The following is a 144,179-nucleotide window of genomic DNA, read 5'->3' on the forward strand; positions in this document are numbered from 1 at the left end:
ATTGATAAAATCAGTTGATGCTCTGAGGATAACTCCATAGATGTTTGAATAAATAAATTGCAATTTAAAGGGAAATAAGTGAAGAAGCACCCTGTATGTAACCTACAGTAGGATAGTGACTCTGAGAAAACTGTCCAAGTAGGCTCCCTATTAGATAATGGTCTCCGAAATAATATTTTCTGATTTCTAAAACTTACGCCAACATTTTTTCCTGGTGATGTTTCACAGGTTGACTTGGATGAGGTTGTCGTCAGAGAAAACAATGGGACGTAATTACAATAGAGTTTGGGATACCTGATCCTCTTTATGATTGTTCTTTTTGGATTGTTAGGAGGTCAGTTTATGGCACTCGTATTATCATAGTGTGTTGTCTACTGGTAAAATCAGATGAAACTCTAAGGAGAACTCTATAGATGTAATATTGAATACTTAAATTGGAATGTGAAGGGTCTTGGGGGAAGAAGCGTCATGTATGTGACCTACTAGTGGATGGTGACTCTGAGAGAATCATCTAGGTAGGCTCCCTACTAAATGATGGTCTTTGGGATAACATTTTTCTATTTCTAAAAGTTAATGCAAATGTTTTTGCCTGGTCTGCAATAACTATTTCAAGGATTAACCCAGGCTATTTTGGATATGCATCATCCACGGACAAACAAGGAAGTGCAATGTCTCACAAGTCAAATTGTTGTGCTCAACAAATTCATGTCAAAGTCTAAAGGCCACTACTTCTCAATTTTCAAGGCCCTCAAACAAATGAAAAATTTCCAGTGAACCGAAGAGTGTGAACATGCCTTCTAACAATCGAAACACTATTTGAGCTTGTCAACCTTGTTGACAAAGCCAAGCCTAAGACACCAATTGGTAAGGGGCAATAGGTATCGTCATGCTGTTCAATACCAAATTCTATGGAAAATGAGAAGTTGCGAAAGATAGATAAACACATCCAGAAAAGAGAAGATGAAATAGAAAGATCAAGTAGAGTCGTATGAAGATGATGAAATTCATGATTTAGGTGATATTTCACAATTAGGCTTTAATAAGGTTGTTTTTGTATTTGGAGAAAACAATATAACAAAATTACATGAGAGTTTGGGATAACTAATCCTCATTGTAATTATTCTTTAGGGATTGATAGGAGGCTGGTTTATGGCACTTATAGTTATCATTTTGTGGTGTCTACCGACTATCGATAAAATTAGTTGAAGCTCTGTGGACAACTCCACAGATGTCTGAATTCTTAAATTGGAATGTGAAAGGTCATGGGGGAAGAAGCATTCCGTAAGTAACCTACTATAGGTTGGTGACTCTGAGAAAATTGTCCAGGTGGGTTCCCAACTAGATGATGGTCTCTAGGATAACTTCGTCCAATTTCCAAAAGTTAATGCCAATGTTTTTGCTGGTCTACAACAAACATGCCAGGAATTGACCTAGGTCATCTTGGATATGCAACTTCCACGGACATACAAGGAAGTGCGTGGCCTCAAAGGTCGAATTGTTGTGTTCATCAAATTATTGTCAAAGTTCATGGGCCATTACTTCTCATTCTTCAAGGCCTTCAAACAAATGAAATACTTCCAGTGGATCGAAGAGTGTGACAACGCCTTCTAACAATTGAAACAGTATCTGAGCTTGTCGACTCTATTGACAAAGCCAAGATCGGAAGACCAGTTAGTATGGAGCAATAGGTATTATCAAGATTTACAGTATCAAATTTCATGGAAGGTAAGAAGATACAAAAAATAGATGAACACGTCCATAAAATAGAAGATGAACAAGGAGAACATAAATATCAAGTAGAGTCGGAGGAAAATGATGAAATTCATGGTTTTGGTGATGTTTCACTGGTTGGATTGTATGAGTTGTAGTTATTGTTGGAGAAAATAAGGCCATGTTTGATTCAATTCTCATTCTTTTTCACTCTTACCCAAGATGAAATTCTAAAATGGACAAGAATGGGTAAAAATAGGAAGAATGAGAAAATATTGCTATGAACTAAGCACTATTTTCCTAAGAATGAATTCTTTTCAGACTAACAAGTGTCCTATGTCGCTTATTTTTATTCTTCAAAAAAAAAAAAAAATTGTGTCAGTATTCATAGACTGCCAGCCCACGTCTTCAATAGTTAATGTTTACCAATTGGCACAAATGTTTTATAAAAGTATTTTCGTAAAAAGTGCTTTTATAAAAGTACTTTTGTAAAAGAGCTTTCATAAAAGTGCTTTTATTAAAGTACTTTCGTAAAAGTATTTTCATAAAAGTACTTTTGTAAAAGTACTTCCATAAAAGTGCTTTTAAAAAAATACTTTTATAGAAGTGTTTTTGTTAAAGTGCTTTCACAAAAATATTTTTATAAAAGTACTTTTGTAAAAGTGCTTTTGAAAAAGTATTTTATTTTCGCAAAAGTTCTTTTCATAAATTTACTTTTATAAAAGTGCTCTCGTGTAAAAGTACTTTTGTAAAAGTGCTTTCATGTAAAATAATTTTATAACAGTGCTTTCGTAAAAGTACTTTCGCAAAAGTAAACATCTATGACAACAATTTTGTAGCTAGAGTTTCCTCAAATAATGAAATGAGTAAGATGGAGCATGATTATTTTCATGCTATAGGCTACTCAATTTTTGTGCTATGGGGCTGATTTTTCATTCTAAAAAGATTGTGGCATATGGCAAGAATTTTGTAATCAAACACTCTATTGTTATTCATTCTTGCCTATTATTGTCTAGAATGAGCAAGAATTAAAAGAATGAATCCCATAGCAGTGAACCAAACATGGCCTAAATCTATAAAAATACAAGAGACCTAGGGATACCTGATCCTCGTTGTGATTGTTCTTTTTGGATTGATACGAGGTCAGTTTATTGCACTTGTAGTTACCATAATGTGGTGTTTATCGGTAAAAACAGTTGAAGCTCTGAGGACAACTCCACAGATGTCTGAATTCTTAAATTGGAATGTGAAAAGTCATGGGGAAGAGCCGTTAGTAACCTACTAGAGGATGGTGACTCTGAGAAAAAACCATCCAGGTGGGCTCCCTATTAGATGATGGTGTGCAGGATAACATTGTCCTTTTTTTTTTTTAAGTTAACGCCAACATTTTTGCTTGGTCTACAATAGACATGGTAGGGATTAACTGAGGATATCTTGGATATGCAATCTCCACGGAGACACAAGGAAGTGCAATGTCTCACAGGTCAAATTGCCATACTCAATAGATTCATTTCAATGCTTATGAGCCGCTGCTTTTCAATCTTCAAGGCCCTCAAACAAATGAAAATTTCCCAATGGACCAAAGAGTATGAGTAGGCATTTCATCAGTTGAAATAGTATCTAAGCTTGTCAATTGTTGACAAAGCCAAGCTTAGTAGACCAATTGGTAAGGAGCAGTAGGTATCACCAAACTTTGCAGCATTGAATTCCATGGAAGATGGGAATAATAAATGAACACATCTAGAAAAAAGAAGATGAACATGGAGAACATGAATATCAAGTAAAGTCTAGAGAAGATGTTGAAATTCGTAGTTTGGGTGATGTTTCATAGGTTGGCTTGGATGAGATTGTTGTTGTTAGAGAAAACAATTTGACAAAATTATAAGAGTGCTTGGGAGACTTGATCCTATTTGTGATTGTTCTTTTAGGATTGATAGGAGGTCGGTTTATGGCACTTGTAGTTACCATACTATCGTGTGTACCGGTTAAAACAGTTGAAGCTCTAAGGACAACTCCACAGATGTCTGAATGCTTAAGTTGGAATGTGAAGGATCATGGGGGAAGAAGCATCCTATAAATAGCCTACTAGAGGATGGTGACTCTGAGAAAAAAACGTTCAGGTGGGCTCCTTATTAGTTGATGGTGTTCGAGATAGCATTGTTCGATTTCTAAAAGTTAACGCCAACGTTTTTGCCTGGTGTACAAAAAAACATGCTAGGGATTGACCCACACTATCTTGGATATACAACCTTCATGGACACATAAGGAAGTGCAATGTCTCACAGGTTGAATTATTGTGCTTAGTAGAGTGTGAGTAGGCTTCCAAGGTGCCATAGATGATTTGCCCTGTTATTTTCACGAAAACCCCCTTTTTTGGCCTCAAATCATAATTTCTGATATTTTTATAAACAAAAAATTAAAAAACATAAATTGAATATAAAATAGTGCATATATCATATCTTGATAAAAAAATGTATTTTTACATACATACATATGAGTAGGCTCTAGTCTTAATCTAGTAGGCACAATATTATAAACATAGTAAATGAGCACACAATAAATATTCTGCACTTGTATCAAAAGTTGATTTTAATATTTTTCAAGAGTAGTCTAGATCTGCCCTTTACAAAATGCTCATCCCAGCTGCACATTGGGAACATCTCCCATACCTTATGTTGTTATTCATAGGGAGATGTTCCCCATATATGGTGGAATAAGGCTGTAAGGTCGGTATGAGGTGCGCTTTATGAGGAGAAAATCCCGATTCTTTCAAAACCAAGGTGGGATATTTTAAGGAACGAGTGTAAAAAAACCTTCAAGTGCTTACTCGGTGTGATCGTAGTGCGCGACTATTGAACCTAGTGAATGAGGGGAAGAAATATTTTAGTGAGGAATTTGACATTATTCATGCATCCAACCAAATACATTTCACTCATTAATGCGTCCAACCATGTTGGAGCCAAGTAAAGCCCATTGTTTGTGGGCTACAAGCCCACAACTCATTAATTTATTTGGAAGTAGGCTCTTATGTTTTGGTGTCTATGCATTATAGATAAACTTAAAGGTGCTCCCCAGACAAGCACACTAGGTTTCACTAGCATAAATTTTTAACGCATTCTATGCATCTTGCATGAGACCAGTTATCCTGTAAATAATGTAACTAGTGTCTGGTTTAGAAGAGTAATACCAAATCCCTCACTAGTCATTGGGAATATTTCTTCCCCTCATTCACTAAGGCTCCAATGTATAGTGCAAGCACACAAAAACATCCAAGAAAGCAATCATATTGGGCATGTTTTTGAAAACTAGACCGGACTGGATGGTTGGACCGGTTGGCACAAGAACCGGGTCAAGTTTTAGACTCCAAAACTATCTAACTCGGCATCGGACTGGGTGGTTATTAGACCATTTGACCCAAGAACTAGTGGTTAAAATGGCTCTGTTTTTTGGTTTGGTTTTAAAAACCATGTTATTGAGTAATAACTCATAATCTTGCTAAAGGAAGGGGAAATCGTATTCCCAGTTTTAGAAATTTCAAAAATTACGCATATGAATGGCTGAACCATGCAGGGTGGCTGGGCGAATTTTCAAAAATTTCTTTTCTCCCTTTTGGGAATCGTATTCCCAATTTTAGAAAAATTGCATTTTTAAGGATCGTTATTGATCTGAACTGGATCAGATCTAAAACCAAAAGAAAGTGAGAGCAATACTTGATATAGAATCCACATGTGTAGCTCCCAAAGTATGTATTCACGCCCGAAGATGGTACCAAAACCCGAAGCAGAAGCAAGGGAGGTGAGCACAAAATTAAATCTAATTGTTCTTGCAAAAATCATAATCATAACTGATCTGTATCAGTTCAAGAATGGAGGTCGAATTAGGGTTAGGGCAACAAGAGCAGAAGGAGAGAGGGAGAACTGAGAGCAATGTGTAAACCTGGAGTAGTTTGCCCTCTTTTATTTATATAGCTTAAAGAGTTGCACTCCTAATTCAATTAGGAGCTTCTTGATCCAATTTTTTTTTTTTTTTTTGATTTGAACTCTTTAAGTGGATAAGACTTATCTATTGATCCAAACCCATATCCCTATCCAAAATTGCCCATACTGATAATCCAGTTAATCTTTGGGCTTCAGGCCCATTAAGGAGGTAGATCACGTCCCTTAATTGTTGGCTAACTTGACTCTCTTTGTATGGCGTGAGACCCTAACATTGACATCACAAAATCCATATGGGTTCAGCCTATCTTTTGTGACAAAGCCTGGCCGAATTCACTACTAAGCATAATGAACCCCTGAGTCCATCAGTATGGACTCTTAATTGGTCCAACATTTACACTAAATGGTCATTGAGTCCAACTATCTTATGAAGGCCCAAGGACTATGGTCTTAAGTGAAAATAGCCCATCAGGTATAAAAGCCCTAAATGGTCTTATACTTAACCTCTTAGCCCTTAATGATCAAACACTACTCGACAAGAGATGACCTCTCCCTCAGCTACAAGGTATAGTGTTGCACTCTCTGCTCGGATGGATCCCGGGAATTAAAACCTTTTGCAAACATTTTTTCATAAAACAATATATATATATATATATATATATATATATATATATATATATATATATATATATATATATATATATATATATATATATATTGCAAAACAAATCTCAAACACGACTGAAATTGATTGTCGACAATTTTGGTTTCTATCAGAGAGAGTGCAGTCCCCGATCATTCACTTTGTTCGACAAAGAGGCTGATCCTGTCACTATGATCACCCACTCGAGTGAATTCTCAAACTACCCCAACCGACTTGACAGCACATTAGTGTCAGCCTTAATAGGATAAACTTCCCTAGGTCTATCCAATGGTTGTGAACATTCTAAACTAATACGGTCTCATAAGTGTCCAATTTAAGGGTAATTACACAAAAACACACAAGATATAATATGAATCAATTATATACTTTTATTCATTTACAATAAATGCATATGTACATCAATCTGATTGGAGTTAAGGACATACAAAGTTTAACACTTGCATCCACTGGAAATACATAAAGGAACTACTCTTCATCTTAACCATACATTGCCAACAAGTTTTAAAGCATCAATGCTCTTGATATCCAAATTTTGTTTTTCAAGAATTTCAAACAATGGATGCTCTTATTATAATCATTTTTTACTAGACTTGGTTAAAGAATCCAAATACAAATATGTACAATGCATAATTTTGTATATGATATTTCTAATTACACTGTATATTTGTTTTTATACTATTATGTTTTATTAGCATAAATTTCACATCATATAAAACAAATAAAATCAAACTTTGAATTTTTAGAATATCAATGGGTTGAAGAACTAATACACATCAATTGAAATGTATTGATGCATTACATTATTTTGAACCTTGATTGCTAAGCAATTGGTTGACATCATGACTCAAGGCCTTGGTTTGTACACAAATTAAGGCCCTGTTTGGTTCAATTCTTATTCTTTCTCATCCTTACCTAAGATAAAATTCTAAAATGGACAATAATGGGTAAAAATAGGCAAAATGATAAAATATTGCCATGAACCAAACACTTTTTTTCCCTAAAAATGAATTATTTTTAGACTGACAATTGTCTTATGTTGCTCATTTTCATTATTCAAAAAAAAAAAAAATTGTGCCAGTCTTCGTAAACCGCTAGCCTAGGTCTCCAATAGTCAATGTTTACCAGTTGGCAATTTGGCATAGATGTTTTGTAAAAGTGCTTTCATAAAAGTGTTTACGTAAAAGTGCTTTTATAAAAGTATTTCCGTAAAAGTGCTCGTATAAAAGTGATTTTGTAAAAGTACTTTTGTAAAAGTGCTTTGGTAAAGTACTTTTATAAAAAATGCTTTTGTAAAAGTGTTTTTATTAAAGTGCTTTCATAAAAGTACAAAAGTACTTTGCATAGTGTTTTTATTAAAGTACTTTCATGTAAAAGTACTTATGTAAATGTGCTTTTATGTAAAAGTATTTTTACAAAAGTGCTTTCATAAAAGTATTTTTGTAAAAGTGCTTTAACAAAAGTAAACATCTATGGCAACAGTTTTATAGGGAGAGAGTTTTCTCAATAAATGAAAATGAACAAGATGGGGTATGATTTCAATTTTTGTGCTATGGGGCCGATTTTTCATTTTGAGAAAAATGTGGCCTATGGCAAGAATTTTGTAACCAAACACTAATGTTATTCATTCTTGCCTAGAATGAGCAATAATTAAATGAGTGAAACCCAGAGTAATGAACCAAACATGACCTTATACACGAGCATTGTTTCAGGTAGAGGAATTGGGGATTGGAACTTAGGTGTAACGTAGGATATTAGAATTTAGGAAAGATGGAATTAAGGCTTATTTGGGAAAGAATATAAATATATACAAAATGATGCACAATACAGGTTTTAATTTGCACTGTACATATTTGTATTTATACTCCTTCCAAATTGAGCCTAAAGGAGTGGAGAAAGGTGCATGTTAGGTTCATTGACCATTGACATGTAATGACCATTTCAGCTATCACGACACCATTAGGTGTATCAAAATCCTGAAGGGCACAAATTTCGTAGATGATCAACTGCTGAGTTCTAGAGATTCCTTTTTTCAGATTTTCACCAATACAACCCCAATGAATTTTGAGGAATACCACCTTATTTTTAAGTTTTTTTTTTTTTGTAATCATATGAGTACCACCTGCTTGGTTACAACTTTTATAATACCGGTTGACTGGTTGTGAGTTTTTTCAATGTCTATATCATAATCGAACCTCGAAAACATCTACTTTATGGCTCCCTTATCTATTAATAATTGTTAATAAAATTTTAGAGTGGGTTCTTTGTTTAATAAATTTGGGGGGAGGGGGGAGTGTGGGCTTTCCACTTTGAAGTGAAAAATGCCAAAACACCAATGGACAAATTTGTCACCTGGATACAAATAGTAAACTGTTTAACTTATCCAAGTAAATTTCATGATTGTCGTGATGTTATTGGTGAATATAAAACTAAGGTACCATTTGGCAAAGTGTTTTTTTTTATAAAGATCTTCTAGTAGTTTACATGGCCAAATGACATATTAAATTTTATGAGATATGGTTTTAAAGACAATGACCATTTCGTAATTGGCACAATCTACGAAACTTTTAAAAATGTATTTAGAGACTATTTATTATATGAAAAGACAGGAAAACTTCATTTAAAAAAATGCTTTTTTGGTCTTAAATAGTTTTTTCACACTCTTCTTCAAGTCTCACCACTTTTTGTTGCTAAACAGAAAAAAATCGGATTTTTTGTCTTCCGAGTTTTTTAAAGCCTAAAGTATCATGCATAGAGAATTGCTGAACACTACTTAAAGCATAAGCAAAGCACCACATAGATAAAAGAAGAGAGGTGTTACAAGTTAAGGTTAGGGGAGTCCGGAATCACAATTCATTGCTGGCCACGTTCATCTATCTACACATTGGGTATATGGATGTTATAAAAGTACTAGAGATGTTCCCCATATAATACACGTTGGGAACCAAATTGAACTGTACTTTATTTCACCAAGATGAATGTGGCTAGCAATGTGGTGTAGCACATCTGAACTCGGGTAAGAGTTTTCGTTTTTTGTTCCCTACAATGAAAATGTTGATGACTTAACAGCCTATTGGGTGCATTTTGCATTGTTTAATCCGATTTAAGATCATCCAAAGGTGAAAGAAAAGAATATTGACACACGTCAAACAATACACACAACTCATCAGTCATCAGATTAATTGTTTTCATGTAACATCTATCTCCTTCTTAAGTCCAGATCTCCAGTCCACCAGAACTCTGCCCACATTTATCAAGACACGCATGAAGAATATCTCATTCTCTGCATAATATCATGCCGGGGAGATGTTTCTAATTCATGAGGGATAATGTATCGTGAATAGGCGTGGACAGAATTCTTGTGGTCTTTCGGCACTTTAGTTCAATTTGGTTCACACGCCCGACAAGTCCGATATATTCCCGGTTTAGGGTAGTTTAGTAAATTTATTTATCATTATTATTTAATGCTTTCGGTAAATACTTTAACCATTGGTTAGATAAGCTCTAGTAACTAAAGAAAACACTGACCATATACAATCGCTCTATGTAGCTAGTCAGTCGGCGGGCTTTTCTTTAATTTCCTGTCTTCACTCTTCAGCAGAACCGCGAGGGAGAACTGAGAAGACCTAAAAGCTAAAACCCTAAACCCCTGACTAGTGAACTCTTCAGTGGTAAGATCTTACATCCCTTTTTGTTTTCTTTTTTGGGCGATTTTACCTGCAGGAAACCCTAATTTGCGTATAGTCCTTTTTCATTCCCTCCTTTTTTCTACCATCTTTCAGAGGATCTATAGAAAATTTCAGGGAACTCTCAGTTGGACGCTTTTTCTTAGTTTGATTCAAGATGAGGTATCTCCGGGACTTTCTTTCTTGCTTGCCTGTTTGTTTAATGTTACTTTTGTTAGTATTTCATCATCCTAATGATTTGGTAGAATTGTTGTAGCAGAACTTGATACTGTTTCTCGGAGAAACTCTTAACAGTAACCCAGATTACATTCGCAGAGAAATATTCATCTACAACTGCACGTATGAAAGACAGTAGCCGGATTAGTATTGATCTACAGAGAAATATTGATTCGCAATTTTCATTGAACTATCACAAAAGAAAAATATATCGATTAACAACAGTAACGCAGATTACATTCCCAAAGCCTATATTCTGTTGATGGCTAGAGAGACATAAAGATGCCATTATGAAAGTACATAAGAAAGGGGCATAGTCCCTGTTCTTCCATAGAGCCATTTTATGCTCTGTCTTTCTTGTAGAAATTGATAGGACAAAAAGTTAGGGGAAGAGGCCTATTAAGAATACCATGATGAACATTACTTGTTGAATCTTTACGGTGGCGAATACATTACTTTCTCATTGATCTTATGCTTTGCCTTAAGCCTATATTATGGTTGTCTTAATTTAAAATTGATCTTTTTACAAATCCCTTACTTTCCTCTTATTTTCATTATTCCATATGGTGTAGTGTCACATACCTAGCTAAGACATCGCAAGGCCCCTTATAGAAGCGCCAAAGTGAGGCATAGGGCACTGCCCGTGTCTTAGCACCTAGGCACCACCTAAGTGATACCTTGAAAGATGTGATAATTGGGAAGTTTAATAAGTTCAATTCAATTATTAGCTCATCTTGGTTTACATATAGAATCATTTAATCAGTTTCCATATGGTAAACTCATCAAATGCATGGGTCAGAGCAGTTTAAATCTCCACAAGTTTTTAGTTTTTGTTCAACCTTGTACATGTGCTTTTTAAGGGAAACTGTAAAACTTCCATCTCTCTCTCTCTCTGGTAATTGATAATTCTACAAAACTACTCTTGGTACACAAATATAAGGGGCCTTGCATGCAAATAAATGATTCCCCTGAAGGTGCTTTGCAGAAGCCATACTTTGTGTCTAATGTGTATTAGTTATGCTAAGCAAGTGTAGCCATGGTTTAACCCCCTGAAGTTGATGCAACAGTACCATTTCCTGTGTTATGTACACTTAATCATTTTTTAACAGGTAAAGAAATACTTCCGCTGATGGAGATGAGAAGATACAAAAAGTGTAAAACTCATGTACACTAAGGATCTGTACAATGGGGATTGTACAATCATATGAGTTCAGTTAGCCATTGCAATTCGTAAACAAAATCTCATAATAAAAAAAAGTATTATAAGGCATTCTATTCCATTAAAAAGCATCATTTTTATGTCCATGCATGTATACAAAATGTTTATTTTATAGCATATTAGCTATTTTGTTATACTGTTCATGGCTGAATTTATTAATCTATTCATTATCCTTTTTTTGCAGCCGGCCCATGGATGAGGATACAAACGTAAGTTATTTTACAATTTCAGTAATTTTAATAGTTTCTGATAATAACTTAATAAGGTTACATCTTGTGAACTGTTTGGGTATTTATTGCAACTGTCTTGATATTTAAGATGTTATTTTTTGCTTCTTGTGTTTTTTCTTTTTGGTTTTCTTTTTCCCCTTTTTCTCCTTCTCAGAAGGAAAATCTTAAGCCATACATGAATGAAACTGTTGATAATGAATGGATCTGTCAAGTGTTTGAACTGACTTAATTATAACCATACATGAACATTAACATATGGTCTTTTTTACCTGATTACAAATGGTTTTATTTCTTATTTTATCAACTTATTTACAGTCATTACAAGCATCTTTACAGCTAATGTACTAAAACTTGTCATTTTATGAAACATTTTTTTCTTAAACCTCGGTTTGGAAAGACTACAAATACAAATATGTACGGTACAAATACATATAAAATAATGCAAAATACAAGAACTTGCACTCTACATATTTATGTTTGTACTCCTTCCAAACTGAGCTTAAATGTTGAAGAGAACTTTGAACTTTGAAGTTTCTATGGGCCTTTTGTGTTTTGATCAACTTATAAAGATCAAGTGAGAAGATACAAAACTCATGATATACCATATGTTAAATAACATTTATTTAGTAGTATATGTTCAATAACATATATCTCGGACTGAGATTAGTAAAGCAAATGGTTTTAGCTAATTGATCAACTTATAGTGGGGTAAAACTAGGGTTTAAGTTGTATATCGTATATGATAAATGAGTATTATGGAGTAAAACAGGGATTACTTGTAATAGGATTGCCTGCTAGAGTCTGTAGATTTTATAATAGGACAGGAAAAAACAGGAAAGGATTTAAGGCAGATTTGAACAAGTGTGATGAGAGTTGAGGACACTGGTTTTGGCTATCAGAAGAATGTGCTATGGCTATGGATTACTGGATTATGTTCACCTGTCTTGGTATTCCTATTGGAGCTAAGAGATTGACATCTTCTACATGGTGACTGATTAGAAAAAAGATTGGCGCGGTGGCATGACAGATTTAAGGAACCTTGAACATGCCTATTTCATCATTGGTGAGACTACCATATTGTAAATAAGTCAGGTGGGTGGAATTATGTGGTGGCTTTTACAACTGAGAGTGAATTTACTAGTCAAGCTTGTTCAAAGAAGTTTGAAGAACTCAAGAAGATTCAGCTTGGCAAGATGGTTGGAGGCCAAAAAGTCTCCGCAAGATCCTCTTAGCGCCTTCTATAAATTGGCCAAATTTCATCTCCAAACCCTTGCTCCCAAAATGCACTTTTTGGTGGATTCAGGCTTATAATTTGACAACTCAGATTCCTCACATCATTTAAGCTCCATTTATTTTGTTTAAATTTACTCTAGAAAATATTTTCTTATCATAATATTCTAGAAGTTTAGACAGAATTTGGTAATGATTGAGAAAAATGTTATTCTTTTGTTTTTTTTTTTCTGTTCTCAGGAAAAAAAACATAGCTTTGTGCTTCCTGGGAATGGAAAAACTGGGGAATTTTTTTCTTTAAAGAGTATTTAAATGTCACCATATTTTTAAATTTATTATCTTGCTGCTTGGGAGCAGCTTGGAAATAAAGGTTATAACTCAAATATGTCATTCTTCTCAAACAATTGATTAGCACTCAATTCTTCTCTACACTTCCCCTCCTTTATTTCTCCAACTATCATTAAACTTCCAATTTCCTTAGTTGTCCCTGGACCAAAATCAGCCGTCCCCTTAATCTTATCTTTCGTCTGGAATCTAGTCTTTTCCATCTCCCTAAATAAACCCAACAATTTACTGACCTTCATCCACCCCTGTGTTCAGCACCCTTTCCATTTCCGCAGATTTCTCTACTTCATGAGTCTCATCTATGGCTACTTCTTCCTCCTCTGTATCCATTGCTCCATCCTCTTCACCTGATCTTGCATCCTCTTGCATTAGGGCATTTCTCCACCTTCATGAGTCTCATCTATTGGTAGCTTCACCTTAGGCAGGTTCCAACTTAAAAGTCCAACACCTATATTGGTAGCTTCAGAGTTATGAGCTAATTCCAGCCCTATAATTATTATAACCCTCAAATTTCATAGCATCCATGACAAACATAAACTTAAATATCCCAGCGATATGTTATTATTAGGTCATGGATGAAATGTATTCATCTATTATGAATTTTTTACTATTTACCTCATTGACTACCAATATACTCAGTCAATTTGGCTGTAAGGCATCCTTTGTAATGAGGAGGCACCATTTCAAACTTCTGGATATATGGTTAAGCTTTTTACATTGTGCCAATGGGTTCGGTGTGCACTCTATTGCTAACTTTGCTTTAATCAGGCAAAGGTTCACAATTTCTAATTCACAAGTCTAACATCTCCATTGGTAGTTTAAAGTAATGGGCTGATTCCAGCCCACCTAATTATAACCTTGTTTTTTTATGAATCTAATTATTATAACCCTTAATGTCCATGGGATTCAAGACAAATATAAACTTAAATAGCCCAACTGGTGAATTTAAAAGAGGATATGTTATTGTTCGGTTAAAGATGAAAATGATTTATTTGTTGTGATTTTTTGTTGACCTCATAAAATACCAATTTACTCATAGTTAAGTTGGTTGTAAGGAATTCCTTAAAATGAGGCATGGGTTCAAACTTGTGGATATATGGTTAAGCTCTCTACACTGTGTCAATGAATCCAGTGTGCCATATTGGTAGCTTCCTCTTGATCACACAGAGGTCCATAGTTTCCAGCTAAAAAGTTAGACATCTCTATAAGTAACTTCAGAGTGATGGGCTGATTCCAACTCGTCTAATTATTATAACCCACAAAGTTCATAGCATCCATGATGAAGATAAAGTTAAATAGCCTAGATGGTTGATAGAATAAAAAAGGGCAGCCTAGTGCATGAGGCACCTGACAATGGTTGAGTCAGTAGAAGATATGTTATTGTAAGATCATGCCATGTAACCAAGTGAAATTGAATGTTGACATATGCGCAAGCATGAGAGTGAGTATTCAAGGACCATAATGGCATCATCACAGCCATCCACTTAGACCCTATAGGTCTAGGGAATCAACAGGGCTGAAGTTTTAGCAAATTTATATGGACTGAGACCGAATGAAACACTAAATATCAGAAACACAGTGGTTGAAGTGGATTCCAATCTTGTAGTGAGATAGCTAACAAATAGTACTCATCCCTCATAGCAATATGAGAATGTAACAAGGAACCCTAAAATTAATAAAAAGCTCAAAAAAAAAAAACAACTGTTACTGATTGAAACAAAAAAAAATGAAGAGAAAATAATTTTTTAGGATTTTACAGTCCTGAGTCCTGACATTTTGTTTGACAAGGAAATTAAATTCCTGAAGTTGTTTCATTTTTCTTATAATTAAGGTAAACATGAAAAACAACTTCCTAAATATTTAGAGGAAAGTTGTCCAAATTTCAAAAGTGAGTAAGACTTGGGATTCATTTTACCCTGTTGGAATGTTTTCTTTACCTAAATACCTCCACTCCAACTTGGTGCATGATTGGGCTCTTTGTTTTATTGGATCCACTTTGAATTTGAAGGTCTTGTAGACTTGCATTTGGATATGGGTTTATTTCTTAAGGTGCTTTGGTATGTCTGTAGGTTTTTTCTCTGTTTTTAGGGGCTTTTGGTCTCGTAAGTCATTCTTTGGAATGAGGGGGCATGAGTTCAAATTTGTAGGTATATTGTAGAAGTTCTCTATATTGTATCATTGGGTATGGTGTGTGCACTATGGGTAACTTCATCTTAATCAAGCAAAAGTCCATAATTTCCAACTAAAAAGTTTGGAATCTCTATCAGTAATGCTAGAGGAATAGGCTGATTCTAACCCACCTAATTATTATAATCTTTGATGCTCATAGCATTTGTGGCAAAGATGATCTTAAATAGGCCATATGGTCCATATCTTCTACTTAGCTTAACTAGAAGATATGCTAGTATCAGGTGAAAGATAAACTAATTCATGTATTCTGATTTTCTAATATTTACCTCATATAGTACAAATGTACTTGTAGTCAAGTTGGCCATAAGACATCTGTTGCAATGAGGAGGCACAGGTTCACACTATTGCATATGGTTAAGCTCTCTACATTTTGTCAGTGATATGTACCCTCTTGATAACTTCACCTTAGTCGGGCAAAGGTCCATGATTTCCAACTTAAAAATTTCACACCTCTGTCGATGGCTTCAAAGTTATGGGCTTATTCTACCCCATCTAATTACTGTAACCCTCAATGCTCATGGAATCTGTGAACTGTGATAAGGATAAACTTAAATATCCCAACTGGGTCATTTAGCAAAAGACTTGTTATTGTTAGGCTGAGAATGAAATTGACTCATCTGTTGTGATTTTTTATTATTTACCTCATAGAATACCAATCTATTCGTAGTCAAGTTGGTCACATAAGGCTTACCTTGCAATGAGGAGGCACTGGTTCAAACTTGTGTATATATGGTTAAGCTGTCTACATTGTGATGTTGGGTCCAATGTGCATCCTATTGGTAACTTTGCCTTGATCTCCAAATCAAAAGTCGTAACATTTCAAAGATGAATCAATTTTATCTTTGACCTATCGGTAACATATCTTTTGTTAATTCAGCCACCTAGACTATTTAAGTTTATATTTCTTTATGGATGCTACAAACAAACACTGAGGGTCATAATAAATAGGTGGTAGCTTCCTAATTATACCCCAATTCTAGCCCAATGGGCGATTGAGCGAGGTGAGCCTCCAAACAAACATTGAGGGTTATAATAAACATTGTTTGTAGCATCCATAACTCTTTACATTGTTTTGGTGGGTCCAATATGCACCCTATTCGTAACTTTGTTAGGCGGATAAAGGTCTATAATTTCCAACTTAAAAGTATGAGACCTCTATTGGTAGATTCAAAATTATGGACTGATTCCAACTTGCCCCAATTATTATTACACAAAATTGCATAGCATCTGTGACAAGGATAAACTTAAATAGCCCAACTAGATGGTTTAACGGAAGACATTATTTTTAGGTTGTGGATGAAATTGATTCATTTGGTGTGGCTTTGATGGACCTATCACCTTTGGAACTCGATACTAATGGAGCTGGTTCGAGGGAGCTCACCCTCCTGAAATGGATGAGAGGGAAGAAGGAAGAGAAGAGAGGCAGAGAAGATGCTAATAGGGTTTTTATCATATCCCCTTACGCAACTTATTACAAATATTTATAACGCCCGTCGAGAGGACAACGATCTCTAACAAACTCTGACCAAGCCTCTTGATGTGGATGGCACGTGTAAACGAATCTCAGAGGTGGTGTTGTGCACATGATCCGCGGAATGCTCTGGATTGGGGCTTGAATGTGATGGGCTTGGGTCTCTTTGGCTGGGCTTGCTTATATGTCAGATCTAACATTCCCTTCCCCATCAAGAATGACCTTGTCCTCAAGGTAATGGTGGGAAACTTCATTTGGAATTGGTCATAGTCTTCCCAAGTGGCATCCTTTGGAGGCAGGCCATGCCATATAACTAGAGCTTGTTTATTCGTCTTGCCACCACTTTTTACCCAACAGAGATCCTTAATCCACTGGGGTTCAAACATCACCTCTGCTACCTTAGTGAACTGAGGGAGAATGGGGTTGGCAACATCGGTGGAAGCCAAACAAGGCTTCAAAAGGCTAACATGGAAGACGGGGTGCAATTTGCATTTTGTAGTAAGGTTGAGACGATAGGTGATAACCCCAATTCGTTCAACCACCTGAAATGGGCCGAAGTAATGTGAGATTACTTCTATGATGTCCTTTGGGCCAGAGATGCTTGTCTTTATGGTTGGAGCCTCAAATAATCCCAATCCCCAATAAAGAATTCTAACTCTTGGTGCTTTCTATCATAAGGTAGCTTCGTGCGTTGTTGAGCCAGTTGTAGATGGAATTTGAGAATCTTGAGTATGCTATCCCTCACCGTTAGCTGAACTTCAACTTCGGCTACCGGCGATGCACCTGTTTCATAAGGTAAGATGGATGGGGTCACACCCATAAAGCACCTTAAAAAGGGGTAGTTCCAGCTGAGTTTTGGAATGTGGTATTATACCAATACTCGGCCCATGATAACCAATGGGCCCACTGCTTCGGTTTATCTCCCACAAAGCACCTTAGATATGTTTCCAAGCATTGGTTGACTACTATAGATTGTCCATCCGTTTGGGGGTGATAACTGGTTGAGTGTAGCATTTGAACCCCTTGGGCTATGAAGTAGGCCTGCCAAAAGGTACTCATGAAGAGGGGGTCTCGGTTAGTCAAAATGGAGTGGGGGGTTCTGTGGAGATTAGTCATTTCCTGTATGTAAGCATGGACCACGATGGTTGCCAAGTAGGGTCAGGAGAGTGCAATAAAACTTGCATGCTTACTTAACCGGTCTACCACCACCAACGCTATTGACTTCCCTTGGGATGTGGGAAGCCTGGTTATAAAATCCATGATAACTTCTTCCCAGACTTTCTCCGATATGGGTAGAGGCTGCAACAACCCAATTGGTGTTTGCATGTTATATTTTTGTTGTTGGAAAGGTGCACATCTTGCGACATACTCATGTACCATGCATTTCATGCCCTTCCAATGATAATGGGTTGCTAGGCATTTATAGGTGCGGAGAGCTCTTGAATGATCCCCTTGGGCCGAGTCATGAAATAGCCATAGCAATTTCTGATGATGCTTGGACCTATTAGATACTACCATTCGGTAGGGCTGTTCACGGGTTGGGTTGGGTCGGTTTATTGAGGTTTTTTCAACCGACCCGACCTGGTCGGGTTACCTGAACTTGAAACCGAAACCAACCCAGTGTTAAGAAAAACCAACCTGGTCGGTTTGAGTCGGGTTGGGTCGGTTTCAGCTCTAAGTTCAACCATGCCCCCCATGTGCCTGTGTGGTGCAAGTTTGGGTTGTCAGTTTGAGAATTTATTCTCGCTAGAAGTGAAGACGGCAAAAAGAAGACAAATTGATAAGCATCTGGGATTAGAGATTAGTTTCACCACGAAAACTGAAATCATGAATTTCAAACATTATATCAACTTGTATGCATTGCACAAAGGATTATGAACAACTAAACAAAGTATACAATAACTTGCTTCTTTAGCTAAGTTGGTTCGGTTTGGGTTGGTTTAGGTTTTCACACAAGAAAACCGAAACTGGCCCGAACCATCAATTTATGATGTTTTACAACCCGAAACCGACCGATGCTGATAACTCGACCGACTCGGGTTGGGTCGGTCCGGGTTGGTCAGTTTGGTTGGGTTGGGCCTTCTTATGAACAGCCCTACCATTCGGTCTTTGTAAAAGAGAGTACCATTTTTCATGGCATACCCTGAAGTAAGTGGGGGATCTTCGAGGGTTTGGGCCTGTATTTGTGTCGGGTGAGGGTTGTCATGGGCCTCTTGTCTTAGTTGGTCCACCAAGTTCATATTCAATGTCAAAATCGAACCCTAAGTCCTAATAACTTATAGGCCCACTTTTGTTGGTTAGGGCCCAAGACTCGCTGCTCCTAGGAATGGCAATGGGGCGGGGATCATATTCCCCATCCCCGATCCCCGTTAGGGATGAAATTTGTTCTCCATCCCCGATCCTCGATGGGGATGGGTTCCCCGTGGGGACTTGAATCCCCAAATTTTTTTAGATAACAATATTTATTTGAAAAATAAATTTACTTATTATAAATAAAAATTTTAAATTATAAATAATTTTTTAAAAATGTTTTGATATATATATATATATATATATATATAATCAGGGGTTGGACGGGGACCTCAATCCCCATCCCCGTCCTCGTCCCCGCCTTGCCAAAACAATCCCCATCCCCGACCTGATGGGGTCGAGGAAGTCGGGTCCCCGTCGGGGATGGGGAAAATTGCCATCCCTAGCTGCTCCAGTAGATGTTTGATGCTAAGATGGTCCGTCCTAAAAATAAACCTTTGGCCAGGAGATTTGCTCTCCATTCTAAACTGCTAGAGTGATTGCCATGATCTCCTTCTCATAAGTTGACTTGGCTTGAAATTGGGGAGAGAGGGCCTTACTGAAGAAGGCTAGGAGCTGACCTTTCTGCATTAGGACCGCACTTATTCCCTTACCTGATGCGTTAGCCTCCACCACAAATTCTAGGTTGAAATATGGAAGTGCTAATGTGTGTGGTCCGGTGGTGTCGTCACTGCCTTCTTGAGTAATTGGAAGGCCTCTTCGGCTTTATGATTTCACTCGAAGGAGTGCTTCAACAATCAAGTGAGGGATGCTGTAAGGATCCCATACCCTTTGATGAATTGATGATAATAACTGGTGAGACCTAGCAACTCTCTGAGGGCCTGTGGAGAGGTGGGCCCAGCCCACGTGACCATGCAAGCTATTTTTTTTTGGATCGGTGTGCACCTGCCATCAGAGATTACGTGCCCCAGGTAGCTAATTTGGGTCTGTCCAAAGGAACATTTTGAGGGTTTAGCAAACAATTGATGGAGGCGAAGTAAGCCCAATGTACACTACAAGTGTTCCAAATGAGTGGCCCAGCTTGGGCTATAAACAAGTATACCATCAAAGAAAACGTGCACAATTTGGTGTAGGTAGGGCTTAAAGATCTCATTCATGAGCCTTTGGAATGTGGAAGGTGCATTGGTCAAACCAAAAGGCATTACTAGGAACTTGAAATGCCCATCTGAGGTTTGGAATGCAATTTTGTGAACATCCTCTAGATGTACTCGGATTTGATGATAGCCTGATCGCAGATCCAACTTGGAAAAATACTTAGCTTTACCCAACTCATCAAATAGTTCTTCAATCAATGGTATTGGATACCAATCCTTCTCTGTGATATTGTTCAGTGCTTTGTAATATACACAAAATCTCTAGTTATCATCTTTCTTCAACAAAATAACAGGTGACAAAAATGGGCTACTATTGGGCCGGATCAATCCTTTGACTATCAATTGATTTACCATATTGGTAGGGTCTGACATTGGCAGGCAGGGCTCCGGGTTGGATCAGTGATTTAAAAGGCGTGCCTAGGTGCACATTGGGGTATGCACCTCGCCCAAGTCCTAGGTGCATCCCTTTCAAAAGGTGCATGCCTGGTGCGCCTTGCGCCTCAGCCCAGGCGTGCACCTTTTTAAAGTTTTGCGCTTTTTGCCTTTTTTTGAGATTAACGACTGGGTCGGGGGCTCCGCCTCTGGACCCCTGACCACTCCCCTCGAGGCAAGCCTAAACAAGTGTATGTTAGGGTTTTAAATTCTTATTTCTCACATGAAAATTAATGATTTTGTAACTTTAATTGCCTTTTAAGAAGATACTTCTCACATGAAAAATAATGATTTTATAACTTTAATTCCTCACATGAAAAATAATGATTTTATAACTTTATAGTTCCTAGAATCCCTTATTTGCTAATGTTGTTCATTCATTCATTCCAATAAAATATCTTCCTAAAAGGCAATTAAAGTTATAAAATCATTATTTTTCATGTGAGAAATAAGAATTTCAAACCCTAACATAGACTTGTTCGGGCTTGCCTCGAGGGGTGTGGTATAGAGGCGACTTGGAGAATCAAGAATCCATATGTTTTACATCACATTAGCTACTTGAAGCAATGCAATTAAGTAAAAAAGAGATTGTGGGTTTTACATGCTTGAAATTGCTTTATATGTTTGCTTTTATTTTTAAATTTTCATTTGAATATGCTTTACATGTTATGCTTATATATTTTAATTTTAGATAATTGGTTTTTTAAAACATTTATTTTAAATTTTATGTTTATATTTTTTATTAACATTATGTTTAATATTTTTTTGAATTTTTTGCATTTTTAAAATTATTTGGCATTCTTTTAATTTCTTACTTTTTTTTTTATTTTTTTAGCTTTTTTTTTGTAGTTTTGTGCCTTTCTTAAAAAGCACACGCATCGCCTTGCATCTTGCACCTCAGGCGCAAATTGGTCTGTGTGCCTTGTGCTTTTAAAACACTAGGTTGGATTGGTATCTTGTGATCATAGGTTCGAAGGGCAAGTATGGTAGCGAGCTCTTGAAATATGTTAGAGTAGGCTTGGAGTAACAGCTGGAGTTGTTGGGCTTGATCCGGAAAAAGGCCTATATCTTCAGAGGAAGGAATGGTGGTGGGCCCATAGGCATTGAGCCCATGCTCATAAGGGGTTAGCATTGTGTTGGCAGCTTTTGAGGATAACTTCCAAGTTGTCTGCGGTTATGGGTTGGTTTTTAACCCCCTTTAGGATATAGGAACGACCTTTAGGATAACTTCCAAGTCGTCAGTTCGGCCCAATTACATACCACTGGGCCCAATAACTGTAACCATTGTATGCCCAAAATCACATCTGCTCCTGTGAACTCTAAGGGATGTAGGTTCACGGTCCACCCTAAAGGTATACCCCTGAATCTTGAGCTCAGTTGACTTACACCTCCCTTCGCAAGTGATATCATTAGCTACATTGACTTACACCTCTCAATCATTAGCCCAAGTTGTTGAGCTAGTCTGAGAGTTATGAAGTTCAAAGAACTCCCACTATTAATCAAAACGGCCACTCTCCTCCCCAAGATCTGCCCATGGACCCGCATGGTTCTTGGGGTTTGGTATCCTGCTAGAGCGTGAAGGGGGAATAACACAGTATTTGACTTCCGGTACCACCTCCATCTGATGGACCCTGGGGTCTTCTGTAGGGGGCTCAGATTTGTTCTCCTCCTCTACTTGTAGGAGGTACACATATTGGGCCTTGACTTGTGACCCAGAACGAATTTCTCGTCACAGTTATAGCAAAGACCCTTCTCCCTTCTGGCCTGCATCTCTATCAATGACAATTTCCGGTAAGGGTCAATGCTCCAGGTTTCTTGGTCGGTGTTGGAAGAAGGGGACCTAGGTTCGGTTCAGTCTTGGTATAAGGATTTTTTACTATTGGGCCTGCCTGAGGTCCAGTGGGCTTTCCAAGCTTCTTGAGTCAGTCCAAACTTTCTTCCTGAAGCTTTGCTAGGCAAACTGCTATCAAGGTGGTTGGTTGCAAGGTATTTACCTCGATCCTTGTATCGTCTCTTAATCCCCCTATAAAACATCCCGCCAGAGCGGCCTCCAGTCAGACATGAACACGAGTGGCCAACCGTTCAAATTCATTTTGGTATCCCTCACCGTCCTCGTTTATCTCACCCTTGAGGGACTCATTGAAGTTCTCATAACCAGAGGGACTGAACCTCACGCGTAAAGCTTCGGTCAGATCTAACCAGGTGGGTCTTACGGTACCATTGATACCACATGATGGCTTTGCAGTCCATGTGAATGGCGACAATAGGCACTCTCTGATCAGCGGGGGTCTCATGAAATTCGAATTAATGTTCAGCCTGATATATCCAAGGAACAAGGTCATCACCTGAGTAGAGCGAAAAGTCTATCTTAGCAGCCTTGATGGGGAAGACTCTACCACGCCTGCTTCCGCTGCTGCTGGACCCTTTGGTTTCAGTAGGTGGTGCTGCAGACATCTGTTCGAACTGTCCGACCAATGCCGAGAGTGTCTCCTTAATGTCCCTTAGCTCATTTGTGGTCTGCCGAACTTCCCCTTTGATTCGATCAATCTTTTCTTCTGCCGCTGTAGACCTGGTGGTCGGCATCAAGGGCTAGGCTCTGATACCAATTGATGGATCTATCACCTTTGGAACTCGATACTAATGGAGCTGGTTCAAGGGAGATCACCCTCCTGAAATGGATGAGAGGGAAGAAGGAAGAGAAGAGAGGCAGAGAAGATGCTAATAGGGTTTTTATCATATCCCCCTTATACAGCTTTTATTACAGATATTTATAATGCTCGACGAGGACAACCTCTAACAAACCCTGATCAAGCATCCTGACATGGACGGCGCGTGTAAATGAACCTCAGAGGTGGTGTTGTGCGCATGATCTGCGGAATGCTCTGGATTGGGGCTTGAGCGTGATGGGCCTGGGTCTCTTTGTCTGGGCTTGCTTCTATGCCGGACCTAACAGATTTTTTATTATTTACCTCAGAGTACCAACTTGTAGTCAAGTTGGTTCAGACATGTCGATTTATTTATTTATTGATCAGCACCACAGAAATGATTAATTAAATTAAAAGGATGTGTGCAACAAGTTGTGCGTGGACAAAAAGTCCACAAAAACCCCACTAATTACAATACAGACCCAAGCTTAACCCAACAAAGAAATTCATTAGTTACAGACATGTCGATTTATGGTAAACTCTATATTGTGTCAGCGGGTTCGGTGTGCTCTCTGTTGGTAACTTTACCTTAGTTGGGCAAAAGTTTATATTTCTCATCTCAAATGTCTGAAATCTCTATTTGTAGCTTTAAAATCATGAACCGATTCCTGCCCACCTAATTATTATAACCCTTAATGTTCATAGCATCTGAGACAAATATAAATTTAAATAGCTCATCTGGTATGGTATCTGTTATTGTTAGGTCAAAGATGAAACTGGTTCATTTGTTATTATTGTTAATTTAATTATTGACCTCATAGCTTACCAATCAATTCATAGTCAAGTTGGTTGGTAAGGCATTCCTTGCAATGAGGAGTAATGGGTTCAAACTCCTTGATATATGGTTAAGCTCTCTACTGTGTCTGTGGGTTAAGTGTGCATCTTATTGGCAACTTCATCTTTAATCAGGCAAAGGTCCAAAATTTCCAACTAAAAAGTCTGACATCTCTATTGGTAGCTTCCAAGTGATGGTAACTTCCCTTTTTGATGCTTGGCGAGATGATCCCATCATTCCTCCACTTGGCAGAAACAGGGAAGGTTTTGTGGGAAATAATCCTACTTGACCCAAAATATTGTTCTTATATGTGTACTTGCATTCATTAATCAACCGGAGCATTATCCCGTCACCTTTTCTTTTATAGGTGACTTGATTTGCCTCCATATTCTCTCCGTGCTGAAAGAAAGTTGGCCAAATATACTGTACCCGCTATTGAAAAATTGAAACTGTTAATTCATTAGGTTCAGTTTAGATTATCAATGACATTTGGAAGCATTTCTTCCTATTTGCTTGTGTGCAGCAGGGTGGCAAGAACGAGGAAGAGGAATTTAACACAGGTCCACTTTCTGTTCTGATGATGAGTGTGAAAAATAATACTCAGGTAAATGTCTTTGTATTTCTATTAGGGGCCAAAAAATTACTTGTTTCTAATGGTTCAACTAGCATCTGACAGTGAGGGTTGACATATTAAAATTGTGACATAAATATATTATTTAGAAGATTAGGGTTCAGGATTCAGAACCTATCAATGGTGGGTATTTGTTGAACCATCAACTTAACCTTGTAAAAATGTGTCCTCAAGAACTTTTCTTACTACCTTTTTACCCATTTGCTTTCAAGTGTACCCTTTGGCTCTTCTGGAACAATCAGTTTACACCAGATCAATCCTTATTACAGGTGCATTATGTGCTCTTTTATGCAATTCACAAGCCATCTTATACTACCTTCATTTTATCACCTTTAGGTGCTACTTAGATAGATATGGATGGCTGGATGGCTTCCTTGTCATCTGGACGTGAAATACACAACAGATTTAGGGAAATACATCATACACATCTTATATCGAGATGCCTCCTATTTGGCTACAATTTCTTTATCTGTTTGCAAGATTTATCTGTGTGGACCTGTCGGGATGTTTGATTATGCAGCAATTGTATCTTGACGACTTCTTCTATCTCTTTAGGTACTCATTAATTGTCGGAACAACAAGAAGCTTCTTGGCCGTGTTAGAGCCTTTGACCGGCATTGCAATATGGTTCTTGAAAATGTCAGGGAGATGTGGACCGAGGTTTGTTTGCAAAAGATTTTTTCCCTTTTTCTTTGTATCTGCACTTGTGATTGCAACTTTGATTGTATGCATTCTGTATTTTTGGTGCAGGTGCCCAAGACAGGAAAAGGCAAGAAAAAGGCCCAGCCAGTTAACAAGGATCGATTCATCAGCAAGATGTTTCTCCGTGGAGACTCGGTGATCATAGTTCTCAGGAATCCCAAGTGAGGTATTTTGTGATAGACTGGTTTTTTACTTTTCTATATGGTCAGAAATGAACTGGAGTTGTTATTGACTACTCAAAAGTACCTTCCAGCTCAGTAATTGTTAGGTCCGCTTTAGAAACTTATTTTTCATTTTGCCATCAAAGACCCATCTTGTATTAGCTTGGCTGAGACGTAAGAATTGGTTACCTATTTTTTGGCATCTTCATTTGTTTTTCTTGTCCTTTTTTTGAGGGAAGTTGAAAGATCATGACGTCTGCAAGGTCTCTTCCGTTCATGGTATCCGCTACACCGAGACTTGATGCTTTTCCCTTTGCTAAGTTGAAATATAAGCCCTTAGAATTTGTCCACCACTGACTTCTGACTAGTGAGGGTTGATGTAAAGCTTTGCTTATCTAGCTGGTGGTCCACACGTTTTGATCAAATCTAGAAAAGAATAGTCTACGTCCTATGTTCATTTGTTTTCTTTTTTATTATGGTGACACCACTTAGCTACCTGGATGGTTTATTGACAACTAATATGACAAGAGAAGCGTAGTTTGCCATTTATTTGTGTAAGAATCCTCGGATCTCTGCCTAGATAAAATCTATAGCCAAAGAGATGCTTAAAACCAAGGGAAAAATGAGTGTAATTTAATTCTTCATTTGCTAGTGGGGAGCTCTGATATGCTATTGTGTGGTTATTATTCCCCTATGTATGCACAAGGATTAAAAAGCATAAGAACACTCCACGTATTGATTTTCTTGCAATGTTGCAGTTGCAATTAGAAAACATCACATGATGGGTCGATAAACATGTTGAAGCCTATATTTTCATTTTATTTTTTCAACTCATTTTGCAGAGAGAAATAGTGGGTCAGATCAGAGAACATTAATTACTTGTTCCAGCCAGTGTGCAGGTTCAGCATGTAAATGAATCAGAAACTAAACCACTATAATTTGTGTTGGACTGCGTGACACAAGGTCACTTTAATAACTTGTTTTTTTACCTTTAACTGCAATTCATTATGCTGCCTTTCGTTCAGAGTACTGGTTGGCTGGAGCTGGAAGATTATTAGTCTTTTAATTGTAGTAGATATGAGATATCGAACAACATTCAATTCTGACAGAGCTTCTTGACTGGTTTTAATTCTCACAGCCAGTAGTAAATAACGGTAACACCTCTGCATGGTTTAGGCTTCAGACTTGAGAGAGAGCGCCTATATGATTTCGCTGCCTTCACCAACAGTCCACAATTCTATTACTTATTGACCTGACTGATTTGATCAGGACCCTCTCATCATATGGCTCTAAAATTCAGATAATTTGAAATAAATTAGCGACAAAATTAGAGATGGGGCATTCATGCCTAATTCAATGAACGTGCGATCATTCGGTCATCATTCTTAATATTTTATAGGGAAAATTCTTGATTAGTACCTTTTATTTTGGTCTAGTGCTACTTTGGTCTGAGAAGTGATGTTTGAAAATACACGTCTTGAATATCATCTAATTTTTTCATCAATCATTCATACATTGATAAAATTAACAGTTCTAAATTTTAGTTTCTTTTATTCAAGAAAGTTAAGGTTGCCAAGATGCCTATTGAGATGTGACCCTAATTTTTTTGAACAGGAGAGAATAATTTAGGATTATTCATTTTTTTGTCAATCGTTTCAATGATTGATAAAGAAAATTAAATGACATTCCAGGAGCATTTATATCTTTTAAATGAATTATCACGTTTTAAAATTTTGGAACCAAAGTGACATTGCCCAGAGAATTTTCGAGAATTTTTCCTATTTATATATCGCCTCATCTATGTTAGGGGTTGAGCATTGCTGGAGAGATTTCTACTCGTCTGATCATTGGGCAAAAAACGGGTGTCTTTGAAAAAGGTTGGTCATGGTCATATATATATAAAGTGAAAGGATGGGATGAATTGCATGGCATCTGATGACGGCCACAGACAAGTGGCCTTGACACCAGGACCTGGGATTTGAAATGCTGAACGTGTACATGAGAGAGTCTCGTTTCATTGCACATGAAGCCTATCCGCCCCGCGAGATGGGTGGGGCCCACTGCGCCCTAAGAGAGACAGAGTTGTACCTGTCCTTGTGTCAGTTTTCAGACAAATAAACCATTTGATTTTGGACACTTGCTTTTGCTGTTTCCCGGCTTTCCAACAAGATTGCATGCGGGTTGTCGTACATTTTGAGATCCAGCATAATTTCTTTATAAAAAAATTTCCTTTTAAAGTTTTTTAATAATCATAAAAACCTTTCCTATAATTTCATCTTAACAAATATTTCTTTAGAACTTTTTGAGAAATTTAACAAAAACCTCTATTCTGTCACTGTCCCATATGGAAAGTCTTAGATTAATGCATCATTTTTTTTTTCAAATATCCATTCTACCTTTTTATAAATTGTTTTACATACAAAATTATTGAAATAATCTCATTTTAACTCAATAAAAAAACATATTTCAGTAATGTATATAAGATTACTGAAATGATAGTTAAAAGAATTTTTTGTTGAGTTAAAATGAGGTTGTTTCAGTAATTTTATATATACAATAATTTATAAAAAGATAAAATGGGTATTTGAAAAAAATTGATGCATCGTTTTCCATCCGAGACAATAAGAAATGTGAGGTTTTTGTTGAACTTCTCAAAAATTCAGAAGTGATATTTGTTAAAATAAAACTATAGGAAAAGTTTTTATGATTGTCAGAAACTTTAGGAAAGGTTTATATATTTTACCCTTTCTTTTAAATAGCATCAAGTTGAAAGCATCCCTCTTTTAAATGGAATTCATATTGGCGCCCTCGCAGAGAGCGATCCAGAGAAGCTACATACGCACATCTCCCATATTTAAAATATACCGTGTGATAAGTTCTGGGGGGCGTTTATGCGAATTCTTTTAAACAACAACGATGACTTTTTCACATTTCTCTTCAACTTACCATGCTTTTTCACATTTCTAAATCATTGAGTTTTCAAAATTTACCTTCTCTTAAGATTTTTATTAGATCTCTATTAACGACCATTAATAAGAATTGATCACAAACATTTAAATATTTTGCCTGTAAATTTATCAAATATTTTTATAATATTATTCGTGGGATGGGCCTGAGCCCATATTAGGCCTACAAATTTTGGAGTCGGGCCTGGTCTTAATAGAAGACAGTATGGGTTATGATTGAGATAATTATCATTTTAATCACCCTGTGACCATTTCTTAAAATCCCTTGGCGCATGGGTGGTCAAGGTTTGAGCCTTAGAGAGGTATGGCTTGAGGTGAGGTGCTTAGATTTCACCTCAGAGCTTTAAGTCTCACAAATTTCATTGGAAGCTTAGGCTCTTTGTTTTTTGTTATAATAAAGCTCAAGGTGTGAGCATAGCCTCAAGAATTAATGGTTATTTAATGATTTAAAATAAAAATATTTTATATATTTTATAGTTCAGATATATGAGAAGTACATTAGTAATTATTATGGGCCAAATAAAAAGAGTAAAATTGAAAAACAATAGGACAAATCAAGTTCTATTAGTTTTTCTTAGTGTTTTAAGAGAGTTTAATGAAAAAAGAACCAATCCAATTCTTAGCTTCTTTTCTTTTGGATAATTAAGTGAGACTTTTATTTTCTTACTATAAATTTAATCTCAAATTTGTTATTTATGTCATTTCTTTTCCTAATAGATTTATTTATTTTTATTGGTTTTTTTACAAAAATCAAATCAACTAAGTTGTTTCTTTCTTCCAAATTAATGGATGATCATAAATTTAATCACTTTATGGATAATTCCTCAAATGTTTCCCTTCTTCCAAATTGTTCATTAGAATAATTTGATAACTTTGTATTTTGCAACTTGAAATGTAGATGTTTAATTGTTGTTAATTAATTATTATTGTTTTATTTAAAGTTTAAAAGCTAGAACTTAGTGCTTATATATTTCTATTTTATTGATATCCATACCTTCCATCATTCCAACTTGATATATTATATATTATTTTTATCATTTATGAGATTTAGGCCTCACCTTTTTAAGGCGATTACACCTCAACTACCTCATTAGCCTTTTAAAACCTTGGTGCAACTGCAATTGGTAAAGAATCACAGTTGCTAAACGTGTTTATGATGATGTCAAAAGCCCAAAGGGAGAAAAAAAAATTACAAAGATAACAAATTACCAATATGCAGCACATCTCATCTATTACCATCACTAATCAAAAAGAGGTAAAAGGTAAAATGGGGAAAAGTAGAAGAAACAAATGAAAAAACGAGGATGGAAATGGAGCACTGCTGCTGCTGGTGGTGCCACGGATGTTGCTATGCATTCTTAGACGTTGAGAAAGGTTTCATATTTTAAGTTTCAACATAACTATTGTCTCTAATCTTGCTCTTAGTCAATATGTTATATGTAACAGAGGGAGGGCGGGTGGTCCCATATTGCAGCGGAATTGAGGCAGGCATCATTCATCCTTAGAATGACGATGATGAAGAGAAGTGGTGGTGGTGACGGAATCCTTGTCGCCGAAGATGCGCTGGCGGAAGTCGGAGACCATGAGAGGAAGACCCTCACGCAGGGGGACAAGGGGCTCCCAACCCAGAAGCTCCTTAGCCCTGGAGATGTCGGGCTTCCTCTTGTGTGGATCGTCTTCGGTGTTGGGCCTGAACTCTATCTTTGCATTGGGGTCTATTGTCTCCTGTACAACCTGCAATCCATTTGATGATAATTTCAGTTAAGACTGAAGACAACAACTGAAGCATTAAATCAAACAGGAAGTAGAAAGTAGAATCAAGCAAATTAAAACATCTAACCTGAGCCAGTTCCAGCATGGTGAATTCGCCGGGATTTCCAAGATTGAAAGGACCCACATGTTCCCCTTCCATGAGCCGTATCAGTCCCTCCACCTGCGTCAAAACCACCACCACACAACGTCAGTCATCCAGTCCTTACTCCTTCCCCACACCACATCTACAGTTACCTACCAACTTAGTAGTTAGTACTTGGTACACAATCTTTACCATATACTAATCACCACTTACCAGCAAGCTCAATTACTCAATAATGTTGATAATGTATGCACTTTAACCAACAATAATGTGATCCAACAGAGAGAGAGAGAGAGAGAGAGAGAGAGAGAGAGAGAGAGAGAGAGGATCTCACAAGATCGGAGACGTATTGGAAACTCCTGGTTTGCTTCCCGTCACCGTAAACTGTCAATGGCGCCTTTCTCAGTGCCTGAAGAGGTTGTTCGATCCACCCAATGGTTAATAGTTGATAATAATACAAAAGAAAAACGTAAGGCCTACGCTGAAAGTCTGGAACAAACAAAATTACATACCTGAGCAACGAAATTACTAACCACACGACCGTCGTCGATACACATGCGAGGTCCATATGTGTTAAAGATCCTAGCAATCCTCACCTGCAACGCAACTCTCGTCAAGTCAACCACGCATACACACACGTAGTGATGGGTACAAGGAAAAGAGAACAGAACAGAGCAGCAAATCAGAACAGAACCGAACCTCAACGCCAGCTCCTCTGTGGTAATCCATGGTGAGTGTCTCAGCCGTGCGTTTCCCTTCATCGTAACAGCTCCGAACACCTGCACCAGTTGCTAAAATTACATGCCCACCCTCGGAAAGTCGGAAAATTAACGGAAAGCTCTCATCTCAATTCCCCATCTGATTTTTACTGCACCAAACCCAAGCGAAGAGATTCCCTCACTTCCCACTTTTCCACCCAAATTCACACCAACACCGCAGAACCAGATCTATCCTTCGGTGCAAGTTTAATACAATGCCAATAGTCTCGCCACCGTGCGCTGGTTCGGGCGGCAGGTGGAAGGACAAACCGTCGCACGTTAGAACGACAAACAGAAACTGCTGCAGCGTCAGAAGTCAGAACTCACTCTCTCTATCTAGACCAGGTCCAGGAGGGTGGGTCGATGACGATGATAAGAGCGGAAAGAGATAGAGATAGAAAAGAAAAACAAATGGGCAGCTTTTGGCGCTTACCTATGGGATTGACATTTCCCCAGTAAGTTTCCACTTGTGGGTGCTGTAATGGATCACCGTAGACCTCGCTGGTGCTTGATAGCAGAAATCGCGCTCCGACCCTCTTCGCCAGTCCCAGCATGTTGAGAGTTCCAACCACATTTGTCTTGTAATCCCTACACAGACGAGTCAAGGAAGCCAAACAACCACCACAACCGCAAGCAGAAACAATGAAAATGGTGAGAAACAGAAACTGAAGAATTCGAATTCTCAGACTCTCAGAGAATAAAGGATATGATAGTCTTGACTGGATTGAACTTGTAATGCACAGGCGAGGCAGGGCACGCTAGATGATAGATCTGATCGACCTCCAACAAAAGGGGCTCGACCACGTCGTGGCGTATCAGCTCAAATCTTGGATTCCCAAAATGGTGCATTACATTCTCTTTCCTCCCCGTGAAGAAATTATCGACGACGATCACGCTGTCTCCCCTTCCGATCAGACGGTCCACCAGGTGGCTACCCACGAAACCAGCCCCACCAGTTACCACGATTCTCAGACCCTTCCTTTTCAAGCCCAGCGGTATCTTCCCCGCCGGATTCGTAGTCCCGAGACCGCCGCCTCGGTGCTCGAAGGCAAAGCGGTGAGGGTGAGCCACTGCATCCGATCCTGACGGGAAATCCATCTCAGGCATCGGGTAGTAGTTGTGTCTTAGCTTCGCAGGGGAGGGAGGCAGTAGGGTGAAAACGAGCGTGGCGATGGCAATGCCCACAAGGACGAACACAAGGCGCTGCTCGCGAAGCATGTAGCGAATTGGGCGAGTTATGGAGAGCCATGGCTTCGGGGGTTTCGGAGAATACGTATCGGCCTGGGGCAGGGTCTCATGGCCTCTGTAAATCAACTCCGAGGCCATCTTCTCGCTTCTCAACCAAGATGGGTTCTCTATCTCTCGGAAATAATCTCGACTTCCGAGAAGAGATGAATCAAAAAGAGATTCCTTTCTGTTATCCTGCTTCACAAATCACCCCAGACGCGGAATTTATTCTGGCTTGGGTTCTGTAGAGAAGAACGAGAGAGAATCAAAGACGCTCGCCAGTCGCTGAGATCAATTTAAGAGGGATGGGTAGAGATTCGATGCCCTAACACTCAGATGACTTGAACTCGCTTGCACATCAACTTCTGTGCAGGAATTCACGTCGGGAACTCGGGACCTCCGGCGCGTGACCTATGGGCTATGGCGCGCGCGCTCTCTCTCTTCTCTGAGTCTCTCTCACCTCACCTCCCTCTCCTTGTGTTGGTATTTAAGCCATGGTTCCTAATTAAATACTCCCTGGTTTGCCTCATTATTACGAAGGTGCCCTTATTTTCTGTCAGAAAGTAACGACGTTTCCAGCTCTAGTCCGATGGAAATTACAGCCTTGGCCTCCTCTTTATCATCGGATTAACTACTGGGCCAGTCAAATCCAATGAGCAATTAGGAGAATTTCCCTCGTCGGCCACCTTGTACTTCTGACATAAATAATTTGAAGTCAAATCCTTCACCGTAACCAAACAGGGTTTACTTTGGGGAGGTTGCTTTTCACATTGCGTTTATAGTTTATACCCGGCCGGATATTTAAGTTCTAACTACTATGTACCAATACTAGAAAATAGAAATCTAGAATAGTCGGTCGGTTCGTGTTAACGGGTTGAGATTTGAGAATATAGTTTTATTAACTGGGCATGGAACTTTGAGAACCCGTTCACCCGTTTGAAGATTAGAAACGAGCTCAGATCTGCTACCTATAATCTGTTTCTATATCTCTACCCACGATACATTACTGATGCATTGGGAATATCTTTTTTGTCATTAATATTAGAGGTGCAAATGTATTGGATTATGATTAGATCCGAGACCTAATCCTATTTGATCAAATCCAGATAATTTTTTATCTGATTCAAGAAGATTCAATCTGATATAAATACTTTGTGGGTAGTAGATTAAGAGTAGATCTGTTCATGGGCCAGGTAGCTCAATGGGCTGGTGCGACTTGACTCGTTATAAGTTGGCTTGGTCATAATTTTAGGCTTACGGGCTTGGGCTCGGGCCTAAAACATTGGGCCTGACTTTTTTTTTTTTTTCAGGCCAAGTTTGGGCTTCTTCAAAAAAGTCCGGCCTAAGCTTGAGTTCGACTTGATACTATATATTAAATAATAAAAATATATATACAATATTTTTCTTCACTTTTTTTTCAAGTAATTGTGAGATGTTTATTGTTTTTGAGTTTTGAAGGTTTTTAATATAAATAAAGCATTTTTTTATTGAATAAAAAAGAAAAAAAATATATTTTCAAAATTTTGGCCGAGCTTTGGGCTTTATATGAGAGCCAAGCTTAGGCTCAAGACCTAGGCTTGATGGTCAGGCTAGGCTCGGGCTCAGGCCTGAATGTATTATGTTTATACATAGACAAGCTTGCCCGAACCCGCCTTGGCCCAACTCATGAACAAGTCTAATTAGGAGTGCTTACAAATTGGGCCTATAATTTTATAGGTAAAAGCAACATTTTCAATCCATTGTTGACCTTATCAATTGAACTATTCATCAAAATAAGATTTTGGATATGGTTCTAGTAAAACCAAAAAATTGATAAAAAATTGTTGACCTAATTAAAAATTGTTTGACCTAGGTAGTTGGACTATTGACCCATTTCGACTTGGTGATTGGATCACGGGTTGCACACTAGATGTGTATGTAAACTTCTAAAGACCATAACTTTGCACTTAAATGTCTAATTGAGGTGATCTTATTTTATTTTGAATAACTTTTCAAGATCAATACATTTGTAGGTGCTTTTTTAACGTCAAATTAGGAATGGCAACGAGCAGGGTTTAGGGTGAGGATCATATTCTTCGTCCCCGATTCTAAAATTAACTCCATCTCTATCCTTGATCCCTATCGGGGATAAAATTTGTCCTCCAACCCAGATCTCCGACGGGATGAGTTACTCGTGGGAACCTGAGTCCCCAAAAGTTTTTTAGATAATAATATTGTTTTGAAAAATAAATTTATTTAAAATAAATAAAAACTTTAAATTATAAATAATGTTTTAAATGATTTAACCCAACAAAATTTCAAGTTCCTTTGCCTAAAACACCTATTTGGCATTAAACCGGCACTGATATTATGATAAACAGCAACAGTGCCCAACACTATCTAAGTTGCTGGGGTTGAGGCCATTAAATGCCATTCATAACTCCAATGAAAATCGTACTTTGTAATTCGGCTTCGGTCCCATCCGAACAGTCTTTACTATCTTCGTACTAATATACTTTATTTGATGATCGGTGATGGAATTGCTGTGGTCCATGTGCCGTGACGGGTCAAAAATTTGATCTTGAGGGCCAAGAAAATTGGAGATGATGGAGAATAGAAACTAGGCAAAATTTTCTACAGAAAGTTTTTTCTAAGGTTAAGGTTAAAAAATATGAATACTATTTAACTTCGGACTGGGTTAAAATTGAGGCATTATCCAATCCGACCTACAATAAATCATTCTAATTCAAGCCCAACCTAATTCACTTCACAATTACTTGTCTCTGCCCCTATTCTGTCCACGTGGCTAATATCAAACTTTGATTGCTGAGTGTAGCCCGTTGGCAGACCGAGGGAAACTCGGTTTCATTTGTAGCCTGGATTCATTATAGGGGGCGTTTTGGTTGTTTAAACACAAATTTCATGTTGAAGGTAAGCCCTAGTTAGTGTTGGGTGATGGACTGATGGGCCTAATTCACTTCACAACTCATAGAAGAAAGCAAATTTCGGGGAATGGAAATGATTTGGTGAACTAATGAGTTAGGATAGATAAATAAAATTTTCAAAAAGAACGTGATGATGACAAGTGTACCTAGATTTGGAGTATTATGGTTTGAATCGTAGTCGTCATCTCTTCCATTCCACGACTTCCGATGGCTAGAGACAACACGTTATATTATACGTTGGTATAAGATATCAAATGGATCGACAAAAGCCACCATTGAATGGGTCGCACAGTTTGGTAAACAACACGACCTCAGACTCATCCCATCTTCTTTCATCATCTCCTTTTGCCGAGCAAATATCATAAACAATTCAACCAAGAGAACGCAAAAGATTGTGTGAAGATGAAAATTCTTACTAGCCACGTGGAAGAATCATGTTAACATTCTGAGTAATTAAGTCCACGTGTTGATGATCCACTCGGGCCACGTAAGTCCTATTCCCCCTCTCGGCCTTTGATTTTTGCCAAGAGTGACTAGCAACAAGTCAAAAACTGTTAAAGAGCTCAAATTTTAATTTGAACGCCAACCAGGAAATCTGCTTGACTGTTTCTCTAAGTAACAAAGTATTTTAAAATCCCAAAATCATTAGAAAATCTTGCCGTTGGTCCCCATCTTCTGAAACTCTGCAATACGTGCCAAAGTTTTAACGGATCGAATCGGTTAATCAATTCGATTCGTTTAGCTTTAACAGAATATTCGAATCCATTGTAAATTTATAATCGAATTGAATCACGGATAGAATCAGATCATTTACATCGAATCCACATTTGAAGGTTGTTTCTCATAGGCTCCGCACAGGTTACCAGAACCTTATCAATATGTATGGATCGTGTAAGGATATGTTTGGTTTGAAGGAAAAGGTTGGAAAAAGAAGGAAAAGTAGGGAAACATATACAATTTTTGTAAAGGTGGAGATGGACCTACTAAACGTAGACCATTTCCTGAATTAGGCAAAACATACAATTGCTAGCATGAGATAAGGATAGGAGCCGTAGACAGGGTGTCAATTGAACCAGATCTGGTCCAATATGAATCCATTACAAATATATTAGATGCGATCCAATCCAATCTGATGAGTGTTTTGGACCATTTAGATCGGTCCAATTCAATGTCTGGACCGTGCTATCTGTTAAAAATTGTTTTAATTTAGATTAATTCCAACTCAAACCTGATCCATTAACACTTCTTAATGGACTAGATATTGGTTCAATCCAGCCCAATCCAATATAAATCTATTATGGATGGGCTATATCCAATCCAATCCAATAAATATTTTAGATCATCAAGTTTGGACTGGTTCAGTTCAATATATCTTATTGGCCCATCCAATTAGTCTAAATTGATTTTGATTTAGACGGGTAAAACCCAAGGTTCAAAATATCGATATTCCTGATACGTCGGTAGGGGCGTATCGGACTATATCAATACTATTCTTTTACTTTCTTTATTTTTTTTTAAACTAGTTCAAGGGACCAGTTTAAGGCTCCTCCACCCCGTAAACCGTTCAGAACCCCAATACATTCTATGGACATATCGAGGAGTTCTCGAAATGATATGTATCAACCAATCCCCTACCAAGACCCATCAACATCAAATGGTGAAGAGGGAATATCATTTACAGTTTACACTAATTGGGTACGTAATTCCTGAACATCTAGATAAAGGGATTCAATCCATGAAGATTGAACACCACACACAATTTGGATTTTGGAAAGACCACTGATTGTAAGGCTGAGATATGGTCAAGCAGGTTGAACCATGGCTACCCGGCCGTGGTCAATTCAGATCAAAATAACCTTTTGTGTGTATAATTCCAACCATCCAATTTAGTAGAAAGAGTTGAATCGGTAGACAGTGGATTGACATCATTTCAGGAAAGGGACCTACGTTTAATTAATTCACATTGACCAAACTACAGCATTTCAGAAACCAAAGATTTTAGACCATTCCTCTGTGATTGATATAGCGAACTGACCAAGCAAAGGATCGGGCTGAAAGGGAAGAGGAGGATGAGTGGACTCAAAGGAATGATTTTGATGACCAGTTGCAACTAGGAAGCAGCAGGAAAAAGAAAAAAACAGACCATTTACAGTTAGCACTTAGCAGAACAGATGGGGGATAGGATAGTACAGATAGAACATGATAATGGGCCAGTCACCAGTAGGACCTACATGGTGGTGGGACCCCCTAATCTTCAAAATCATTCTCTTCCTTTACTTGTTTTTTTGGCCAGGACTCTACTCAATAATAATAATAATATTAATAATGATAATCACTAAATTACCCTTTTATGTTAATGAAAAAGAAAAGAATGAAGGAAAGAATGTTTCTGCTTTCTGCTTTCTACTTTCTACTTTCCAGTGTGTTAGTTATTTTATTTACATCCCAGTGATGGAAAGGACATTAGAATTTAGACAGCGAATCGCATAACGAACTAGTGGGCCCCATTCGACCCCGGAAGTTTTACTCTCAAGCGAAGTTGACTGTCCACCGTACACGTGCCCCTTCCCCTTAAATATTCCTCAAGTTTGCTAACTGTCATCCATCATACTTGTACAGATTCGGACGGTGAAGATTCCTATTAATATACTGCAGTAAGAACTAAAGCTTTGTTTGGTTTGAAGAGGCAGTAGCGATTCCCTATCTTTTCCTTCAAACCAGCGATTCCCTAGCTATTATTCCTTCTTGTCTCTGCCCCTGGTTTTTTTTTTTGAGGTAAGACCCCCCTTGTACTATGGGGTCAGTGATGAAGTCCCCCTGTACTTTTTTTTGCAATAGATTTCCCCTCAACTTTAGCTGTTAGATAAAGACCCCTTAGCTGCTAAGTTAGACGATGGAAAGCATTAAATTATCAAAATACTCCACTAAATTTTTTCTATTTTTTTTTGCCATTTTTTCTTAAAACCTATTTAACCTATTGTTTTCCTTCTTTTTGAGTTTTACTTAACATACCATGATTATGCCTTTGATGTTTTCCTTCTTGCCGAAGTTGCCTGGACTTTTTCCCTCTTTTTCAATTCATTTTTTTCCTATCAGTGCTTTTCTTGCGAAAAAAAAAAAACAGAGGGAGGAATCCGGCTTCAGTCAAGATCAAGGCCATAATCATGGTATGTGAAGTGAAACTCAAAAAGAAGGAAAACAATAGGTTAAATAGGTTTTAAGAGAAAAGGGCAAAAAAAAAAAAAGAAAATAGAAAAAGTTTAGTGGGGTATATTGGTAATTTAGTGCTTTTTATCATCTGACTTAACGACCAAGGGGGGTTTTTGTCGCAAAAAAAAGTACAAGGGGGACTTTTCCACTGACCCCATAGTACAAGGGGGGTCTTTGTAATTTACCTTTTTTTTTCATGGGACTACACTAGACAACGGGGTACATCCCCAAAACCATAACCTCCCAATCTTGGAGTTGGATACAAGTCTCCACTACAACCAGCCAGAGACCTTACTAATTAGCCAGTTGGAATCTTGGCTCTATTGTCTTTGATTTGAATTTATCTTGTGTCATGGTCATGGCAACCATATTGTTTTGATTAAATGAGTTCACATCTCCTCCCCACAAGGGGCTGCCCCACAAAGCCCCACAGTATATTTCCACCGTATATTGAGAACATATTTCGATGATTGTATCAGAACGATAATGTCATCATTGGAAGATGTTCCCAATACAGGGCGGGGATATGATGTGGGGGCATTGTGGGGCGGCTCCTTGTGGGGAGATCTGATCTCCTGAATAATGGCCCTTGGCTGAAGATACACCCTACTGACAGTTGGGGTGCCGTATTTGATGAATTGACAATGGAGGGTGACAAACAGTGGCGAATCATCAACAAGCGTCAGTTTTGTCTTAATCATTAACTGGACCAAAACCCATTGTCTCTAGGAATCATGTAAAGGGTACAAATTTCATTACCAGATGCAAATGTCGATTGATTGATAGACTTGGAACCCAAAGACATGTATTAGGTGTAACGACCCAAGATGGCTAACTAAGACAAGGAGTGCCTTTGAAGCATCTTTTCTATTTATGGGTTTAGGACTTTAGGCCGTTTGGCATAATATCCTCAATAGTCAAAAAAATCAGACTGAAAGTGAGTCCTGACCTTCTAATTAGGAGCTGATTAATTGGATTATTAAGAGAGATTTATCATTTATCTGGCCAATTGATTGCTGTTCAGAAAGTTCTTAGTTTCTTAGAGTGTGTTAGGCCAGACCCCATCGTGGATTCATTGGATAGACACTCTTGAACCTTGCACTAGTAGAAGTGGGACTGATTCAGGATCAAAAGGCTTACAATTAGCAGGGTATATACAAATGTTTTGACGAATATCTATTTTTGTTTTTCAATTTAATTACTGAGAAAATGGCATTCTAAAATATTAACCCCCTCACAAAGTGAGAGGTCAAAAATAAAGCACACAAATTGTTTGAATGAACAGAGGATCAAGTCAAGGTATTGATTCGAGAAAACCTAACCTTATCTTCATCTCCTACGCTAATAGACCATCAAATTCTAGCAAATGCGTTTGGAGGCTCGGTCAAGTGGCTGCAAGATTTGTGGTAATGAACGATCTTAACATTTCTGAAATTGACAGTCACTAACAAAGATTTAGATCGACACACATGGACAGAAAAAGTCCCTATCAACACTTACTTTTCCAAGCCTTGCAAATGGTGATCCTGAATCCTAACTAGGGCAAAACAGTATATATTCGCAACTGCCTGTGCAGATGTTATAGATCGCCAAACTCCAATTCTGTGGAAGAACACAGCGTTGGTATGGTCGGCAATTAGAATGCTGTTATTAACATTAAACACTGAATGCTATGATGTGCCCTGACTTCAATGCAGGCACAGCAGATGCAAACCAAGACAAGAATTACCTTCCACCCATAAAGAATTAAGGCCAAGGGATACAGTAGTGCAATATGTGGGGTGGGTAATGAATTCCCACGAGGGGGCATTATGACCCAAGCTTGACAGAATAGAGACAGCTAGTGTCTGAAAGCAGTTTCCTTTGAAATGGTTTTAAGGCTTAATGATATTGAAACTATTACAAGCCTACCAATTTGCATACCATCCTCGGCCAATAAATGGCCAATGACCAAGGATAAATCAAGCTTTGACTGAGAGTGCAGGACCTATGCACCGTTCAGGGAAAGTTTTAGAGTAAAGACATATTTCTAGTAAGAGATTGACCTGTCACAGATGCGCCAATATATAAAAGTAACATGCATCTAAGTGGTAAAGATCTTGTAATAATACCATCAACATAAAAATATGAAATCACAAAATGAAATAAATGTAGTACCGCTAAACAGACCAAAGTTACATACACATTGACATTGGTTGTGATAGGTAGAAAAACAAGTGGATTTTAGGCCGCTCTTCATCTGCTGAAAAACAGGTTGCCCAATTCAGGTGGATTTTGCTACAATGGAATAATGAGATATTCATGCAGCATTTTTTACATGCAAACTGCCGCCCACATTGTAACTGTAATTCATAAAGGGAGGGAACAAATCCATGTTACAACTGTAAAGTATATCACAAATTAGAACCTTGAAGGCAAATGGACCATTAGAATCGCCGAAGATCTTTAGGTGGCTTGAAGTTGACAGGATGAGTTTCTGGGGTGGCATTCTCATCTTCTTTCCACATCTTAATGGTCTTGTCTGCTTCACAAGTAACGAGCCTTGACCCAGTAATATCATAGGAGAGAGCATAGATCCCAGCTTCACTATCCAATGATCCTGAGTCAAATAAATTTGCATCAGCACCCATCCTCTTCCATAAAAAATGAAACAATTACAACAGCTGTGCATATCAAATGTGACACTTACCGGGTTGGACAATAGTTTGAGCTTGCTGGAAGTTATAACCACTTTTCCAATCCCAGAACCACAAGCTCCCATTGTCACCTTCAAGAAAAAGCATTAAATATTTTCGTTAGGAAAGAATAATTTTTAGCATCACCTTTACAGAGGCTCTGCTTCCCATCATTCCGTAAGGACTCCTAAAGTCAAATTGGATAAATGGGAGGAGATGACATTCTTAGTGCAAAGGCAACACATGGAAGGATCTTATGGGATTAAAAATGACCACCGCAGATTGCCATAGAAGTTCAACCTATAACTATTCGGGATAATGGGAAAGGAGAAGGCAAATCATTAAAGAGAAGATCAGATTGGGTACTTTATGATCCTCTAATCAGAGTAGGGTTTGGGGAGGGACAGATGTACGCAGCCTTACCCCTGCACATACAGAGGATGTTTCGAAGATTTGAACCCGGGTCACAATGGGACAACCCAACCGCTGCACCAAGGCTCACCCTCAAGTCCGATGATCTGCCAAGTGTTATTTACAATATAACCACATCGCCTCCCTCCCCCTCCCCCCCCCCTCCCCCCACCACACACACCCCCCCCTGCCCAAAAGAAAATAGAGAATTGGCTGTCCACGTTCTGACAGCTGGGCTCTCCCTGTGTGACACGTAGATCACTCAGAAACACATCCAGCACTGATACTGTTACAAGGAGTCTATGTGAATTAATGTGTCATGTGAAGATAGCTCTGTTGACAGCCCAGGTTGTTGAATTTAAACAGCCAAATTCTTCTCCCCAAACACATTCTTTCCTCCATGCTCAACATGATTACTCCAAACGCAGGTAAACATGACAATTTGTCTGTTGAACAAGTACTATCAATCTATTTTAATTTTGAGATGTTAAACAACTCAACTTGTAGACTTAACCCTAACTATTTGGCATTGGCAACATGAATCCAGTGCCACCATAGTGTGCTATCAAGAGAAACATTTTCTGACAATTTGAGAGTCTTCATAACATTTTCTGCCACCTTAAATCACGTTTTCTTTCCTCTTCCCCTTGCTCTTTTAGAGGCTTTTACTTTCACCAACTCACTCACTGGTGCAGCCATTGGTTACCAATGGAGAAAAGCTATTGGTAACCAACTCACTCATCTTGTTATCAATTGGAGCAGAGCTATTCCCAAATCCTCTCTAATGCACTCATTCCTGGTTCCATCTTCTCTAGCCTTGCTAGTCATCTATCTCAACATCCTCATCTCAGCCACACTCATTTCTTGGACATGTTATTTCTTCAATTTCCCAACACTCTTGAGCTGTTACATAAACTGGATGAAATAGAGTAAATAATTCCATCACATAGAAAATATTGACAGAATCTTTCACATTCACTCAGGACAAAAGTTTAGGTGATAAAAAGACACTACACATGCAATGTACCTGCTGTTGCCATCACACCATCCTCGTTGACTGCCATGGCATTTATGATTGTTTTCTGTTGGGAGCTGCCAAAGAAATATAATGTGGTTTTCAGAGATGTTAAGAGATGCCAAAGAAATATAACTCATTCATAGAGTTATGATGTTAAGAGATGCCAAACAATTAATTTAACAGAGTAGAGTGTGGTTTCAATGTGCCTTTTTTTGCCAATAGTTTTAATGTGCCTTGTATCAGGAAAAATAAGGAGAAAAAAGAAGCAAAAAAGCAAATATGCTGATCTCTTCGATTCAGAGTAAACTAGAAATCAATTAATAGCATCTTCAATGGATACTTATAAAAAAAATAGTATCATCAATGGACTAGACACCATACGTCCTCTAAAATACTATTCAATGTATGAATCTGAATTACACTTCACAATTTTCTCCTCCCAAATAGGCTTCTATTTCTTTTGCTGTTACACACTTGTGAAGGTCCATTAAGTGTACCTTTATCCATATGTCCCCTTTTCTCTTAAGAAATGGTTGCAAATCAATCCTAGAAATAATCCAGGGCTGATGCCGTTATAAATTAAATTATTGTGCTTCTGTTCAAGTTTGATAGGGCCCATATGAGTAATGGGCCAGGCCACACAGATACCTAAGGCCCAGGAGTACCTGCTCAACCAGCCATCACAAAAGTATATTCTATAAGGAGCCGTGAGCCCAACTAACTGAAGAAGTTCATTATCCTCTACCCACAGCCATCACACAAATCTAATCGTAAGTTGTTACAATCAGCCAACTATACAAGGCTTGATTTGATGAAAGAAGCAAGACCAAAAACTTTTTTCTCACTTCTCTCTTTTCTCCCTCCTCTTCTATGGGAGGTTGTGTTTCCGTCAAAGAGATACCTGTAGTGGGTAGTAATCTACTACCAAAGTCCTCAGTCTTCAGTACCAATAAAAGGTCATTTTCATCCATGGTCAAGTCTTATAAGGCACCATTTTTTGAACTTCTTTTAGACAGTTTAAAAAGAACTCATTACCAAATATTTTATAGAACCAAAAAATTGGTATCATTAAGTATTAAGGAGTGGAAGAGTATCCTTAAATGGGGGAATTTTTGGCTAACTTACAGCATATTGTGCATAAACTCTCCTTTTGGAAGGTTAAACTTCTTTATGTTGTCTGCTGATGCAGATGCAAAACAATTCCTGAAATTCAAAGAAGACCATTTTCACAAGCAAGCAAAGGAAAGAAGATGATGCTTTGGGGGATTTGGGGGTTCAGTCCGTGGGGAACAAGCAGAAGTAATAGTACAGTTCTTTTTTTCAAAGAAAACATTTACCAATAAGAGTTGTTTATGCAATAAGGCACAATTTACATGTTTAGGTACATACTCTTTAGGATGAAGTGCCATCGCTCGAACAGACTTCTTGTGATGTGTGAGTGTCAGCATTGTTTTTCCTATAAGAAGGGGGCAAGTAAGCAAGTGATTGAGAAAACAGAATGAAACCAAATGTAAACAGTTACCATAACGAAGGTCCCAGAACTTGATAGTTGTGTCATGAGATCCAGTAACAACTTGTGGATCCTGAAGACAAAGAGTTAGAAAAATAAGTTTGATCACAAATCCGAAATTTCTGCTTTTCTCATCAACTGCTATGACATGCTAATTAGCATATTCAATATTCATCACCCCACAGATTCATATAACCAAAGGTGCCAGTTCAGAAACTATCCTAGCTTTTACAAAGAAAAATTGGTGCTGATATGAAATTAGAGATTGCTTCTGATATGAAATATCTTAAGTATTTGACATCATTGTTATGATCTTATCCTTCATAATGTAGACTGCCATAAATTTTATTTTCAATTTTGAGTTGGAATTTCAGCCCAAAATAAATCAAAGCTTCAACAGAATTCAAACTTTCCTCAAACTTTTTTGAGCCCATGTATCAAGATTTCAATGTCACTCGCCTCAAATAATGGATAAAATCCAAATTTTGCTTCAGCAAAATCAGAAACATGCATGGCATCACATATATGAAAAGTCCAAAATGACTTGCCTAGCCTATTATTTATAATATTGAACATATGACTTAGAAACAGATAGCTATAATGCTTACTCTAGTTATTAATAAACTCCTTTTACATCTTGATGGTTGTCCCTAATCTTCAGTATTCATTAACTAGGGAGTACACACTTCCCCACATTTAAGCTTCTCTCTAATAATATTGAACATATGACTTGTAAGCCTCTGGATTAACCATCATAACTATTATGCTTGCTATCAGAGATCAGAGAATTACAGGAGAAGATCGAATGGAGCCAAAAAGATAGACTGGCGAGGCCAGCTATTCTATTTACAATAAGAGCTGTACACTAAAAAGAGGGAAAAGACCAAAATACCCTTGTTGCATCTAAAGTAAATAAGAACAAGAATAAAACAAATAAAACATAAAACTAAGGATAAAACATCAATGCAACACTCACCCTACTTGTCACCGAAATCACTATTGCTGCAGGTGATGAAGCCTTTTTGTAAACACATCTGCAAGTTGGAGCTCACATAGGGAGTACACACTTCCCCACATTTAAGCTTCTCTCTAATAAAGTGTTTATCCACTTCTATGTGCTCCATCCTGTCATGTAGCATTGAATTGACAGCAATGTTAATGGCAACATTATTGTCAAAGTAAAGTGACAAAGGGCCATGAATGTCAAACCCTAGTTCACCCAATTCTTTATCCACGAGATCTCTGCAATTCCATGAGACATGGCCCTATACTCGGCCTCCATAATGGATCTAGCTATTACATTCTCCTTACTCCAAGTGACTAAATTACCTCTTATAAAAGTACAATACTGACTGGAGGACCTCCTATCATCAACCGACCCAACCTAGTCAGCATTTGTGTACACTTCAACCTTTAAGTTATCACTTTTCTTGAATAACGGTCCGGTTCTAGAATACTCCTTAAGATCGTTGAGAATCCTCTCTGCAGCCACCAAGTAAGCAATCTTAGGTGCATGCATAAATTGGTTAAAGTATACCCACAACATAGGCAATATCTGGTCTGGTCATGGATAGGTATAAAAATCTCCCACAAGCCTCTGGTACTGCTTCACATCTTTTATAGGATCACCACTACAATCATCCAACCTGTTATTTGCATCGATGGGAGTATCAGCAAGCTTTGATCCAAGCTTACTAGTGTCCTCCAACAGTAGGGGTGCAAATGGATCAGATCTGATCTGAAATCCAATCCTATTTTGTCGGATTCAGATATACTCCTGTCGGATTTTCGGATCAGATCAGATCAGATAATAGGATCCAATCGAATTTGAATAAGCCCTTATTTGATCCAAAAAAGAACCAATCTGATCTGACATATATATTGTCTATTTATTCATATATGTTTATATTGCATTTATGTAATTTTTTATATTATTTATTTATTTTTGTGAAAACACATGTACATATATGATGAAACTAGTTGAAAATTTTGTTTTTTCTTTATATAGACTGTTATTTTTTTTTAATTTTCAGAAATTAATTGGACTGGATCATATTCAGATATCTGACATTATTAAAGAATTCGAATTTGAATATGTGTTTGTAAGATCCGATCGGATCGTCTGCTTGTACTATCGGATCGGATTTGGATTCGGATATACCTTAATTCGAATCCATCCCGATCCGTTTGCATCCCTATCCAAGAGATCTAAGATGTATTTTCATTGGGGGACAAAGATCCCTTCTTAAGATTGGGAGACTTCAATCCCAAGGAAATAATGCAAGGGTACCAAATCTTTCACTTCAAACTAAGTAGCCAAAAACTCCTTCAATCTGTGTTTATGAGATCCAATCACTCGTGATCACCATGTCATCAGCATACACCATCAAAATTGAAAATTTTCCTTGCCCCTCTTCACAAAGAGAGGTGCGGTCTGACTGCTTAAACCCCATCTGTTGTACAGCCACAGAAGGCTAAACCATGTAAACCCCTTCCCCTAAGTTGCCATTTAAGAAAGCATTTTTTATGTCAAACTCATGAAGATCCCAATCCAAGTTAGTTGTCAATGGAAGTAGAACTCAAATGGAATTCACTTTGGCCACCTTTGTCAACCCCTGGCTACTAAATTTGCCTTGTACCTCTACACCATACAATCTGCCCTACGCTTCACTAAGAACATCCACTTACATCCTACTAATTCCTTTCCTTTTGGAAGATCCACCAATTCCCACATGCCATTCTTACGCAGGGCATTGATTTCTTCCTTCATTGCATCTATCCATTCAGGAATAGATAGAGCCTCAATAGTTTTGGGGATGGGGACATTGTCAATGGAAGAGAGGAAAGAACGAAAGAAAGGTGAGGCATTTTCATAGGAAACATAATGTGAGTTAGGATGATTGGTGGTACAAGATCTAATACCCTTCCTTTGGGCAATAAGAAGGTCCAGATCACTAGTAGCAAGGATATCAATATCAATAGGATCAGAAACATTAATAGGGATGGGAGTACTTGGCTGAGGAGGATCTTCCCCCGGAGTATCCAATGACATCGATCACATGGCTTTAGGTTGATCCACAGCTCTTGAATTTTGTTGACCCTTATGATGATAGAGGAAGACACAAAAGGGGGGAGGATTGGGAAGAGGAGGAGGCTGAACCTGAACCAGTTTCTCCTCAACCCCACTCTCCCCTAAGGAGAAACAGAAAAAAAGGGTTCAAACTCAAAGAAAGGATACATCCATGTATACATATTACTTACAAGGCATAGGGTCAAAACACTTATAGCCTTTTTGAGAAGAGGAATAGCCAAACACATAGGGGATGGCTTTAGGATCAAGTTTTTATTTTTATTTTTTTGAAGAATAAGAATACAATTTTATTAAAACAAAAACAAGATACAAGCTGATCAGTTGTCTAGGTGACACCCCTTACAAAGAAGCAAACATCCAACTTCAGTTTAGACTAACTGATTCACATTACGATTTTGAATCTCTAACAATTCCCAAAAGTTATCAGCAAAATCTGAAAATCTGATTTGTTCAAATTCTGGTAGAGTAATGACCCAGATTGTGACTAGTTTGCCAACTGAAACCACGACCTCTTCAGTCCTTTCTTTTCCTTCAAACAACCTCCTGTTTCTTTACCCCCACAAAGACCAACAAACTGCAAAGGGGATACAGCTCCAGACAATCTTAGCTCTTAGACTTCCTCTATACTTTGGCCAAGAAGAGAAAACCTCTGCTGAAGAAGATGGTTGGAAGATAGGCCTCCCAAAGAGAGAACAGTAGTAACTCCAGATACAGTTTGCTAAGTAACAAGAGTAGAGTCTGTGCTGTACAGTTTCCTCATCTGATTTGCACATATAGCAGTAGCTCACCAAGCAAAACCCCCTACTTTTCAGATGATCTATTGTGAGGATGCTATCCATTGCAGCCAACCATGCAAAGGCTTCAATTCTTGGAGGAATTGAGTTGCCCCAAATTCCATGCACCAGATCATTAGTTACACTATCCTTGATGAGTTTCAAATAGAAAGATTTCACTGTAAATCTTCCATCCCTTCTCTCCTTCCACCACAGACCATCTTCACAATCAGTGGAAATCCGAATCTTCTCCAGCCTATCCAGCAATAGAACACATTCCTCCAGCTCTTGGTCGCGCAGGGGTCTTCTGAACTGAAGACTCCAAACCACCTTATCACCACTTCATAGCATTGGGCCACAGAGACCTGATTTTCAGTCAGTCTGTACAGCCTTGGGCAAATATCACAAAATTTCCCAACCCCACTCCAATCATCCTCCCAAAATCTCACTCTAGACCCAACTCCTACATTAAAGCTAACCTGACCTCTAAAGTCCTGGTTAAAGCTCATTATGCCCTTCCACACTCGTACCCCATATGAGTTTAGAAACCTCCCTTGTTTCCCATCCAAATCTCACCACTCCATACTTTCCTGCCACCACTCTTTTCATACTGAGTCCCTTTCCTTATCCAACCCAAACCTCCATAACCCCAAAAGAGCATTGTTGAGTAGTTTTGTTCTTCTTAAACCGAAACCCCCTGAAAGCTTTTAGCCTACAAACTTTCTCCCATCATACTAGGTGAATCTTTCTTGGACCTTTTGTCCCCTTGCAAAGGAAATCCCATTGTGGAAGACAAGTCATGAACAAAATATCAACCTCCAAACACAGATATAGGAAACGAAAACAACTAATCCTTAGGGAAGGAGTTGGTGTGGGGTCTTATACTCCAACAACCAAGAAGGCATGGGATTAATAACATAGCCAGCAGATAACATAGCATCCACCCAAAAGCACTTAAGGTCATAAGGACATGCATGTACACTAACATACCCTGAGCAACTTCAAGAAGAAGATTTTTTATTTCAGCAATACCATTTTGTTAAGGTGTCTTCGCACAAGAGCTTTGGTGAAGAGGTCCACATGCAGCAAAGAACTTAGTAAGATCTCCATGAAAATATACTTTTACTTTATCGGACTAAAAGATTTGTATCTCAATTTGAAACTAGGTAAAAACCAAACGCTGGAAATCTTTCACAACCTGAAATGCATCAGATAAACCCATGTGCATTTGGAGTAATCATCGATAAGCGTGATAAAATATTTGTAGCTAGTCTAAGAGGGTAGAATAACAAGGCCCCACACATCAAAATACACAATATGAAAAGGGAAATATGATATTTTATTTCTCAATGGAAAAGAACTTCTACAATGCTTAATTAGTTGATAAATTTAACTAGTGTTTTAAAATGTGGAGGTGTGATGCGAAGCGTTCCACTACCTAGAGGCATGAGGCGGTTTAGAGCGTAAGAGGCATAAGCCTCCTTAAAAGGAGGGGGATGGGGAGGAAGAAGAGGAAGGAGGATCTCAATTTTCTTTATTTTTAATAAAAATCTTTTATATTAAGAAGAATGAAGATGCATAGCACTAGTTGGATTTTGAAAGGGGGTCCGGAGGCAGAGCCTCCAACCAACTTTCTTTCTCCTTATCTTTTCTTTCTTTTTCTCTTTCTTTTTCTTTCCCTTCCCTTTCTCTTTATATAAGGTGTCCATGAGGCACATGAGGCATACACCTTTAGTACGCCTCAGGTGTAGCATATGAGGCGTACGCCTCTTACACTTGAGGCGTACACCTCAGAGGTGCCAGTGCCTCTGGCATACGCCTTAGGCTGTTTTGGGGGTGCCTTGCATGGAGGCATGCCTCCAGGCATATGCCTCCCATGCCTTTTAAAACACTACGTCTAACATTGTAACTCATCTATGGTCATGGACTTAAATAATTCTAGAAACAAAAGTTTTAAGGACTCAAAAGACGCATGATGAAGACGGTTATGCCACAAATAGACTCAACTTACAAGGGATTGACTCATAGACTCTATAGCCACAAGACCAACTCTATTTCCAACATGTAGAGACCATCAACCAAGTTCCCTCTACCAACCATCTTCTTGCCTTCCTAGAGGCCAAATCCTAAAATACATATGAATGAAGGAGAAAAGTCACTGAGCAGTTTAAAGAACGAGCAATGCTACTAAAAGAAAACAAATTAATAGCTAAGTTAGGAGCACAAAGTAGGGGTGCTCACGGTTCGGTTAACCGTGGGGCTTTTTTTGGAACCGAATCGGTACTATCGGTTTTTGGAAAACTGGTAATCGAAACCAAACTAAAGCCAGCCGGTTGACCAGTTTGGTTAACCATCGGTTCGGTTTGTCAATTTTTTAGTTTTTTAATTTTTACAATATATATTATAAATATATAATAAAAAATTATAAATATATATTTATATATAATGCATATTTATTAATTTATAATATATAAAATATATATAATACATATAGTATACATAAATATATATAAATATATGTATACCGATTGGTTAGGTTAACCGCTGGAATTCTATATTGGTTAACCGAAACCGAACTAGTACCTTCGGTTTTTTAGAAACACTGAATTGACCAATTCGGTTAACCGATTTTTCGGTTCGGTTTCAGTCGGTTTGTTTTTTTTTTTGCTCACCCCTAGCATGAAGCACATCTGAAAGGAGCGAACCAAAAGGCAGAGAAATAGATCCTTGACCAACGATGGAAGAGGACCCATCAGGTAGTCTCACCTTTTCCCTATCAGAAAGGTATAAGACTGAAACAAAGCGAGCTTACCAATCATGTAGTTGGAGGCTCCAAAATCAATAATCCAAAGAGATTATGAATATTGGGAAATATATAGAAAATAGAGGCAATGTTACTAGATGTAGATGCAAAGGAAGTCAAAGGAGTGGGACCAAAATCCATCTAACGCAATGCCCTACCATACAATTCCAAATGGTGACGAAAGGCATTGATGAAATCTTCCTTGGGATCTAAACTAGAAAAACGACCCTAAGGAGTACTCACATGTGAACCATTGGTCTACTCCTACCTCCTAGGAAGCCATACTTGTGGAGATATACTTCTTTTGTCCTATAGGGCAATCCTAATACGGTTCCCCAGATAGGGAATGCAAATGGATTGAATCAGGGTGTATCCAAATTCGATCCAATAATATAAACGGTAGGTTTTGATTCAATCTGAAGATCCGATCAGATCTCACAAACATTGATTCAAATTTGAATCTAATAAGGATGTCGGATATCCGAATCTAATCCAATCCTATTTAATTTAAAAAAAATTAAAAAATATTAAAAGGAAAATAACATATATATGTTATATATAACACACACACATATCGGATAGGATCCTTTTGGATCGAATAGGGTGTGATCCGAATTCGATCCGATTTTTAATCAGATCCTATTACCCGATCCAATCCAAAATGGGGATATCCGAATCCAACAAAAAAGATTGGACTTTGGATTGGATTGGATCGGACCATGATATGATCCATTTGCACCCCTATGCCCAGATTTCTTATTTTGATCTAACCTTAACTTCTTGTTCAACTCCTGAGCCCACTTTGGTTTCCCAATAAGATCCTAACAATTCTCCTTAGCATGTCTAGGCCACTGACAATGAGTACACCACAACTTATCTTTGTCATCACCTTTCTTTTGAGAATCATTCTTCTTCACAGAATTTGCACCTCCCCTAACAGCCAAACTACCAAAGCAATTGACTCCCCCTAAGGACTACTTGACATTCTTCTGCTTTCTTCCAACTGTACCACAGCATACACCTCTAGAATTGAAGGGAGGTCCTGCTTCCCAATATCTGAATTCTGATAAGACTCATTTGTAGGATTCAGCCCCAACAGAAAAGCAAATACACGTTGCTGAGAGACCAAAGATTTCTAGGCTTTGGCATCCTCATCACATTTCCAGTTCATATGTTTGTAATGGTCCAACTCCTTATAGATTGAAGTCAGATCAAAGTAATACACAAAAAAGCTCCTCTTCCCTTGCTTACAAGTTGCAGATTCAGCTTGTAACTGGTAGATCTTTGCGTAATGCCACTGCTCAGAATAAGTATATTTTGCTTGTTCACAAATCTCATAAGTCGTGTCAGCCCACATAAAATTTCTTCTATCCTGTGGCAGCATAGATACTAAAAGCCACAGCATTACCATGCTATTCTCTTGGTCCCACTTGTCATGTTCAGCATTTCCAGACTTCAGTTCCTTAATTTTCCCACTGATATACCCTATTTTTCCCTTTGCAGTAACATAGAGTTTAATACCTTTTGACTATTTTAGATTCCTTAGTTCCATCCAAGGGGAGTAAAGCCATGGGAAAGTTCATGTCTAGCCACCCACCCAGCCCACCTTGTCCGAAAGTCATACTAGAGGTTGCTGAATCTCATGAAGGGGACAAATCATATCACACTACCAGCCAAAGAACCCAAGGAAAGACAAACAGTATGGTCCCCTGGTACTTCAACTTCTCCCACACTAGAGTTCAGTTTTTCAACTTCCCTTCATTCAAGAATCACCAAAAACTGATTGAATAAGGACTTTGACAGTCTATTCGCAATATCTGTCAGCAAAGGACCTCTGCAACTTGTTACAACGATCACAAACCAGGCTTAGGAGAAGAGTCCCCACTGTTACAGCATCATACAACTGCATAGGAGGACTGGAACAGAGACCAATCTACTGTTACAGGACCACACGATCCACATGGAAGGGCTGAAACACTTCAACCCACTGTCTACAGCCCTACCATTCAGTCACACCCAAAAAGGGTTCTCTTGGTGCTAGTGACCAAGAAGGAAAAGAAAAAGGGGAGATCAGATCAAGTTCTCTCCAGTTGATTGAGTCTTCCTGAGATTCCCACTCCAGAAAACATGATTGATGCTGAAAAACAGTAACTGAGTGCTCCTCCTCACAATAAGATCCACTTTGATACCATATTATGCCGTCAGAGATCAGAGAATAAGAAGAGAAGATCAAATGGAGCCAAAAAGGTGGGCTAACGGGACCAGATATTCTATTTATAATAAGAGATATACAATAAAAAGAGAGAAAAGACCACAATACCCCTGTAACATTAAAGTAAATAAGAACAAGAATAATACAAATAAAACATAAAACTAAGGATAAAACAGCAATTCAACAAGAACAAATAAGAAGAAGAAAGAAGAGTTTAACCACAATATCAAATGGAAGCATAAGAAGAAACAAAAGAGTCGAATAGGAATGGAGACCCATCCTTCTACTTAATGAAATATCATCTTATCAACCAAAGAAAAATACTTAAAACATATAATAGCTCAAGGATGATTGATTTTGCATATGATAAATTTTCCCTCAATTTAGACGTTCACTAGATTGAACCACAAAGGCTGCAATTTTGAGTGGTGAATTTTCATGTTATGATCTTTAGATCCTAGTCTTCATTTTTATATATAACAAGTTGAAGTGACCTTTCTATTGCTTTAAGTTTTAAATCATACAGAAAAAGAAAAAGAGGGGGAGGGAAGACCTGAAAAGGTCAATTATATTTCGAAGAGAACAAGGAATTCAAACACACAAGGCATCATCCAGTATCAAGATAGTATTGAAATATCAAGAACGCTGAGATGAAACTATGCACTTCAAGATAGAGGCAATCTAAAGAGAAGTGCAGATGAATTTGTGCTAATTCTAGATATGGTTATTATTGTCTATTTGTAAAATGATTCACATACAGTGGGACGAGTAAAAACTGAGCAAACTGTGTTATCATGGCCAGAAAGAGCATGAATCTGCGTCTTAGTACGAATATCCCAGACCTGAAAAATTTTCAAGCTGTGTTAGAACATATGAATAAACTTCTCAGCTTATATTCATCAGTTCATCAATTTACTTAATTTTGAATCCAAGCTATGTACCATAGACATTCTTGCTTCATATGAATGATTAGCTTGAAATACAAAGGAATATTATGCACTGGTAACAGTGAATGATCAAAGATATATTCATACCCGGCAGACAGAATCACGTCCCCCAGTAAGCAAAATGTCAATAGTGGGATGAAGAGCTAAGCAATACACACCACTTAGATGCCCATGATATGACCGTATAACCTGCACAAGGAGCAATAATTTCAAGAAACCATACTCACAGATTTATGTATATAAATAACTAAAAACTGAAAATCTTAAAATCATTCTGAAAATTTAATTTCCAACCTTGTTTTGTTCAAGGTCCCAACATTTAACCTGTTTGTCGTCACCCGCAGAGAACATGTAAGTATGGCGGTTGCTCACAGCAAGGCCTAAAGACAAATAAATTCTTACTATTCTTATAACTGATTTACATACCATACCCTACAGAAGCATATGCCATGTCATGTGATTGCAATTTAATCCAATACAATTACTAGGAAGAAACTAACCGCGTATTTGTTCAATATGCCCAGTTAATGTGAGCTTTAGCCTTCCACTCCCTACATCCCATATCTTCTCAGCCAAAAGGCATAAGGGTCAGAAGCTGCTCTCAGAAAAGACAGATATCCAATTGCATTCACTATTGAAAAACAACAAATTACCAAAATAAAAGAGAGAGAGAGAGAGAGAGAGAGAGAGAGAGAGAGAGAGAGAGAGAGAGAGGGAGAGATAAGACTAGATGAAAGCAAGCCAGTAAATATTCAGGATGACATGAAATTTGGCCTAAGGAAAAGTATATAAACACTACATAAATGGTTGGGCACATTATGGTGGTAATTCTATCATTACCAGCAAATACATTTTCATTTTGATGTACATGTACTGCACGTCTGATGTATCTCAGTAGGAGTATTATCATATACTACTTCACCTATGCCACAGGCACTTCTTTTGTCTCTCTTTTGTATATATGGTAAGTCAACTGATCAAACACCAATTAGATATATTGGATTACTTTTCCCCTTGAAAGCCACTTTGAGCTCTCCCTATGTATCACTTTTCCATTCAGTCAGATTAAGATCCACCTTTCAGTTTTTCTCTTGTTCAAAATAACACCCACCTTCTGTGCAAGTTCTCCCTTCCAATGTAATTTGGCACAGCAAAATCAAAGATTTTTTGTGGATGGTTGCTATCCAAAACTGTTGGATCTTGGCTTGCAGTTGGTGTTCCAAGGAAACATCTTAAGTTTCTTCTGGAGTGCGTAAATGGTGCCTCTCATAAGAAGGATAGCTTACTATGTAGATTTATATTTTTCACCAATTTCTGCAGAAGCAAGAAAGAAATTCCAGGCCTTTTGGGATTTTTCCCTATCACCTTGGATGTTCAATGCTGATTATCAGAATAAAACCAGCTATCAATCACTGGCTAACTACTATGACTACATGGGTTTCAAAATTGATGCCTTGACAAAGAGTTAAACTTGTTATGTCCTAAACCAAGTGTTCACCTATATTCAACTCCTTTCTATCCTGGCATGGTCGAACTCGACTTCGGTGGATGTTCAACTGGATATCAGGTTCCTGCAGGCATGGATAGTGCACCCAAAAATGGCTGAGGCAGGCCAAAGACGGCTTGGAGGCTCTTGGCAATGAGAGGAGTGATTGCACACACATAGATTCAACTCTCTGAAAATTGCAACTAAAAAAGGTGTATCACTATGGAACATTGGGTACTGTCTTTTAAACGGATGAGATGGATTTGAAGGTAAAACTTGTTCGGCAATCTCTCCAAATTGAGGGAACAAAAACTATAAAAACAGTGTGATGGACTGTGGGAATTAGGAATTCCTAAAAAGACATCTAAAATTATCTGGAAAATCTTTTGTACATGAAAGGAAAGGCTTCTAGTCACTGGTAGAGTGAAGAACAAAATGAAAAGACACCAATACCATTTTTCTTCAAAAAAAGGTTGTGGAGGTTCCTTGAGGAGACTCAGAATCTTGAAAATTCAGTGGTTAGGAGAAACCACAAGACTCTGATCAAATAGCTTGTATGCTAGAACTGCATAGTGACTTTGCTTCTTGCATCCACTGTTTGTCCTGTGCTAGATTTCTTTGGTGCAATATTATATCCAATAGAAGTGTTAAATTCTGGAATTATGGCAGTAGGCAAACTGTGAGGATGATTTGGATTTGTCTTTGAAAATATATTGCACCCATTCTTTGTCCTTTTCCAGCATCATTTGGCATGAGGCTATACCTGAGAGAAATGTTACATTCTGAAATTATGGCAGGGTTAGATTAACCTATGCCAAGTCTACCTCAAAAAGAACAATATTTCCTCTATTGCCAATTTGTCTTCTGTGGTCACTTCTAGAATATACACTACCAATATAGGACTGAAAATTTGCTGATGTGATGCCCTCCTTGACTTCGAAGTGATCCTTTCTTGATCCTGGCAGTATTGATAGATTGTGTCTAATCAGCTTTATCTTAAATGAAAGTCCTTTTGTGCTTCCTTCTTCAAAGTTCTTGATTCTAATGCCTTCCCTCCCAAGCTTCATCAAATCTATTTGACTGGGTCTAACTCAGCCAAAAAATAGTATTTTTTATCACGAGTTGCACATACGAAAATTAACACTTGCTACATGTCCCAATAAACACCCAAAAGTATGATTTTTATCAGAAACTTGAAACCATACACACACACACACACACACACACACACACACACACACATATATATATAAGAGGAAAGAGGAGAGTTGAGAAGTCCTCTCACCACAGAGCAAACATGTGCAGATGTGCCTCCTCCTACTCTCCTTTCTTGCACATGTGCATATTTATTTTTAAATGAAATCATTAAAATTATAATAAGGCAAAATTAAAACCCTAATGGGTCTTCATTGTCTCTCATAAATTCCATATCTACTCTCTAATAATGCAAGTATTCTCTCTCTATCACCTTAATAGTCAATGTTTGTAGCATCTCCCCTCCCCATTAAATCCCTCTTTTCCACTTAAATCTCTTTTAATCCCTTCCGGCTCTATCTAATAAAGTAGGGGTGTTAATTAGATGGATTGGGTTAGGTTAAGGGTCAATCTAAATATGAACCCTAGCTTTGACCCAAATTAATATTAAAACCCAATTTTGTTATCTTCGTCAATTAATATTAGATATTTAGATGGATTGGTTCAACAATAAAATCACTCAACGTGAGCCTTTGGTTATCTTCGTCAGTTCAACTTTGAAATTTTTTTAAATTGGTTATTGATCTCATGTTAAGCACATTGTTTGGCTATATAAAAAGCAATAAGTTTCAAGCTCAATAACTAAAAAGGAAAAGAAAAATATGTTTCTACTATTTTATATGTAAAGAACTAAAAATATATAAAAACTTTGGTGAATCGATATTATTTCATTTTTCTCCCTTCAAAAACATTTTTTAAAAACATAGGTCACTGCTACCAGAAAAAAGAAATATATAGATACTGTACAAAATAGGTTCATAAGTAAAAATCCTGGACTGTGAACCCCCCCCCCCCCTTCAGGAAAAGTTGAGCCCCAGTATCGTATATCCCTTTGGATCCCATTTCTAGCTGGAGAATCCTCGCTATGAGTAATTCCCAATCGGTACTAATGGCAACAGTGCTTCCCTTAAGAGATGCCTGAATCTCCATGGGAAAGAAATTACAAGGGAAGCAAAGGGGGATAATCCTCACTATGAGTGGGTGAAGCGAGACAGACCTAATCCTTGCTATAGGTAGAATGGAAGGAAATGGAAGAGGATGACCATTGGGTGGATTGTGAAGATTCTGTATCTTCTGAAGATGAGTCAAGCATTGGTAGTGTTGATGGCACAGTTCAAATATCTATGGAGAGCGAAGACAACTTTCAGTTAGGTTCTCTCTTTGAGGAAGGAAAGGCTGATGACCTCAACTTGGGCCTGCAAAGTGTAAGCCAGCTCCAATCTATGAAAGGCTTAGAAGGTGAAGTGTGGTTGTGCTCAGGGAGCGGCTTAAAGAATCTCTCCAAGAGTCAGGAAAGGAATAGAGAATTCCAAAGGGGGAAGGACACCGATTCAATTGAGCGACAGAGGCAAGACGATCAGTTGGTGCTTCGGCAAGGGAATCAGGAAACTGCAATGAACATTCTGGTGGGGGACAGAACACCAATGTCGGTCAAGTCTGCTATTACCTTGTTACCTTACCAAAATGTAAGAGCTAAGAACAGGGGTTTGGTGAGTCAACAAGAAAATCAAGGTTTTGAAGGTTCTCATTCTCCGTTGTTGGACAATCAGTTGCCCTCGTCAGCCTCTGGTAATCCCTAAAACACTGTTGGTTCAGTTTTTGGTACTAATCCCTCTTCTCTTGGTTTTACAGATATCTCAGCTCCCATCCTTGTCACTGATATGCCATTGGAAGTGCCTAATGAAAAGGGGTGGGATGAAGAAGATCTTGTTGAAGAGGAAGTAGTTGGAGACAGGGAAGGAGGGTTGTTTGTCCTGGAGGCTAGAGAGAATAGGTTGCAGGAAACCAAAGAAGTAGCGGGGGTGGGTTTGGATGGGGAATTAGGGTCTACAGAGATCCAGGCTGAGGAAAGACCAGGAGGGGAACTGGGGAAGGAACTAATTATAGAGAAGGAAGGAACCGATGAGATGGAAAGGAATACAAGAAGCAGGGAACATCAATTTGAGAGGGATCCAGTGATGGAGCTGGCTGACAAGATGGGGTTGAAAGTGGAGAAAGATAAGGAAAGGGTACCTCAAAATAAAGAGATTAAAAATAAGCGAGGAAAGAGGAGAAGGAAGTTAAATGAACATAGTTGTCAAGGCGACGCCTAGGTGACAAGGTGCCCTTTGAGGCTCGCCTTGCCTAAACGCCAAGCAGTTTTGTACTATGTATTGTAAAATACCTTTTTAGTCTTTATTTTTTGACATTATAATTATAAAAAAGGCACTATTGAACTAAAATATTCATTTTGTGTTTATATACTAATTTGTTTTTATTATTTTCTTATTTGTTAGGATGTAATCAATACAAACATTGCTAAATGCTGTATTGAACCCTCAAAGACTTTAAAACGTGAACCAATAAGTAAGGAAGAACTTAAATTTTTTTCTAATCAACACATTTTCTATACTTTAACATGAACTCTATACTTTTCTTATGAAAATTATGAATAATTATTAAGGAAATATGGCTATGGTACCTAGGGAACTACCCTAGGATCTATGTTTTCTATATAAAAAAATCCATCACCTAGGCGACAAGGCGCCCCCCTAACGCCCAGCCTTGCCTTGGCGCCTTGAAAACTATGTAAATGAAGTGGAGAAACTTATCTAAGAAAACCCCATCTTATCTATGCTTGACAGGTTCTTAGTCTCTCTAGATAGGGAAGAACAATGGACTGGCCTAGCTGGGATAACTCTACCTAGAATTACATCAGACCTCTGGACTATTTGTTTGTTTCAGAGGAGTGATGATGGCGGCCCAATTCCTTTTAGGTTTGAAAACATGTGGCTCACTCATTCGGATTTCGAAGAGAAGGTCAAAGTTTGGTGGAATAGCTTGGATCAATCTTCATTGTGGGAGGGCCAAAATTTCCTAAAAAAACTTCAATTGGTGAAGGAGATTAGAGAGTGGAATAGGGAGAAATTTGGAAGATTGGAGGAGAAAAAAGTTGATCTGGTCTCCCAAATTGAGGCGATTGATAGCAAAGTGGTGGGTTCTCTTGTTGACGGTGATAGGAAGTTGAGATGGTCTCTAAAAAAGGAGCTAGGCGAAACTCTGTTAAGAGAGGAAATAAGTTGGAAGCAAAAATCAAGGGAGAGGTGGATCAAAGATGGGGATGGTAATACAAAATTTTTCCATGCATTGCAAATGGAAGGAGAAGGAAGAACTGGATTAGCCCACTAATGGGGGGGAAGAGTGAGGTTACAAAGTAGACAGAGATTGCAGAGGCTTTCTCGGAGCATTTCAGATCTCTATAGAAGGCCTTAAATGAAAAGCGGCTGGTTGAAGCGTTGGAGGGGGAGACTTTGGGTGAGGATCAACTGCATTTTTTGGAGAGAAGGTTTGGAGAGGAAGAGATCAAGGAAGCAGTTTTCTCTATGAATAGATCAAAAGCCCCTGGGCCTGATGGATTCACCATGGCGTCCTATCAAGATTGTTGGGGTATAATCAAAGATGGTTCTTTTCAAAGTCTTCTATGATTTCCATAAAAGGGGGTAATCAGTGCGAGGATAAATTCTACTTTTTTAGTGTTGATTCCAAAGACAAACAATGCTATACAGCCCAAAGACTTTAAACCTATCAGTCTAGTCACAAGCGTTTATAAGGTTTTAGCAAAAGTATTGTCTTTGAGGATTAAGAAAGTGATCCCCCCATTGATTTCATAGTCCCAAGGGGCCTTTGTGCAGGACGGGCAGACCATTTACCAAATTCTTATTGCTAATGAATGTGTTGAGGCTCAAAAAAGATTAAAGAGAAGGGGAGTGACTGTCAAATTGGATTTGGAAAAAGCCTATGACTTGGTGGACTGGAACTTCTTAATTGATATTATGAGGGGGTGTGGATTTGGAGAGCTGTGGTGTAAATGGATTAAGGGTTGCCTGCGGTCTACTCACTAGTCAATTATTATTGATGGGACGGTGTATGATTTCTTTGAGGGCTTTAGGGAACTTAGACAAGGTGACCCTCTTTCTCCTTTTTGTTCACTTTGGCAGCTGAAGTACTATGCAAACCTCAAGAGCAAATTGCCTGCAATTTTTTAGGGGTTGGTCTGTAGGGAGAGAGAATGTTTTGGTCACTTATTTGCAGTTTGCAGACGATATTCTGATTTTCTGTGATGGAGATTGTAGAAAGGGGGTGGAAATTTGAAGTTGGTGGTGAAACTTTTTGAGAAAATGTCTAATTTAAGGATTAACTGGTCTAAGAGCTTAATGGTTGGAATCAATATCGATGAGGAACTATTTATCAAAGAAAATATCAATGAGGAACTCTTGAGGAGCTTGGCAAACTCCTTAGGCTGTGAGAAAGGTGAGTGGCATATGAAACACTTAGGCTTACCTCAAGGAGATAACCCTAGATCAGATAGTTTTTGGGCCCCAGTGGTGGAAAGGGTTGAGAAGAGATTAGCTAAGTGGAAGAGGAATTATATCTCAATGGGGGAGGGGGGGAAGGTTAACCCTTATTAAGTCTACCTTAGCAAACCTTCCAGTGTACTATGTGTCAGTGTTTAGGATGCCACAGGAGATAGTGAGGAAAATTGAAAAACTTATGAGGGATTTTCTCTGGGAGCCGAGGGGAAAAAAGGACCACTTGGTCAAATGGGAAAAAGTGGTAAAATTGAAAACAGAAGGTGCGTTGGAAATTGGTAATGTTAAGATGAAGAATCAAGCTTTACTCAGAAAATGGTTATGGAGGTTTCCTAATGAAAATGAGAAGTTATGGCACAAGGTTGTGACGAGTATTCATGGCATATCAAGCAATGGGTGGGATGCAGGATGTCTTCGTAGAGCTACCTTGGTTGCCCCATGGAAGGCCATCCATGATTGTCATCCTACCTTCTTACATCATATCAGGTATGACTTGGCCACTGGTCAAAAAATTAGGTTTTTGGAGGATGTGGATTGGCCAATTGGGGATACCCCTTGGGTATTAAATTCCCTTCTCTCTTTGATATTTCCAGGTTTAAGGGTAGGCCCATCTCTGATTTCCTTACTCAGCATCACTTCTCTACAGGATTGAATTGGTATTTTGGCTTCATTAGAAACCTTAGAGAATCTAAACTTTCTATGATGACTGATCTTTTGAGTTTGTTGACTTCGGTTTTCTTGTGTGAAAGTGGCTCAGATTCTAGAATATGGGGCCCTAATTCTGTGGGGGATTTCTCTTGTAAGTCCTTTCATTCTTTGGTTGCCACCTCTTCTTCCTATTCTTTCCCAGTTAAGGAAGTCCGGTGTTCACCCATTCCCCCTCAAATTAGCGCCTTCTGCTGGGAAGTGCTTCATGGAAGCATTAATACCTTTGATTTACTTCAAAGGAAGAGACCAAACTGGTGTTTGTCCCCCAACTGGTGTGTTCTTTGCAAGTTGAATGGTGAGACTGCGATTCATTTTCTTATCTCTTGCCCATTTATTAGCTTTCTTTGGGATTGGTTTACTTCTCTCTTTGGATGCAGGTGGTCTTCTCCTGATAGGTTGGAGGGTTTATTTACCCCTACTAGCATTAGCTGTACAAAAAAGAGGGGTAGGACCTTGTGGAGATGCACTAGAGCAGCACTAATTTGGACTGTGTGGGAGGAAAGAAATGCAAGAGTTTTTGAAGAGAAGGAATGAAGCAAGGAAGCTTTGGTTGAAACTACAACATTGAGGGTAGCTCATTGGGCAAAAAGTTTGAAGCTGTTTTCGGATTTCAAGATTGAAGATTTCTTCAGAGCTTGGGGTACCATCGCTGCATCCCCAACTACAAGACAAATATCTATTGAGGTTTGGTCTCCTCCAATAAATGGTTGGAAGAAACTGAATTTTGATGGGAGCTGTTTGGGTAACCCAGGGCCCTCAGGTATTGGGGGAGTCATTAGGGATGAAGAGGGGAACATAAATGCTTTATACTCTGGCCCTGTGGAGCAGGGTGATGTGGCAAGATCCGAGTTTTTGGCTGCAGTTTTTGGGGTTGAGAAGGCAAAAGAACTGGGTATTAGAAGGCTGATTATTGAGGGAGATTCTAAAACTGTGATTAAGTGGCTGGTTAAAGAGGAAGGGGTGGCATGGCATTTGAGGAATGAATTCAGAAAACTCAAATGGCTGTCACAGGACATGTTAAACCAAGTGAAATGGGTGAGGAGAACTGCTAATAGATTGGCAGATAGCTTAGCCAAGCAAGGGGTACATAGAACACATATGTTTGGGCTCAAATGTAGTACTGAATTGGGACAGTTTCAATAGCTGGTTCCTTTCACAACTTCTTGTTGTAATCATGTTTCTCACGTAATTAATGAATTTTTTTTCCGGGTTGCTGATAAAAAAAAATAATAAAAAAGTTTCTGTTAATGATAAAAAAAAATTGCTAAGGGGAGAAGAATGGGAACACAATTTGACAAAAAAAGAAGAGAAAATACACCATAAGGTACAAAACCCCAAATTCTAACATCATTTCCAGAAATGAGCAAGAAGACATATCTAAAGAGAAAGATCATATCAATGATCTCATATTTATGATTAAACAAGTGTCTTCCAAATAGGGGTGGAAACGAATCAAGCATTTCACGAGCTATTCGAGCTCAGCTTGTGAAAAGCTCGATTTGGCTCAGTTTAACCAAGCTTCGAGCTGAACTCGAGCCCAATATATAGGCTTGTTTGCTAATCAAGCCAAGCTTGAGCCCAATAAAGCTCAGCTCGTGAGGCTCACGAGCCTAATTGAGCCTAATATATTAAGATATAATTTTTATTATATGTATAATAATATTTTTACATATAATATTTTTTATTTTTTATGTATATTAATAAATATTATATATATAAAGTTTTTATTTTTTTATATGTATGATAATAAATAATTTTTTATTTTTTACAGGAAGCTTGGCTCACAATCAAGCTCGAACGCACGGGATTTTGAGTCGAGCCGAATTCGAGCTCAAGCGTGAGCCTAACATTATTTTGGCGAGTCAAGCTTGAATAGCTAGATATTCAGCTCAGCTAGACTCGAACCTACCCCTACTTTTGAAACCAAAGTTCCCAAAACCTTCCAAGTATGAAAGCTATCCAAATGTGTCTCCTAACATTAGGATATGAAACCACTTTACTTTATGCCCCCAATTTGGTATACAAAGACACCCTTCTTTTTATATTATTTATTTTATTGATTTATTTATTTTGATAGATCTCAATGACATCCTTCTTGTGATGCTTGACTTTTGTCCAAGACTAGTTTCTTTCTCTTCCCATGGGGAGAGGTATAATTTTGTGGGGATACACAAATTTTGCCATTCTGTGGAGTATCTGGGAGGAGCAGGGTTTTGGGTATTCACTAACAGGGTATATATGTTTAGGATCATTATTAGATCCCCAACAAGAATGAGTTTAGAGATGTGAAATTTTCAGACCATTCACAACAGTATCAACACACTTGGACCATCCCCTTCAGGGCCCAATGGGTGTTTGCTAATAGAACCTTCAAGAGCTCAAGTAGATAGAGATCATGTGGGTTTCTTTAGGCTTACTAGAGTAAGGATTCTAGTCGAGCAAAGCTACTATCCCTGCTACGATGAATTAATATTACCTGTGAACTTCAAGTGCATTGAGATAGAAGGAAATTCCTTAGTTATCATAGGGTGGATATGGACTTCCTCCAAAGACCTTACCATACCATAATACCAATGATTCAAGCATGCCTAGGTGCACAAGCGAGGCACATTTTAGGGTAGGTGCCTCGTCCAGGTCCTAGGCACATCCCTTTCAAAAGGCGCACTAAGCGTGTGCCTTTTGAAAATTTGAAGCTTTTTTGGTTTTTTTGTGTCTAGCGGCTGGGCCGGGGGCTCCGCCCCTAGACCTCTGCGCAACACCCCTCGAGGCAAGCCCAAACAAGTCCACGTTAGGTCTTAAAGTCTTAGTTCTCACACAAAAATAATGATTTTATAGTTTTAATTGCTTTTTAAGAAGATATTTTATTAGGATGAATGAACATTACCAAATAGGGGGTTCTTGAAGCTCCAGTTGGGCTTGCCTCGAGGGGCATGGCACAAAGGCAACTTGTAGAATCAGGAATTTAATATGTTTTACATCACATTAGCTACCTGAAGTAATGCAATTGAGAAAAAAAGAGATTGTGGGTTTTATATGCTTGAAAATGTTTTGTATATTTTATTTTATTTTTAAATTCTCATTTGAATATGGTTTATATGTTATATTTATGTATTTTAATTTTAGATAATAGGTTTTTTATAACATTTATTTTAAAATTTAAGTTTATATTTTATGTTTAATATTTTCTTATTTTTTTGTGCCTTGCTTAAAAAGGCACGTGCCTCACCTTGCGCCTTGTACCTCAGGCCCAAATTGACCCCTATGACTTTTTTGTGCCTTGCGCTTTTACAACACTGCATAATACCAAAGGGCTAAAGCAATGGCAGCCAAAATGAACACCTTGCTAACATAGACTCTAAGGTCAATGAAGTCCCTTCTAGTCTTTCCAAGGGTGGAGTGCAAAGGAGTAATTTGTATTAGGAACTTGCCCCTGCCACCCAATCCCCCCCCCCCCAACCCCCAACACGGACACAAATTAAAAAAAAAAAAAAAAGAGCAAACAAACAACCCATCCATCCCAAGCAATAGATTGTTCTCTTCAAACTGTATGCATGCATTTTCTCATCTTATGGCAGCTTTCTACTCTTTCCCATTGACCTCTAGAGAGAGGACACTTGTATTCTATTCTTCTTGATTTTAATGAAATTTTTGCCAACAGATCATCACCAGAAAAAAGAGACCCAATTGTCACCACTGGATGGATTCTACAATATAGTTCCATGCAGATCTATGATACCCAGATACAGCAATGAACAAGACAAGGTCCTGGAGAAAATATATAGTAAATTGAAGTATCCAAAGTGATACGGAACCCATGCAAAAGTATCCGGATATATAGTTGGAGACATCTCATAACATTAGAGAAATGTTTTATACTTTTATATTTCCAGGTCAAACATCTTATTCAAGATTCTGAGGTTGATCAATTCCATGGACAAATAGTCTTGCTAGGGAAAATATCCTAGAGTAGTGTTGTAGAGTGGGAAAGTTCAACTGTGTGGCTCTTGAGTTCCTTTTTCTTTTGTTTTATCCATTATGTGTTGGTTTCAGCCTCTCAGACTTGTGGTGGCATAAACCAAACCTTCTTTCTTAAGCAGGTTCACTATTAGCAATCACAAAAAAAAAAAAAATCAATGATCAAAATGACCATTCCTTTCTGTTCAGTGGAAACAAAGTCACAACACAAATTAAAAGAGAGAAAAGATGGTAGATAAACAGGATTCACATAGCTGACCCCATATAGATGGGACAAGGCTTAGATGATGATGATGGCGACTTTGTGTGCACACACTTGTATGTTTAGGACCCAGTCTACCAGAAAGAAATGACCATGGAGATAGATGGACCTCCAATCAGGATTAGATTGCAACTAAGCAATTAAGAAATAATGAAATTGTGGAGAATGTTGATGTATATTATTATTATAGTCCTGTTGTATTGTATCATATTCTTGTCCTTTTATTCTTTTTCCTTTTCAGCCCTATAAGGGCTTTTCTTGCAATTGTAAATATATAATATAAAGGGCTCTTTGGGGGTGGAGGTCGAACTATTTTGGACACCCCTTTAGCTTTGTTCTGTTCTCTCTTTGATTAGTACAACTGAGAAGACTGTCATGGTATCAGAGCAGGCCTTATTCTCCAGCTTGTGATTGAAGATTTTATTCCAGTTTGAAGGGCTCTATGCGAACTTTCAGACTTGTTCTAGAGTTCCTCATTGAGGGACTTTTTGGAGGCTGCTTCAATCGGCATAAACTAAACCCTATTATTCTGGAAAATTGCAAGTCAGATTGGGTTTTTCCTGTTCTTTAATTGGCTGTTCCAATCAGATTGGTCTTCCAGATTTTGCATCGCCCTAGGGTTCAGCACCCTTCTTCTTAGTCAGGTTGGTACTCCATTCGGTTTTGAAGGGTTCTGATCCCTTTACATAGTTCAAAAGGCCTGAAAGTTTCTTTTTTCTAGACTGTCACTATTAGAATATGCTGTGTTTGGCTTGACTCTAGAAAAATCTCTTGAAGACATGCTGCTTTCTTTGGTCATGCTGAGATATTCTTGCTACTGTTTTGATTGAAATTGCTTTAGAACTGCTTGTTTGTTTCATTTCTGGGCTTCGGATTCAGTCTGCTATGTGTGTCTTTGTAGGTTGTAGTTCTGACTACATGAGATTTTCGTGTTATGATCTATCTGTCTATCGTATCCATATCTTTTGTAATGTTGCTTTTCTTGATCTATCTTTCATTGTTGGGGTTGCTAGATTACTTGCTCCATCAGTTTCTATCTTGTATGACTTTGATTCACAAGATACCTCCTCTTCAGCAACTGTGAAAGATCTTGTCTTCTCTTGCAAGCGGTTGTGTGCTCCAATTACTGCGGTTGCAACCCTCCTTCCTGCAGGTTCAGATCATCCCATTACTATGTCTGTAAGTGATATTCCTCATGTTTCTGTTCCTCTTTGTCATTCTACTCGCATTTCTAGACCCCTGACTGCTATGGCTTCCCTTCGGACCATAGCTCCTTGTCTGTTATCTTATCCTTTACAAATATTCCTTGTACCTACCAGCAAGCCAGTAGCAGCCCTCACTAGAGAGAAGCTATGGATGCAAAGATTCATGCTTTGCATGAGAATGACGCTTGAGATCTTGTACCAACACCCTTTAGTGCCTCTATTATTAGGAGTACATGGGTCTACAATTTGATGGCTCACTAGACCAATACAAAGCTAGTTTTGTTGCCCAAAGGTATAAGCAGGAATATGGTATTGATTATGAAGAGACATTTGCCCCAGTTGCCAAGATTACTACAATTTGTGTTCTTTTAGCTTTGTTAATTGTACATTCTTGGTCCATTTATCAGTTAGATATGAAGAATGGTTTCCTTCATAATCAATTAAAGGAGACAATGTATATGAAACCTCCTCATGGGTACTATAGTGATCCCTTTCTTGTCGGCAGACTGAAGAAGTCTCTATATGGTCTAAAACAAGCTCCCCAAGCCTAATTTGAGAACTTTTTTTATCAATAACACTTTCATTAATTCATCAATAGAAGATTTACAATAGGAAGACAAACACGCTTATCTTCCAAGAGCAACAAAGAACCTCAAGAAAAGGAAAAAAAAGAATGAGAAAAGAAAGAAAACACACTAAAGTTACAGCTTGGCCCAAAAAAGTGAATCCCTTTCTGCCCCTTGTTTAGCTAAACCGTCAGCTAGGGAATTAGCCGATCTTTTAACCCAACGTATCTTAACTTCCATCTCCCGCACCAGCCACTTGAATTTCCTCCTCTCATTATTGTACTTCCATAAGCCAATGTGATCATTAATCAGCCACCCTATCACCACCTTGGAATCCCCTTCAATTAAGAGTTTCTTGATGTTCAACTCCTTAGCTTTTTGGACTCCTTCCATAACTGCAAAGATCTCAGCTCTAAGGGAGTCACCCACTCCAATTGGGCCTGAGAACATGGCAGAAATGACCCCATTTTCATCCCTAAAAACTCCCCCAATCCTCGATTGTCCCGGATTTCCCATGCTACACCCATCAAAGTTTAGTTTCACGAATCCACTAGGTGGAGGGGTCCAAGCCACACTCATTACTGACTTAGTTTGTGTGCAACTTGCAATTTCACCCCACTTCCTCAACATGTCATCCACAGTGTAATCTGTGAAAAGCTCCAAAGATTTCAGCCACTGTACCGCACTAATATGAATGATAGCCCTCAGATCTGCTGCTCCTCTCTGAGCTTCTGAGAATATCCTGGAGTTTCTTTCTTCCCAAAGTGTCCAACATACTGCAGCCCTTAGTCCTCTCCACACTGTCCTTCCCCTTTTTATCTGCCACCTAAAAAAAGAATGGGAAAAAAAGGCGTTGCAAGGCTGATGGGGGGTTCCAACTACAACCAAATAGGGACAAAGCCCATTCCCAAATTGACCTCGCAAAATGGCAAGACAACAGTAGGTGAAAACCAGTCTCCCCATCCGCTTTACAAAGAACACACCACTGAGGTGACAAACAAGTATTGGGTCTCTTCTTTTGGAGTAAATCACCAGTGTTGATTCTTTCCAGATAAGCTTCCCAACAAAAACTACCAACCCTAGGAGGTATTGCTCTGCAGCAAACCTCATCAACAGGAAAAGGAGGGAAGGTAGGACTGGTGGACTGACTTAAGACTTTGAAGAAAGAAGCACAAGTAAAAATTCCATTGGGAGAAGGTGTCCAAATTCTAGAATCCGCCCTAGTGGGGTCTAAGACAACGTTATCAAGAATTGCAATAAGGCTCAAAATAATGTCAAAGTCTGAGTCCCTCAAATCCCTTCTTAGACCCAAGTTCCACCCAATCCCAGAAATGGAAGAGGACGGGGTGGTAAAAGACGAGATTGGCATTTTTCAAATCAGAAAGAGCAAACAAAGGAAATTGATCCTTTAGAGGGGCACTCCCCACCCATTTTTGTTCCCAAAATTTTATGGAGTTACCGGAATTCAAATCATACTTGATATTAGGGGAGAAAACTGGTAGTAGGTCATGAATGGCTTTCCAAGGAGAATTGCTTGTGGTCCTAGCTCTGATTCCAGCGTCCCATCCATTATGCTCTAGCCCATGAATACTTGCCACTATTCTAGCCCAAAGCTTCTCCTTCTCCAAGGGGAATCTCCACAACCACTTTCCCAACAGTCATATTCCTTCTCCTAATATTCCCAAGCCCCAAGCCACCACATGTCTTACTCCTACAAACTATCTCCTAGCTCACTCTATGATCCCTCTTTTCCTCTCCCGATTCCCACAGGAAATCTCTCATTAACTTCCCCAATCTATTAGCAACCTTCACTGGGATTTTAAACACCGACAGGAAAAAGATAGGTAAATTAGCAAGCGTGGCCTTAATAAGAGTAATTCTCCCATCAAGAGAGAGGTAGTTCTTTTTCCATGACACCAGTCTTTTTTCGAACCTTTCCACCACTGGGTTCCAAAAGCTCTCTCTCATGGGATTATCCCCTAAAGGCAACCCTAAGTAGTTCAAAGGCCAACCCAAGACTTCACACCCCAACACTTCAGCACTCTTCCTGATCTCTCCCTCCTCCAAATTCACCCCCACAACACAACTTTTCCCAAGGTTAACTTTCAAGTTGGATATTTGCTCAAACAGTTGTATCACCGAATTCAAATTCCTAATAAAGCTCACATTACCGCCTTCACAAAACAGAATCGTGTCGTCAACAAACTGCAAGTGAGTAAGAGGGGTTTCCGCCCTCCCAACTCTCCAGCCTCTAATGAGCCCCCTAGAATCTGCTCTGTGAATCAATTTCCCCAAAACCTCCGCAATTAGAATGAACAAGAAATGAGAAAGGGAGTCTCCTTGTCTTATACCCCTACTGGCTGGAAAGAAGTCTACCACTGTCCCATTCACCAGCACTGAGTAATGACAATTCCAGACACAACCCACGATCCACTTACACCATCTAGCCCCGAACCCAAATTTAGTCAAAACTTTCCTCAAAAATTCCCAGTCCACCAAGTCATAAGCCTTTTCCAAGTCCAACTTACAAACCACTCCCTTCTTCTTATCCCTCTTAAAGTTCTCCACACTCTCATTAGCAATTAAAATCTAATCAATAATTTTTCTTCCATTCACAAAAGCTCCTTGGTAGTGTGCAATGATATCTGGCAAAACCTTCTTCAGCCTCAAAGACAACACTTTTGCAATGATCTTGTATAAGCTATTAACCAAACTAATTGGCCTAAAATCCTTCGGGTGGGAAGCATCTTTCTTTTTTGGAATTAAGGCTATAAATGTGGAGTTCACACCCGGATTGACAATTCCTCTCCTGTAAAACTCCTCAAATACCTGCAAAAGATCATCTTTCAAAATGTCCCAACAGTCCTGATAAAAAGCCATTGTGAACCCATTTGACCCTGGGGCTTTTGTTCTATCCATAGAAAATACAGCCTCCTTGATCTCTTCTAAACTAAAGCTTCTCTCCAACCTTCTCCTTTTCTCCACCCCTACATCTGGCCAATCCAATCCTTCTACCCACACCCTTCTACACACAGGCCTTCTTAGGATAGATTTGAAGTGCTCCACACAAGCCCTGACAATCTCCTCTTGATGCACTAGCTCAACTCCATCTACTACCAATTTGGAGATCAAGTTCTTCCTTCTCCTGCCTTCTGCTAGAGAGTGGAAAAACCTAGTGTTTTTGTCCCCCTCTTGCACCCATTTACACTGAGATTTTTGCCTCCAGCTAATTTCCTTCTTGTGCAGGCAGTCCTCTAACTGTCTTCTTAAATCTCTCCTGAGCTCAATGTCTTCCTCTCCAAGTTCTCCCCTTTCTTCTTTAGAGTCAAGGCTTTCAATCTTATCCAACAGATCTCCCTTTCTTTTTTCTATCCTCCCAAACTCCACCAAATTCCACTCCTTGATTTTTGCTTTAAAAAATTGAAGTTTCTTATGGAATTTCATCCCCTCCCATTCCACCAATGGGTTACACTCATACCACCACTCCCTCACTTTGTTGTTAAACCCTGGGTGGAGTAACCACATTTTCAAATCTAAAGGGGGTAGGACCTCCACGCTTTCTTTCCTCCTTACATAACACTATGGGCCAATGATCGAAGGTCACCCTTGGAAGAACTCTAGAAGCCAAGGTTACTCCAATGAACTTCCCAATCCAGAGAGAATAGGAATCTATCCAATTTAGAGCAAATGGGTCTAGATTGGAGATTTGACCAAGTAAATGTCTTATGGGCTAGGGGGATCTCTTTAAGCTCAAAGTCATCCACAAAGCTGTTAAACTTCCTCATGCTTTTTGTCACCCTCTAGTTAACCTTATTGGATTCCTCCGAGAATCTAATCACATTGAAGTCCCCACCCATGCACCAGGGCCCATCCCACAACCCTCTAGCATCCGTAGTCATTCGGTCCGTAAACATTTGTGAGAACCCAGGTAAAATCACCCTCATGCTGCTTAAACTTCACGAAAATCGAGAACTTTTCGATCAACTCCTCCAGGCCTTCAACCACATCCCTTTTCCACATTGTTACAATCCCCCCGGATGCACCCCAAGAGGAAGCAGCCACCCAACTGATCCCCTTGGCTTTCCAAACATTCCCAATTCCCCTCACATTCCAACTAAGGATCTTCATTCCACTTCTTATTTAAACCCCTTGCCACCTTCCACTACTTTCCCCCTTTCCTCCTGTCTCCTTTTACCCCGAGATTGTTGTCTCCTACATCTCTCTCCAATCTCTCTACTTCACTCAATCTCCTCTTCTTTGTTCTGATCTCCTTCTTCCTCTTCTGTAATCTTTCTTTCAACACATTCAAATCTTCCAACCTACAGCCCAACTTCTCTATAAATTCAGCTAGCAAGTCTTCTCTCACCGAGTCCTCCACCCCTACCCTTCCTACAGAAACCCCTCCATCTCTGCCCATCTGCCCGTTCTTCCTCTCCCCTGGTCCCACCTTTGTTCTTTCCTCTCCATCCAACCTCCCTCTCCTATTACTTCCCTCCTTCCCTGTTCCTTTCCCTCCATCTCTACCCTCAAACCTTTCCCTCCTCTCCACTAGCCCCTCCCCTCTTCCTTCCTCCCCTTCCCTCCTCCAAATCAATTTTCCTTCCACTTCCTTAAACACTTTTTCAATGATTTCCCACACTTTTTCACTCCTAAACCTTCCCACTTTCCTTCATCCCCTTCTCCCCCTCCTCGGAGAGCCCGCCTTCTAGCACGGCTACATATTCATGGGCTACAAGACATGGAACAGAAACGGAATCTGGAACCAAAAACACAGGAGACACATTAGTGATGTTGCTGTTGTATATTCATGTTGTTGCTGGAACCAAAGACACATGAGACACATAGAAAAGCCTAATTTGAGAACTTTCGTGATGTTGTTGTTGCTAGCTATATCCAAAGATCTTCTGATTACTCTCTATTTGTTCACAAAAGACAGCAAGGTATCACAATCCTCTTTCTGTACCTTGATTATATCTTGTTGATTGGGGATGATGAAGAGGGAATTAAAGAACTTAAATCCCTTCTTCAAAGTTCATTTCATATGAAGGATCTAGGTACACTCACCTACTTTCTAGAACTTGAGGTCCAAAGAAGTGATCAAGGATATTTCATCTGTCAACATAAGTATGCCTCTGATCTTATCAAGTTGCCCGGTCTTACTGATAACAAGTTGGTCGATACTCCTTTTAGAACTGAACGTCAAGCTATCAAAGATAGAAAGATCACCTGTTCCTAATGCCACTCTCTATTGACAACTTGTAGGATCTCTCATTTATCTTACAATGATTCGTCCTGACATCTCCCATGTGGTTTAGGTTGTTAGTCAGTTTGTCACTACCCCCCGACAGCCTCATTTGACTATTGTTTATCAGATTATTCGATATGTTCATGGTATCTTAGGGACTGCTCTTTTCCTTCTCCTCTCCTAATCAATTGAGGGCATATGTTGATGATGATTGGGCATGTTGCCTAGACACCAGACATTCTACTATGGGATGGTATGCCTTCATGGGTGATTCCCTCATTTCCTGGAAATGCAAGAAACAACAAACAATTTCCAAGTGATCGACAGAGGTAGAATATAGAGCCATGCCATCTGTTTGTAGAGAGATTATCTGGATACAATCTCTTTTTGATTATCTTAGTGTTCATCTTCCTACCCTTATTCCTCTTTATGGTAACAACACTATCAGGATTGCATCGAATCCAGTTTTCACAAGAGGATTAAACATATTGAGGTGGATTGTCACTTTATCAGAGACTTGTTTCTTGCTGGTTCTATCTCTCTTCCTCATGTGGCCTCAGATATGCAGATTCCTAACATTTTCACTAAGAATATGACAAGAGCCAAACATCTATTTCTTATGAGCAAACTGATGCTTATGACCTCACATCAATTTGAGAGGGAGTGTGGAGAATGTTGATGTATATTATTATTATTATAGTCCCACTTTTTATCAGTAAAGAAGGATAAATTTTATTAAAGTGAAAAAAAAAAAAGAGATTACAGCCAGCAGGAGAACACAAACACAACAATCAAAAAGAATTACAAAACTGCCCAGAATAGATCTTGTTTGTACAATCCTTGTTTTGCTACAAGTCAGCCATCCCATTTGCAGTCCTAATCCAAGTGAAAGTTGCATTGAGCTCCCTTGCTAAACTTTCAATCTCTTGCAAGGACTGAATCCAGAGAGCGTTACCTCTGAAACTGGACCAAGAAATCACCAGTTTTGAATCTCCTTCAACCTCCAAATTTTTAAAATCTGCTTGTTTCGCTAGTTATAATCCCTGCAAAAGAGCATGAAGCTCAGCCTCTATGGAGCCACCTGCCCCTATATGCCCTGAATGCATAGCCAGAACTTTGTTTGTTGAATCTCTGAACACACCCCCTATACCTGCCAATCCCGGATTCCCTATGGAACTACCATCAAAGTTCAACTTTAACTTATTAGAAGCAAGGGGTTTTCATTCCATCACCATCTTTTCTTTCTTCTTAGTTGAACATGCAACTTCTTTCCAAGCCCGAGGATATCAGCCACAAAGAAGCTTTGGAACAGCTCAAGTGTTTTTATCCAATGAGCAACTTTTATCTTTACAGCTTCCACCAACTCTTCTTTTGATCTGCATTTGCTATTGAATATTCTTGCATTCTTTTCCTCCCAAATCGTCCATGCCACAGCTGCCCTACTGATTTCCACATTGTTCTTCCCCTCTTTGTCAGCTGCCTTAGGAAGTTTGGGTAGAAGAGGCTCACTACATCCTGTGGGGAGCTCCACCTAGCACCTACAAACCAAATAGAGAGCAAATAGACTTCCAAACAAAAAGCGCACAAGGACAGTGGATCAGTAAGTGAGAGAGGGATTCACCATTAGCAAAACAAAGGAAGCCTGGAACAGAAGAGTCACCCCACCAAAGGTCTTCCCAAAACAGAACCCTGGAACCACAACCCACATCATATCTAATGAAATTAAGAAAAGTTGGATATACCTCTTGAATTGCTTTCCAAGGAGATTTCAAGGTAGATGTCGGAGCAACCTTTGCATCCCAGCCATTATTCCTTAGCCCATGAATGCTTTCAATAACCTTGTGCCGCAGCCTGTTTCTTTCCAATGGAAACCTCTGAAGTCATTTTCCTAACAACGAAGAATTCCTGTGGATTAAATTTCCCAACCCTAAACCTCCTCCCTCTTCGTCTTGCAAACGTGTTCCCACTTTACTAGATGGTCTCTCTTTTCATCCCCAGGCTCCCAGAGAAAGCCCTCATAAGTTTCTCTAACTCCCTTGCTACCCTCATCAGGACTCTAAAAGTGGACAAGAAATAAACTGGGAGGTTCACTAATGTTGCTCTAATTAAGGTTATCCTTCCACCAATGGATAAGTAATTTCTCTTCCACAGCCAAATTCTTCGTAAATCTCTCCACCACTGGTTTCTGGAAAACCTCTGATCTAGGGTTTCCACCCAAGGGTAAACCTAGGTACTCTAAAGGCCATTGTTTGATCTCACACCCTAATATCTCTGCTATCACCCTCAGACTTTCATCATCCTAACTTATCCCTGCTACACAACTCTTTACCCAATTTATCTTCAAAGTGGAGACTGATTCAAGGTAACTAATGACTTCTCGCAGATTTGAAGCAGATTCAAGGTTGCCTTCCTCACAGAATAAAATGGTATCATCAGCGAACTCCAAATGAGTTACAGCAATCTCCAAGCTTCCTACGCTCCAGCCTTTAAACAGATTATTCTGATCTGCCTTCAAAATCATCCTGCTTAGGACATATGCAATTAATGTGAAAAGAAAAGGAGAAAGGGGGTCCCCTTGCCTCAATCCCCTTTTAGCTGGAAAGTAGTCTCTTGCCACACCATTAATCAGAATCGAATACTGTACAAACCTTAGACAACCCTTCATCCATTTCCTCCACCTCTCCCCTAACCCAACTTTCTCCATGACTTCCAAGAGGAAAGACCAATCCACAAAGTCATAGGCCTTCTCTATGTCCAGCTTACACACCAAACCCTTCCCTTTCCTCTTTTCAGCAACACATTCATTGGCCACCAGGATCTGGTCTACAATTTGTCTCCCTTCAACAAAGGCTCCTTGTTGTTGTGAGATTACCGATGGGAACACTTTCTTTAGTCTCCTTGCTAGAACTTTTGCTATGATTTTATAGAGACTACCCACAAAGCTTATAGGTTTGAAATCCTTGGGAACCTTTGCTTCCTTCTTCTTAGGGATTAAAGCAATGAAAGTTGAGTTTATTCATTGGGAGATTTCCCCTTCCAGAAAGGATTCATCGAAAACTTCAAGAAGGTCACTTTTGATCAACTCCCTACACTCTTGAAAAAAGGCCATGGAGAAACCATCTGGCCTAGGGGCCTTTGACCTATCCATTGAGAAGATTGCCTCTTTTATTTTCTCTAAAGTAAAAACACTCTCCAAAGCTTTTGCCTCAACTTTAGACACCTTATCCCACTAAAGATCTAGAGGCAATGGGCTTCTCTCCCCCTAGTTCAAGTAAATAATCTTAAAATGGTCAACAAAGGTCTTTATTATCACTTCTTCCCTGGTAGTAGATTTGTTCATGGGTCAGGTAGCCTGACGGGCCAGGCCGGGCCAGCCCGATCTAAGTCAAGCTTGGACAAGATTTCAGGCCCGTGGGCTCAGGTTCAGGCCTAAAATATCGGGCCCGACTTTTTCTTGGGTCGGGCTCGGGCTTTCTCAAAAAAGCCCGGCCCAAGCCCGAGCCCGACTTTTTTGAGGTCTTTTAGTATAAAAAACAGCTTTTAATTGAATTAAAAAGGAAAAAATCTTTTTTTTTCCAAATTTCTAACCAGACTCGGGTTCGGGCATGGGCTTTATATGAGGGTCGGGCTCGGGCTCAAGACCTAGGCCCAATGGTCGGGCCGGGCTCAAGCTCGGGCCTGAACATATTTTGTTAATGTAGAGGCAAAGCCTGACCCAAACCCGGCACGACCCGTGAACAGGTCTACCTGGTAGTCTCTATGCCATCCACCTCCAACCTATCAATCTGGTTTTTCCTTCTTCCACTGGCTAAGGAGTGAAAACATCTTGTATTGCCATCTCCTAGGAGCCATTTGCATCTAGACTTCTGCCTCCACAAAATCTCTTCCTTTCTAAGGATCTCTTCTAAATCACACTTTAGCTTCTACCTTTCCTCTCTCTCTTCGCTACTCAACAATCTAAGAGCTTCTTTTTTATCTAACTCCTCAATTCTTGATAGAATTTTTCCTTTTGACTTCTCCCCCTTCCTAAAGAGGTTCTTGTTCCAATTTGTTTCTACTGTTGCTACAGTAGTCTGAACCAGTAAGGAGAAGAAGAAGAAGAGGAGAAGAAGAAGAAGATGAAAGAACTGTCGACCTGATAGCTAAACCCTATCAGTCGACCTCTTAATAGTGATTAGGCTCTAATTAAATGTACAAGGACTAAACTGCCCCTACTTAAGTATGGGACAGAGAACCTCTAATAAGACTGCCACATAAGCTCATAACTTAACCAATGTGAGTTGACTAATCTACCCTTATTCGGCTAACTCTAACACTCCCCCTCAAGCTGGAGAATATATGTCATATAATCCCAGCTTATTACATATATAGTTCACTCTCCCTGAGCTTAAGGCTTTTGTAAACAAATCTGCCCACTGATCACCTGAGCCTACATGTTCTGTGCTTATCTCTCCAATAAGAACCTTCTCCCTCACAAAGTGGCAATCAATCTCTATGTGCTTTGTTCTCTCATGAAAAACAGGGTTGGATGAGATATGGAACGCAGCTTGATTGTCACAGTACAACTTCATAGGTTTATCCATGTGGAACCCGATTTCTTGTAGGAGATTCCTCAACCACACTAATTCACATGTAGTGTGTGCCATGGCTCTGTACTCGGCTTCAGCACTGCTTCTAGCCACAACCGTTTGCTTTTTACTCTTCCACGTCACAAGATTTCCTCCAAGAAATGTGCAGTAACCTGTAGTAGATCTTCTATCAGACACAGAGTCCGCCCAATCTGCATCCGTGTACCCAACTACTTCAAGTTTTCCTCCTGGTTTATACAATAGCCCACGGCCCGGAGCTCCCTTCAGATATCTTACAATTCTAAGACCAGCATCCCAATGAGATATACGAGGGTTCTGCATAAATTGGCTCAACACACTGACTACAAAGGAGATGTCTGGTCCCGTGATAGTCAAATAGTTCAGCTTCCCCACTAGTCGTCTATACCTTCCAGGATCATCAAATATTTCCCCTGTATCACTACTCAACTTAACATTTGGTTCCATAGGAGTCCTAGCCGATTTTGCACCTAACAATCCTGTTTCATCCAATAGATTGAGAACATATTTTCTTTGGCACAGGTTTACACCTTGTCTTGATCTAGCAACTTCTATACCCAAGAAATACTTCAATGTCCCAAGGTCTTTTGTTTGAAAATGATTTTGCAGAAAGACCTTTAGTTTGTCGATCCCCAATTTGTCACAGCTAGTTATGACAATATCATCCACATAGACCACTAATAAAATCTTTCCAGCTTCTGAGTCATAGTTGAACACTGAGTGGTCAACCTGGCATTGTTTCATTCCAAAATTCTTCACCACTTCACTAAACTTCCCGAACCAAGCAAGTGGCGATTGTTTCAACCCATAAATTGCATTTTTCAGTCTGCACACCTTACCAGCCTCCCCCTGAGCAACAAACCCAAGTGGTTGCTCCATATATACTTCCTCTATAAGGTCACTATGAAGGAAGGCATTTTTTATGTCAAGTTGAAATAGGGGCCAATCATACATAACTGCCAAGGAAATTAACACACGGACAGAGCTAATCTTAGCCACTGGAGAGAAGGTCTCCATATAGTCCACTCCATACAACTGTGAATAACCTTTAGCAACAAGTCTGGCTTTCAGACACTCCACACTACCATCTGGCAAGTATTTAACAGTATACACCCATTTACAACCCACAACATGCTTACCAGGAGGAAGAGTAGTGAGCTCCCACGTGTGAGTATGCTGAAGAGTAGAGAGTTCCTCCTCCATTGCCTGTCTCCACCCAGGTGAACTAAGAGCCTCTTGGACATTGTTAGGTATGGAAATAGATGACAATAGTGAAACAAACTGGCGATGTGAGGCGGAAAGGCGAGATACTGAAACAAAATTGGAAATGGGACGGAGAGTAGAACTACGTTTACCTTTCCGTAAGGCAATGGGTAGATCGAATCCTGAGGGTTCAACAACAGGAGCAACGACAGGATCCGCGGACAAGGTAGAAGCTGGAGGAGGGGCCGATGTCGTTCGACGTGTATACACTTGCCGAATTGGTGGTCGTTCAGTAGGGATCTGCACTGGATGAGGTGACGAGTCAACTCCAACAGGAACACCCGGAACGGGATCACTAACCGGAAGAGGAAGAGGAAGTAAAGGTGGAGACGAAGATGCTTCAGTTCCTGAGAAGAAGGGAACAGACTCAAAAAAGGTGACATCATGACAGACATAACACTTTCGAGTAATGAGATTGTAACACTTGTACCCTTTTTGAGTCCGAGAGTAGCCAAGAAAGACACACTTAATGGAGTGTGCATCCAACTTGTCTATTCCAGGACTCAGATTGTGAACAAAGCACACACAGCCAAAGATACGAGGTGTTAATGGAAAGGGAGACAAGGTGGGGAACAAGATAGAGAAGGGAGACCGACCATGAAGAATAAAGGAGGGCATCTGATTAATGAGGAAACACGCAGTAAGTATAGCATCACTCTAAAACCGTTTAGGAACACTCATATGATGAAGAATAGACTGAGCCGTTTCAAGGAGATGACGGTTCTTCCGTTCAGCCACCCCATTTTGTTGAGGAGTGGATGCACATGAAGTTTGATGAATGATGCCATGCTATTCTAAATACTGTTGAAAAAAAGTAAGACAATGTTCATGACCATTATCTAAACGAAGAACTTTGATTGGAACACCAAATTGTGTACATATTTCAGCATGGAATTTTTGAAAAATTATAAATAATTCACTCATTTCTTTCATTAAATAAATCCATGTCATTCTTGAACAATCATCAATAAAAGTGACAAAATACTTGTTACCATTATAAGACTATTTTGATCGGGCCCCAAACATTTGAATGAACCAAAGCAAAATGACTCAACATACGACTTTCAACTCTAGGACTGAAGGAAATACGGCGATGTTTCCCAAACTGACACGACTCACGCTGTAACACTGACAAATGACTCAAAGACGGAACTAGTATCTTGAGTGCCTTGAGAGAAGGATGTCCCAGTCGACAATGCCACTGTAGAGGAGTGAGTGAAGTCTGAAGTGCAACTAACGATCCACCGCCGTCAAGATAATACAATCCACCAGCTTCATGCCCCCCACCAATCTTCTTCCCCGTCCTGAGATCCTGAAAAACACAAGAGGAAGGGAAAAAAGTAACAGAATAGTTAAGAGTCTTGGTTAATTTACTAGCAGACATAAGATTGAATGGAAACTTAGGGACATATAGAACAGATGATAAAGAAAGAGAAGCCATGTCAACATTGCCAACACCACAGATGGGAGAGGAGGAACCATTGGCAAGGGTAACAGTTTGAGATGTGGAAGTTTTAGAAAGAGAAGAGAACACACCTAGAGTCCCGGTCATGTGATCAGAGGCTCCAAAGTCAATAATCCAAGGAGAGGTTTTAGATGACAAGCAAGCTATACCTAAGTGGGCAAGAGTAGCAGTAGTGTGCTGTGAAGTGAACTGAAGGAACCACTCATACTCATCACGCGGTACACTCATCATCTCCCTTCCGAAAACAGATGTAGATGTGGAAGGAGTTAGGTCTGCTTGTTGAATTTCACTGACATCAACCCCACCAGCAATAGCATGATTGGCCCATTTAGAGGGAGGGCGGCCATGAAGACCATAATAGAAATTTACCGAATGTCCTTCCCTACCACAGTGGGCACACTTCCTTGTAGAGCTGCATTTTTCTTTGCCACGGCCTCCCCCTAAGTCACGACCACCACCACGGCCAAATATGGAACAACCACAACCTCCTCGGGAGGCATGTCCTCCCCCTTTCGTACCACGTCCACCTCCTCTGGCTGTCACAAAAGCTGATCTATCAAACTGTGTGGGATTCTCTGTCTGTCCCAAAGAAATCCTGCGAAGCCGAGCAAACACTTCCTCAAGTGTAGGAAGGGTAGAGCCCCCCAATATTTGAGCCCTAACTGGTTCATACTCTGATTTCAACCCCACTAAGAACCTTGTGACATCTAGTTGTTCCCTCTGTTGTTGCTGAACCTTAACATCTGGAGTGAGAGGATGATAGACATTGAGTTCATTTCTGAGGTTCTTCATACTGGAATAGTACTCTTCTAGGGTTTTATTTCCTTGTTGCAGACCAAAGTACTCCTGATAGAGCTGATATATCCTTGTAGTATTATCTTGCCCAGAATACAGCTTCTTGGCATGTTCCCATATGTCCTTAGCTGTATCTAAGAACATGAAGTTGGCACTTATTTTGGGTTCCATACTGTTCCATAGCCATGTCATGATTTGAGCATCCTCTTGTTCCCAATCATCAAACCCTGGAGAGTCAGCCGGTGGTTTATCTTCTTTCACATGCTTCACTTTTCTCTTTGCCTTGAGAAAAACTTCCACCGACTAGACCCATGGAACATAGTTCTCACCATTCAGTTTAATTAAGGTCATCTATACACCTAGATAGTCAGAGGAAACCACCACACTAGGTTTCTGATCACTACAGCCATCTCCCGTTGCTGCCATGATACTCTTTCAATGCTGCCTCTAATCTGACTTCCCAATCACCAACTAAGTGCTGCTGTCAAGAGTTTGATGTTTCAGAACCTACAGCAGTCCCTAAACACAATGATAGACACACACACCTTTGTTCTTATCCACACCACTACTGATTTCACAAAAAAACACAGACTACACCGACATTAATTCAGCACTTACTAACCACATGCAAGCTCTCTTACAACTACTCAACAGAGTTTGTGCATCACAAGCACCACCACACAGCCATAGCTGTCACACACAATACAGACCTGCTTTAACGCTTTTAAGAGGGCACCAGAAGACCAACAAGAACTCAACTAGTACCATTGCATTACACCTTGCACCATTCGGCCACCTACAGCAGCCACCTACAGAGCCCCTACACCATTCGGCCACCAGCAGCAGCCCTTAAACCATTTGGTCACTGTAAATACAGCCTGTTCTTGGAATTTTTCCAAGAACCAGGGCAACAACCAACCTAGTTCTCTAGGTTCTGATCAGTCCTCTCAAGTTCTTGAAGATTTTCAACCCAGAAATACCAACAGCACAAAGAGAAGAGATAACCAACCTTCGTTTGAGGGCTTCAGCCAACCATTCACTGCTGAAGTTGTTTTCTTAGGAAAGGAGGTTCTGCGCACCAGAAAAAAAGAAGAGATGAAATGTTTCAGGCTTGGGACGAACCATTTTTCTCCATTGACAGCCCAGAGGAGAAAAGGAGAGAACTGAAGCACGAACTGAAGTTGTCACGAACCAAAACAGGTCACGAACCTGGCTCTGATACCATGTTTCTACTGTTGCTACAGTAGTCCGAACCAGTAAGGAGAAGAAGAAAGAGAAGGAGAAGAAGAAGATGAAAGAACTGTCGAACCTGATAGCTAAACCCTATCAGTCAACCTCTTAATAGTGATTAGGCTCTAATTAAATGTACAAGGACTAAACTGCCCCTACTTAAGTATGGGACAGAGAACCTCTAATGAGACTGCCACATAAGCTCATAACTTAACCAAGGTGAGTTGACTAATCTACCCTTATTCGGCTAATTCTAACACAATCCTTTATTTTCTCTTTTAAACCCCTTAGTCTCCTCGAGAAATTTATCCCTTTCTTATCTCCTCTTCTCTCCAGCTCCTTCCACCAACAGTTGTATTCTCTACAAAGGTGGGATCCTCTAGCCACATGTTTTCAAACCTGAAAGGAGAGGGGCCACCAAATGATGTTCCTTGGGTTAGACAAATAAGGCAATGATCCTAAGTAACTCTAGCCAATGCTTTGGAAACAAGGTCCTCCCACATAATCTCCCAATCCACCGAAAAAAGGAATCTGTCTAGCTTAGAGCAAATCGGAGAAGTTTGGAAGTTTAACCAAGTGTAGTCAGCCTGTAACAGGGGCAGGTCCACAAATTCATTAAACTTCCTCATGCTAGTGGTTACTCTCTGGCTTAGGTTAGTTATCTCTGAAGAAAATCTTATTGCATTAAAGTCACCGCCCAAACACCACGAACCCTCCCAAAGGCCTCTAACTGCACTTAGCTCTTCCCATAAGAGAACCATGTCTCTATAAGAGTTTGGGCCATACACATTTGTCAAAATCCATTCTTTACCATCTGTCAGTCTTCTGAATTTGATTGACACTGAAAATTGACCTATTAATTCCTCTAACCCTTCTAGCTCCGTGTTTTTCCACATTGAAAGAATTCCTCCTAAAGCTCCCCAAGAGGGAGCATAAGCCCAACTAAGACCTCTTGTACCCCAAATGCTCCTGATCCATCTTCCGCCCAGCTCCTGAACTTTTGTTTCTTGCAAGAGGACCACATCTGGTTTCTCCTTTCTGAGAGCCTCTCTGATCAGTCTTCTTTTTTTCTCACTCCCTAACCCTCTCACATTCCAACTTAGGATCTTCATACCTCCTCTGTACCTGAACCCAAAAAAGAGAACTTAACCTAACAGCCTTCCCCACTTCTACCCCTCCTTTTATTGCTTTCCTTATCATAGTCAATCTCACTTACCAGCTTTTCAACTTCACTCTTCTCCCTTCTTCTATTCTTCTCCTTTCTTGAGTAGACCTAAAGGTTTTTCAAAGACGGTCCTCTTATTTTTCCTCCCATGCAAAGCTCTATTTTTCACATAATCTTTCCTAGTTTATTAGTCTCTTTCTTCAGATACACACTCTCTTGTTTGGTCTCCCCACAACCTCTGTTCCGTCTCTTCTCCTTCTAACTCCGGAGCGTTCGGAGTTTTTAAACCACCCTTCTGCTCTTTCTCTACCCTCCCTGCCTCTCCCGGGTCTTATGTTTCCAAATCACTTCCAGGCTCTGTGGCAGGAAGATTGAAAGCATCATTTTTGGCCTTTGAGATAAGGCTGGATCTACAGACACAGGGGAGGACACAGTTTCAGCAAACTTAGTATAAGTTTTTGAAGGAATAACAGAACGAGACACATTTGAAGGAAACACAGAAGGGTAGAGAACTCCCTGTTCACTGCTTTCGCAAGTCCCTCCCAAAACAATTTCAAGCTGGCCAGACCCCTGTAAAGGTGAGAATTGTGCAGCTTCTTTTGAGAAATGGGTTTGTGTTGCTTTGTTTTGCATCCAGTTGCAACCCATGCCCTCAGCTCCTTGAACCTCCTTACATCTCAAAGTGGGACAGTCTAATTTTTCTTCCTTAGTTATAGGCAAGACCTTTCCGTAGTTAATAGCATCCTCAACAACCTCAACCTCCTTCACCAAAGCTGTACCAGTCAAAGAAACTTTTGCAAATAAGATCTCCATTCCCAGATCTTCATCTTCCAGTCCTTCTGCTCGCCTTGGTCAAATTAAGGCTTCCTATGCTCGAGGGTTGGTAGAACTCTTCATCCCTCTCCAACTGTACATAATCCCAATCACTATCTGTATCAGTCTCCTCTTTTTCTTTCCTGTCAAATTTTGGTTTTGGACGATCTGGTTTGGTAGAGTTCTTTCCTGCTACAGACTTCCACACTAACCTTGTTGTTGTCCAAACACCTGACGTTTAAGAAGTTCCGGCTGAGAGCTTGGCCTTCGAGCAGACCTCTGCACCTTTCTAGGCTTCAAAGGCACCCAACGAACTAATCAATGGGGACTATGATAGGTTCTGCTTACCGTCCCCCATCGACTTCAAAGAACAGGGCACGTGACTCACTAAAGAATCACGACGCACCTTATCTCCAAGGACTGGGCCCATGCCCCCAATTAAACCGGACCGGACTGGACCATCTTGCTTAGGCCGCTCCAGAACCAGCCCCTTTAAACTTGGCGCCCTTTTAATTGGCTTGTTGGACACACCACCTTCTGAAATAGCTTCTGCATAAGTTTTCACAGGTGCCATCCGATTCTTGTTATCAAGGGTCTATTTTCATTAAAAGGGAAAACTTGTAGCAGCTCTTTTCTCCCCATCAGCGATTGGGATTCCACTTTGAGACACCTGCTTAAAACCTCCTTTGACCTATTCGACTCCACATGACACCTATCCTCCAAGCCATTCCTCCCGGCCAACACACCCCGCCACATGTCACCCAACCATCCACCTCACCTTCACCGTCTTCCTTTCTCCTCCCTTCCCAAAAAGACACTTCAACTTCCAAAGCGAGCCACACCTTATACCACACACCTTCAGATTGAATGTTTAACAATCTTGCTATCTGCTCCGGTAAAACTCCAACCACTTCTAACTTTACAGCAGTCAGGTTCTTGACATTGAAAGCCAACAGCAGACCTCCCAACACAAGAGCACATTTATGAAAAATGGTTTCCTTCCAATAAATGGAACGGCAGACCACATAAGTTGAGGATGAAGGCGCCACTGAAGGTCGGAATCTCATTTGACAAGGGGCACCACCTGTTTAACCCCACTACACCCTCTCTGGTCTCAACATTTGAAACTTCCAAAACCAAACTTCCGACATCCAACAGAGCTTTATCCCCTGCAAAAGGTTTAAAGAGAACCACTCTGTTTATTGCAAGCTTCTCTGTCACATCTTCCAAAATATGTTCCCGAATTGGGTATTCTTTTTTGAAGTTATCACATATCTCCTCTCCCATTCTTCTTTAGCACCTTCTACAGAAGGTTTTGCTTCTGTAGCTGAGAACCAGACAGACTCAACAAGATCTGTTTTAATCTCCTTTTGAGACCCTACTGACTCCTGACTGCTAACATCCCCTGTTTTCTTGATCGCCGAGTCCTTCGCAAATGTAATAGAATCCCCAACAGATCTGTTAATTGAAATACTCAAATCATCTGATAAAGTCAAGAACTGTTGGAAGGCATCTGCTATCTAATTCCACCCGTCTCCTTTTACCCTCAGGGATGCAAGCCAACCTTTTCTTGCCAGGATTAAAAAACTCAGCCAGTTGCACATATGCACCACTCCTATTCTCCAGAATTTCATCCCAGTAAGTGGTATCGCCTTCCCTGTAAGGCTATAACTATCTTTCCAGTTTACCTTCCATTGAGAGTGTATAGCTCCTTGGATGAAGCCTTTGAACCACAGTACAGCTTTCCCTTTAAGCAAAACAGTCGCCTTTGATTGCTCAACGAACTTCAGGACAGACCCATGTCTGGTTCTTACCTCTTCCAGAACAAAGTTTTTGGCCTCAACTTTGATTTTCTTCCTCCAGACATTTGCTCGAACAAAACTCCTCCCAAAGTCCATCCCGCTTCAAACTTTATAGTCCCATTGTATTGTATATCATATTCTTGTTCTTTTATTCTTTTTCCTTTTCAGCCCTATACGGGCTTTCTTGTAATTGTACATAATATATAATATAAAGGGCTCTTTAGGGTGGAGGTTGAACTATACTGGACACCCCTTTAACTTTGTTTTGTTCTCTCTTTGTCTAGTATAACTGAGAAGATTGCCTAGAATGGTTTCAAAACCTTCTCATATGCCATATCATTGAGCATACTAGTTATTCAAACTTTGGCTGAACTATACATATCAAATTGGTTCATGCTCAAATAGTGAGAAGCTCAGTCAAATTTGTTGTTGAAAAAGCAAATTCAAAAAAGACCAAAATCTTGGCATAGCAAGGCTAACCTAACAAATTTATACGCCCTGTATTATATTTAACATACTTTATTACAATCAATAAATTTATATTGTTACCTATCAGGGAAAAATCTTAAAAGATTATGAAACAAGCCTAGATATTGTTTACTTAGCCTATGGGTGACGGTGAACCTTATCATTTACAAGTACACAAATAGATCTTTAGCGGTATTCCAGAGAATGAAGTAAAACGTTAGAACTTCGTACCTTTATTGTGCGGTCTGCGGAGCCAGTACAGAACCATGTATTGCTAGGATTAAATGCAATAGATCTAACCCATCCTAAATGGCCACTAATGACCTGCACAAGTTAATGGAAAGAATGTCAATAAGTGATTACATACCCCCCACCCTGAAAACACACACACACATAATGAGAAGCAACAAGGAACACGAGATGTAAAATAAAGGTGCATGCTGAACTCAGAGGAGCTCATATAGCTAAAAATCTTTAAGCAATAGCATTGCTAAACCCAGGAAAATATTGGCATCTCTCTAAATGCACAACACATAGATATCAAGGGAGTTGGATGCTATTGCAGATAGGTTAGCTAGATCTGGTGTAGATCTACCACCTCTGCATTATGAAAGCCCAATGCCATATTAAATTTTTCATCAGAGGATTGAGCTGTATAGTCATCTATTTTTGCACCAACTCAACAAATACTGTGAGAAGTGTCATTGGGAGCAATCTATCAATATTATGGATATCTATGACCCTTAAACCCAAATGGTTGCAGTTAGTTCGTCTTGGAAACTCTTTACTTTGAAATCAATTGTTTCAAATTTTCAATCCATGTCTCCATAAATTGAAACACAAAACATTGAAACAACATTGATAAATTCTTTTCTTCCTTCCATATCATACACCAAAAACTTACAGATTTCATAAACCATACACCAAAAAGCATAATTGATAAATTCTTGTCTCTTGGGATATCAAGATTGGGCTTTGGCCTTGAAAGATTTTAACACTTCTAAAAGAAGGAATTCTGTTTTCAATTCATTGGCCTTTGTAATCAGACTAGGATTAAAGAAACAAGAGGCGAACAGAGAGAGAGATTGGAGAAGAAGACTATGGGAGTGGTGGCACCTACTTTCTTATTGTATTAGGGTGATATAAACATTAAGTAAAAGACTATTATGCCCCTGTGCCATATGCTACATGACTTACAGCCATTTTGGTTGTAGAGGGTATGTGGTACACTGTAAAGCTTTTTCAAGAACTTTAGTTATCCCCATTTTTTACATCCATACAAGTACACTAATTCATTAACATAGTTTTTTTCCTACTTACAAAAATAACAGAAATATCAAATGTACAATAGGAAAGGGATATCATCTAATAACAGGTTTTTACAAATGGATAGCAATTACTATGAGATAATATGGTGAAATTTGGCAATTATTTATAAGAAAAGGCTTACCCTGTAGTTCTTCCATGGAGGATGCCATACAGGACGTGGCCATTTGCTTGGAATCCTTTCAATTAAAGCAGAAGTTGATGGATTCCTGATGACACAACAAATCAAGAAAAATTAACAACCATATCTTAGTATCTCAGTGAGAGAAGTATAGAAAAGCAACAAAATATACTTCAACAAAAGGAAAAAAAAAAAAAAAAAAAAACTATGCAGCAAATGGAAAGGTCATTGATGCATATAGGTGTCCGTATGTTATCCAATCTGACAAAAATATAGTGTGAAGCAGATAATTGTCTAGAAAACATGGATACTTTAGGAAATGAACAATAACACATTTTACTTTGCAATTGAAACCAGTGTTTCTTTACAATCCTTCATAACTCTAGCCAAACAATAAAGGAGTTACAAATAATCATACTGGTGGCTATCTTTCATGTAAGCTAAATTATCAAAAGAAAAGAAAAGAAAAACTTTCATGTAAGCTAACAAAAATTACTCGTTTTTTCCTTTTGGGTTGAAGAGAAGTAAAAGAAAACAAAAATATGCATCTAATGCATGAAAAGGGTGCTATTTGGTAAAATAACAGAAAGGAGCATTGTGAATACCTTTCAGATGTCCCAGGAACAGAAGCAAGGACCCCAGCAGTGCTTATATCTGGAAGACCTGCATCATTTCTGGCAAACATAAAACTAGTCAGCAACCACTCCAGTCAAGTGCCGGATCATCGCACATAAATAAATTGGTTTCATGCTGAGCCTACCAGGAATTTAAAGATTATAGAATAGTGTTTAATTGACAAGAAAAACAGACATACGCTCTCTTTAGTTGCACGGATGGACCAACAACCAAAGAATTTTGAGCCCCTCCTGACTGCAGATCTCTAGAATCTTCAGGTCCTGAACATCATATTGCCAAAAAATCCTAAATTACCAGAAAAGCAATGAAAAATGAACCCTCAAACAACATTTTCTAAGCTAGCTCATAGAAATGGTCCCAGGTATCCAGCAAGAAGGAGACAATTTACAGTCTGTAGCTCCAGCTGGATCTCCAAGATAAGAATTATGCACTGGGATGATTCTAGAGCATAATAAGATGGAAACTGAAAGAGGTCCTAAATTATTAAGTAGTCAATTTAAAATAAAACTAAAACAGCTCCTATCTAAAACTAGAAAAATAGAACTTCTATCTAAAATAAAACCACAACAATTAACAGATAATAAAACCAACTGCCCTAAGACAAAGACTTGAACTAATAATAAGAGGCATGTTGGTCACATGGTAGTTTTGATCTTAAGTCAAACAGAAGTGATAAGAGTGCTAATTTCCAAATGCAAATTTGTTAAATATCATTACTGAAAATCTCAAATGAACCAATATTAAATATCATTTGGAAAATGCAGAATACCTAGTTATCAAGGTGTTGCCTAGGTGACAAGGTGTTTTCTGGGTGGCAGTTTTTACACCACACATGCATGTTAGGATTTAGGAATCCTCTTAGACAAAGAAATAAGGCAGACACCTTATCATATGTGGTATATTGTATTATGTTTTATTTGTTGTCTACGATACATCAGTTCATTTCTTTGTACTGAAATATTGTTCATTATTTATTTGCTCGAATTATCACAGCAATAATTCTGTGTTTGGATTCAATGCATTTTTACCTTGCTCATTTTTTCAATTCAATGTGTTGTAATACCTGTTTGTTTGGATTCATTATACTATTGATCTGTTGCTTTGCTTATTTTCCTAAATTCTTGAAAGGCTGACCACAGAAATCCATGCAAACAAATAACCAAAGTGCCTTCAAGCACTCCACAATTCAAGCCTGTGAAATTTTCAGTGTGTTTGTCCATCTCTGATTTGTATTACTTCAAGTAGCTTGTGTGATGTTAGATGCCTTGTATTCCTAATCCTAGGCCCCTTGAGGCAAATCCAAACAAGCCCATGTGGGGGGTTTGGAGGCAATGACACTGAACCAAATTTTTGGTCCTAAATATAATTTATGTTTTTCGTAGCAGTTCATTCTATTTTATGATTAGGGATCATAGATCAGTTGCATCGTAGTTGCATCTTTAGTAGAAACATTGTTATCTAAGATCCTGTCTGCAACAACTAGGGCTTCAGGTATTCAAAAGTTTTTTTTTTTAAATTACGACACCATTACCAGTGCATAAGCACAAATAAAAGGTAATTTAGAAGTTAATAGGTCATTACAAAGGTGTGAAAAAACATAAAAATAAGTAACCAAAAAAGAAAACTCATAAAAGGCATGTATCTGGACCAAGGCACAAGGCCCACAAGCACATGCCTAGGTGAACCAGGTCAGTGCCTTTCGAAAGGAGTTGCACCTAAGTTGAAGCAAGGCAAATGCCTTAAGATATGCCTTGCCTTTGCACCTAGGTGTGCCTGGGGCATATCTCCTAAAATACTGGATATAAATATGTAAAATAAAATGAATAAATTTCAAGTTTTCCCAAGATGAACATAACAAAATAAGCAAAATGAAACTACTAAAACCTTGATCTTCTCTCAATATCTTAGTTTGCAATAACTATCTTTTGACTGTTCCTATAGCATTACCACATAATCAGCACATGAGCTTTTACTAGCAATGACAGAACAAAAGTAGGGATGCAAACAGATCAGATTGGATTCGAATCAGGGTATATCCGATCTGATCCGATAGTACATATCTGAGATCTGATCGGATCTCATAAATGGAGATTTGAATCTGAATCCGCTAAGGATGTCAGATATCCAAATCTGATCCAATCCAATTTACATTCTGAAAAGTTTAATAAATTATTAAAAAGAAAAAAAAACATTACAGATTATATAAAGAAAAACAAAAAATATAAGTATTTTTCAACTATTTTCATCATATATATTATCTTTTTATAAAAAAAATTACAAAAAATGTAATATAAATATATTTATAAATAAGTATGTTAATATATACATGTATATTTATAAGTAAATATGTTTATAAATATATACATATATATAGGTTGGATCGGATCGGAGGTGATCCGAATTCGATTCAATTTTCAATTGGATCCTATTATCTGACCCAATCCGATCCAAAAATCCAACAGAGGGTTATCTGAATCCGAGAAAAATAGGATCGGCTTCGAATTGGATCATGATTCGATCCATTTCCACCCCTAAACAAAAGGGTGCTGAAAATTGATGAGAAGTTGTATCAATGGTAAAGTAAAATAGGGAAGGAAAAATATTTTGAAATCTTGTGTTCTTTGTTTTACTTTTAAGCCCCCCTGGATCATGGCTGACCAATCAACCTATGTTCCAGATTTATATACTCACCGAACTTATAAATTAACCTTAAATTAGAAATATTAAAGAAACTAATAATAATAAATTATGCAAGAACAATCTAATACCTGGAAGAGCCAATACTTCAGAAAGAGCAGAAGCTTGATCTTTTGGAGCTGAATTGACTTGACTTGCAGGCTGGCTTGGCAAGTTTCTGATTGCCCCATATTCAGCATGTATCTTTGATTTGCACCAAACACCATATAAGAAAGTTACAAGGCAGATCACAGTTCAATGAAAGAGAAGCATTTCACAGAGGAAAGAAAACAAAATTGTAATAAACAAGAAACAAGAGGAACAAGAACATAAAGGTAATATCAAGGAACAAGAACAAGAACCCTTGGCAGGGACAGGGAGAGCACTCCCTGGCTCCCCCCACCTCGGAGGTCCCCGCTTTGTGTGTGTGTGTGTGTGTGTCTTAAATTTGTGTAAATACTCTAAAAATATGATTGGATGTGCTTGAATATATTTCAATATGTTTGAATATATTTGGATCTATTTTGATAGGATTGTAATTGTAACTATTTTATTCAAAAAAAAGGAATGAAATGGAAATAAAAAATAAGATGAATCTGACAGCATAAAAAGTGGCAGCGAGTGGGGATCCCCGACCAATCCTTGTTGAGATTGGGATGGGGAAAACCTTGTCCTCATTGGCGGGGACAAAGATGGGGATTTTCCTAGGGATGGTGATGGGGAGTAGCTCCCTGTCCCCCCTGCCCCATTGCCATTCCTATTGCCTTCTTCATCTTATTTAGCATCTCTTTCACTTCATTTATTGTAATTTTATGAAGGCTCGTGTTATTTATAACACTATTAGTATGATTAATATCTCCCTCCACTAATACCCTCTACGTGTTGTTCATTTAATAATTTTGCAAAATAGTTTTTCCATCTTTCTTTGACTTCCTCATCTTTTATCAAAACTCTTTGATATTCATCTTTAATACACCTAACAAGGTTTAAACCCTTACCTTTCCTTTCTCTCATCCTTGCTAGTCTATAAATTCCCTTTTCTCACTCTTTAGTGTGCCTGGTTTATGATAGATCTCATCGTAGGCCTTAAATTTAACTCCATTTACTTTCTTTTTTAGCTTTGTTCTTTTCCAAGTCTTATCTATTTTTAGATTTTTGCCGATCTTTGTAACATGCTTGTTTTAACCCGAATATGTTTTTAACCTCTTCATTTCACCACCAAGTTTTTTTAGCACTTTTCCATTTCCCTTTAGATTCTCCTACAACATAAGAAAACCAAGGGCTATATTAACAAAGAGACAAACAAAGAAATATTTCATTCTAACATTTAAAATAATATATCATGAAAGGACACATTAATGCTCCAAGGAGTAAATAGAGCAAGAATAGACACCTTTCTTTTTCTCTAAACTTCTAGAGAGTAGAGAATATCCACCAACACCTACCCAACAACAAAGATCTAATATCAAGCATTCAAGCTCTTCCAAGCCACAGCCAACATAGTTACCATTCTTAAGGATTTTACTTGAGAAATATAAGAAAGCAATACCTACCAAAAATCAAGCTAATTCTCAAACCAATGAAACAAAGGCTCTAGCACAGTGATTATCTGTTGTATTGTACATTACTTCAGACATTCATTCTGAACCTCTGCTAGTAATTTGAGAACAAGAAAGCTCCCCATTCAAAATATTAAAAAAAATCACAAAACTACATTTTGTTCCTGAAAAGAAAAGTCAAAGAAGTTTTCATCATTCAATAACTTTATTTCCAATCTCCCACAAGCGGTTTAAACAATTCTCTCATGTACATCTTTTTTGTCATTTAATGAAGTTTGAAGTTACTTGTTTCAAAAGAAAATAACAACAGACTATGGCTGTGTATGACATGCATGGTAGACATGCCACTATTGTATTTTACTACGATGTTCTCCACATTCTGATAACTTAATTTCATTGATTATTTATCCCTTTACAGCATTATCACGCCATTCCAACTTCATCCACATCTATTTCATCCTAAACCTAAGCTCCGCTGGTTTTATCTGAAATGTTTCTGGTCTTCCCAATCAACTTGGTTCAGGCAAGTATGTTTCTCTGAAAAAGAAATTAAGATTGACCATGCCAACAACACTAGTGTACCTCCACAGAAACCCCTTATGACTTATGAGGGCGTTTCTACTACTGGCATTGGATAAGTTTATCAGTTTCACCCAAGACACTTCATGCCAAAGTAACCAAATTGTTGGTGTTACATTTCCTAAAAGTCCAATCATCTATCTTCTCTCCAATTTATGTATCTTCATAAAACAAACCACACATCATCTATCTTAACTCCAATATGAATTCCATAATCACATAACATAATTGCAAGCCTATAAGATTATAATAACAAATGATGTATGGATCTTAATACAGGAAAAAAAAGTCTGCTCAGGGCTTCAACACCCTATGCAAAATGAGGGGATTGTTCAATATAAATGTTCTAATCAAGGAAAACAATACAAGTCATTTGTAAATTTATACACAGGTCACGATCTTCATGTTTGACTATGTCTAATATGACCTCCCTAATCATGAATTGTGAGTCGGTGCTCTATTGGCATAAATCAATTCAAAGTTGCCCTTAACCATGGACATGGAAAATGTAAGCGCATGCTAATGATGGCCATCAAGCATCAATATGTATTTCAGCAGGTCCCAACTCTATTGGAAGTCAAAACGGTTGTAACTTTGATTCTCTATTATCTTGCTATTTGTTGCAAAAATTGGGATAAGGATTACCCTCATGTCTCATATGAATTATGATCTACTTGATCTGGCCCCTTCATGTTCAGATGATGGTTCCAACCAGCCTCTTTGGTTTACTAGGGCAACAAACCAGTATGTACTGCCTTGACATGCCTATATCAATTTTATACCGCAAATAATGGGTCATTAGTCATTACACAAATACACGGTGTTAGATGGTCCTAGTTATTCGGGGTGTTGGGTGGTGGACCTGATATAGACCTGATCTTTGGCATCTTTTGCACAAAGTGGTTGCTCTCAGACCAACACAAGTTCTCATGCTTGTCAGACTGAGATTTTACCTTTGCACCAAACAATGTATTGTCCCCCTGCACATCAACAGTCTTGCTCGATGGCGAGCAATCAGGAAAAAAACTAACTATAACACTGTTAATTACACACCCAATGTTAACTATTACCTTGAGGATTCTGCATGTTCCTCGAACCAGACTCTCATTCAGAAGAATGTGATATATATACCCCACAAAACTCATGACAAATAGTAATTGTCGCAGTTCTAGCTTGGGGATTGTGTGCTACAAACCATTCAACGAAGATAAAAAAGGATTTAAATCGAAAGGTTTGCTCCGCATGTGAAATAACTAATCATAGCTAAATAATTTCAGAATAAAAACATTGGCACTCATAGAAACTAATGAAGTGGAAACCAGTTAAGATGATACTGACCTTGTAGCTAATCCGCAACTTCTTACTGTACCACATGCATACGAGGTAAAATAGAAAGATTAGAATACTATAACAACCAAATAATACTGAGAATGGAAACAGACGACAAAAAAAATCAAATTATACTGAGAATTGGTTCAAATAGAAGAACTTCATGGAAGCAAGAAAACAACTAAAGTAGGGGTTCCCTGGAGAAGTTTGGAAATATAATAGAGAGAAAAAAATAAAGCATGGATACCTCTCAGGATCGGGAGGGGCGAAGTGGCCATGTATGGGGGAGAAGAGATCGAGTGCTCGTTTTAATGACTTGAAGCTGAGTTTCTTCAAGGACTGTGGCTCGACGGGCTCCATCTCCGACGTCGGCCCCGGCATCTCTTTCCCTCTCTATTTTACTTTCGGCTGACTAAAGAGGCGTGGCCAGAATGCTAACCAAAATAGAGGGGACTAGGGGAGGGCCGACAGTGTGCAAACTGTACCGGGTTAACTCGGACCCAACTCCAAAAAAATAAAGTGAGATTGGGTTGGTTGAATGTCGGGTTGACGTTGAAAAATACGAACCCGGCCTAACTTCCGCTTGAGACCAGCTGACCAGGGAAACCGACTCAACAATATACCGGATAGATACGATATGCCATGCACGTATCCAATAAAAATTCATCAAGTGGGTGTTTTGCATCGATGTTGTTTTTTGAGAAAACAGCTTCATATCAGAAAAAGCGGTGCTTCAGAAAGTGGCCTCTTATTTGATACTGTTTTTTTATAACAAATATTGTTTCATACCACATATTGGAAATCAAGAAAGTGTAGTCTAAAGTAATACCAAATTTGATGTTTTCTCAAAAACAGCTCGATGTTGCTAATAGTGCAATGATATAGCATCAATGTGGCATCATCTTAAACATTAGATAATATGACCAATATTGAAAACAGTTCTACTACACTGGTACCAAACAAAACCAATGTTGTTTTCCAAGAAAACATCATATGTGGCAGCACTGCTTCCAAATGAAAAATAAATATTATTTTATGAGAAAACAATGCTTACAACTCACACATGCCCAATACCGTTTTTATGAAAAAATGGTATAATGTTCCAAACACCAATGCCAAATACCTACCAAATTTCATACTTTTTAAGTCAAACAAAGCATCAAATTCGGGGTTCTCTTTGGTCAAAGTTATTCTACTATCATGTTGCATCATGGCTATCATTATGTAGGGATTTGGGATTATAAATTAATTCCACCTCATAAATTTTTATATGTTTGTACAAGTAGTAAGTGACAAGTGAGGGAATTTATTACAATACAAGAGATACTATAGCATAGGTGGGGGCTCGAAACAATTTATTAAAAAGCTATAAAAATTTGTGATGAATAGCAAACCATAAATTCCCTCTTTATCGTACTCTAAATGACTAACTCTTTGATTGATTTAAAGATTTAAATATTTAGATAATTATCATTTGCAAGTATTAAGGTGCTATTAAAATATTATAATTTAATTCAGGGAAATATACTTAAACATATCTTGAATTTTCATAAGTTGACTTAAACATACCTAAGATTTTTAAATAGATTCAAATATACCTTGTGCGCTGATCCTACTAGACTAAAACGTACCTCCATTAGTGAAACAACTAATTTAATAATTTTTAAATCCTATTTTACCCTTTCAGATAGGAAAAGTGAGATGGAAGAAGAATAGAATTAGGCCATTTCTAGATTAAAATGCATCAATACAACCCCTTTCATCATATTGGGGTGCATCAATATTTTGAACCTTGTGGAAGTAATGATGTCAATAGCTTGGGTTAAACGAAACGTCACCTTTTTAATCTGATATTATCATATTGGATTTGGCATTTGAGGCACCCTGGAGCAGGTTTTTAAAAACAAACATGAAGCCTATGTTGATTTGTTTTCCTTATAGGCTGGTCAGCCCATGATAGATTAGCATATGTTTATAAATTTGGATTTACTCTTCATAGAGCATTCCTCACACTAAGTGACCATTCAAACAATTCAAGTGCTTGGGGAAGGATGACTTGAAAACTTTAGAGTTAAGGCTAGTTAAAGTAGATAATACCCATATCAAGAATGCATTTGAGACCATATTTTTAGGGTGATTAATTATTGGCATAGATCGTCATTTATTGCTCAGGCGTAAAGCACATGGATTTATTGTGTGACTTGTGCCACATATATACACATACATACACACGCACGCACACAGAGACCACCGCACATGAGTTCAAAATTTTCATAGTAGAATTTGAAATTTTGAAAGAAAATGAAGGATAAAAAGGTTACAAGGTATCTTTTAGTCTTTCTAAAAAACTCAAGATATGTTTAAGTCCATTTAAGAAAACTCAAAGTATATTGTTTTACCCTTAATAAGCATGGTTTTTTTTTTTTTTTGTATTGAACCGATAGCATGGCTCGAAACCGCATCACTTCTAGGACTACCCAATCTATGTACTAACTGAGCCACCACTCAATTGATAGGCAAGCATGTGATTGTGTATGTGTGCATGCAACTATGCAGTATGAATACGCATCAATAACTTTAAAGGTAAATTACAACAGCCACCCTATACAACTATATCTCAGGAGACAATGACATTTAAACTCCCAAACTTTGTTTTACAACAAAGACCCTCCTTAACTTTTGAATCCCAACATTTTATCCTTGTCATCATCATTTTGTTCGTTAACTTCATAGAATATTCCTTTCAACATTTCTAAAACCTCAAATTACCCTTATTTCATTTTACGATATTACTTTGCTTTTATTAACCTAGTTTTTTTTCCTAAAACCCCAAATCTTACATGTTTCTCTGACTTTCTTTCAAAGTTCATATTAAAGATGCTTTAAGAATGATCGGTTCATCAATGTCTTGAGAACAATTTGTACTCTATAATGGTTATTTTCATCATTTTGATATTTATTATTGTTAGCGCATAGAATTTTAAATGGGATTAAACTGATTTACTTTCACCACCAATCAACTCTAATTTTTTGTGTGTTGGGATTAAACTGATCCAATAGGAACACTTGACACTATATGAGAATCCCATTTTTCTCAATAAGCATGTTGTTGCCTATATTTAAGTATTCAAATGGGTGAAGATGGGTGGATTAAGTTGGATTGTGACCCGTGTATAAAAGGGCAGACCAATGCACAATGCACGAGACTCCACCAATGTGGGGGATTACGACTCATGTATGCATTAAAAATATGGACTACTAACAGATGTGGGTGGTTGGTGGATGGGCTGGCATTGTGGTTGTAAATGGATAAAATCAGGCAGTACCCAGTTTCAAATCCAATTAGAAATCTAATATCCAAATTCAATTTGATATTTGATGGATATTGAAAATTAAATTAATGTTTGAATTCAAGTTCAATTAAACATTCAAATATTATTAATTACTTTAGATATCTAATAAATATTTTATTTATATACAGTATAAAGTTATATAAATTATGTACATAATTTAAATATCATATATAAAAATTCTATAAATTTTTTTAAACATTTTATATATTATATAAGAATTAAATAATTAGTTGAATTCAAATACTTATTGAATCAAATGAGGTTATATATATCCGAATTTGATCAATTATGATATTTGAATTATCTACATTCGATTGGATTACATTGAATCGCAACATTCAAGACTGAATTTTCGAATACCATTGACACCCCTAATTGTCATTCAACCCAACCCATCCATTTCCCACCCCATAAGGCCTTAATTGGGATATAATGAATCTATGAACGTGTATGACCAATGTGACAGTATTGTCCACTAAACCCCCTCCCTAAATTTTTGTAGTCCCTTCATGATAATGGGACAATCTTAATTCCTAAATCTTATATGCAACTCCTTTTTGTTTGCATCTCATATAATGGGGTGAGCTGCACATGAATGCCAAAACCTGTGCTAAGTGTTTCTGAGACCTTTGGTCAGTAAGATAATGGAGGGTAATGTGAACAAGTTAGCCACATGCAAATTTTCTTTTTAAGCTTAAAAGGCCATTTGTGACTGGGTGTCATTCACCTCTTTTGCAGCAAAATGCAGTGATTGGTTACACATTTACACTACACCAATGCGCTTTGCTTGATAATCAGATCAAGTAGGCACAAAGTTGTAAGCATGGTCAATGAGTACGTAGAAATTTTTTTGACACATGTCCCTTAATATACTCATTAAACGTGCTTACTATATTGTGCCTACTAGATCCTGTCCCCTTTCTTTGCATCGCGTGGTCGCGTTTACCTTCAAACAAGCAACTGAAAATGTTTCCCTGTGAGCTTGGATACGGAGAGAATGATATCAAAGGAACTTAAGGTCCGTTTGGTTTATAGTTGGAATTGGAATCGGATCAGATATGAAATAGTCCATTCAGATTCTGATTCCAGACCCCTATTATTGTGAATCAAACGGGGCCTTAAATACTACTTTACAAATCTCTACTAAGAATTGGTCCAAAGCAATTACACCGAATATAATCATCAAATTTCCCAATAAATTCAAAGTTATGTATAATATTTGTCCTAATCACTCCATTACCAAGATCATGAATCCACCACATAACTCGAATGATAGCATGAATGTTGATGGATGCATGACAATTGACGTACAACACAGCAAAGTTCATCCTCATTTACTTCAGCCCCATCCAAGTTACATTTATATATCAATCAATTAAACAGTTGAGCACAATTCGGATTAGCTGAATGTTTTAGCTATTTAGCGGGCTGTAAAACCAAGTATGAGGTTCCATGCCAGTAATAAATTGATGGGCCCTACCGTAAACGATGTAGGCCCCAACCCCATGTATTTAATATTGACGTATAACCTTATCATTGGTTCTATAGCTCACTGAACAACTAAAGTGTTCAGCTAAACCTTGCTCTATAATACTCAAGCCATTCAAGTTACAGATGATTATTCTTCCTCCAAAAAGATAGGTGAGCAGGATAGTACTCAAGCTGCTCAAATTACTGAACACCATAAATAGCCCTTGAAACTAACGGTTAGGATATGATCATACCTAGACTACACATCATGAATCCACAATAAGAGTTCAAGCTATTTTTCCTACTGAAAGAAAGTGACAATATGGCAACTAGTGAAGTTCACATCTAATGATTAATGAACGTATTTAGAGAATCTCAAGAACTCCAATAGAATGATAAAATTGAAGACGTTTCGTCCCCAAAATCCAACATCTAAGTTTCCACAATGAGCATACCTAACACCTTTTGCAGGCCGGAATGTAAGAGCCTGAGCATGCAGTCTATACAGTCATACAAATTAAAACAATCACTGGCCAACTTAATAGAATATCCTCTCCAAGATTAACCAAACATAGATAACAGGTGAATATTCAATATTCTATGCATGGACATTGATGGAGGGTGATTTGGCCCGACCTCATAGCACGGGTACACGTGTGCGTGACCTTACAGTGACTCAACGCGACAGCACAGCAGGCACAGCCGCAACTCAGAGGGAAGGTCCCATCGAGTTCAGCTCAACAATTCGGCGGAATAGACTACTCGTCAAGAGTCGCCTGGCTTGCACCACCACCCCAGGGGCTAAGGCACCTTGAGCTACCTTCGAGCTCGGGGTCCCCTGACCTTTCCTAATACCCGAGCTTCCCCCAGCGGATCCTGGGTCACTCCCAGACAGAAACACACCGACCCGCCTATAGACACCCCGAGGAGAAGGCACCTCGGGCCAGATAGCTCGGCTTAGCTTGCCCCAGGCAGCTCGCCGCTTATGAGATAGCTCGGCACAGGGTACCTCGCGGAAGGGTGGTTCAGAATACCGCAGGAAGACCTTAGACCTCTTGCCCGACCACCGTACCCGACAAATCTAGAGGCAACAGTCATATCCCTCGTCAGATAGCGTCGTACCGGCCATCTTCAGAAGGTGCTTTACACCTGACAGGCACGTACCCTGCAACGACGGCCCCGCGCATACCACCTCATCCCTATCAATAACGGCTGTGGCAGGCTGACAGTGGCGGTTGTACCTGCCCTATCAGAGGCCAATGGGTCGGATGTAACAGATTTCTGCTACAAGGAGTTTAATATCAAGGAGGACAGGTATGTTCAGGATCTTCATCATCTACACTCGCGCTATCTGCACTCTTAGCCTTCATCTTCTCCTTGCTTCTCCTACAGAGTACTAACTTAAGCATCAGAGTGTTCCCGCTAGGTAACCCCCCCGGGGATTCTTCTTCTTCTCCACCTCAGGTATCTTCCAGGAGCCACGTGAGTACCAGCTAGGAGTGACCGGATCACGCTACATCAGACATTATGAAGATGCCTATCTTCACTCCACCTTACACTTATAGACCTTGTGATCATGATCATCAACATCATCAAAGCCTTATCCCAACTATATGGGATCTCCTACATGAATCCTGCTTCGCCATTCTATTATGATTAATGTCATATCAATCGTTAAATTATTAGCGCTTAAATCATTTCTTATTAGTTTGACCCATGTCCTTTTTGGTTTACCCCTACCCCTTTAGGTCCCTTCAATTTGCAACAAATCACACTTGTACACCTTATAAACATCTTTTATTATCTCATAACTCATAAGCATTTAATTGATGATAATTATGATCTAGATATGCTTACTATTTCTAAAAGAATATGGTAAGGGTAACCAAATGCCAACCTTTGACATTTTGGAATAACAACATTGTAGAACTTTTATCTCACAAACTACTAGATGTGATCTCCTATGTAATTATATATACCAAGTGGTACATCTAGTAATGGTTCTATTTATAAGTAATGGAGAGAATTCTTTCAAAAAAGGCAAACCCCAGGCTAAATTAGAATCATAAGCAACAATCATTTTAAAGGTGCGTTATTAGGTTGTGTTGATGAATGATTTTTGAGTTGGGTGTTAATAGGTGATTTAATATATTGTAAGTTGTACCTATGGCCATTAGAGTTTAAACAATTTAAGCTATGTAGGACTTGAATGTACACTGCTACGTACAGTTATACTTCATAGTTTATACACAGTAACATGATTCTGTACTCTACATGCAAAATAATACAAAATACAATGTTTTGTACTTTACATATTTGTATTTGTAACTCTTTCCAAACAATGCCAATTGGTAGATTTAATAATAAATCTATTAAGAATCATAAAGAATGTAACCTAGGGTGTTCAATTTGGGCTAAGTGCATTCAAACCCAGATGATCCAAAACAACCATTTCTTGACCTCCAGGCTGGCACTTTTATAGGGCACATAATGTAGATTATAGGCTTTGGTTGGGATTTTGGGAGCTACCAATGACAATGAGTTCGGTTGGGATTAGATGGACATATTGGGTAATCCCAAATGTACAAGTATAATACATAAAATGATAAATAACAGTTTTTATCCATAAACAACAGTAATTTAACCAGTGCCTAGAGAGAACATAAGTTTATGTCTTGTTGATTTGGTGCAACCTTGTTAGCCGGTATGACACTCCACACCCCAAATAAACATGGGTGGCACTGAGGTTGGATTATGAATTTGGTTGACAATCAGCTATCATGGTTAATTGCAACCCAAGGTATTTGCACTAGTACTTGCTATATAACTTGCTACTAAATTTTTAGCATTGTCTTGTGCAAACGAAGTTACAATCCAAAGATGCAAAAATCAAGGGTCAAGAAGAAAAGAGATCCCATAGTTGTCAAGGCAATGCCTAGATGACAAGGTGCCCTTGGAGTTTTGCCTCCCCTAATCGTCAAGCAATGTTATATACTAATTTCTTTTTATTATTTTCTTATTTGTTAGGGTTTAATCAACACAAACATTGTTAAATGTTGTATTTAACCCTTGAAGCCTTCAAAACCTGAAACAACAAGCAAGGAAAAACTTAAATTTTGTCTAATCAACATGAAGTTCATATTTTTTTAATTTTCTTCCACTTCTTCTTTTCCTATAACAACATAGGGGTTCAACCCTTATATATATATATATATATATATATATATATATATATATATATATATATATATATATATTAGTTTTCTTCCTTTATTCTTTTTTCTTATGAATATATTGATTTTCTATACTTTAACATGAAGTTCAAACCTAAGGAACTACCCTAGGATAATATGTTTTTTACTTAAAAAATCCATCATGGGGTGGGGGAGGAGGTGGAAAGGCCAAAGGGGGCAAAACAAGTTTAACAAGGGAAACGTAAAATGCCATTTAAAAGTTATTAGTCATATGATGCTTTGGAGTCCTAATAAAACATATACAAATACAAATCTTCACGTTTAACTTGTATTTATGTTCCTTAAATTCAACTTCTCATTCAAAACTATTTTTTTAATAGAGCCAAATGGTGCTACACAAGACGGGGGGTGGCACATCCCCACAGATCACCAGAACAAATGAAAGCTTACAAGGATTAATAGAAACCACACCATTGATAGATGATTGCGTTTCATGAACCAATCAGTCAACAACTTGATTTGCTTCACATAAGACACGTATGTAGGTTATACCATTCACAAACAAATCCTTCATCTCCGGGCAATCTTGAATGATGTTTTTAAGGTTCCACAACAAGGCTTTTGATGTGGCTCATTGGGCACTTCTTATCTGATCAACAATAAATCAAAACTTTATTCAAAAGCTAAAAATCCTAAACTAAAATCTATCTAAATTATTGACCCAATTGCCTTCAATTCAGGTTAGAAGAGTAAGCAGTTAATATTAATCTCATAATTCAGCAATCAATCAAATTGAACCATTTGAATAGATCATGATTGAGCATTGGTTTGGTGAAACCCCAAGGTCATGAACAGCCTCTCTCGAGCGCATGTTCATCCTATGCATGAGTGACAGTTCTTCTATCTCTAACAAGAATCTAATCCCCATGCTTGCATTTCTTCAAACACTTCTAAGGCATCAATTCAAATCTGAATTAATCACCAACTGAATTGTGCAAGTTATCTTTAACCTTACATCCAATCCAGTTCTTGAATAGTAGATCTGAATTCCTAGAGTCTTTCTCAAGCACTCTAAGAATTCCAAGCTTAGATCTATTCAGCCAATTTGAAAATTTGCATATCTAAATTTTCTTTCAAGCAATTCAGATCTTGCAATTCGAGTTTTGAAAGTTTAATTGACTGAATTGATCTACAACTAACCCTTATTCAAGAAACTTCAAAAACAATTCACACCCATTCGAATGAATAAAAAAGAAATTGATTGTTGATCTGAAATTTTACAAACTTAATTACATCAAGAAAGAATGGAAAAGGGAGAAAGAAAGAAATTACAAGGAAGCTGAATTCGAATCAAATGAAAATGAAATCAGAATGAAATTATTACAATAAATTTCTGAATAAAAAACCCTCAATTTCGAACTCACATTCTCTTCTTGCTAGCTTGACTTGAACTCCTTCAGCCCTTCTTATCTTCTCTTCTCTTCAAGGTATTCAAACCTCTAGGAGTGGAAGAGCCTTTCTCTCCAGCAATTGAACACCTCTCCCCCCTTCTAGAGGCCTCCTTATATAGATTTTCAATGGGGGTCTTGCCCCTTCTTGAAGCCTCTAGAATAGGGTGTATTACACCCCCTTCTTGAACTTTCTAGAGTTCTCTCTTGAAAGTCTTATAAGGGTTGCTGCCCCTATCTCTTTTGGGCTGCTATTTGGGTTGTAATTAAGCTCATTCTTAGCACATGTTAGCTACACTGTAGGCTACTCTTTTGGGCTGAGAATGGGCATTATTTGTTGGGACGAATTTTACTCTTTGCTAGGCTTTATTTTCTTGGGTTTTTTCAAGGAATCATCTTGTACTTCTTGGACCGAAGTGCTCTCTCTTGCTTCTATAACCGGGCTGGGCTGAATTTGGTCTTTTTGGACATTCTTTTCTTACCTTTTGCCTTCTTTTTCTTGGATTAATTATCCCTGAAATATTTTCTTAGCATTAAGCTAAATTAGAGAAAAATTAAATAAAATCGGCATAATAATCCATGCAAAGACCCCATAAATTATAGATAAGTTGTATGTTCATCAGCTTTCCTTTGTTGCAGGCAAGTGATCACAAGCTTTGAATCTCCCTCTATGACGAGCAGATAGTCTTTGACATTCCAGGTCAAATTGTGGGCTTCCCAAGCAGCCCAAGCCTCTAGTACATTGATAGTAGTAACTCCAATAATATAAGCTTTTACATCAATAACTTCCCCTAATTGGTTTCTTGTAACACTATCTACGGAGCAAACATTGCCATCATAGCAAGAGGCATCAAAATTAATCTTTATCATCCCAACCTAAGATAATTTCCAAATAATGCGTTTCCAAATCTTAGTGTTGTTAGTCTCTTTTGTCTTAATAATGGCATCATGATATTCCATAATATGTTGTTAAACACATATTATGGGGGGAGATAGAAGTGTTGTTAAACACACTTTGATTTCTAGTCTTCTAGAGATGCCACAATATGTAAACATATTTTTCTAAAAGCTTATCTTCATCTTTAAACAGATCCTCACAGATATTGGTCCACCAATATCTTAGAGAAAAGTTTTGTTTCCCTAATCCACTACAATTTGGATTGACCATCATCCAAGTTTGTTTTGCAATTGTGCAATTTCTAAACATATGATTTAAATCCTCTTCCTCTCTATAAATGTTATAGTCACCATTTATATTAAATCCTTTTTCTCCTTAGGAGAGATTTTGAAGGGAGTTTATTATTGAGGAGCAAAAACAAGAACGATCTCAACTTGGGGGGATAATTCAGATTTCACACCTTAGTAACCTAGTTAAATTCATTTCTGTGCACCAATTCAGTTTTGTTCTTGATATTATAAAAAGACCTTGTGGTGAAAATACCATTGGAGTTTAATCTCCAAACCATTCTATCATTCTTTGGACCAGTTGGAATAAATATTGCTTTGATTCTTTTCCATACTTGAGTTGGCACCATAGGCCAAATTTCAACTTCCTTCCAAAATTTCCTTACCTATATATTATTGAGGGACTAAGTCGGCTAATTGAGTGTCCCCCACCCATCTATCATTCCAAAAGTTAATTGATTTATCATTGCCAATTTCCTAACCAATACATTTACTTAATAAATCCTTGGCCATAAAAATCCTCTCCAGGCCCAAGAAATTCCTCTTTTTATTCTAATTTTCCAGAAAATCCTCCTTTTTAAGATATTTGCTTTTAACAATTTTAACCCATAGATTTTCTTCGTCATTGATAATTTTCCTTCCTAGTTTTGCTAGGCAATCTTCATTAACCCAGTGAAGGTTTTTAAGCCCAGTCCATCCCTATTTTTATTTAAGCACACACGATTCTAGTTCATGAGGTCAATCAGCTTCTTGTCACTTGAATTGGACCACATAAAATTTCTTTGCTATTTATCAAATTCCTCAATTACATAATTGGGGATTTTGAAGAATCTCACGACAAATTGGGGAATCGTATTAGTTGTAGAGTTAAGAAGAGTAACTCTACCAACCACGAGTGGGTGTTTTTCTTCCAACCCCTTAGAGAGTTAAGAAATTTTTTCATTAAAAGGTATTCTTTGTGACTCTACCACTAATAATGGAGCCCCCAAGTATGTTTCTTTTTTTTTAGTCCTCTACTATAATAGTGCCATACCAAGCTTAATTTATTATTCGATTACCTCGGTATCTTCTATTATTGACAATTTGGCATACGTGTGACCTACTAAAAGAAGAGAAAAAGAAAAAGTTCCATGAAGGCAGCGACGGACACCCTGAAACCTAATCCAAGAGTTTTTTTTTTTGATGGGATTACACAATGGGGAGTAGCCCATCCTCTCCCTTAACCCCAACCATAGTGGCAAGACCTGTTCATGGGCCGGGCCGGGCTCGGGTTGGGCTTTGATTTTTTATTAACAGAAAAATGTTAGGCCTGAGCTCGAGCCCGGCCCGACCAACGGGCCTACAACTTGTGCTCGAGCCCGACCCTGATAAAAAGCCTGAAGCCCGAGCTCGAAGCCCAAAGTCCAACATAATAAAAGAAATTCAAAATTTTCCCTATTCAAATAGACATTATATGTTTTAATTCGGATGTATTTTTCCCCTATTTAAATGAACAATGAGCCTATAAATGAATCAACAACCTTCTCAAATAAAAAAAAAAAATTATTCAAATGGACATCACATAGAGTTTTTACTTAGGTTTAACTATAGGTTGGGCCGGACCGAGCTCGGGCCGGGCTATTTTGGCAAAGCCCGAGCCCAGCTCGAATTTTATGCGGGCCGGGCTTTTTGGCCCGAGGTTAAGCTCGCGGGGGCCAAAATGCCTGTTCAAGCCCGTCCGGGGTCGGGCCGGCCCATGAACAGGTCTAATAGTGGTAGTGGGACTTGATACCAGGTCTCTACTTTGACTAGTAAAAGATCCTACCAACTAAATAAAGTTGGTAAGCCAAGAGATTCTCAAGCAAACAACAATGCAAGTAATTTAGGGTTCATTTGGTTCCTAGGAATTGGTGATTGGAATCGGAATTAGAATGGTCGATTCCGATTCCAACCATTTGTTTGGTAGGAATGGGATTTCGATTCCTATTCTTAGGGGAATGGGATTCCCCATATATGGGAATGCCCATTTCATGTCCCTTAGGGAATGAGATTCTCATTCTAGAGTCTATCAAGAAGTAAAGAACTCGTGACAAAAAACCCCCAAAACCTGAATATTAATAAAATAATAAAATATTATTAAACTATTAATAAAATTGCAAAAACAATAATATTATAATAGAATATTATGAAAATAATAATAAGATAACAATAATAAAATATTAATAAATTAATAATAAAAAGCAAATATATATTATTTATTAAATAATAATCACAATAGTAATTAAGTATAAATAAAATATTAATATCATATAATTAAAGTGATAATAAACTAATGATGTATAAACAAAACATTCATAAGTTAACAATAAATACTAAGATATTAATTATTAAATACTAATAAAATAATAGTTATATAATCATAAAGCATTAATAAAGTAATAATAAAATAATAAGTAGGCCCATTTAATTGATTTCGATTCCAACTTCAAATGAACTAAACAACAACAGTTGGAATCTGATTCTAATTTTTTATTGAACCAAACAGGTATTAGGAATAGGTGATTTTGATTTTGATTTCTTGTCTGCGAACCAAACAAATCCTTATGCTATTTTTATAATGTTCCATCAATGACGTTTTGACATTTTCTCATCAATGCAATTTTAAAAAGGCTAAAGGTGGGGCATAAGAGGCCTTGCCACATGTAAATCTCAAAAATTAAGAAAAAATTACTTAAGGTTTATAAATGACAAAAATAACATGTTTTCTATTAAGCTAGAATGATAGAAGGTTCAAATGGCATAAGAGGCCTTTACATTTCATGTTTGAAAGTGCAAAGTTTTCAAATTATAATCCAATAATTTATAAAGGAAATAATTTAGTTGATTTGATCTATGCAAATAAATAAATAAAAACAAAAAGAAACTCATTATGAAAATAAATGATAAAAATAATGGGATGTTAGATTTAGAATAATAAAAAAAAAATTCACTTGAATTATCCAAGAGAAACTAAGAATTTCATTAGCCCATTTATGCATTGAACCCTCTTGTAACACTAAGAGAAACTAATAAAACTTGACTTGCCTTATTCGCTTTTACTTTTATTCTTTTTATAATCACTAAATAATCATTGATACTTGAGACTTGTGCCTTTTTTATGCCTTAAGTTACACCTTGCACCTTAATGCTTGGGGCTTACACCTCATTCTGACAAAAATGTGAGGCTTAAGCCTTTAGGCAAAATGTATACAAATCATGCCTCAAGGCGTCTTTTTTAAAACAATGTTCATGAAACTATTTTGTATAGAACCCAATGTATGAGTTGTACTTGAAATTATTCGAAAATGCATGACCGATTAACCAAATAAGAAAGAGTAGAGGAGAGGTAAAAATGCATACATAGCATTGACATGGAGGAAACACCTAAGAGAAACAACATTTGATACCAAAGATACCCTTAAATATTTAACATATGACTTACAATAGCAATCAAGTTGCAAATTTTAAGGGGAAACAAGTTTCAAGTGGAAGAAGAGGCAAAATGTTAATTTGAGGACCGGTTTTCTGTTTGACCAAATATTTTAGTAATCCACCCCAAAACAATCGCTAATTTTAACAACACTAAAAAACAAAAACAAACGAGGTAAGTTGAGCATTTGGAGTGTCATCAAGTAAAGCCTTTACAAGCTATAAGTACATGGATATAGACATATGGAGATTGTACTGTAGACATTTAAGTAAGCGATCACAACATAATCACATTGTATCACAAGTCTAAATCTCCACATTCAAATGTAGTTGAACTGCAATGAAGAATACCTAACTACAGTTGATAGTATGAAGAAACCCCCCTACAATGTAGTCTCACTCAGTAGTTGAGCTACAAAAAACCAAAGCTCTCGTAGTGAGATGCGGGAAGGCATTGTCGCAGTGTAATACCTAACCAAACTCCAGATGCTAGCACACCTATGATTTGATGCACCAGTGTAGTAATTCCTTGCGCTGTGATAATGCAAGAATCCCCCATGGTGACACGTGGCAAAACCCTACTTGTGAACCTCTATCTCATATCTAATTGATTAATAGATATGTGACTTTCTATTCAACTAAGACACTTTTCTCTATAAATAGAGGAGACACTAAACTCTCCTCGCACATTCAATACGAAGCTCTCGCATAAGCTTTACTCGATTATGCCCTCAACCTCCATCAAAGCATCCTAGCTTGTAGCTTCTTGCAACCTCTCTTCCCCCCCCTCCTTCCCAAAGCCATCTACCGTATTTCAAGTAGACCCCTATCGTTGCTTTACCTCCCCACTCACATTAGAATCTCTCTAGTTATTTCTTTACCATAAAGATGACAACAAGATTGTGGTATAGTAAATTAAGAGTGATACCTAGCACAATTACGAAAATGATGGCAAACTGGCAATCATTTCCCATATGGTTTGCTCTCTTGCTGTTCGCATCATCGAAATCAAGAACAAGTTGGATATCATGCAAGATAGCCTCTAGAAGGTGGTTCATATTGATACTCTAGAATAACAACAAGTGAAAATTAAGGAGATGTTGATGTTGGCCCTTAACCACCAACAAAATCTTCCTCCTTAACCTATATCCATCACCAGCCACCATCAACCCAATTTCCTACCCAGATTCCCCCTCAAGGGCACACTAGATCAGCATCAGTGCCACAAGATCCTACAACCATTTTCTCTGACCTAGTTTATTAGACCCCAACACCCTACAAACCCCTATGAGCTAAAGAACCACCACCTACCTTCCCCACCATAGCACAACCTGTCTACACAATTGAGAAAATCAGCAACCCCTCTAAATCACCAGTCAGTCAAGGCCAATATTCATAAATATGAGCTAGAACCTCCATTCTACTCCAAAAACCTTACTCTAACCACATCTTGAACAAACCCCACCGGTTGGGTGCACCCCTCCCTATCAATGAACCTTGTATAATGGACAACGTGGCAACCCACATGAACACATTAAAAAGCTTAAAGATTCCATGGGTGCCTTTGCTTTGGATAGAGATCTTAAGGTCAAAGAGTCCTCAGAGCTATTGACAGGCCCAACTTACTAATGGTTCGTGAACGTAACACCAGGAGGGTAAATGTGGTGTGTAGATGTGAACAAAGAGCACTTCATTACAAAGCAAAACAACCTACGTGGCTTGATATTTATTTTCGCCACCAAAGTAATGTACACTAATTATAAAAGAGAGGAAAAATAACAAAAAGGTTAACTATGCAACAATTCTATATGCATAGTATTAATATTTTGATACAAGATAATTGTGCCTCATTTGCATCTTTTCAAGTTGCACATGGAACTAGGGGTGGAAAATTTTCACCCAATCCATCCAATCCGCCAATTTACTTTGTGGGTTGGAAATGGGTTGATCATCCATTGGGTCAATTTAAATGGGTTGGGTTGGGTTGTGGATAACCATTGGGTTAACCACTGCATATATAAGTATCAATTCCTTAGCCATTTTTTTATTTTTTTCATTTGAATGAAATCATTTATAATTAATGCATCGATTTTCTATTAATTATTGACTAAAATTTGTTTTTTTCTCGAATTAACACACTTCACCCAAATTGACATAAATCCAAATCAACTCAACTTGGTATAAATATGAATAGACCTGATAACCTCGATTCAGTTTGTTTGGGTTGGACAACCTAGTTCGAACTTGACCCGACCCATGTTAACTCAAACTCGGACCCGATTCGCTCCAAAACCCGTCCCACTTGCTTTGCCCATGCACGAACCTAATATGGGCCTGTCCAAATCAATCTTCCATTGATTGAACTGGTCTGGTCTAGTCTGACTAGACTGATCTAGATCTAAACGGTTCAACCACCCTTGATGTGATTAGCTCGAAGACAATCTAATTAGATAGTTCAAGTTGGTCTAACCGGTTTGAACCTAAGTGGTTCTATCAAACCCGAAACCCAAACATAGTCAAATGACTTCGCCGCTTGTGTAAAAATAAGATGCATGTAATGTGATTTGAACCTTCACCACTTATGTAAATAGCAACTAATATCACCACCAAGTTATAACCAACTTATTTGTCAAGAGAGTTGGTTTTTTGTTTTAAGAACATAAATATAAGATTTATGAGTTTGGGTGGGTTGGATTGGATCAAAGAAAGTTTGGGTTGAACTCATCCCATTTAATTTTATATAACTAGGTCATTAATGGGCTAGTAGGTTAGATGGGTTGGGTTGAAACTCAACCCAAACCAAACCAAACCCAACCAACCCGCCCAATTGCCACCGCTACATGGAACCTATCCTGATCACGTGTCCTGTTGGTAAGTCTTTCCTCCAATTTTGTCAAACGAAGTTTAAACACGACAATGTTGTTCTTTTAACTCTAACACATTGTAGTTAGTATCCCTAATCGCCAACTCTAGTGTTGACTCCTTAATGCCATTGAAATTGAATCCCCAAACATCTTTCTACAACCTACTGCCTTGGTTTACAAGGGCTCTACAAGGATTGGTTCATTCCTGCATGGCCTTCCCCAATAGGGGTTGACAACACTAGTGTTGGATTTTAATCTCATAAGAGATTAAATCCAATGGGTTTGATTGGTCAATTACATGAGAAATTGCACTTGCAAAAACCCAGTTTTGAACTTGTCCCACATTGGAAAATTATAAGTTTTGTTTTCAGTATTTCAATAGGAGTCGATTTACGCTCCTTAGAATTAGTAGAGGAGAGTATGGGGATTCAATACCGCGCACGCGCGGCGCAATGAGGCGCTTTAGATAAGCACTTTGCTCGCACTTCACACCCACCTGCGTGGCTCGCGATGGATGGCTATGGTTTTGGTGCATTGATGACCGTTGATCACCGTTGATGAGATCAATGGTCACGATTCGATCGGGTGTGATCAAGATGCACAATTCAAAGTTAACAGTCACCAACTGTTAATTACTTTTTAAAGAGTCACAATGTTTAAAATTGTGACTGTTCAAGGTGCCTTCTCTAAACCAGCACCTACCTTTTCTTCATACCTCTTCACAAATTATTTAAGGAGCATGAATCAAACTCCAAATCACACAATTTTGAAATTCACTCACTCTCTCTCTCTCTCTCAGTCCTGTCTGCTACAGTCTCACAGAAGGTTTCTTTGGAGACTCTTTAACTTTGCTAATTGCAGATTCTCGCCCAAGACTTTGTTGTATCTTGGGAACGAATTTGCCTGTAACCCAACAACAAACTCAGTAAAACTGAGTGGGGGCAAATAACGTTCTAAAGACAGTGTCTTCAGACGCGCCTCAAAGCTTCTCCTCCAAAGTTACAGTGACCCCATCTTCTCCAACAATTTTAGAACATTATTCTGCAATGGAGGCGGAAGCAAGCATGACTTCGATCAAGATGATGAACCAAGATCTTGTTCGACTAGATCAATTTGATGGAGCAAATTTCAGCCGATGGCAAGACAAGATGATCTTCTTTCTGACCACACCGAAGTTATACTATCTACTGGACCCGAATCTGCAATCACTTCCTGAACCCATTGACAAAGACTCAGAGAAACTAAAGAAGGAAATAGCAAAACAAGAAGATGACTTACTTCTGTGCCGAGGACACATACTGAATGCTTTATCAGACCGGCTCTACAACTTCTACAAGGAACTTACATCTCCAAAAGAAATCTAGAAGGCCATGGAATTCAAATACATGGTGTAAGAAGTAGGTACGAATAAATATCTTATTGCAAAATACTTTGACTTCACCATGAACGACCATAAACCCATACTAGAGCAAGTTCATGAACTACATGTAATAGTCAATAAAATTCGATCCCTTAATATCATCCTTCCTGAATCTTTTCATGTGGGAGCAATCATTGTCAAATTTCCACCATCTTGGAAGGATTACAAGAAGAAGCTTCTGCACAAAGCTGAAGAACTTACCTTGGAGCAAATTCAGCAATACATTCATATTGAATAAAAGTCTCGGTTTAGAGACAGTAGGGATAAGTCCCTAGCCGGTATGCTGAACTCTAAGGTCAATTTTGTGGAAAACGGATCGAAGAAGACTAACCCTGCATTACAAGTAAAGAAGAATGATGGGAACTTCAAGAATAGCAACAATAAGAAAGGATCCTGGTATGTTTGTGGAAAGAAGGGGCACTATGCCCGAGTCTACCGACATTAGAAAGGCGAAACCAAATCTGCAAACATGGTAGAAGACAATCTCGTGGCCATGATTATTGAAGTCAACATGGCAGAATCATCTTCGGGATGGTGGTTTGATTCAGGGGCCACAGTCCATGTATGTAAGGACAAGTCCTTGTTCAAGACAGATGAAGAAGTGACTGATGGTTAGGAGGTACAAATGGGAAACCAAACATGTGCCAAAGTTGCTGGAAGAGGCAGCATAGAGTTGAATTTCACCTCTAGAAAGACACTGACTCTCCTGAATATTCTCCATGTTCCTGACATTAGAAAGAACTTGGTCTCAATAAATCTTGTTTGTAAGAGGGTTGTCTTTGAATCCGACAAGCTAATCCTATCCAAGAATGGGATGTTTGTTGGAAAGGGTTATGGTTGTAATGGTATATTCAAATTAAGTATTAATGAAGGAAAAATTTCTGCTTATATTGTTGATTCTTTCTCTTTATGGCATGATAGATTAATGAAGAGGTTTATATGGAACAACCAGAATGATTTGTTCTTCCTGGAAATGAGAAAAAGTCTGTAAACTAGTTAAATCACTATATGGATTAAAACAAGCACCTAAACAGTGGCATGAGAAATTTGATTTTTGCATCATAGCTTTTGATTTTAAACATAATAATGCTGATAGATGCATCTACTCAAAATTCACTAAAAATTATGGAGTAATTGTGTGTCTTTATGTTGATGATATGCTTATTGTGGGTACAAATATGATTGGTATAAATGAAACTAAAAACTACTTATCATCTATCTTCAAGATGAAAGATTTAGGAAAAGTATATACTATATTAGGAATAAAAGTTAAAAAGCATAGTAGGGGCTATGCATTAAGCCAATCACATTATATTGAGAAAGTACTTAAGAAATTTAAGCATTTAGGGTTTAAAGAATATAGCACGCCATATGATTCTAATATAAAGCTAGTAGAAAATACTGGCAGAGCAATTGCACAACTTGAGTATGCTAGTGTAGTAGGAAGCTTGATGTATGTTATGCTATGTACCAAACCTGATATTGCATTTGCAGTAAGTAAACTCAGTCGGTTTACAAATAATCCCGGTGCAGAGCACTGGAAGGCAATTGAGAGAGTTCTTGGGTATCTCAAGAGAACCTTGGAACTTGACTTGTTTTATTGTGATTATCCAGCTGTACTAGAAGGGTACATTGATGCAAGTTGGATTATCGGTAATGGAGATAACAAGTCCACATCTGGATGGATTTTTGTCATTGGTGGGGGTGCGATCTCTTAGGCATCCAAGAGACAAACTTGTATATCTCACTCGATCATGGAATCCGAATTCATAGTCTTAGCGGCTGCTGGAAAAGAGGCTGAATGGACTAGGAATTTATTATTGGATATAAAACTTTGGCCTAGTCCTATGCCTCCAATTTCCATTTACTGTGATAATGAGGCAACTCTGTCAAGGGCCTACAGTGGTACCTACAATGGTAAGTCCAGACATATAAGTCTGAGACATGAATTTGTTAGGCAACTGATTCAAGATGGAGTCATCACTATAACCTATGTGAGGTCAAGTAAAAACTTGGTTGATCCTCTTACCAAGGGTTTAGCCAGAGAATTGGTAAGAATGACAACCAAAGAGATGGGATTAAAACCCATTACTTAGTCACCTGTAATGGTAACCCAACCTGAACTGAAAAACCATCGGTATTGAATTTAATGGGTAACAACAAGTTACAGCAATGCGACTGTTAGCATTGACATTGAGAAATTTCCCATCACAACATAAACAATGTTATCCGTTATGATGAGAGGTTGAGATAAACTCTTAATGAAGTTCTGAAATGTGTCAAATAACGGAGCACATAGTGGAACTTCACCTATGTGAACATAGAAGTGGTGCCGCTTCTCATGAGGGTTTGGGTTTGCTCTCGGGGTTGTTCATGAAACCAGGAAAGAAGCACATGACCATAATAGTGCTGAGCAAAACTTGAAACTCTTGCAGAGACTGGACATTTTTGTGTGTATAGGTGTCTCTGGTCTGTCTTGAGAGTAATTGGTTTAAGGTCTTACCACCAATAACTTTGACAAGGCTCTGAGATAACTATACTAACAAGCGGTTTAAGTTGATAAACACCTTTTGTATGCATAGCTATGTCATAGTAGTTTGGATTGAGAGATAACTATGTAATTGATCAATCAATGTGGGGGATTGTTGGATTTTAATCTCATAAGAGATTAAATCCAATGGATTTGATTGGTCAATTACATGAGAAATTGCACTTGCACACTTGATTGAAAAAACAGTTTTTCTCTTACAAAAACCCAGTTTTGAACTTGTCCCACATTGGAAAATTATAAATTTTGTTTTCAGTATTTCAATAAGAGTTGATTTACATTCCTTAGAATTAGTAGAGGAGAGTATGAGGATTCGATACCGCGCACGTGCAACGCAATGAGGTGCTTTAGAGAAGCACTTTGTTCGCACTTCGCGTGCACCTGTGTGACTCGTGATAGACGGCTCTGGTTTTGGTGCGTTGATGACCGTTGATCATTGTTGATGAGATCAACGATCACGATTCGATCGAGTGTGATCAAGAGGCACAATTCAAAGTTAACAGTCACCAGCTGTTAACTACTTTTTAAATAGTCACAATGTTTGAAATTGTGACTGTTCAAGGTGCCTTCTCTAAACCAACACCTATCTTTTCTTCATACCTCTTCACAAATTATTTAAGGATCATGAATCAGACTCCAAATCACACAATTTCGAAATTCTCTCTCTCTCTCTCTCTCACAATCCTGTCTGCTACAGTCTCACATAAGGTTTCTTTGGAGACTCTTCAACTTTGTTGGTTGCAGATTCTCGCCCAAGGCTCTATTGTATCCTGAGAATGAACTTGCCTGTAACCCAACAACAAACTCAATAAAACTGAGTGGGGGCAAATAACATTCTAAAGACAGTATCTTCAGACACGCTTCAGAGCTTCTCCTCCAAAGTTACAGTGACCCCATCTTCCCAACAGTTCTCTCTTCGCCATTAGAGGAAGTTATCTCCACAATTACAGAATTAGTGCCAATAGACCCAACACTAGCAACTCTAACTATTTAGGGAGAGGGCACTTTCCTCTTCCCCCTCTCTTCATGGGGAACCAAAACCCCTAACACCACTCTTCTTCGGTGCTTGAGTCTCCACTACACCGAGCACTTTCTTTTTCTTCACAGGCCCCACCTCTTGTAGTGGAGCCTTCCTCTTTGCAAACTTATACAATTATCCGAGAGCTTTACTACTCCCCACCCCAGTATTGGCTTTCCCTTTCCTCGACTGTCAACCTCCTCTTTGACCCACGGAGCAACCATGATATGCCTAGGTCTTAGCGTCAGCGCAATGAATTGTTTGGGGGTTTGGTGTTGCTGTGCCAAAACCACCACTTCTTATGCTCAATCAAGTGGCTTTTCTAAAAATCAACAAGGGGAAAGCGTTCACAACCAGCAAACAAAAAGACAAGGCTAGGGTGGGTGAAAGCATCTCAACCTTCATCTTTGAGAAATGAAGAGCCTATAGAGTCATAGCCAAATTGTTTGAGAAAGTAGTTGGCCTATATGCAACCTTCTTCAGGGCACCATTATTAGTATCCAATATCTCCAACACACCCGGTTATCAAGCATATTCTTTGTTCTACGCATGCCTATCATTGTACCGAACCCATAACTCTTCATACTTATCTTCATCCGTAAACATAATACCAATACAAAAATTGCAGACATGATTGACAACATACGAGTATGGCGGTAGTTAAAGAAATTCACATTGAATATGCAATCTTTCACTGCTTCTCTCTTGATTATGTCATAGTTCATCTAGCATTTACCACGACATGGCAATAATTCCTTGCACTTGTCCCCTTCTCTTTCGTTGTCAACAATGGTTAAAGTGAAGGGTTTCACTTCATGTGGAACAAATGAAGCAAATAGAAAATGCTCAGTGAGCCACATAAAAACAAAAGGGGTGCAAATGTATGAGATTGCCTTCTTCACATTTGAGTCCAATATTTGATGCATTGAGTCATTAAATTGGTCCTAGAGGATAGAGATAACCAAGAAACATCAAAAGATATGGCAACTTGTATTCCACCACTACCAGTACTGCCATAGGAAGCAAAGTATTCCTCACATCGAAGTATAGCTTCCCATGGAATAGAAATTTCGATGGGAAATAAAGGATAAACATGATTAAATGTTTTCTGACCCCCCATCACCTTTGATGCGTTGCCCTTCCTCATTTGCGCAGAACAAAAATTTGGCCTACCTGTGTAATGGAACTTTTCCCCATGCTCTAATTTTTTTACATCAACAACCTAAGCATACTAAACTCATCATGCATCTCCCTATACAACAACTGAATTTCGTGGGGAAGGCACTTAGCATTAGCAAACTATGCATGGGTAAAATTCTCCCTTAGAGTTCAATGCAAGAAGCAACGATCATCATCTTCTAAGGAGATGCCAAACTTCCCAAATGCACCAAGGAATATTTGTGTCCTTAGACTCCAAAGGGCCAGGAAGGTCTCAATGTATTTTACTCCTCTCCTTTTGGCTATTCCCCTAAAACATTCCACAACTAGTAACAAAATTGTCCTCATAGGATTACTGAGAATCCAATCTGCCCATTTAGTGGTCATCCTAATGGGATTCTCGACAATGATATATAATAATTTTCCCAAATACGTCATAAAAAATAAAGCATCGAATTTACTACCTAGGCTCACGATAATGGAGGGCAAAATGACACAGTCATCTGTTTCTTCTCCAAAGAAATAACATGATTATAGAGATGCTCCATATCCACACATTTCAAAAAATTTTCAAATGGATGCAGTCTAGAGGGGCGAACTTCACAAACGATAGAGGAGGATGAGGAAGAAGTTGATTGAGACATCTTGGCAAAAAGACTGGAATGCACAAAAAAGGAGAATCAAAGCAAGCATGCTCTGTAAGTAGAGACTTTGGGAAAGAAGATGAACAATACTCCAAAGGATTTTCGAAAGCTCAAATCGATTTTCCTTAACCACTAAGTTTAAATAAAAGAGGGTTAGTCCACATGCACTACCATGTGGCACAACAGGATTTCACCCACGTTTAGGAAATCACTTTCAAAGGATTACAGTTCATATTATTTGCTCATTAGCCCTTGTTAGAACTGTTCATGGGCTGGGCCGGGCTTTTACTCTTCATTAACAGAACTATATTAGGCCCGAGCCTGTCTCTAATAAAAAGCCCAAAGCCCGACCTAATAAAAAAATTAGAAAATTTCCCTATTTAATAATCAATATAAATCAGAATTTATTTACATTAAAAATATATATAAATTTAAAATTTATTTATATTAAAAAAAGAATATAAAGAAGGGAAAGATGATGTGGAGAAGAAGAATTTGGTTGGAAAAAGAAAGGAAAGAGGTGAAAAAAAGAGGGGTATTCAACTAGGGTTTTTAGGTTTAGTTATATGTCGGGCTGGGCCGGACTCGGGCCAGGCTATTTTGACAAATCCCGAACCTGATTCAAATTTATTGCAGGCCGGGCTTTTTGGCCCAAGGTTAAGCCCGCTGGCCTATATACCTATTCAAGCCCATCTATGGGTCGAGTCGAGCCAGGCCGACCCATCGGGCCACCCGGCCCATGAACAGGTCTAGCCCTTGCTACACCTATCATTACCTGTCAAGAATTTAATGCATGTGTAATAGGCACGTCATCAATCATGCCCTTCACGCATGTCACAATAAATGAAACGTCACCCCCTCTTACATGCCTGTTACAAGCACAAACATCCAAACACTTGACAATTTATAATGAAAAGCGAAGCTTCCCTACTATAATAGAATTTACTACTATGGTCCAATATTACGTTTTTTTGTCACATATGTTTATAGACAAAAATTAGGGACAGAAACGAGGTGGTGGCTTTAGGGAGGGTTTTGTAAATTCTAGATCCTATCCGTTTTTCTAAATCTCCCAATTCGTGTTCGCTCCAAAACTCGTAGAGGATTGGATTTTAAGAATTCAAACCCTCTCAGTACATGAAAATACAAAACCCTCCTCACCCCTATAATAAATAAGTAAAATAACACATATATAACACATAAACTATCAATTATCCTTCACATAAAATTCAACACCCAATACATAAAGTTTATATGTTTTCCAACAACATGCGGATTGGGGAGGGTCAGGTTTAGCCTAATACCGTACCCTACCCATATTCATACAGGCTATAGAATCCCAAAACCCGTCCCCACCTCAAAATATTCCCTTCAAGAAAAAAAAATCCGCCCCATCGGGCAAGGCAGGGCAAATACCCATTGGGTAAGGTAGAAATTGGCATCCCTAACAAAAATACTTTTGTCAATAAATAGGGGGCTTACTTTGCGTAAATGGTAAAATGACCAAACCCATTTTTAACAAATTCTGCTTATAGATAAAATACTTTTATCAATAAATAGGGGGCTAATATAAAAAAATATGGATTTCGACCTTATGGAGATTGTGCCATGGACACTTAAGTAAACAACCATAGCACAATCACATTATATCACGAGTCTAAATATCCGCACTCAAATAGCAAGTGAACTGTGCTAAAGAGTTCCTAACCATAATTGATAATCTAAAGAAACCCCCTACAACGCAATCTCACTTAGCAATTGAATTACAACAAATCAGAGTTCTTGTAGTGAGATGCGAGAGGCCATCGTCACATTGCAATACCTAATTAAACTCCAAATGCTAGCACATCTACAACTTGATACAGTGACACAATAATTCTTTGTGCTGCATGCAACACCAAAAGTGTTGTAGCGCAACAACATAATGTAGGTTAGCGATAATGCATTATTTGAGCACTATAATGTAGTCAAGTAACACATTAGAACTAGAACAATGAATCATCACATTGAAACTTCAATCAAAACAACCAAGGCATGAGATGTTTCTAGAAGCAAGGTTGTAGCCGAATTTGTGCTCGTATGTGGACCCCAAAGTAAGGGCAAGAACCTTGACCCCAGAATCCCCATGGCGACACATGATGAATCCTTACTCGTTAACCCTTTGTCTCGAATCTAATTGATTAACAAACTTTCCCGCTTTGGAAAAAGTTTCCTTTCCTATTCCATGGCTTCCTATTCAGTTAAGACGGTCTTGTTTTCTATAAATATAGTAGACCCAAAGCGCTCCTTAGGCATTCAATACCTAACCCTTGGGTAAGCTCTGTTTGATTATGCTTTCAACTTCCATGAAAAGCTCCATTGTAGCTTTGTGCAACCTCTCTTCTCCTCTATCTTTCCCAAAGCCATCTACCGTCTTTTAGGTAGACCCCTATTGTTACCTTACCTCTCACTCACTAGACCTATTCATAGGTTGAGCTTTGTCTCTATATTAATACAATACATTCAAGACAGAGCCCCGAGCCTAGCCCAATCATCGACCTAGGTCTTGAGCTCGAGCCCAACCCTCATCTAAAGTTTGAAGTTCGGGCTTGAGTCCGAGCTAGTCCATGAATTAAAAAAAAATTCATTGTTTATTTAATAAAAAAATATTTTATTTATATTAAAAGACCTCAAAACCCAAAAATAATAAAAGATGTCACTATCACTTGAAAAAAGAGAAGAGAAACAAAGAAAAAACATATTATATATTATAAAATATAGTTTTATCATATAATAGATTATCAAGTTAGGCTCAAGCTCGAGCTTTTTTGAGAAAGCCCAAAGCCCAACCTGAAAGAAGGTCAGGCCTGGTGTTTTGGGCCCCAACTCAAGTCTACAGGCGAGAAGTCATGTCCAAGCCCGACTTAGAATGAACCAAGCCATGAATAGGTCTACCACTCACACAAGCATTGTCAAAGAATCGAACAATGCCACAAAACAAATGTCAAAAACCTACAACAAAGATCACATAGGCTTGAATCTACTAGACTACTTACTGCCTATAGTCTGTTACCACATCTCTACCCACGGTACATAATAGCTATATCTCTCTTATCATTCATTCATGGGGAAATGCTCCCAATACACAGCAGTAGTGTTTTGTGGATAAAGATGGAAACACTTTATGGAAAGCGGATCTGGAATGAAATCATACAACCTAAAAAAGACTCCCATATCAATGAAGCTCCCCACATGTTGGATCACCTACTAATGTGGAACGAGATCTGCTTCTCACACATGGGCGCCTCACAGGCACGGAACGAGATCTGCTCCTCACACAGGGGTGCCTCACAAGCACATCCATCGTGCATTGAGAACATCTCCCATGAATAATAACTTATAACTACGGGAGATGTTCCCAATGCATGATAAGATGTGCACGAGATCGGTGTGAATCACCTTGTGTGAAGAGCAGATCCGATCTCCGTTCCAACACCCTATCAAGTAGCAACATCATCCGACACGGTACATCTCATACATGGTGGTTCCTAGTTTTATGGTGGGTTGCAGATTTATAACGAGATGTACGGTGTCAGATGGAGTTAGTTTCAGTATCTCCATCCGAATGGACCCGATGCTAATCAAGTACCCGACTTTGGGAAAAATATGGGCTGTTTGGAAAAAAAAAAAAAGCCTGCGCAGTGAGCTGTTTCCCCCGCTTGTAGTTAGTTTCAGTGTCTCACACCCCAAGAACGCCAAGCCCATACCTAGACCATCCCGAACCCAATTCAAACTAATTTTGGACCTAAATTTTGACGCAGGTTCGGTTCCAACTTACCATTGGCCCGGCTCAATACTCGCCATTGTCGTCACACGTGCCATTCTCTTTGGTCCAATAATCCTCAAACCCAAAGCACCGTAACAAACAAGAGAAAACCCCCTCTGCCGTCTGTAACCAAAGAGAGAGAGAGAGAGAGTGAGAGTGAGAGATGGCTTCAGGCTGGGGGATCACAGGAAACAAGGGAAGGTGTTATGATTTCTGGATAGATTTCAGCGAGTGTATGTCTCGTTGCAGGGAGCCCAAAGACTGTTCTCTTCTCAGAGAAGACTATCTCGAGTGTCTTCACCACGCCAAAGAGGTGTTTCATCTATTCTCACATGATTCCTTAGCCTTCATTTTCTTATTTATTTATCTTTTGTGTCGTTCAATTTATCTTTCCTCCATGATTGATGATAGCAGCCAAAAAAAAAAAAAGGTCGATCTGATCTGCTATTGTTACAACGATTCAAAACCCTACTTTTTTTTCTAGATTTATCAATGAAACAAATCGAAACTATATTTCTGGACTTTATGACGTATTTGAATACTTTTTTGGAGTTTATATTTATTGTTCTTTTACGAAACCATTCTGTATTTTTAATGTAATTTGATATCTCCTAACATAAATCGGGGAAGGGAGAAGGGGGAGTTACCGATGATTTTTTCACCTAACACAAATCGAGGGAGGGAGAAGGGGGAGTTAACCGATGATTTCTCTCATAAGGATGGCAGGCTGTTGCTAATTTCTATCCTCATGGACAGCTGGTATTGCAGGAATAGGATGCACCACTTCAGGGGCAAGTGAAAATTGACTTTGATGAAGGCACACTACGCAATTCGGTTTCTTTTAGAGTTGGAGGAGCCTTCAGGGGTCTAACAGGAAAGGCAAAAGGGGGCTAGAGAGGGAGAAAGACTCCCAGGTGTTATAGGTCGGACGTTTTCTTCTTCGGATAGGCAATGACTCGTAGTCAATTCATTGGAGAGCTACGGTCATTGGGTTAAGATGTAGCGAGTAACGATTTATTCCTAGGTTGTGAAATCCATTGCTGGTAGTTACAAAGGATTCGCTGGAACTGGAAGGAACTCATTGTATTTGGGAAACATCACTCCAGGCTGATTTGGGGTGACTATGTTGTTTCGGTAGGGTAGCATTTTGTGGCTTTCCCTCAGGATTGTTGTAAGGGACTAGGGGAGTAAGGAGTACTTGTTCTGTTTCCCTGTTTTGAATCATTACCTGCTCATTTTATATGTTTAATAAAATTATCTGATAGCTTTCCTATAAAAAATAGGTATGACTATGGTGCCATTGTCTTTCAGACTTGTTTAAGTTAAAACTTGATATTGATGGTAAAAAAAATTTCCAGTCCAATTCTGGTGCACTTGTAATGTGATGAGTGTTGGCTGTTCTTCATTTGGTAGATTGGATGCCATGCTATTGAAATTAAAGATCTTTCTCCTCTAGTGAGTCTAGTCAGGCCATCAGTCAGAAGTGAAACTCACCCCCCTTTTCAAGGACTGGTCAAGGTCAACTTTGATGTTGCTTCTCATGACTACTTGAGGGTATTCAACTCATGGCACAGCGGTGGAGGGAGATTATCAGGTGGTTATGTGCTGGTTTAGGGATGTGGCGGAGAGACACTAGTCTTCTGGGGACTACATTGGAGAGGCTCAAGCTCTTGCATCTAGAGTGAACATTTTGTTTAGATGGGTTTTATCTAATATTTTGGGTTTGTAGTCTAGCACGAGTTTGTGTGTGGAGATATGCATTTAGGGGATGGCCTCACAGGATAATTGTACATTATACTGATAACATATGAGCATGTACCGGAAATGCATTTGTTTGCCTTGCTGGTGAGGTTTATGCTGGGTTGGGCTTTATATACACAGTTTGCCTGATAATGTGCTATTCCTATATTTTTCCTCATTAATGCATTCATTGATCTTATCAACTATTATTTCTATTATTATCATCATATGATGATTTGACTGTTATTGTGAAGTATAGAGATAATAGAACACAAATACTAACCCAGGTTGTATGTGCCCCAAGACATAGACTGTGCTTTTTCCTCTCTAACTAGAGCATCCTAAGAGCATTTTCTGATATAACCGAAGTTGAAACTAATTTAAGCTCAATACCAGGTCTTTGGTCTCCCTAATTTGTTGACAGAGCTTCCATTGGCTTACAGTGCCATTTCTTATATCAGTTTACAATTGTCTCTGTATCCCCTTCCGCTTCCAAGTTTCATAGCCTAAAGGTCTTCCTAGTCTCAAACCTTGAATATTAGTAGCTCTAGCTCAGTTGAAGTCCCCAACACCAATAGGACCTGAGTACCCCACCAGAACATCCCCTTTATAGTCTCTAAAAGATCTACCTATGCTTGAGTTGTAAGGATTCTCATATCTGCAGCCATCAAAGTTATCTTTGATTTGATTAATTGGAGGGCAGGGGGTGTCAATCAAGAACCTTAGTGTCCCTTCTTGTAGATGTTGATTTGTTGCTTTCCATTCTTAATGGCACCATCCTTTGTAAACATTGAGAACTTGTTCAACGTTCAACCCCAATGAGCAATCTGGTGAAGATGAGCTCAATCAATGCCTCCAAGGTTTGTACTTTGTTTCAAAAAAAGAGTCTTACTTCCACTTTTCCTATATCATTCAAAGTATGGTTGCTTTTGTGCAACTCATAAAATTTTCCATGTTTTCATGAAAAGAAAAAGAAGGGACTGTAAAGATTGTCAAATATCCTGTGGGGGCATCCACCTAAGATCAAACAAAGAAAAGAAGTTTTCCCAAATAGTAGGAAAATACAAGCAAGTGATTAGCAAATGACAAGTAAAACCACAACTTGCTTGCATAAAATGCACATGTTTTCAAGTAGGTATTCTCTTTTTGAAGGATCTCAAAAGTGCTTATCTTTAAGAGTTTCATCTCTCAACAAAAAGCTGTAGTCTTTAGGAGGTATACAACCTGGTCATATTTTCACCTAAAATATTTTAGGAGGATGGGGTAACAGCTCATAGGAAAAGTTTGAGGCCTCTAAAAAGGTCCAAAAGTTTATTTTTGCTACTTTAATAATGAGTGATACAAACCCATATAAAAATAAAAATTCATAGGAAAATGGTCATCATTTTTCTTTTTGATCAGGGGAACAATTTGAAAAATCATTAAACAAATTCAGGCTGTCAATGGAAATCAGTTGAGTAAGAGATAAATAAAAAGTTATGTCAATTAAGAGTCTTGTAAGTGGGCCAGAGTTCAAGAGTCATACTTCTGTGCAAGTGATATGTTAATATTAATTTGGAAGTTTAAGGGTCTAGTGAGTTGTTTATAAAAGGGGTTGTGTGTAATAGGAGAGAATAGAGAAAAATGGAAAGAAAAGTGTAAAGAGGAGACTTGTAAAGCAAGAGAAGGCGGGTCAGCCGAATCGAAAGGGAAAGTAAAAGGTGAAGAGTAAACTAAAGTTTTGGTTCTTTTCTAAGTGAGCTAGGAGCTTGTACGTGCCCTCTATGGGACATATATCTCCAAGAATGTGGGCTCCCAGTGTTATGCTTTTTAATATAAATAACAATGTTATTTTCAACCCCATTTTTGTTTGTACTTTTGGTCTCTATTTCTTTAATGTTCCTGAGCAGCGCATAAATGTATGACACTTGGACTCTAGCCCACTTACAAGACTCTTAATTGACATAACACTTCACTTCTTACTCAACCTCATTCATTTTGACTTTCCATTGACAACCTAAAGTTTAATGATGTTTCAAATTATTTCCCAACATTCCTTCTATCATTTGAAAAATCTGAAATTCTCTCTTGGTTCTCTCCTTACATGCTACCGTCTTCATCTGAAACTTCGATCACTTGGATTGGGCTTTTGTCTGCAATGGATTGTGACCGCTGAACTTCCAGATCCATGTTTTTTGGCTTGAAATCATCAATTTCTTTTTCTAATTCTACCATTCTTGACCAATAGAATTGGAGGTCGTCAAAATTAACGTCATCAATGTTGATTAATAAACTTAAATTTTGATGGAAGCTCAATAGGAAACCTAGGGTTGTCAGGAATCGGATGTATGTTCAAGGATGATGCAGGGAAAGTGGTGATTTTGTTCTCAGGGCCAATTGGAGTAGGGGACTCTCCTTACATGCTACCTTCTTCATCTGAAACTTCGATCACCTGGATTGGGCTTTTGTCTGCAATGGATTGTGACCGCTGAACTTCCAGATCCATGTTTTTTGGCTTGAAATCATCAATTTTTTTTTTCTAATTCTACCATTCTTGACCAATAGAATTGGAGGTCGTCAAAATTAACGTCATCAATGTTGATTAATAAACTTAAATTTTGATGGGAGCTCAATAGGAAACCTAGGGTTGTCAGGAATTGGACGTATGTTCAAGGATGATGCAGGGAAAGTGGTGATTTTGTTCTCAGGGCCAATTGGAGTAGGGGACTCTGCAAGAGCAGAAATAACAGCTCTACATCAAGATCTCAAGCTAGCAAAGCAGCAGGGATTTAAGAATATGGAAATTGAGGGTGATTCAAAACTATATTGTTATGTTTTCGACATAATTAATTTAGTAACTTCTTAATTACTGATAAAAATATCATCAATGTTTATTCTAAAGTGCTCTTTGATTTTGTGAACCACCCACTTTGCTGTAATCTACTTCATCTCTCTCTCTCTCTGTGATGCAATTGTTTCCTAAAAACTTCCAATCTTGTCCCAATTTTTGAATTTGAACCTTTTACACAATATTTGCGTTCCACTTCCTCAATTTTGTACCTCAGTGATGGAAGCTGCAACCAAGTTGTCAACTCATTCAAGAGATTTTTGAATGAAATCATGAACACTGCATCATTCATCTCCATTTGATTTTTGCAAAATCAACCATTGTGAGAAATACCAGTAGGGTTTTTTTTTTTCTTTTTCCTTTTTCTGTGTTGATGGGACTTTGCCCAGGGTAGGCATCCTTTTTTTGTCTTACCCCAAATTTCATTGGATTTTGCCAGTAACCGCTAGATGTTTTTTTTCTTATCTAAATGAGCTATTTTTCTTTTTGGCCAAAAAACCAATAATCTCCATTTTTTTCAAACACTTTCCTTTCCAATATGAAAAATGAAATTGATGCGGAATTATATGAAAATTTTCTTGATCCCTATACACCCCTTGTTAAAATGGTCATCATTGTTTTCTCTTATCAGTAAGTGAGACATTTATTAATGGTTTCCAATAACAGTGCCTAGGACCTCTCATGTTGGCCAGTGCATGCCAGCCTCTCTACATCTTACAAATTCCCACCTTGAGAATTCAGGCCCCCAGAAAAGCTCAGTTCTAGATTCTCCCTGTTTTGCCAACCCATCTGCCAAAAAACTGGCAGTCCTAGGAACCCACTTGTAATTTGTGTTAAGTTCCTCCAGTCGATTAATCTCCCTCATGGGATATCTATATTTCCAAGAACCAGTCCAGTTGTTTCTTTAGTCATTTTACCATCATGTGAGTCCCCTTCCGTCATGAGGTACCCAAAGTTCAATGCTCTAGCCATGTATGACAGCCAACATTACTGCCCTGGTTGAATCTCCAACACCGATGGAGGTTAGAAAATAAAGCAATTATCTGTTCTTCACAGTTCGTAATGACTCCCCAATTCCTTAATTGCCTGGATTCCCTAAAGATTCTCTTAAAAATAGCATTTATTTTGTATATTTTCTGTTTGCTTTAATGAGGGTGGGCCTCGGCACAACAGTTGGGCTGCTCCATTGCAACCTGGGTGACTAGCGTTTAAATCTTGGAAACAGCCTCTCTGTATGTACAGGGGTAAGCCTGCATATATCTGTCCCTCCCCAGACCCCACATTGGCGGCCTCATGTACTGCACTGCCCTTTTTTTTTTTAATTTTCTGTTGATTTATATATGAAACAATCAAGGAGAGAAATAAACATATTATGTAGAAGTGTCCTGCAAGAACTGATGGAGTGAATCCGATGCATGTCTGGCGTGGACATTTGATCAATTAAGAAGGTTCCTTACAGCACTGCTGGAAAACCAGAAAACCAAGATACTAAAATAAACCAGCTATGGAACTGGAGAATATGATGAAATAGGAAAGTTTTTATATAGGGAGATGCAATACAACTTGAAAAGTTTGAGCATCAATGATCAATGGAGCAACTTCCCAGTTTTATCCACCAAGATGGCAAGATCATATCTAATGAATTTGGAAAAAGAATGAAGGATGGTGAAAATAGCTTTACAAACAGAGACCATAGTGACTCTTGATACGATGTTTGCATCCCAACCATTTTCTTACTATTATTTGTTCTTATTATTGTTATTATTGTTATTTTGTCTTAAGTATTTTCTTTAAATACTTGGAGTGGTTTGAGAAGACGTGTAATTAAGCAGTCTTTATGTGTAAAACAAAGTGCACGCGTCTTGCTTTAAGCAACTAAATACGTACTGAATGAAGTTGTGCTATATGGATATTGGTATAAGAGAACATATGTATTCTGGGCTGAAAGCCCTGATACAAAATGCTTCTCCAAAGTTCAAATTAACACTATTTTCATCCATATTGAAGGATGGTGCAGCTAATCCAGATTTCAGATGGTTCATCTAAAATGTATCCCTCTGGATTGACAATGTCTACAGATGACAAGGAAAGAGAGGGAGGGGTTTATTAGTCAGTGTCCATTGGAGAAGCCTTTTCTGGCAGGTTAGTCTGGCCAGAGAAATGACCTTGGCACCTGGGAAGTTGAGAGAAAGGAAGCTTTTTGGAGACACTCTGACCTCAGAATGAGGGTGTCATGTGTCAAGCTTCTGGGGTGAAATGAGTACCTGCAAGGGCTGCCTCAACTCCTTTCTCTTTTTTATAGCCATCAAATTACAGTAAAGGTAGTTGTGCAGCTACGGACTGGGTATAACTCACCAAAGCTCTGTCCAAGTGAGGCATGGATTGGTATGCTTGATACCATTGGATGTATGGTTGAAACTTGAAACTGCCTTCCCTCTAGATAATATACTGAATGAAAGGTAAAACTAATTGGATGAATACAACCATCTGGACTGCTGATATCTTCAAGAACTATTAACCAGATTTGTCAGTGCTCATAAAATGGAAAACAATTGGCCCGTTGATGCAGCGTGATCAGTTGATTTTTCTGATCATTTTACATCTGTGTAATGATTTATAAGATCTCAACAATTGGTTTCTTGACAGAAAAGCATGGCCCTTGGTGGAACACAATTATGGTACAGTATTCATATAGCTAACCCCAAATAGTTGGGATTTGAATTGAGATAGATGTAGATGCAAAAGCCCTGGCTACAGGATACAGGTCCTGTAGCCATATATCAGTAATTTAGGTGCTAGGTGTCACCATTTTTATTGTGTGAATATGATATGTCGTGGTGATTCCTACTGAGGTGGTTGTGGATCTTTGCTATTGCAGTACCAACGAAGAAATCGCGTCTACAAGGAGGAGCAACGTCAAATACGAGCAGCTGCACGGAAGGCCAAAGAGGAAGGTGGAGAGGGCGGTGGAAAAGGTCATCTGTAGGATCCATTCATCTTTGAGCTCCGTGAATAAAGATAAAGTTACCCAGTCTCTCATTCTGATGAGAACTGGCATGTTTGTTGTTTCTGAATGAATTGTTTGTTATTGTTCTTGGAGCGAGTACTAGAATGACTACTGTAGCTTTGTTCGTCTTTCCAGAAAGCGCTATAAATTTCAAATTTTGCTTGCACCATAACGCGGTTGACCAATTTTTATGAGAAGTTAATCTTCACTGTAAATTTGTTTCGTTGTTTCATTTGTTTTCCACTCGTTACCTTCTAGCCTGTTAGTTTTTAGGGTCCGTTTGGTTTGTTGTAGGAATCGGAATCAGAATGGTCTATTTCCATAACCTGTTTGGTTCAGTTGGGTATCGGCTGGATTGGGATCTCATTCCCAAGAGAGGGGGAGGGAATGGTTAGGGGAATGTCACTCCATGAAGAATAGGAATTAGATTCTAATTTCACCTCACCAAACGGTTCGAATCAGACCCCTGCTGACCTACTCCTGCAAACCAAATTAGTGTTCTCTTCAATGTACTCTTTACCCTTGATGGGTAACGGCACTGTGCCTGTGGTATATTCTAATCTCGGTTATCAATTTCCACTCGGAATCTGCTACTCACAACTTGTTCCCACATACCTACCCATCGAACACTACCCACCGAACACCACCGTGTATTGGGAATATCTCACCATGAATGATAAGGAAGATATTTCATAATGTCTCTGGATAGAGATGTGAGTAACAGATCTGAGCCCATCAATTTCATAATGTCTCTGGATAGACATGATACATCTTCTTCGATTACTGTTCCATTCTACCTAGAAGGCTAGGAGTAGTTCCCTGTTTTATATCACTGCTGCACTGTAATTCTAGAAGTCAAACAATTTGGCTTTTTAAGAGGATGTTTGGCACTGGTGTGTTTTAAGATCGTTTCGCTTTATAAGTGAGTTCCAATTCACAAGCGATTTATTTCATTTGTTTTATTAATAAACAAAAAATCGGGATGCAGGTTGATCCGGTGTTTAAAGTGATTTGACTTAATATTATAATATATTTATAATGATTACTATGTAATGTCTCAAAAAATAATCGGTTTTTTCAAATTTCAATGTGCCATGTCACTTGCATTTGAATCGCCCATACAATTCAAGAAATGAAAATTTTGCATTTCAAGAAACCTCTCCTTTCTGGAATCCCAAAATTAATTATTGTAAAAACATTTTTTTTAAAGCAGGGCTACCAAATGCCTTTTTTTTTTTTACCGATTTCGTTTATTTGCTGATGCTTCGCACATGACACATTAGCATAAGTGAAACGGTCATGAAATGCACCAGTGCCAAACATCCTCTAATTCTGAAAGGTACTTGGGTTGAATCTCTTTAACGACATGGTTGAGGCCATAAATTTAACTAAAACTCACTGGCCAAAATGTAGTGCCGTAGTGTTACTCTTTAATCTCAAACTGCTTTCGTGAACTCTGGATTTCCTACCTATAAAAACTCTACCTATGTCTGCCCACAAGACATTACCTCTTTGCATTGGGAATATCTCCCATGTATAATAGTATGTAGGAGGATGAGATATTTTCTATGTATAGCTGTGATGCTATGTGGGTAGATGCGGGCAGAATTCTTATAAACAGGAGATCCAGACTCACACAAAACCACTTTGAATGGTCGTCTCTTCTTTTCTATTAAACCAAAACAACCTAAGAAACACCGCGGGGGAGGTAGAACGTCTAATTAATCATTATGCGGCTGGTCCACAAACGAAGTTCGTGGTTTTAGATTTTCTTTATTGATTTTTTTATTTTTTGACTAATTTCATCAAGTTCTTACATCACTGATTACACCTTTCTACTCTTAATTTTATGTTTGTTATTATTTGACAGGGTGACATTGGCTGATCCATAAGCGAAGTTCGTGGTTTTAGATATTCTTCATTGATTTTTTTTTGACTAATTTCATCAAGTTCTTACATCATGATTACACCTTTCTAGTCTTAATTATATTTTTGTTATTAATTGACAGGGTGACATTGCTTTTTATCTAAAACAATGGTGGATTAATGTACAGTCTGCAACTGCAACACAGAAAGGAGATCAATTTCTTGAATTAGTAATGAATTCTCTCAAAGACCTTGGGGGCTTTAGTATCATGGGCGTTTATTTAATAAATATATTATATTATTTTTATTTTAAAAAAATGTGAAAATAATTGAAAAACATTTATATGATGTTGTTAGGTGCCATTAGATGTGATTAGGTACCACATAAACTTAATAATAATTAATAAATAAATGCTTAATGTTGGGGGAAATATTAAAAATGGTATTTACCCCCAACAGTTGGCTCTCACACAAAGAAAGAAAATGCTTATTTAATAATCAGTCTTAGTTTTATGGCCAAATACCATGCAAATAGCATTTTGAGATAAACCCATATTGTGATAAGTTGGCACCGTTTTTCAAATAAATGGCTATAGAATCAAACACCATTTTGGTTTTAAAAATTATAGTTTTAAAAACTTGACTGGAATGAGTGGTCAGATTGGTTGACCTAAGAACCGGTCAGACAACCAGTTTCATTTCACCATAAATTGCTTATGACAAAAAATTGTTGATTTAGTTAGTGACCCACTAATCAGAGTGATCAAACCATCAACCCGTCAACCCAAACAATGGTTGGATTTGACTTTTTTATTTTTATCTTTTATTTTTTTAAATCAGAATGAACCATCCATTCGACTCAGGAACCGATCCCTAAAACGATTCTGTGTCCGGTCCAAATTTTGAAACCTTATAGGCAGCGGTTTGTTGGTTTGTTTTTGTTTCCACTTTCCAGTTTTGTTTTGTGTCCCGGGTCCTTGAAGATGTAAATCAGTAAATGGTTGCTTTGTTTATTGGCAACTTCAACTTGACCCAATACCTAATTATGGCGTGCACCTCTATCAAACAAATATCAAGACATAGGACGTAGGCGACTCGAGATTGCTGCACCGTATTAACTACGAGAAAGTTAATATATATTAACTACGAGATTGCTGCACCGTATTAATGATTTTTATTATCATTTATGGGTCTACATAAATTGACCCTTATATGTCAAACTCGTAAAATTATATGCGTCATTAAATTCAACTTGAAACATTTATTACTTTAATTTAATAATAATTATTATTATTAATTCATTTTAGTATTTAATTTAAATTTTGTGTTATTTAGTAGTAATATTAACTAAATTTGTAATTATTTAAATATTTACTTAAAATATTTTTTCCAATCGAATATAATTATTATATAATAGATTTGTTAATTCATATTTTCCATTTAAGAATAAACATTAATGACTATTAATAAATATTGAGTCTTATTTAAGATTTATTTACTGTATTTGGTAATTATTATGGGACATGCTTTGAATAAACATTAATGATAACTAATGATTGTTATTTCGTTTTTTATTATTTACTTAAATAAGTACTTGATGATTGTTATTATTATTAATTATTTCTATAAATAATTGATTGTTATTATTATTTACTTAATTCAGTAATTTTGAGTAAGTAATTATTTGATTTAATCTGAATTATTTCATTTTTTTAATTATTTATAATAGACATTTAGAGTAGGCTCTTTATTTGATTTAAGAGACTTACCATGTTTTATCTAGACAATGACCCCATACTAAGGGGTAGCTATAGTATCATTTAATTTGAAATTTACTATTTAACAATAAAACATTAATGTCTTGTTGAGCAACCCAGCTCCAAAAAAGTATCAATAACTTTGAAATCATTAATATATTTATAAAATAGTAAATTTAGATGGATGTTTACAACAATATCACCAATACTGTTTAATATTTAGGGACATATGAATGGATAAAAATGAATTACGATATTCATTCAAAGAGGCAAAGAAAGAAGAAAATCATTCAAAGAGCTGCTAAGAAAAACAAGCCATGCCAAACAACATTTGCAGATGCATCCATCATCTAAAGTAAGAGATGAAAAATATATGACTACAATCAAAACATTATCATGTATGGCTACAATCAATTGATAATATAATTAGGACTTGAAGCCCATCCAATAGAAGAAGCATGAAAGAAAGGGGAATAATGGGACCATCCTAAGTATGGGAGTCACTTCCAAGTTAGGTGACAACGCTTCTTTTGGTTGATCATGGTTATGGATTTTAAGTCTAAGCCCCCCACAATGCACGTAGACTGGCTAAAATTTATCTTCACTTTCAAGTTAGGTGGCAACATTTCTTTTGGTTGATCATGGTTATGGATTTTAAGTCTAAGCCCCCCCACAGTGCACGTAGACTAGTTAGAATTTATCTTTAAGAAAAGATAGGGAAACCTGTACATAACCTAATGGTATGTTTGAATTATGGGAATTGGGAGATAAAAATAGAAAATGCATGTTGAAATTATAATTTTGGGCATGTTGATATGTCAAATTCAAGTCAATTAGAATACTCATAGATTTTTAGTTCATTCATTTAGTGGTAATTTGAATATTTTTTATTCCATGTCTTTATTGAGTAATATGGATTAATAATATATTAATAACTATGAAATCAGTAATAATAATAAGTATATTATTATTACTATTATTTACTAATAATATATTCTTATTATGTGTGTATTGATTTTGAAATCAATAATATTAAATTACTACTATTATTATTATTATGAAGTAATTAATTTGTTATAATTACGATTTTTAGTTAATTCTTGAAATAATAATTGTTTTTATAATTCTTTTAGTTTAACAGTAATGACTAATTGAAATTTTATAATTTAACTTTCACTAAATGAAATATTTATTGGAGAATAATAATAGTATTAATTATAATTACTTATAATAATAATAAAAATAATTAACACTAATTATATATTTATAAAAAATTAATATGAATTAATATAAATATAAAATGATTATATCCCAATTAATAATTAACATTATTAAAATACTTATTAATTATCATTAATTAATTAACATTCCAAAGTAATAAATATCATATTATAATTAAGGAATTAATTATCAGTAAGTAATTATAATTAGTAATGAATTTTATCAAAAATCATTATTATTAGTAATAATTAATTATAATTATTGATTATCATAATATAATTATATTAATTAATATAAGTATTAATTATAATTACTGATAATAATAAAATATAATTAATTATTTCATATAAATGTATGAATTATAATTTCTGATAATAATTCTAATATAAATAATTAACATCCAATATTTATTTTTAAAATAATTAATATGAGTTAATATAAATATAAAATTATTATTTCTGAATTATTAATTACCATTATGAAAATCGTTATTAATTATCATTCCGAATTAATAATGAGAAATATTATTAGTAATTAGTTAATATCAGTGGTTAAGTATTAGCAGTAATTATTATAAGAAATTATTATCAGTAATTAGTTAATATCAGTGGTTAAGTATTAATAGTAATTATTACAAGAAATTATTATCAGTGAGTTAATATTATTAGCAATTAATAACTAAAATTAATTAATTAGAAGTCATTAATTATTATTAGTACCCCTCTCTTTCAAAAAGTTGATTCATCATCATCGTCATCATCAATGACAACAACTTCATAAAATACATTATTTGATAAAAATATGTAAATATCATTAATTTATTTTTTTATCTTTTTGAAAACTGAATAAGAGAAAAATAAAATGGTTAGCATTGCAAATGAAAAGTTATTTGGATTTTTGCAAAAAAAAAATGATTGAACATAACAAACCAATTACTCTAAAATAAGGTTCTTAATGAAAGAGTAATTAAAGTTGTTCTATAAATAAAAATTTTAAGAAACTAATAATTAATAATTGTCCAAATTAAAACGGGTAATCTCAACAAATAACTTTAAGTAATTCAATTTTGCTATTAACATTTTTTATTAATAAACAGTATTATTAATAGATTAATAATATATTAATAATTATGAAATCAATAATAGTAAGTATATTATTATTATTATTATTATTATTATTATTATTATTATTATTATTATTATTATTATTATTATTATTAACTAATAATGTATTCTTATTATGTGTGTATTGATTTTTTAGTTCGATGAGCTAAAAAACTACCTCGCTAGTGTGCCAATCTTAACCAGGCCCGAGGAGGGCAAGGTCTTAGAACTGTACCTCTCGGCAAGCGATGAGGTGGTCAACTCGGTACTAATAAAAGAAGTAGATCGGGTCCAATGACCCATCTATTATGTTAGTAAAATTCTGCAAGGAGCCGAGACGAGATACCCACAGATAGAAAAGTTAGCATACGCACTGATAATTGTAGCTCGGAAACTCCGACCATATTTCCAGGCTCACATTGTCATCGTCTTGACTGACAAACCTCTAAAGCAAGTCTTACTCAAGCCCAAGGTTTCCGGTCGGGTGACGAAGTGGGCAATCGAGCTCAGCGAGTATGACCTCCAGTACAAGCCACGAACTGCTATTAAGGCCCAAGACTTAGCAGATTTTATCACCGAGTGCACGTTCAGCCTCAAAGTCCCTAGGCCGGTTGAGCCCGAGATCCCCAGTTCGGGTGAGCCCGGAGCTCCCAAGCCAATAAAGGTTGAACCCCGTGAAGTAGCACCCAGGGTGGCATCTCTCCTGGTTAGGCCAAACGCGAACTGTGATGAGGAGCCATGGATCCTTCACGTAGATGGCTCCTCGAACTAGTAGGGCAGCGGGGCTGGAATAGTGTTGCGCGGCCCGGGTGGCACGAAATTGGAATACGCACTACACTTTGAGTTTGCGGCATCCAACAATGAGGCGGAGCATGAGGCATTGATAGCCGGGCTGAAACTAGCGCAAAAGGTAAGAGCAAAACATGTAGTTATCTGCAGCGGTTCCCAACTTGTGGTCAACCAGGTTACGGGCGAATACGAAGCACGCGAGCTAACTATGATCGCCTACCTGGCAAAAGTAAAGGAGGCTCTGCTCAACTTCCAGTCACATTTCATCAGGCAAGTCCCGAGGTCAGAGAACACTGAGGCCGACGCCCTATCCCAGTTAGCTAGCATGAGTCACAACGCCGTGAGAACCGTGTACATAGAGGACTTACCTCGGCTTAGCATTCTCGGTGGGGCAGAAGAGGTCGCTCCCGTCCTTGAAGCAAAGCCGAGCTGGATCGACCCACTCGCGAGCTTCTTGCTAGATGGAACCCTCCCTACGGACCGCAATGCAGCCAGGAGGGTGCAGCGCCAGGCAACCAAATATGTCATAATAGACGAACAGTTGTACCGACGATCCTACACGCTCCCCTACCTGCGTTGCTTGCAACCTGCCGAGGCCGAGCCCGTACTCTGCGACACTCATGAAGGTCTGTGCGGTGGACACTTAGGAGATAAGGCCCTCACCCAAAAGGCACTTCGACAAGGGTACTACTGGCCAACAATGAAGGCAGAGGTCGTCGAGCTCATCAGAAAATGCGATAAGTGTCAAAAGCATGCCAATATCCACCATTAACCTGCCGCCGACTTCAAGTACCTCACTAGTCCATGGCCCTTTGTGCAATGGGGCATCGACCTCCTAGGGCCATTCCCGCCAGCAACAGGTGGGAGGAAGTTTCTAGTGGTGGCGGTAGATTACTTCACAAAGTGGGTAGAAGCTGAACCTCTCACAACAGTTACAGCTCGAAACATACAGAACTTCTTTTGGAAGAACATAGTATGTCGCTTCGGGTTACCTCGGGTACTGATCTCCGATAATGACAAGCAGTTCAAAGATATCAAGTTTCAAGAATGGTGCCAAGATATGGGGATTTGGCAGAACTTCACATCAGTCGTGCACCCGCAGACAAACGATCAAACAGAAGTAATGAACAAAGCTATCCTATACAGACTGAAAGTGCGACTAGACCGAGCTAAAGGGTCGTGGGCGGACGAGCTACCAAGTGTTCTATGGGCTCGCCGAACTACGGAAAAAACTGCCACAGGAGAGACCCCCTTTAACCTCACCTACGGCACCAAAGCGGTAATCCTGGCAGAGATCAAAATACCTACACTGCGACTAGAAGCATACGATGATCAATCAAACGGAGATGAGTTGCGTACCAACATCGAGCTACTGGACGAGGTAAGGGACCTCGCATACATCCGGACCGCAGCTTACCAACAAAGAGTAGATCGGTACTACAACACTAGAGTAAGAAAGCGGAACTTCCGCATCGGCAACCTGGTCCTCCGTAAGATCATGGCACCCGAGCCCGGCATGGGCAAACTTGGACCGAATTGGGAAGGGCCCTACCGAGTAAAGAGAGCGCTCAAGGGGGCATACGAGCTCGAAACCTTAGAGGGCAAACAAGTACCCCGAGCTTGGAACGTCATTAACTTGAGACGATACTACCTATAGATCACCAAGCGAAGTAGACTAAGTCGCTACCAGAGCCTAAGGGCTAGGATGCCGAGCTAACAAGGACCTCGGCATGGGCAAGCAAAGGCAAAAAATGCCAACTAAAAGCTCAGGCAAAGTGCCAACAACGAACTAATAGGGGCATCAGCATATGGTCAGTTCAGCAATACGGCCAGTTCGGAAGAAAGAGTGACCAACACTTAACCAAAAGAAAATCATTCCATTGCAAAATACTTTGTGAGCATTTCCAAAAAAAACAACAGAAGCGAGCTCACAGGCCCGGAGGTACTTCTTCACCATCAGAAGGCACTTCAACGACACCCGAAAGTCCTGCCTCGTCCTCAGAATCAGGCTCATCGTCAACAGCGTTGGCCATCTCCTGAGTAATGCACGAAGTGGTTATGGCGCTAATGTTGAGCTCGAGGTACATATTCCGGATCATCCACTGGCTTAGTTTAAAGACCCTTCTGTACGAGCCCACCATTAGGTCGTCAAAGCGCGACGAGGCGATATATTCATCGACGGCTTTCTTCTTGGCATCCTCGATGCCCTAAGAAAAGATCTCTGTCCTCTCCCTAATATCCTCTTGAAGGTAGTCAACCTGATGCTGCAAGTTCAGCCTCAAGTCCACCATATGCTTCACCACAACTCCCATGGCCTCGGTATCTCTTTGAGACCTCGCCAACCTGGCTTGTGCAGCGCGAGAAGCCGCCTCAGCAGCTCGAGAAGCCACTTCGGCAGTGCGGGAAGGCTCTTCGGTAGTTCACGCTTGCCTCGAGCTCCTTTCCACTTGGGCCGCCAAGGCATGGATAGAAGAATTCACCTACCAAGAGTAAAAATAACAAATGATCAAAAGAACGATAACAAGAAAGATAAAAACAAAGAGCCCGATAGGAAATCGCGGACTTACCACCATGGCATGAGTGGTAGCACGACAAGCTACCTGGTTCAAAGGGAGCTTGGTCCATGCCGCGACCTCCTCAGGATAAATGGCCTCCCTACTCTTCTGAAGAGCGTGGTTCGGCGACAACACGCTCCCGAACTCGCCTTGGGCTCCCGAGCCTGAAGGCCCAGCTCACGTATAAGCAAACTCAAAGTAAGCACCGGCATCAAGGGCAGCCATCCTCCACCCGGTTTGGAACGGCCACCCCAATGCACTTCGCACCCCGAAGTAGTCCCGTTTCCACGTCAGGACTTTGTTGGGAAGATCGTGTAAAAGCATAAACCCCAGGCGAGGAGATAGGTGATACGCTCGCCTACACCCGGGAAGGAGACCCGCTTGCTTCTTAAGCATTAGAATGGAAGAAAAGATCTCCAGGTCTAAAGGCAAGACTTGTTCGAAAAATAGGGAGATTGTCCCCACCAAGTTACGAATAGAATTTGGGTGAAGCTGGCCGACAGTAATGCCGAAGTGGTTCATAACCTCGACAATGAGGGGGTGGAAGGGCAGGCGCAACCCAACAACGAGCTGCTCCTGGAATATCACGATCTCATCAGGACCGTGTTCCCAAGGGAAACTGCTCGAGGGTATAAAATAGGTGTACTCCCTAGGCAAGTTGAACTGGGTAATAACAGACTGAAGCCCCTCAAGCGTCATGGTCGAGAGCCCAAACTTGTCTAATGTCCGACCTTGACGGGAGGAGGATGCCAAACTACCAGAGGCAACTCGCCCTACGGGTTCAAGATCCTCCTCGAGCTCTACCTCGGGTTCACTAAGGCCATCGGGGGATGCAGCTCGATTCGTAGAACCTGCATCTGAACCCCTCGAAGAATCGTCTGAGCTATCCGAGCTAGACATTAGGAGTAAAAGGATACCAGGAAGAAAGAAGACTCACCCGGAGCTAAAAGACTTGGACACGAGCTCAATAAGCAAAACGCGGGAGAATGGCAATGAAAAGCAACCGGGGTCCCCCACTATTTATACCCACAGTGACCGAAAATAAACGGCTCTGATCAAGGCAAATCCAATGGCCCATAGTCGCGTTGACTGCACGTCTCCTGAGACCGAGACGTGACTAGCCGCACATAATTTGAAACTGAAAAAGTGTCGGCACACGTCTCCCCGTGTAAAAGACAACAGCGCCGCGTTTTTTAAATTTCGAAATAAACGTGTGTTGTCACGTCTGTCATCATTTATAGACGGATTGGCGTGTTTCCCAACTTTTTTGGCGCTCAAGGAACCCAGAAGAACCCTGACGAATGCGCACTTCGCGCTATCAGTCAAACCAGTCCGAAGTATGGGTCAAATCCACCCGCCACCTCGCGAACTCCCCGCGCCAGGGCAAGTCCCTTTGCGCGAGGAGTGGGGGGCAATTGATGAAGGAAGATTTGGCCCAACCTTGTAACCACTCAACAGCGGAAAGGCAGCAGCTTGGGACAACAGTATGCCCAAGGCGCGAGCTCCAAAGAGAGGAACCTATGGTCCGAACTCCCCACAAGGAGCCCGAGCTCTCCCTTGGACCCCGAGCCTTACAAACACAAAAGGCAACGACCCGAATTGGCCCACCTCATGGCAGTTTGGGCCACACATCTATCCAAACTCAAGACTTCACCTCGCACACCACTCCAGCACTTCTCCTCCGAGACGCCGAACTGAACAACCGCACCGTACCTAACACCGAAGGAGTCCATATCTAGAAGTGGCGCACTTGACTGACTTGGGACTTGACCGCTTGATAGCCGCATTTCAACGGCCACCTGCCACCGCCATCTCCAGTTACAGAGACGGCTCCGACAAAGTGAGCAGTGGCGGTTCTACCTTAGTAGAGGTGAGGACACCCGAACTGGCAGAAGCACAGAGGTAATCATACCCGAACTGGCAGAAGCACAGAGGTAATCATACCTGAACTAGCAGAAGCGCAGAGGTAATCATACCCGACCTGATAGAAGCTTAGGAGTGAGTGCGCGAAGTGGTTATAAAAGACTCTCTACCCCCCAAGAACGAGGTATGTGAACTTTGCACCATCTGGTTTATCGTGTCGCCTTTGAGGATACTAACTTGAGCTTTGGAGCATTCTCACCGGGTCCCTCCCCGGAAATACTCGCTTTCTTCTCCGTTTCAGGCACCTTTTGCTCCAGCCAGAGGCAATATCGTTGATAGCTATGACCGACCGGATTGTGCACCATCACTTACCATTGCACAACAATGAATGATCTTCACTTTGAGAGTGTTTGATTCCGCTTACGTTTATTAAGTAAACGTTTTGTACTTGTATGATTGCAAAACCGAGAAAAATAATTAATGAGGGCATTTATGGCATATTGGCACCATTAGGCACCACATCATCAAAGTGCCAATAAATGCCTATCTGTTTCAGTAAGCTCCAAAATGAAGCTCCTAAAACCGGAGAATCACACATAAATCGATGTTTACAAATATAAATGCGCATAATGAAGCTTCTACCGATGAAACGGCTATGTGACAACGTTTACTCAATAAACCAAACACATACTTTGTCGAGCTCTACATTTTCAGGATGACACACAAGACTAAGTTGTAAATCAGAGGAATGGGCTTATAGATATCGCTGAAGAACATATTGGAGTGACTTTCAGGGTTTTCAGGAGATCGTCACAGCTAGTTGATCTTGTTCGGGCACTGCTGGCAGTAGCCAATCTTGTACTGCGGGGTGTAACTCCATGTCTTATCGTAGAAACAGTCCATTAATGGAAGGGGAAGGAGAGAGAAATAGAGAAAAGGGGAGTGAAAGGTAAAATTGGGTTTTAAAAAAAATCCAACATCAGTGTGTACAGAATTTGACGGAATATTAATGATAATAAAGGCAGAGCTAATCAATTGCGAAGACTAAAGGTTTAGAGGTAGTTTAAAAATAATAAACAGTTAAATGAAGATTTTTTTTTAAATTAACTAACGGAATATTAACGAAGAGGGACTTTGTCTAACGGCAGAAATATAAAGGGTCTTTGTTAAAAAAATAAGAAAACGTGGAGGGGTCTGTATCATTTACCCAATTATTAATGTAAGGGAAAGCTGAAAAGGGAGTCATTGTCGGAGCAGCGTTGCTTTGTACGGAGGCAATGCCTACGAAGAATGAACCTCGAACCCCCGAAGTCAAAAAGAAAATGGCTTTATTGGAATTGTTGAGATTTCCGATTTGATTGCCGCGAAAGCGCTCTTCTAGTCTATTATCTTCTACACTGCTTGAATTTGGGCTCCACGCGGCCCAATCCATTAGTAGACGTTTCTTCGATCATTCATATAAATCTCATCGTTCTGCCTGCTGTTGGCCCAATGGGTATCTAGTCTAAATCCTTCTTCTCCTGAAACGTGGCCATGATACTTGATTTAAAAAATAAAAAAAATTGGAAAATTGGAAAAGAGAAGACCTTAAGGTTATGTTTGATTTGAAGAAAAAGAAAGGTAAGGAAATTTATTCAAAATTTGTAATGATTTTCCTACCTTTCTTTTCCTTTCCCTATCTTTTCCTTTAAACCAAACACAGCTTAGTTTAAAACCAGAAGCTACACAAAAAGAGAGCCTAAAAGTCCATCTAACGCGCATGGGCCTGGCCCAGTTGATTTAGCACGGAAATTTCATGTAATGTGTCTCCACCAGTCGGCCTCTCTTGTAATATGTACCTGTCCGAAAGAAAGAAATCCAAAATAAAATTTAAATTTTGCTTCAAATCCCCCCAGAAAGTATAATTTTTGACAGAGGAACGTGTCCGCACGTTACGTCCCCCCTTTTGAAATCTCCTTGGTGTAAATTTAAAAGCTTTTTATATTATTTATCAAAAAAAAGTTTTTTACATAAAAAATAATAAAGGGTTTTATAGTTCAGTCAATCCTTAGGATGGAACTAAGATTTCTAGGGGTGCCTGAATTTTTACGATGCAGTTTATAGGGGGGAGGGGGAGGCGCTACTAGTATACCCTAACATCTAAGGTTTATGACAATTATAATAATCTCTCTTAAGGTTTCATTTCAACAAAAACCTCCCTTTTCGTTAAAAAACAAAAAAGAAAAAAAACCTACAGTTACCTCCTTTTCATATAGGGGTGCAAATGGATTAGACCATAATCCGATCCGATCCTATTTGGTTGAATTTGGTCACTCTTGTTCAAATCTTCGAATCAAATTTAGGTAAATCCTATCTGATTCGATATATATTATATATTATTTATACGAATATACTATATATGTTATTTATTTATTTATAAAAATATTATTTATATTATATTTTTATGAATTAGTTATATTATTTATTTTTTATAAAAAACATGTATATGTACAATGGAAATAATTAAAAAACACTAATATTTTTTTTTTGTTTTTCTTTGTATATTTTTTAATAATTTATTAATTTTTAAAGAAAACAAATCGAATTGGATCATATCTTAAGACCCGGCTTCTCGTCATATTCGAATTCAAATCCTTGCCTATCAAATCCGGTCAGATCTGTCATGAATAGTGCCAAATTGGATTCTGATATACCCTGATTCAAATATGATATAATCCATTTACATTCCTATTTTAGTCTTTATCCCACTAATGAAAATTTCAAAGCTATAAAATGAACCTTACAACATATTAGGGAGTCTTTTAATATAATTCAAAATGTCAAACTTGTCCTTGTATATTTCACTAGAGTAAAATTACTTTTTTTTTTCAAATTGACTCTAGGAATATTTTATTAAAAGTTAAAAGTTTTTTTAAGGGTGTTTTAATAAA

General features: G+C 38.4%; 4 protein-coding genes across 9 annotated transcripts; 2 read left to right on the forward strand and 2 right to left on the reverse strand.

Moving 5' to 3' along the window:
• The first annotated feature begins 9,546 nt into the window (after positions 1 to 9,546).
• Positions 9,547 to 25,905, forward strand: LOC148861472 (uncharacterized). Of its 5 annotated transcripts, XM_088984010.1 has the most exons (7): positions 9,547 to 9,736; positions 9,857 to 9,977; positions 10,089 to 10,154; positions 11,612 to 11,636; positions 24,733 to 24,813; positions 25,396 to 25,500; positions 25,591 to 25,905. In XM_088984010.1, the coding sequence occupies exons 3-7, from the start codon at positions 10,150 to 10,152 to the stop codon at positions 25,705 to 25,707; spliced, it is 333 nt and encodes a 110-aa protein (XP_088840136.1). In that variant the 5' UTR covers positions 9,547 to 9,736; positions 9,857 to 9,977; positions 10,089 to 10,149; the 3' UTR covers positions 25,708 to 25,905. The 5 variants fall into 5 exon arrangements, with proteins under 5 accessions (XP_088840136.1, XP_088840135.1, XP_088840138.1 ...); XM_088984009.1 differs by lacking the exon at positions 9,547 to 9,736 and having other exon boundaries at positions 9,837 to 9,977; XM_088984012.1 differs by lacking the exon at positions 9,547 to 9,736 and having other exon boundaries at positions 9,837 to 9,977; positions 24,736 to 24,813.
• A 3,969-nt stretch (positions 25,906 to 29,874) lies between these two features.
• On the reverse strand, positions 29,875 to 33,029 carry LOC148861473 (UDP-glucuronic acid decarboxylase 2-like). Its single transcript, XM_088983502.1, has 7 exons — positions 31,990 to 33,029; positions 31,716 to 31,862; positions 31,224 to 31,303; positions 31,037 to 31,120; positions 30,859 to 30,933; positions 30,510 to 30,602; positions 29,875 to 30,403 (listed from the first exon to the last, which is right to left on the reverse strand). Exons 1-7 carry the CDS (start codon positions 32,606 to 32,608, stop codon positions 30,161 to 30,163), a joined length of 1,341 nt encoding a protein of 446 aa, XP_088839628.1. The 5' UTR covers positions 32,609 to 33,029; the 3' UTR covers positions 29,875 to 30,160.
• Positions 33,030 to 40,727: 7,698 nt separating this feature from the next.
• Positions 40,728 to 95,453, reverse strand: PRL1 (pleiotropic regulatory locus 1). 2 transcript variants are annotated; one of them, XM_088984706.1, is made up of 18 exons: positions 95,215 to 95,428; positions 94,977 to 95,001; positions 94,709 to 94,825; positions 91,593 to 91,704; positions 89,003 to 89,084; positions 88,794 to 88,862; positions 88,192 to 88,276; positions 86,973 to 87,065; positions 54,584 to 54,647; positions 54,378 to 54,463; positions 54,171 to 54,272; positions 53,895 to 53,978; positions 44,270 to 44,330; positions 44,137 to 44,203; positions 43,873 to 43,950; positions 42,757 to 42,821; positions 41,333 to 41,410; positions 40,728 to 41,242 (listed from the first exon to the last, which is right to left on the reverse strand). In XM_088984706.1, exons 1-18 carry the CDS (start codon positions 95,346 to 95,348, stop codon positions 41,070 to 41,072), a joined length of 1,575 nt encoding a protein of 524 aa, XP_088840832.1. In that variant the 5' UTR covers positions 95,349 to 95,428; the 3' UTR covers positions 40,728 to 41,069. The 2 variants fall into 2 exon arrangements, with proteins under 2 accessions (XP_088840832.1, XP_088840833.1); XM_088984707.1 differs by lacking the exon at positions 94,709 to 94,825 and having other exon boundaries at positions 95,215 to 95,453.
• A 27,165-nt stretch (positions 95,454 to 122,618) lies between these two features.
• LOC148861475 (NADH dehydrogenase [ubiquinone] iron-sulfur protein 5-B-like) lies at positions 122,619 to 130,310 on the forward strand. Its single transcript, XM_088983455.1, has 2 exons — positions 122,619 to 122,834; positions 129,967 to 130,310. The coding sequence occupies exons 1-2, from the start codon at positions 122,685 to 122,687 to the stop codon at positions 130,072 to 130,074; spliced, it is 258 nt and encodes an 85-aa protein (XP_088839581.1). The 5' UTR covers positions 122,619 to 122,684; the 3' UTR covers positions 130,075 to 130,310.
• The last annotated feature ends 13,869 nt before the right edge of the window (positions 130,311 to 144,179 follow it).

The sequence above is a fragment of the Nelumbo lutea genome, chromosome 4 (genome assembly GCF_056320005.1).
Source record: "Nelumbo lutea isolate HS-2025 chromosome 4, American lotus-T2T, whole genome shotgun sequence".
Classification (NCBI taxonomy): domain Eukaryota; kingdom Viridiplantae; phylum Streptophyta; class Magnoliopsida; order Proteales; family Nelumbonaceae; genus Nelumbo; species Nelumbo lutea.

What these genes read in the sequence shown, in the direction of transcription:
- LOC148861472 (XM_088984010.1), top strand. An exon ending in CCATGGATGAGGATACAAAC is followed by an intron (nt 11,637 to 24,732) that starts GTAAGTTATTTT and finishes GCTTGTGTGCAG; the next exon opens with CAGGGTGGCAAGAACGAGGA. An exon ending in TCAGGGAGATGTGGACCGAG is followed by an intron (nt 25,501 to 25,590) that starts GTTTGTTTGCAA and finishes TTTTTGGTGCAG; the next exon opens with GTGCCCAAGACAGGAAAAGG.
- LOC148861473 (XM_088983502.1), bottom strand. Translation starts at nt 32,608, where the DNA reads ATGGCCTCGGAGTTGATTTACAGAGGCCATGAGACCCTGCCCCAGGCC. An exon ending in ACAGAGGAGCTGGCGTTGAG is followed by an intron (nt 31,121 to 31,223) that starts GTTCGGTTCTGT and finishes GTTGCGTTGCAG; the next exon opens with GTGAGGATTGCTAGGATCTT. An exon ending in CCATGCTGGAACTGGCTCAG is followed by an intron (nt 30,404 to 30,509) that starts GTTAGATGTTTT and finishes AATGGATTGCAG; the next exon opens with GTTGTACAGGAGACAATAGA.
- PRL1 (XM_088984706.1), bottom strand. Translation starts at nt 95,348, where the DNA reads ATGCCGGGGCCGACGTCGGAGATGGAGCCCGTCGAGCCACAGTCCTTG. An exon ending in CTCCATGGAAGAACTACAGG is followed by an intron (nt 87,066 to 88,191) that starts GTAAGCCTTTTC and finishes TAACTTGTGCAG; the next exon opens with GTCATTAGTGGCCATTTAGG. An exon ending in TGGTGTGATGGCAACAGCAG is followed by an intron (nt 41,411 to 42,756) that starts GTACATTGCATG and finishes TTTTTCTTGAAG; the next exon opens with GTGACAATGGGAGCTTGTGG.
- LOC148861475 (XM_088983455.1), top strand. Translation starts at nt 122,685, where the DNA reads ATGGCTTCAGGCTGGGGGATCACAGGAAACAAGGGAAGGTGTTATGAT. An exon ending in GTCTTCACCACGCCAAAGAG is followed by an intron (nt 122,835 to 129,966) that starts GTGTTTCATCTA and finishes TTGCTATTGCAG; the next exon opens with TACCAACGAAGAAATCGCGT.